Source organism: Saccopteryx bilineata, chromosome 1, assembly GCF_036850765.1.
Source record: "Saccopteryx bilineata isolate mSacBil1 chromosome 1, mSacBil1_pri_phased_curated, whole genome shotgun sequence".
Lineage (NCBI taxonomy): Eukaryota > Metazoa > Chordata > Mammalia > Chiroptera > Emballonuridae > Saccopteryx > Saccopteryx bilineata.
Window position 1 is genome coordinate 204,532,022 of NC_089490.1, and position 118,726 is coordinate 204,650,747.

Sequence of the window (118,726 nt, forward strand, 5' to 3'; positions counted from 1 at the left end):
AGTGACTCTAAATTGATCATTTGGTTAGAGTATCCACTGGTCTTTCCTAGCAATAATACCTTTTCTCACAGTAACTAATAAGTCACTTGTTAGAAGATACTTTTTATGTAAATATCCCATGCATCCTCTAATGCTCACCCATTGGTTTTAGCCATCATTCACGATGTTCCTAACTGCATCCTTCCTTTAATCTTCACTGGTTGTCACTCCACTGTAAGGAACGTTCCCTCCTAGTTCTTTGCATACCTAGCTAATTTTTTATATCTAAATGGAACCGCACAAAGTAAACGGCTTGTCATTTGTTACTATCTTTATCTATCCCCAGAAGAAGATTAAGGTCAGTAGAGGCCCCCGGTGCAGAAGCAAATATTGGGCCCCTGACATTATAAAAAAGTATAAAGTTGGGGTTTTTCAGGGCCCTTCAGAAGTCGGGGTCCAGGGCACATGCCTGGTACAACCGCCATTAAATCCACGATATTCACATCATTCCAGATTCGCCCATTGGAAGCTCCCTTCAAACATATTTTCTGTCCTTTGGATATGTTGGCACTGTTTTTAAGCTTTTCTTCTTTTTCTGGGAAAACAAGATTTTCTGAGTACATGTACTTTTCCTGTCCCAAGACCTGGATCAAGACTCTTGATTTCTTTTAAAATGAAGTGTCGGGAGCCGATCCACAACTGCTGGCTGACAAGGTCACAGCAGGAGAAGACCCACAACTGCTGGCTGACAAGGTCACAGCAGAAGAAGATCAAAAACTGCTGATTGACAAAGTCACAGCAGAGAAGACCAATGGCTGTGGAGTGACAAAGTCACTGCAGTGAAGACCAATGGCTGTGGGGTGACAAAGTCACCACAAAGGATAGGCACAACGATACTCCCCCCCTTTGACTTTTTGAATTAATCTGGCCTTATATCCCCCCCCTTTTCTGGGTGTGTGCTATTATTTGTGGCACAGGGATAATAGTACCGTGCTTTCCCTGTAGATTCGTAGTGATTTCTTTGGAAATGAGACAGAGGGTGTGAGTTCCACAGAAAAGCCTGCAAGTCCCTTGAACTGGGCTCATAGACATAAGAGGCTGGCTATGATATCCCTCGTAAAGGGTTAAGTTTGTAGAAGAATTCCTTCTTAATCATGTTAGAAAGAAGAGATTGTGACTTGTGAATGGTTAGGAGGCAGTGGCTGTGCACAGAGCACCCTTCGGCCTTCACTTAACATTTTTCTTCCCTAGCCTTTTCATGTGATAAGTAGAGAAACATTCCTTTCTTCTTTGATCTGCAAATAGTGGTATATTCTGAGAAGAATAGAGTCAGAACTTAACTAGTGTTTAAATATAATAAATAATATTTGATTAGACAATAGTATCTTAGATAAGGTATAGTAGGATGGCCCATTGTGTGGCCTAGGATGAGAGCGTAGTCAGCAAGAAAAGAATGTTTTACTAAGACAATTGTCTTTTGACTAAAGGCAATTGCTAGGCTTTCTCAATGAGATGTTCTCATGAGATTTAAAAATGTAGGGAAATCCATGGAATGTCTTGTGTTGCTGCTGGGCTATCTTGCAAGTACACTCTGCAAATCTTTGGGTGAAAGCTATTCTTGATGTTATGTTAATTTCTTTAGAGGCAAGCCTTTTAGAACTAATACTCTAAAAGCTTTTACTGATGTTGTTATCGCTATTCAAGTTATTTTGTATTTTGTATGATTTGCTACCTGATTTGTGACTCATAGATGTAAATTAACTGTTATCCGGAAACATGCAAACATAGTGAAACAAAAGTAATAATTAACACCATGTGATTGTAACTCGGTGTGCGTGTGTAAAAAGGGAGCTATACTAGCATTTGGTAGAGATGCCTGGCAGTAAATGCTAACCGGAGAATAAAGAGAAAGAAAAGAATTCGGCTCTCTCACTCCATTTTCGCGGACGCCGTCTCCTCCTGTGGGACCCCTGGATCCCCCCCGGGGCTGGACCCCGGCAATGAAGAATTTAGTAACCAAAATATGGGTACTAAGTGTTCTCACTGCCTGCTGTTCTCAGTGAGAGAGCTGAAATACACACACACACACACATACACACATTATATATATGGAGAGAGAAAGAGAGATTTAACCAAAGACATGCAAGATATAGACATACATTAAAACTACAAATCACTGCTGGGAGAAATTCTGAAAGACAAAAATAGATGGGTAAATATACTATGTTCATGGATTGTAGGATTCACTATCATTAGAATGTCACTTATGAAGATGTCTTTGCTTAGCATCTCACAAAGGCTGCCATCAACCTATTGGCTGGGACTGGGGTCTTTCTGGGGGCTGAATGGGGAAATACCTACTTCTGAAGTCACTCAGATCATTGGCAGTATTTAGTCCCTTGCATTTAAAAGACCAGAGACTACTTTTTTTTTTTGCCCGTTGGAGCTCCCTGTAGGCTGTCCACTCTAGGCTGCCCACAGCTCTTAGACACTGCCTGCCTTTCCTCATCCTGTAGGACTTCCTCCGTTTGGGGGTTTGTTAAAGGTAGGTAGGGAACTGGCTTTTGGTGTATCACTGCTAATAGGGTCCTTTACACGTTGTGCAACATACAAGACCAGATTTAATTCTGCTCCCACCCTCCAAATATTAGTTTGTTGAAAAAAGCACCAGATTAAAACGGTAGGTACAGGACTGGGATACAGGGATGAGGACAAAGCAAAGGAGGACACCAATCCCTCTTCATAGAGCAGGATGGGGAGAGAACAAAGCAAGGCTGGAAGGCTGCAGCCCTTCCAACGGATTCTTTTGAATGGGGGAGGGGGCAAGTTCATTCTAGTTAGATATAAATGATAAATTAACTTAAAATTGAGCTAAATGCCTGCTCTGCACAGTTCTGTCTACCGTGCTCTGGTGGTCACGCTGGTTGTACAGAGGTATCCTCCGGTTCTGACTTCAAACACAAGCCATCTTGGTTACTACAGTTTACCTTTTTCTTTCAGGGAAAATCTTTTTCCAAGTCATGAAAAGGGGATGTTTGATGCAAAGGCATTTAATTCATAATGATTATTACTGTTGTTATCATTAACATGGAGCACAGAAAAAGCCGTGTTGGAAGTCACCCGCAAGCCCGTCCTGGTGACTTTGCCCCAACTCTCCCTCCCTGGGTGCGCTCGGTGGCCGAGGCGCCCTGAACCACCTCGCGGGCTAGGCTCCGAGTGTGTCGCCGCTGCTTCCCGACTTCCAGCGCAGGCAGAGCTGGAGCAGAGCACGGCACACGGTCATTGTTCGCCCAGGCCCAAGGAGCAGCGCCCAGGGTGGCCCCACAGCTCCCTCTCGGGGAAACTTCCTCTAGCGACCGCTCTCCGGGTTAGGGATGCATCTCCACGTCGCGACCTCCCCTTTGCAAGAGCGGGACACGCGCGAACACACCCGTCACCTCCGCGCGACCCGGAGCGCACTCAACGCGCAGCGCACCCCAGCGGCCGCGTGCCGCCTTCAGGCCGTGGCCACTGGCCTTCCGCAGAGCTTGCCAGTTGCCGCCGCGGCCGCCTCGGGGTCGGGGACTCAAGAGGCGGCAGGAGCGGGTCCCCGCCGGACCGCTGGAGGCGCGGCCGCGGCCCCGCCCGCCGCACCTGGAGCCCGGACCCGGAGAGGCGGGGCGGGGCTGCAGGCTGGCCCGGCGCCCGCGCAGCTGGCCGAAGCCGGCCGGACCCGAGCGAGGCGCGGGGGAGGGTCTCGAGGCCGAGGCCGCTTCTCCAGGGAGGGACCCTAGCAGGGGTGGAACCGGCCCCCGCGAGGCACAGAGGCGCGCGGCCCGGGCATGGAGCGGGCGGGCCCCGGCTCCACGCGGCCGCGGAACCACGACTCGGTGGAAGCGTGGCTGGACGATAACTGGGACTTCACCTTCTCTTACTTTGTTAGGAAAGCCAGCAGGTAAGAGGAGGACCCGCGGCGGACTCGGTCGGGGCGCGGAGCCTGACCTGGGCTGATCTCCCAGGTCATGGTCCCCTTCTCTCCCCACTGCACAGCCTCGGATCCCGGGCCTTGATTTTAAAGTAGGTCCTCGGTCCTGCTCCAGTGCAGAGACCTCGGCTTTCAGGCGAGTGCAGTCGAAACACTCAAAGGTGGGACTGGGTCCAATTTGCTCGCAAAGTTCAAATACAAAAATGTCCGAGCGGCCCCCGCCCCCGCCGCCCGCATTCCTGGGAGCTGGTCCCGTGCGCCCGCGCTCACGGTCTCCTGCAGCCCGTCCCCTGCCTGGAGCCTGAAACCTCCGTGGCGAAACCAAAACAGTTTGAGCCCCTTCCCTGCAGCTCCGGAAGCACCGTTTCCAGTCCAGTCCCGGCGGCGGCGCTCCTCCCCCGGCCCCTCGTCTGGGCCTGGCGGGGCGGGGAGCCGGGCAAGGGGTGAGATAGCAGGGCAGCCCCGGGCCAGCGACATGCGGAGCCTTCCCCAAGTGAGTGCCGGCGCCGTGTCCCCCTCTGGTTCCCGGCTGTCCCACGCGCCTCCATTCGCCTGCTCCTGCGCCCGAGGCGGCGCCGCGGACTGGGCTCCGGGAAGGGTGGCAACGCGGCGTGGAGGGACCCAGGAACGGGCGGGTCCCGCGTGGCCGGGGAGACCCTAGGGCCAGCCCTGCCTGGTCGGGAGCCAAAGCTGGCGGCCGCGACGGGGGGCGGGGACGGATATGTCCTCTGGGAGTCGGCCGCGCCGCGGGCATTGGGGCGCGCGTGGGAAACGCTCGCGGAGAGTTGGGAGGAACCGAGGCTGGAGCCGAGGGACTGGGAGGGGAGGGGAGAGCGCAGGGCGGGCGGGTCCCCGAAGCCTGTGGACTCAGTGCGGAGCCGGAGCGCAGATAGAGCTACTGCGCTCTCGAGCGGGCTCCGAGACGACCCTGGGGGCAGGGCCCCAGCCGGCGCTGGCCTGGGGCCGGGAAGTGATGGTGGGAGCGCTGGCCCGGGCTGGGCGCGGGGCTCCCACCCGCCGGCGCACAGCCGCCGCTGTGCCGGGCGCTCCCCGCCAGGGGGCGGCGCGGCGGGGGCTCTAGGGGCGCCCGCTCCAGTACCCGCCTCACCTGGGCGCGCCGTCGCCCCCCGCGCCTGCTGGAGTCCGGGGTCGGCCGGGGCCTCACGGCCCGCTCCTGGCCTGCCGACGTCTGCTATGTTGCCCTTTGGAGACAGAACGAGGTACCTCCCCGGCACCCCCTTCCCACTCCCCGGGGCGCGGCGGTCCGGGGCTGGGTGGCGGCGCCGGTCACCCGGCGGGGGATGCTGCCCTGACAGTGTACCGGGTGACATGTGGAGCCCCTTGACCGTCTGCGGAGCATTACTCTGCAGTTTTAGATGGTGCTTTCTTGAACCTCGTTTCTTCTAGCAAACGTCTAGAGTTGGGGTCGACCTAACTGTTTTCAGGGTGTTTGACAGAGGCAACGGTTTGAGAAAGATTTCATCTCTCCTGCGCAATTAGGGCCTCCTCTGCGAGCCAGCCTACTTCTCCCGTGGAGACCCCACATCTGGGGGTCTGGGGGGTTTCTCTCCAACGGCGCTCTCTTCAAGAGCTTGGCTTTAGCACGAAGGCCAGTGAGGTTTGGGATTGTCCATCGCTGTGGGCGACAGTTTTCAGAGGTCCCCAGCTGCTCCCAGGCCATTTGTCCTATTTCCTTCACCAGGGTACCCTCACCGTTCTGCCCTCAGTGCGTTGTGGAGCAGAGGACCGGAAGGGGGCAAGGGAAAGGGGCTAATTTTTTAAGCGTGGGGGTGTTCTTTAAGCAGTTGAAAGAAAAATAAGTTATTTGTCTTGTAAATCAGCCTATGTGCCCTTTTCTCTTCCTCCTGCCCATTTAAAGACAAAAACCAGGTTGCTTGAGGGTGGTTTTCAACTAGTCCCACCTAACAACATGACTTTCAGAGCCTGCTGGAGCTTTGAAAGTAGTATTTTCGTGGGAAAGAAATTGAAAATGTTACTTTTTTTTTTTTTTTTTTTTTTTGTACATTACGTTTTCTCCCAAGTAACATTGGTTGGAAATCCTAATTCTCAAAATTATGCTTGTCAGTGTAAAATTGAGATCTGAGGCTCTGGCTGTTTTTCCGTTAGAGTTTTTATAGTACAGCTGATGTTGGTGGTGGGCTGCACACTTTCTGTGACCTCTGCCTGTGTATGTGTGTGTGTGTGTGTGTGTGTGCACGCGTGCGCACGCTCATAAGAGGAGAGTTTATGTTGAGTTCAAGTCAGAAAACGAAAGTATAAAACAGAGTATCTCAGACCCTTAGTCTGAGGAGTTTCAAAGTGCTGGAAGCTGTTGGTATGTAGCCGGGGATGCATCATAAAACACTAGTTCAGTTCGGGTTTGTATTTGGTGGCCTTAAGATAAGAGAGTAAGGAAGAGAGATTGTCTCCTAGTTGCTTATAGAATTGCCAAACTGTTGAACCCAGTGTGATTCACTTAGTTGGGCTACAGACATTTCAACTTTACAATTAATATATAAATATATACAGTGTGTCCGTAAAGTCATGGTGCAATTTTGACTGGTCACAGGAAAGCAACAAAAGACGATAGAAATGTGAAATCTGCACCAAATAGAAGGAAAACTCTCCCAGTTTCATACCTATTCAGTGCAGTTCGATGTGGGCTCACGCACAGGTTTTTTAGGGCTCCTTAGGTAGCTATCCCGTATAGCCTCTACAGACTCATCACTGACTGATGGCCTACCAGAACGGGGTTTCTCCACCAAACTGCCGGTTTCCTTCAACTGCTTATCCCACCGAGTAATGTTATTCCTATGTGGTGGCGCTTCGTTATAAATGCGCCAATATTCACGTTGCACTTTGGTCACGGATTCGAATTTAGCGAGCCACAGAACACACTGAACTTTCCTCTGTACCGTCCACATCTCAACTGGCAAGGCCGTGGGCTGCTCCGCTGTATACACGGTGTTACATCATCATCTGCGCATGTGCACATGCTGCCACATCATCCTACAGAAACTGGGAGGGTTTTCCTTTTATTTGGTGCAGATTTCACATTTCTATCGTCCTTTTTTTGTTTGTTTTTATTTTTCTGTAGTTGGAAACGGGGAGGCAGACAGACTCTTGCATGCACCCAACCGGGATCCACCTGGCATGCCCACCAGGGGGAGATGCTCTGCCCATCTGGGGCATCGCTCTGTTGCTACCAGAGCCATTCTAGTGCCTGAGGCAGAGGCCATGGAAACATCCTCAGCGCCCAGGCCAACTTTGCTCCAATGGAGCCTTGGCTGCGGGAGGGGAAGAGAGAGACAGAGAGAAAGGAGAAGCAGAGGGGTAGAGAAGCAGATGGGCACTTCTCCTGTGTGCCCCGGCCAGGAATCTAACCCAGGACTCCTGCACGCCAAGCCGATGCTCTACCACTGAGCCAACCGGCCAGGGCCTCTATCGTCTTTTGTTGCTTTCCTGTGACCGGTCAAAAGTGCACCATGATTTTATGGACACACTGTATATTATTTTATATATATATATGTAAATATATATATAAAATAATATATATAAAATATTTCCAACTAGAAGCTCCCATTACTTTGCTCTGTCCTCTTTGTTACACTTTGTAAGGGTAAATGAATACTGTAGGTGACTTGGGAAACCCTACGAAGCAATAGATTTAAAATACATTTGGAGTCTGTTAGTAAACCAGGCTGAGTGTGCCTGTTCATAGCGTGGTGGAGTGGTTTCTACGTTCTTTGATGTCATTGTCTTTTCTGACTGTCATGCATGCTTCCCTGTCCTTTACGCAGGCTGACAGATCTGTACCCAGTGGTAGGCACTGAGCAGAGGGAAGGCTCTGGCCTCCCTCAGTGCCCCCTCAAACACCTGTGAATTTGGGTTGACCTTGAAAACCATTGTATGACGCTGTTTCCTGTTGTTATCCTCAGATACAGAGCTCAGCCCCTCACCCACCGCGATAGTCTGGAGCATAGAAATAGATGCTCTGTAGTCATTACAGCCCCTACGTTTGAACCTGAGAGTTAGTGGAGCAAGTCAGGATGCAATCTGTTGGCAGAAAAATTAATTGGAGAGGCTTGTCGCCATGGCTCAGGGAAGGCCGGCACCCTCACTGTGGGAGACAGTTCTGTGGTTGTCCTACAGGCTGCAGAGACAGATAATTAAGAGCTCTAATTCCCCTGTGCTCTCAAATGACACCTTCCCAGTGCAAATGCCACTTTCACAGCTGTTGTTGTTCTTGACAGCCTATTAGAATAATGTTGCCTTTCAATGAGCGACTAACCAGCCCTGTGATCCTTGGGCGGATGTCTCCCTCGGTTAGTATTGGAGGGGTAGTAGCGTGATTGGCTTTTTATTGCTTTGTTTTGTAAGAGGCAAAAAAGCTTGAGAATGTTTTGGCACCTACCGGAAAGAGGAGGTACTAAGTGAGGACAAGTTTTTATGACCACTTGGATTAAAGTCCAGAAACAGAAGTTCTCCACTCCCAGGCCGTTTTCTGTGACATACTTCCTACCCGAGGCCACAGAGCTGGCTGAAAGGTCGATGTTCCAGGTTCTCTGTTTGGGGCTTTTCTTTCCTTTTTCTTTTTCTTTTTTTTTTTCCTTTCTGTGTTTTCTCTCTTTCTTTTGTAACTGTTTTCACCTCCCAAAGCTATAACATTTTTATTTTTAAGGTATTTATACTGCTCACAAAAATTAGGTGATAGTTACAGCTTTATAAGTCATTTTGAAATATCCCCTAATTTTGTGAGCAGTGTGTATTAAAACAGATAATGGAGAGAAAATAAAACATTGCTGTCCCTGTTAAAAATGACTGTTTCGGGGACCTGGCCGGTTGGCTCAGTGGTAGAGCATCAGCCTGGCGTGCGGGAGTCCCGGGTTTGATTCCTGGCCAGGGCACACAGGAGAAGCGCCCATCTGCTTCTCCACCCTTCCCCCTCTCCTTCCTCTCTGTCTCTCTCTTCCCCTCCTGCAGCCAAGGCTCCATTGGAGCAAAGTTGGCTCGGGCGCTGAGGATGGCTCTGTGGCCTCTGCCTCAGGCGTTAGAATGGCTCTGGTTGCAGCAGAGCGATGCCCCAGATGGGCAGAGCATCGCCCCCTGGTGGGCTTGCCGGGTGGATCTCGGTCCGGTGCATGCAGGAGTCTGTCTGACTGCCTTCCGTTTCCAACTTCAGAAAAATTAAAAAAAAAAAATTTTTTTAATGACTGCTTCGGTACTTATCCAGGAATATGAACGTCACCATTTCCAGACAAATGATGTGTGAAGCATATTTTGTTAAGCAGTCCCTACGGTTGAAAATAATAAAACTCTGTGGACATTGACAGCGTCTGACTTGGATGTTACTTAATAATGCAGGATGGGGCAAAAGTAGGTTTACAGTTGTTTGTATGGAGGAAAAGAAAAACCCCACAATAATTAATAAATAATAAGACAAGAATAAACTGTTCTGCATACTCACAACTGTAAACCTACTCTTGCCCTCCCTGCATCTTTATGATGGTTAATTCTGGTACAATATGACCTTTTTATTTTATTTGTACTGCTTATTACCAGGGCGCACATAGCTGCCTTTTAGTGGCCAAAAAGGACTCCTGAGGCTTGAATAAGAATCCCCCGAGGGAGCCCCTGAAATGATGTTTCCCAGCGCCTTTCTATCTTGAGGTTTCCACTTCAGACCTGTGGAGAGCCTGCCGTATAAGATCGTGGTGCCGTCGCCTGACCTGTGGTGGCGCAGCGGGATAAAGCATCGACCTGGAAGTGCTGAGGTCGCCGGTTCGAAACCCTGGGCTTGCCTGGTCAAGGCACATATGGGAGTTGATGCTTCCAGCTCCTCTCCCCTTCTCTCTCTCTGTCTCTCATCTCTCACTTTCTCTCTCTGTATCTCCCTCTCCTCTCTAAAATGAATAAATAAACAAAATTTAAAAAAAATTAATAAAATATTTTAAAAAAAAAAGATTGTGGTGCCCACAGATGTGGCAGAATGAATGCCGGGGGCCGTGAGTCAGAGATGGGTACTTAGAAAGCTGTCCCTTTGCTCCACGTGGCGCAGAAGACTTAAATAGGCAGCTACTACCATTCAGTGACTGCTCCCTCCCCACACTTTGTGATTGGACGTCGCCAGCGTTTTCAAAACAAGATCCTGTCTTCAGCGCCTCAAGATGAGCAGTTTTTAGCACTTTATGTTGTGTGACCAAGTTTCTTCTTAAAATAATTCCACCTAACTAGATGGTTGGACTCTTGACAACGTTTCTTTTAAAGTATTTGAAATTGTTTTTCTGAGTTGTGTCGGTAAAGGTTGTATCCTCCCCCTTCTCTGATGGCTGAGAATGTGTCTGACTACCACGGTCCCCTTCCTCCAGATTTGAAAACACAAATAATCCTAGGACTTCGGTTGAACTTTCCCAGTGGGTTATAATAATACCCAGGAAAGATTTCTTTCATAACTGAAAAGGTCACATAGACCTGTTTGTTTTTTTGTGTGTTGTTGTGTTTTTTTTAGCTTGTCTCCAAAACATTTTTGCAAACTAATTATTTATTTACCCCTAACTTGTTGTGTCGGGTTAGATTTGTTCTTTGTTCTCAGAGCTGATGGGAGGACGGAGGTAAGCCTCCTCCTCGAATAAAAGCCTTTAGTAAGGCATATGGGACAAATGAACAAATCATGGAGTTGATTGATCGGGGAGGGTTGACAGATGACTAAGTTCTGAATTTAGAATGCAGACTAGCTACGGACAGTGCAGGACTTCCTGTGAAATTAGGTTAGCTGGACAGATGTAGATTCAGCGACCTGTGTTACAACTGATTAATGGGCCTTAGAAATAATCTGTTACAGTATCAGGGCACTTAGTAAAAAGTGCCTGTGAGCGAGGTACCTAGGAATAAAAATTGAAGGAAATATATATATATATATATACACACACACACACACACACACACACACACACACACACACATATATATGTATGTATGTATGTATTTGGTATATATATGATGTAAGTGCTCATTCATTTTCTCTAAAATGTAGGAATTTATGCTTATTGCCAAATATATGTTTAAAGCAGGTAAAGCAAACTGAGTGTGAGGGTCATAAGAGTGATTTTACTAAGTATTCTAAAAAACTTTCAAATGTATGGTATTTTCCTGGTTTTTGTTTGAAGTGAACATGCTTTCTAAAGTCTTACATGCCATTGTTGGCCTCTGTATTTTTGAGAATTTTCCCTTGAACCTGAATGGTCAAGTTAGATTCACTTTTTGCAAATAATTTTCTCTGCATAATTTTATTGGACCCAAGCTTGAGAGACCAGAGAGCCCCGTCTGAGATCACGTCCTTGCTGATAATGATATACAGTAAGAATCACCATTTCTTCTCTCTGTTGAACAGTTATGCTGAGGTTATAAGAAGATAAAAGATCCTGATCTTTTGAACTGATGAAATAATTCACACACACACACACACACACACACACGTTGACTTTCAGGGGCCAAGCAGATCATGTGATCTGGTGTTTCTCTAACTTAAGTAATGTACCCCTGTTAAAGGAAGGCATTCTTACTGGTATCCATTACAGTAGCTAGAAAGCTTTTGGTCACAAGTGACAGAAACCCAACTTGAGTTCACACAGAATTGACTCACATCATTGAAGCTTCTGGGGATTAGTTCGGCTGTGAAATTTAGCTGATCAGATGATCTTGTCAAGATTCGGTCTGTTTCTCTGTATATCTGTTTAATCCATATGTTTTTCCTCCATCTGTCTGTCCATCCATTGATCCATCAGCCCATCCATCCATCTATCTGCCTTTGGGCTGTTTGCTGTGTTGGCTTTATTCTCCTGTGTACTTCTTTATAGGCTGGAAAATTTTCTCCTTGGCAAGTTTATGAAGGTCTTAAACTTCTGATGTTAGAGAAGTTCCCTCCCTTCCATATCCGTCCTCACAAGGACTCTGGCCGTGCTTGTGCCCCATGCCTCTCTGGACCCATTGTTGTGTCCAGAATAGTGCAGTCTGATGACTTTGTTAAGGCAGGTCGCCCACAGTCTGCTCTGTCCTTGGGGGATGGGGGCATTCCCACGAGAAAGTGATGAGGGCACATCCACCCAGGACTTCCAAATGGCGACCTTACTTAGTGTTGTTGACTTCCTTTTATTTTAACGTTATTTAAACGTGGAATGTTAAAGAGGAGGTATAATTTAATCATAGTTACAGCCTGCATGCAACTGTAACACCAAAAATAAATGCATAAGTTGATTACGAAAAAATGAAAAAACTCAAACCAAATGCCCATTTACAGAGTTTATTACATCCCCCAGCAAAGCCACAGCGGCCCAGACTGCTGGACAAAGGGTCTGGCGGTCAGCTGCCTTCGGCCACATTGCCTTGTGGTGACTCACTCCGCCCACGGGATTCTCTGTTGGAACAGTCATGAAACTTTCCTTCTTACAGGCGCAGTAGGGCAGGGCTGGCCCTGGGTCTGCAAGCAGATTTGTATATTGCGGCTTCCTCTTTCATGCCCTCTGCCCTGGGGGGTGCGGTGTGACTGACTGCAGGACGGACAGACACCTGAACACTTGCAGTGCTGGGCTGCACCTGGTGACAAGGTGGTCGGTCTTCCCAGAGATGGAGAGTAAACTTCTTCCACCGCTGATGGAAAAGGCACTAGAGAGAAAGCAAAAGGGGTTACCCCTTTTTACATTTTTATTTATTTATTTATTTATTTATTTATTTTTCAGTGAGAGGTAGGGAGGCAGAGAGACAGACTCCATGTGTGCCCTGACCAGGATCCACCCAGCAAGCCCACTACGGGGTGATTCTCTACCCATCTGAAGCGTTACTCCGTTGCTCGACAACCAAGCTATTATAGCGCCTGGGGTAGGCCATGGAGCCATCCTCAGTGCCCGGGGCCAACTCTCTCAAATGAGCCATGGCTGCAGGAGGAGGAGGAGGAGGAGGAGAAGAAGAAGAAGAGGAGGAGGAGGAGGAGGAGGAGGAGGAAGAGGGAAGAAGGAAGAAGAAAAAGAGGAAGAAGAGGAGGAGGAGGAGGAAGAAGAAGAAGAAGAAGAAGAAGAAGAAGAAGAAGAAGAAGAAGAAGAAGAAGAAGAAAGAAGAAGAAGGAAGAAGAAGAAGAAGAAGAAGAAAGAAGAAGAAGAAAGAAGAAGAAAGAAGAAGAAAGAAGAAGAAAGAAGAAGAAAGAAGAAGAAGAAAAGAAGAAGAGAGAAGGGGGAGCGGAGAAGAAGATAGGCATTTCTCCTGTGTGTGCCTTGACCGGGAATCAAACTCCCAACCTTGGTGTATCAGGGAAATACTCTAACCAACTGAGCTACCCTACCAGGGTGATGATGTTTTTAATAGTAGACTTAAATACATGAGAATGTACTGTATGTTTGGTTTATTCAGGGCTTATAATTTTTTTACCATTATTTTGAGCCATCTTACAAACATCCCCAAATGCTGCTGCTCAAGGGACTTGCTACATGGCCATCCTTGGGGTCCAGGTGTTCACCTACTCGTAGAATTTCCCCAAGTGAATCCCCTTGGGTAGGAGCTAAGCGGGCCAACTGTAATCCCCAAATCTCCTGTAGCAGAGGATCAAAGCCACTGAGTATTATCACCATCCTCTGGATTGGAATGATGGTTATTTAGAAATATTGCCATGGTTTCTGCCATAGGTAGTTAGTTGTATAGTTTCTCACATTTGTTGTCAGTCTTATAGTATCATTGATATCTTGGAACAAAAAAAATTGTCCCCTAAATCTACAACTTATTTTTGAAAAATAAATCGATTTCTAAGTATGATAAAAAAAAATCAAGTTTTCCATTCGTCCATTTATTTTTCTCAGCTCAATATTAGGCTCTTGAGCTTTTGTATTATTCTTGATCTTTATGTATGTGGAGAGTCGGGGTATTTCTCTTCTATTTTGAGAAAAGACTTACATTAAAACAACTCTTAAAAAAAATAGGAGTGTTTCTGTAGAGAAATTAGTGCATTAAAATTAGGATTTAAGAAGAAACAATGGCTAACATCTGGTTTTTCTATAGAAGCCTTCTGAATAAGTTCTTTTTATATGTCCAAAAAAGAAAGCACTTTTGAAAATACACTCTGTTTAATGTTCTATTAACTTAAACACAATAACTGTTATGCATTCAACCGTGGGGACCAGGCTCCACACTGTCCTTTTATAGGCATCATTTCCTTTAGTTCTTCAGAGACCTGAGAGAGGGGCCGTTGCCCATCTCCATTTCATAGGGAGCATAAGTAACGTTCCTGAGGTCCCACTTGCGAAAGGAGGTGTTCTGGGGTTGAAGCCCAGGTCCGCCCCACTCAGGCCCCTGGCCTCCGAGGGAAGTTCAGCTCCGGCACCAGTGGAAGCAGAGTAGAGAGGCTCACAGGTTTACCTGCTGTGGCCTCTCATTCAGGGAGAGGCTGACGTTTCTCCCGGGGCCTCTCACAGGCAAGCACACCCTGAGTACTGTGCCCGGAGACGTGGCCCAGTGGGTCTTGTTCCCATATATAATTTTAGAGTATAAAAAGTGGGAACTGTCCAATGACATTTTTTTTTTTAATAGAGTGGCTGAGAATTTAGGTACAGGGCCATTGCCATTCTATTTTTAGCCTCAGAACACCAATGCCCTAAGTACGGTATATTTTCAAAGAATTTTTAATCCTTTGATACATTATTTTAGGCAAGAGGACAAAACACATTAAACTTGTGTGCTTTTGCAAGTAGGTTTCATCTAATATTTTTAACTCCTGAGAGCTGTGTTTACATCGCATTTTTACTTAGCCTCGTAAAGTTTTTCTCTTTGCGCTCTTCCAGATGCCAAGAAATATTCCATAAAACCTAGGCACAGTATTGAAATTATTTTCCCTTTTAAGACATTTGGAATATTGGCTATGTATTTTTAAGGCATGTCTGTATTTTTCAAGATTTGTTTTGGAAGATTACTGAACAGTTCAGCTGTGGGAGCAAAAAAACTTACTGCTGCAGGAAGCCCTCTGGACACAGGGTGTACGTGTCTCTTCACCTAATGCCGTATATTATTTGAAATGCAATGTGAGTGCTTGCATTCCCTGTCCCATCAGTAAGTTTTGCACATTCTAGTTATTCCCTCTAGATAGCAGGCACGTGGCAGAGGCTGTGACTTCTCCAATTGGTGGAAAGTTTCTAGAGCACAAACTATACATTGTAGTTTTCTTCCCTGCAACAAGTTTACAATAATCTTGAACAAAAGTGAGAAACTGGAAAACGGAAAATGTTTTAATTCTTAACGGTGTGTATGGTTTAAGTGACCTTTCATTTCTTTTTTCAATAAATAGTACTAATCAATTTATAAAATTTCTAGAAAGTGGGAGATGATGTGGATGCAGTACACAGAACTTAAACTTCTTTGGACATCTGCAAAGAGGTGTTACTGTTTTGGCACCATTACATTTGATTATTAACTTAATGGAATCTACCATTGTAAGAATGATACACTTTTTATCTACTTATTTTTATTTTATTTTATTTTTTTAAGTGAGAGGAGGGGAGATAGTGAGACAGACTCCCGCATGCACCCCGACTGGGATCCACCCAGCAATCCTGTCTGGGACTGATGCTCAAGTACTGAGCTATTTTTAGCACCTGGGTCTGATGCACTCTGATCAACCAAGCTATCCTCAGCGCCGGGGGCCACATTCAAACCAATCAAGCCACTTGCTGCAGGAGGGGAAGAGGGAGAGCAGGGGGAAAGGGAGGGGAAAAGAAGCAATGGTCACTTCTCCTGTGTACCCTGACCAGGAATTGCACCAGGGACATCCATATACCGGACTGATTCTCTATTCACTGAGCCGCTGGCCAGGGCCATGTACGTAGAAAATAGAAGCACTCAGGGTGTGTAGAACGAAATGCGCAGCACTTTATTTCTGCCATGTGCGTAATTTCGATGAAATGAACTTTTTGTGACAACTGTTGTAAAAAAACAAACAAGACGATTCACCTGCCCAGCTTCGGAGCCCACAGAATTCCTGTGACCTCTTACATCATTGGCAAATGCATTGATTCATCCCTCCGTATCACCAAGGGTGCCAAAGGTCAGACGCTGGAAATGTCAAGTTCAGCCTTTTCCTGCAGCAGCGGCTGCGGCATGGCCTTTGTCGTGGTGAACTCATTTTGCTCTGTAGGGCGCTCGGCCCACCTGGCGACAGCATTTCCAACAGAGCCGGGCTGTCAACCACATAAAGAAGCCGCGTGAAATCAAAACATTGTTCTTCTTGATTCGGTTTTCACACCGAATCGTCACTGCGTGACCCCCTTGAGCGGCAAGGGTCTCCCCTGAAAGCGTCCCCTGATATCCCTAAAGATTCCTACACTCCCCAGGGTAGAACAGCAGTAAGACAACACACTGCTGACTGGATTCATCATTTCAACGGATTTGAGACTGAAAACCTGAGTCACCTTTACAGCAACTCATCGCCAAACGTCATGAGGAAAAGGAACATACCCTGGCCCTGCTTCCCCGTTAGGCGGAGCACGAGGGTAGTGGAGAGAGCAGCCTCCTCACGGAATGATTTGAAATGCTCACACCTGCACGCTCTAATTTGACTTGCCCCCCCCAACAAGGAGGGAGGCGTCCAGGGGGTCTTTCTCCTCCTTATGAACCAGGAAGATGGTAGGGCAAAAAGGGCCCAAGGGAGCCAACTGACCGAAGGGTGTCCTCCTGGCCTGCTGCTGAAGTCAGCCTTTGCAGGGACCCCACGGTCCCTGTGGCCTGATACTACAGTGGTTCGTATCCAGGGCTGAAATGTCGGCTTTGCACTCCCGAGAGGTTTTGCAGCCGGAACTAGAGTCCTCTTCTGATCGTTCTCCACCATACCAGTCTGGTACCGTCAACTTTCCACCCTGCCGGACACAGTCGGTGCCCTGTACTCACAAAGATTTCAGAGCCGGTGCCGTTCCAGTCTGGCGGAGGGTGCCATGGAAACTCAAAGGAAGGAGGTTGTTTGCCCCATGTCACAGGTCCCATCAGGAGCAAATGCTAAGATCAGGTGGGACTTAGGGACACGTGGCTGACAGACTCCGCCTCTCGACGATGCTTTCTAGTTCCAAGAATTCTGAGCAGGCTGAGGACTGGTCCGCCCCCCTTTCATAAGTAGATTGCAAGTTGCGTTTTCTCTGATGAATATAGTATATCAACACGGGATGGTTTTGAGAGTAAAAAATGGAAAAGCTTGATTCAAGGAGGAATTGGGATGCCACCAATTATGAACGCAAGAGCTTTCCAAGGGTTATTGCCCTGCACAGAATCACAGTGTGGTGGGCCCAGAGCCGTGGTGCCCTTGTGGTGATGATATTCATATGGGCGGCTCGGTAGCTGGGGGCTCATCCACGTGCTGGATGGAACCACCTGCTCTTTGTCACCGGTGCTCCGAGCAGCGTCATTTGGGGAAAACAGACGCTAGAAACCTTGGGCAGCGGCAGAGAGGCAGGGCACCTCATTGCATCTGAATTTCAGATGCTACTTCCCCTTAAAATTCACCCATTGTTTATGGGAAATTCAGTTTTAAAGCTAGCAACTCTTCAGAATGACTCTTCTCTCACACACATTTGTCACCTATTATTTGTAGTGTGTTGCCTTATTCATAAAACGTGACCTCTTTTCCAAGAAACAAGACATGGGATTCCTTTTTTTTTTTTTTTTAAGGACAACGTCCTGCAAAGTCCTTATTCTCTGAGTCCTTGGAAACAGTGCCTTCATGTCCCACATGTAGGCTGTCACCCTCTTATGACCTGGTGGGAAAGGGGTAAGCTGGAGAATGTGTCACTGTTAAGTGACAGACGCCTCCCTGCCTCCGGGCCCGCATTGGGCTTTGGCTCTCAAAGGCAGTGAGCGTTTTATCTTCTGTGCAATGGGCGTCAACGGGCCGGGAACACTGATGTTTTCGTGGGCCATGGGGCTCAGGAGAGGAGACCGAGGGTCGAGTCCTGGTGTCGCTACCGAATGGCACAGTGTGTTTGACCCAGCCGTTGACGTTAGCTTCTTCAGGAGGGTCGTTGGTGCCTGCCTGACCAGGTCTCAATGCCTTGGTGCTGGGCTCTCCCCAACAGCCCGGAGGTGAAGACTTTTCCACATCCCACAGAAGGTAGGGCAGGTAGATAGATCCTGCCCCGGGCTGTGGAAGCCAGTGGCCACGGCAGAATCACCTGCCCGGCTAACTGACTGCCATCTGGTACTTCTGACTATTGTCCTTGACCTGTTCACAGTCCCTCTTCCTTATTTATTCACTCATATGCATCCATGGTTAACCTCATGTGACAGCAGAACCCAACGTGTATATCAATCAATTTCTGGTCACAACCTAAAGTTCGACTTGGAGAGATCACTTACTGATTGGTCTCATCACTGTACCCTGGCGTCCGGCTAGGTGCCTGACATGCTCTGGGATCTTTACCTGAGAGAATAATTCATTCTAGCAAAAAAGGTCACCTATTAAGATGGAAAAGTATTAGTGAAAAGGTTTTGATTGGCACTTTTCCCTCAAAAAATGGAAACGCAGATTATGAAAGTAAATGTATTTCAGATTTCATAAAATTTAGATTGTCATGAAAACTCAATGCTAATTTTTAGGGGAAAAGAAAACATTAATTTTATGACAAAACTATACCACACACAATATTTTTACTTCGTGATTGACTTTCATAGTGGGATCAAGAGAGTCCCCCCCCCCCCAAATAGTGTTTTAGAAGTAATATTTGAAGACTTCATCAGTTTTTCCAAGGGCCTTTACTAATCTAGAATGTAATTACTCAAATAGAATTCTCTTTTCAAGTATCGGTACACCATTATTCTTCACTTGCTAGGCGGCCTTTCACTGGGTACAACCCTTAATTGTCAGTGGCTTTGTGTGATAATTAGAGCAGTTCTCCAAGATCACTTCTGTCTACTCCACATTCTGTATCCTGTGTAAGAATCTTCATTCCCGTCTTCCGGTGGTTTGCCCTGACATGGAGAAGCGTCAGGAGAGGACAGATACCAGCCTTCAGAGGATGTTGGTCATCCTAGGGGTTGTGCACTTCAAACCTTCCAGGACTGCCTGAAGGACAGAGGTGTGCAAGATGACCTCATGCTGTTTGTGGTTGAGGCCTAAGTGATTGCTTTGATGTCCTCACAACCTATCTTTCCTGCACGCACATGTAACTATAGGGACTCTGATAATGAATAATGTGGTTGTGAGAAACCCCATCCCTCCATGATATGGTTAATAAAAGTGGTTGATTGAGTGACTGAATATACTACAGCATTTCCTGCGTCCTGTAACACTGAGTTCATCAAGCCAAGAAAATACCTAGAGGTAAGGCACTTGTGAGGTAATTTGATATAGTAATAAAAAAAACACATAACAGCCCTGGCCGGTTGGCTCAGCAGTCGAGCATTGGCCTGATGTGTGGAAGTCCTGGGTTTGATTCCCAGCCAGGGCACACAGGAGAAGCGTCCATCTGCTTCTCCACCCCTCCCTCTCTCCTTCCTCTCTGTCTCTCTCTTCCCTTCCCACAGCCAAGGCTCCACTGGAGCAAAGTTGGCCTGGGCACTGAGGACGGCTCCATGGCCTCCACCTCAGGTGCTAGAATGGCTCTGGTAGCAATGGTGCAACACCCCAGATGGGCAGAGCATTGCCCCCTGGTGGGCATGCCAGGTGGATCCTGGTTGAGTGCATGCGGGAGTCTGTCTCTCTGCCTCCCTGTTTCTCACTTCAGAAAAATACAACAAACAAACAAACCCCCACACACACCTAACAAAGAATTTTTGAGCACCGGCTCTGTTTAAGACACATACTGGGCGCTGCAGGGTGGGAGGTTTACATCAGGAGGGTAACTGAACATCTGTTGCTAACACATAATGTTGATTTTCTGTAGCAAATGTCCAGCATTCAGAGATTCAAAATACTGTCACTCCTGTCAATGTTGTTAAGTTAGGGACTTTCGCATATTTGTTCATTCAAGAAATATTTGTTGAGGACATACTATGTGACAGGCGTCTTCTAAGCACAGGAGTGAGCAGGGAATGACAGACAGGTATTCCAGATGGAATCTACATGTTGGAGGAGGAGTCAGACAATACACCAGCAATGGATAAAAAAACAGAAAGTCTCCAACAGGAAGAATTCAGATGGTGTGGAATGGGACCCTGATGTGCTAGAGGCCACGTGAGGGGGATGGTCAGGGAACACCTGTCTGAGCAGGGGGCGTGGAAGCTGTGGTCAGCCAGGTGATGAGGAGGGGACACGATCCCAGACTGGGGACAATTAGAGCTTGTGGGCTTGAGGGACCCCAAGGAGGCCAGCGTGGGCTACAGGTATGGGTGGGGTTTCACTGAGCTGGGGTTTTATTCTCAGGTTGGTGAGAAGCCATGCAGGGTAGCTCAGATGTTAAGATCTACTTTGTGACGGGATTTGCTGGCCACTGGGTGGACAGTGGGTAGAAAGGGGCAGGTATAATGTCAGAGGGACCAGGGAGGGGCCGTGGCCATGTCCAGATGAGATATGGCAGGGCCTGGGCTGCTAGTCGGACAGGAGGAGAAAGAAACGGACTGGGATAGAAGGTTTGGCGATCAAGCTGGAAGGACTTAGACTGGACCTGAGAGTCGAAAGAAGCAAATTTAGAGTGATTCCTAGACGTTTAGTTTGAGCAACTGAAGAGCTGGTTCTGTATGTATCAGTGTGAGGGGATGGGCAGGGAGCGAGATCGGAACCCAGTGACCGGCGGGACGTTAGCAGTTCCTTTTCTCTCACCCGAAGTTCTCTTTCCAACACTCGCATGGAATGCTCATGTAGGTGCTCTGATTAAAAAAGAAAAAACGCCTGACCAGGTGGTGGCACAGTGGATAGAGTGTCAGACTGGGATGCAGAGGACCCTGGTCCGAAACCCCAAGGTTTACAACTTGAGCGCAGACTCATCTGGTTTGAGCAAGGCTCACCAGCTTGAGCCCAAGCTCACTGGCTTGAGCAAGGGGTCACTCAGTCTGCTGTAGCCCTCTGGTCATGGGACATATGAGAAAGCAATCAATGAACAACTAAGATGCTGCAACAAAGAATTGATGCTTCTCATCCCTCTCCCTTTCTGTCTGTCTGTCCCTATCTGTCCCGCTCTCTGACTCTCTCTGTTTCTGTCCAAAAAAAAAACAAAACAAAAAAGAGAAACTTCCATTTCCGTTTTCCAGTGGGATAGGTAGGAAGGGGTTGTGGCCAAGTTAATTTAGGTTTGCAGCTAAAATAGTTAAAATGCCTATGTGTATACTGACTCAACAATTTAAACTACATGTATGTGTTTTTGAAGCACGTGAGCTGTGTCACTGTAGACACGCTGCTTCTCTCTGTCTCGCATGTTACAAGAGAGCTTTGTTCAGAAGTTCCCCACAGGCACTGACATCTCTGACCCTGCAGCTGCAACTTTGGAGGGTGATATCAATGTCCCCCAGAGAATGGCACCCTCTCTTTGGAGTTTTTAAGATATAGCATGATTTTATTCGATGTATTTTGTTGTCACCGGAAAGTCTGTCCGACGCCATGACATGAATTTATAAAACATTGGGACACTTGTATTTTTAAAACTCAGTGCCCTAGGTACATATCTACTTGTGACCCGTACAATATACCTCCCTACTGTGTTACTTTTAGAAGAGACCTTGAAACTGTATCTATTGCCTAATATTGTGAGCCGTCTATAGAAAAATCTATGTTACCTTTTTTTTTTTACCCATTCCATTCTAGACTGGGAACATTTCAGAATAACATCTATTCATCAAACAATACATTTTTTTGTTGTTGTTCAAGAGAAAGAAATTAAGGGAACATGCCATAGATGAACATTGTCTTAGTAGAGACTCAGAAAGAAAGGCAGCTCCTCCCTTCCTCCTGTATCTACTATCTTCTTTCACTCAGTAAATCCTGGAGATTATTCACATCGATACATAGAACCATGTATCAGGGCCTTCCCAGTGCTTCATTGTATAAACGTGCAGTGCTCTATGGACCCAGCCTTCCACTGGGGGCATGGGGGTGGGGGTTGGGTTGCTTCTCATCTTTGCAACTGCATCCCGAGCTACAGTAATTACCCTGGTCCTTCTTTTGCTGCATGTGGGAAATCTCTGCGACAAAGGATAACTGCATTTTAAAATTTGTTAGATATCGGCTGTTTGCCCTTCAAAGAGGTGGTATTAATCATCGCTACAACCCAAAAGATTGTAGTGTGTCAGTATCCCAACACTCCCCAAAATAGTGCATCATCCAGCTTTCCTTCTCCTAGCCATTTGACAAACATAATGAATACGTTATTATAGAGTGGAGATTGTATTGCTCTTATTAAAGGCGATTTAAAAAGAAATTTTTTTTAATTGCTTCTACAGGGGTAGTAAGTGTTTTTCTTTTAAAGGTAAATTTTAGTTTTGGAAAAAAAGTCTGCATAACGTAGATTTGAAGTTAGCTGTTACTCTTTTTTTTAATTTTGTTTATTAGTTTGTTTTGAGAGGAAGGCTTAGTGAAAAACAAGTAACTTTTGGATGAAACTAATATTCTTATGTGGCTTATGAATTTTCTTAGAATTTAGTCGCAAAAGAAGAGTAATGATACTGTCGATTGGTGTAAGATGACTGTCCCAAGGAGAATTATTTGAATTGAGCAGTTCTTGCACATGTGTGATCTGGTATGTTTGTTTAAAAAAAGAAAAATCACCCACCGTGAAGCCTTTATCTCTAACAGGTTTCTTTCACAAGAAAAACAAAAATTTTAGGGTTTTTTGGGCTGAATTTTTAAAATTAGGTATTGCCTACTTTAAATTTTCATCCTTTATACCAGCAGTTGACCATTTAAAAGAATTCATTTTTACCATTACTGAACAGGCATTATTGGGGTAATATTTATAGAAGCCTACAATCATTCTATGCACCAGGTCAAATTGTTTATATTTTCCATTTCCTCTTCTAAATTGAATCGGTATTTAGTGATATAGTAGATAAAGCTATCTAAAATCAAGCATGGGAGCTCGCCAAATTTAAACATTTGTTTTTAGCCTGGCCTGTGGTGGCGCAGTGGATAGAGTGCCGATCTGGAATGCTGAGGTTACTTGTTCGAAACCCTGGGCTTGCCCAGTCAAGGTACACACAACAAGCAATCAATGAACAGCTAAAATGAAGAAACTATGAGTCAATACTTCTCACTCCCCCACCCCCCTTACCTCTGTAAAATTAATAAATAAAATCTTTAAAAAACAAAAAAAAACATTTGTTTTTAGCTTTTGCATATTGAATTACAGAACCAATTTTCTTTTAAACAACAAATACATTTCCATATGTATGGTTTCCTAAGACCATCATCAAATGCAGCTTCTAGTATCTTAACACAAACTGGCTTTGAGAGAAACGGCTGGATGTTTGACGTGTTCTAGATTACGCGTCCCAAAACACATGTGCGTGGACATCACACTTCTTTAAAATGTCCCCCATACCCTTCCAGAATGCCGCGGTCTTCGAGAACCGCCCTGGTCTCTATTCTCTGTGACAGCTAGTGGGCTAGGATCTAGTGAGCGGACCCTGGGAGAGGTGTCATGGCTGGCCCGGGAGCCCCATGGTAGGTAACGTGCCACCTGCTCTGTCCCACAGAGAAATGGTCAATGCATGGTTTGCTGAGCGAGTCCACACCATCCCTGTCTGCAAGGAGGGCACCCGAGGCCACCTGGACCCTGGCTCTGGCTCCACAACGCCCAGTCCCCGCGCAGAGAGCAGTGTCCCTGCCGCGCCCGCCAGGAAGATCTCAGCCTCTGAGTTCGACCGGCCCCTGAGGCCCATCGTGGTCAAGGATTCTGAGGGGACCGTGAGCTTCCTCTCCGACACGGAAAAGAAGGAGCAGATGCCGCTCACCCCCCCGCGCTTTGACCAGGACGAGGGGGACCAGTGCTCACGGCTCCTGGAGTTAGTGAAGGACATTTCTAGTCATCTGGATGTCACGGCCTTATGTCACAAGATATTCCTGCACATCCACGGACTCATCTCTGCAGACCGCTACTCGCTGTTCCTCGTCTGCGAGGACAGCTCCAACGACAAGTTCCTCGTCAGCCGCCTCTTCGACGTGGCCGAAGGGTCCACACTGGAGGAAGCTTCCAACAGCTGCATCCGCCTGGAGTGGAACAAAGGCATTGTGGGGCACGTGGCCGCGCAAGGGGAGCCCCTGAACATCAAAGATGCCTATGAGGTGAGGGGGACCTTGGAAGGGGCGGGGCTACAGCACGAGAGGGTACAGGCGGGGCTGCAGGTTGGGGGCACCTGGTGGCACAGCTGTGGGTGGGGGGCACCAGGGGGCAGGTACCAGGCAGGGCTGCGGGCAGGGGCACCAGGCGGCGCGGCTATAGGTGGAGGGGATATTTGAAACAGATGTAACAATTTATACACTTATTTAAAACTGGAATTTATGGTGGGAACTTTTTCATCTTTGAAATGCCACCATTTCTCGCCTGGTGGCTGAGTCAAGGCCGTGGTCCTGAGCAACCCTCCCTTGCTTTGCCCCTGAGGAGAATGTAACAGCCCGTCTCATAGCTGCATGCTCATCTCTCACCTGATCTCTGTGCACACCCCCCTGTGTTACCTCCACCAACCTTCTGAGAACCAATCAGATCCCAGATCACAAGAGCAGAAACTGTCCAAAAAAGCCCTACAAACTTTTCCATTCATTCATTCAACATCTTATTCGTTCAAAGTCCCCTTGACACCAATGTCTGATTTTCTTTCCATTCTTTCTTCCATTTTTTAAAATTAAGCAAATAAACTTATGGAAGTCTTACAAATGGAAAATTTTACTCTAAAATATTTCAATGGAAGGAATTTGTTACTTCCTCCACTTCCGCTGCAGTTACATACAAGTCTTTAATTGGACTCGGAGATTATACAATATAATTCTTCAGGTTTCACACACTTAAAGTGATCCTTTTCATTAATAGAATTACAGGTTTTAAACAAAGCATCTTCACTGAATGACACCTTGTTTGTTTATGACATACTTTCTGGCACTTTAGAGAGACGGCTGTCGTAGCTCCCTGCCGGGCAGGGTAGAGAACTCCACTATAAAGCGTCCACGGTCACCGCGGCCGGCAGCTCCTCTATGTGACTCCAGGGTGGTCACCTTTTTATTTACTCCTATATCCCTGATACCTAATCCAGTACCTAGTGTCTAGTCATCTTTGTAAGTACTGATTCAACAAAAGTTACAGTAGGCACAGTAGACACGTAGACTAGAAAGCAGACCATAAGAGATGCTGAGGAGAGTGTGGTGGGCTCAGGGAAGCAGGGAATGACAGCAGTTTGGGGGGTGGAGTGGAGGAAGGTTATTTGAGGGGGCAATGTGTGATAAGGGACCCTGGACAGGAGCTAAAGTTTCAGCCACTGGAGGTGTGTGTTCAGTAAGATCCACTTGTCCAGACAGGCCTCAAGCAGAGACGGGAGCTGGACGGGGTGCTGCATGGAAATACGTGGTCATTGCCCACACTGTGGGCAGCTGGAAGAGCAGAGCCTGGCAGTGAACGTGGTCTTGGGTGCCAGGCTGGGGAGCGCGGCTGGGGTCCAGGGCTGGGAGGAGTCACTTTGGTGGTTCCAAAGGCGGGCCCGTTTGAGTCAGACGGTGCTTTAGAGAGCTGAACGTTATGGTGGTTGTAACATGAAGTAGAGGGGAAATTCCGGAACCCGGGAGGAGAAGTGATGTCAGTCGTGCAAGGAAGTGAGGGTCAGAAGCCTTACAGACCAGGAGGAAGTGGGTTCCAGGTGAGGAGGTGGCACTGGTGGGACTCGGCCACCAGGGGAGGCAGAGGTCGGGGAAGAGAGGACCAGGCTGACCCAGGCTGTGGAGGCGTCCAGGCTGACCCAGGCTGTGGAGGCAAAGGAATCTATGCCAGCAACAGGCGAGGGACACTGAGGGTAGGAGCTCGGAGAGACGCCATAGCTTCCAGAGCTGAAGTCCGGGAATATCTCTCAGACTCCATCTGGAGGAGCCTTCTGTTTCAACTGGGTTCTTCCTGGCACTGTACCATGACTGGTTTGACCTCTGCAGTAATGTCACACCCTGGCTGAACCCGGGACGGGTATTCAGGACACAGCTGAGGAATCCCCTTCCTGTCTTAGGTAACAGCTGGGTTTCCACTTCCCAGCAGCAGTCCAGTCCCAAGAACAGCAGGCTTCCTTCCGCTGTGCTGAGAACGCTTCCATTTGCCTGTGTGGTTCACAGGTCCTCCTGTCCGAGAACTTCTTCACTCTTAGCCATTTTGTGTCGTCCGCTTCTCATCTTTAAGGGCCGGCAGTGTAATCTTTGTTTCGTGGTGGCAGCGGTTTAATTCTTGGACGGCTGTCTGAAAGGGCCGTGTCCTCGACCTGGCACATGCCCAGGGTGGAGCCTCAACCCCACGATTGCCAGGTTGCCATCTGACCTTTGGCACCCTGGACCTGCCTGTGTTTATAGTGGCCTCGCAGAAGTGATAGGTGTCCCGGGACTTCCGCTAGAAGTTGTGGAATTGACCTGCAACCTATAATTTACATTGGGATGAACAGTGGGAGTCAGTCCCCACCAATCATTTCAATAGATTACTATCTCATAGCCTTTTGTGAAAGTAGTCAGAGTATGAGAACACAGTCTCATGTTTTCTCAGTCTCTCAACATCCATCTGTAAAAACGATACTCTGTAGCAGTATTTCTTAAGCTTATTGGACCCCAGGACACTTTAACAGTGTGTCACCACACGGTAAAAAGAACAAACTCAAAGCAGCATGAAGTACAATATAATCATGCTCAGACTGAAGCTCAGAATCAAGTCTCCTGGATAAGTTAACTGTGAGAAAATCAACATTTGATTCACTACTTAAAACTTTGTAGCAGAATGATATAAGTTGGAGACATCAGCTATTTTTATTTTTTACTAATAAAGTGAAACATTCCTATACTTACAGTGGAAGAGGGAGACCCGCAACTTAGACCAGTCGTCCTCGGTCAGACCGCAGACCTCTGTGGAGGGCGAGCAGGTGGGTGCCGCCCACAGGCCCATGCTCAGTCACACGTCACCTCCTGCATCAGCCTGTCACCTGGGCCGCTTTCTGAAACATGGTCCAGGGCTTGTTTCTAATGAGACAGCGATGCGGAGTGATCAGAACAGCACTATTTATGTGTCTGGCGTTTTCTTTACACTTAAAACTATGTAGATCTCACCTGGTATCTGGACTCTGGACTGGGTTGTAGACTAGCCTGGGTTCTTCAGAGACACAGAACCGATAGCAGAGAGCCCTGTCTGCCTGTTTGTTCTGCTCAGCACCCCCACTCTGGGTGGGTGGCAGCCACTGCACTGGGGAAGGCCCACTCTCCTCGGCCTCCTGATTCACACACTGAATCTTCAGGGGACCTGCTCTCAGACCCGGAAATAAGGTCCTACCAGCTGTCTGGGCATCCCTCCGTCTCGGTGAATTGACACAGTATTTACCAGCACAGATGGCCTTGAACCTCTAGCCCCTGTCCTGTGGAAGCCTTCAGCCTCCCTGAGATTTCCCATTGTCAGAACAGCCCTCCTTCTCCCAAGTCAACGGGAACACAAACACAGAAGTATGGCTCTCCTCCTGTTTCCACCGGACAGCCGCTCCACGTGTGGGGGAGGGCCTGGGGGTCCTGAGGGAGGGTCGCATGGCCACACAGCTGCTGTTCCTCCCACGCCCACATCGCTCTTTCCTGTCTGTCCCCCCTGCGGGTCCCTCTTTCTGCTTCAAGAAATGCAGGCTCTCTCAAATGAATTTCTGATGAATAAAATCATTTCCAACATGAATTGTGGAAAGAAGAAATAACCCTAGCAACGGTTTCCGTTTTGATACATGGGCCATCTGTCACGGCACAACTGTGCCCCAGGGAACACAGTTTGGGAACGGCTGTATCTGTTTTTGCTCACTGTTCTTCTAATTAGCTTCAGGCGTTATCTTTAAATGCCAGTCTGTGGAGAAAACCAGCTTCTAATTTGGCAAGTCGATCACGTTATTTCCCTTCCTTGGTTTCTGTTCTTTTTCTGTCATTTCAAACTTACAGAAAAGCTGCAAGACCGCGATGGGAAGCCCCTGCTCACCCGTGACCCGGATTCCCTGGGGAACTTTCGCCCCGTTTGCTTCTCTTTTCCTCTGTGCAATGTGCAGGAGTCACGTGGGCATGTTATTTTTTTCTGAACCATTTAATAAGTTGGAGACATCTTTACTAAATATTTCAGTCATTTTTCAGTATGTTTTTCAACAAGAACATTCTCTTGTACCATTGTAATAATGCATTTATTAAAATCAGGAAGTGTTAGGATATGATACTATTATCCAAGTCTGCTGGGATTGGAGAAAGGAGAAAGCTCCAGACACAGACAACAGTGGTGATTATAAGAAGGAAGGGGGGTGGGGGGTAGCAGAGTGTAAAGGGCGGTAAATGGTGACAGAAGGAGACGTGACTGGAGGGGGGGTGAACACACCAGACAATATACAGAGGATGTACTGTAGTACTGTACACCTGAAACCCAGATCATTTTACTAACCAGTGTCACCCCAATAAATTCAATTAAAAAAATAAACATAAGTCTATAGTCAGATGGGCTCACTTGTTCTATTACTGTCCTTTAGAGTCATGCTTTCCTCTGGGAATGCTCTCATCGGGATCAAAGCCGGCACGCACCTGCCTTGTCTCTTACCCTCCGTTAAGCCTGGGACAGAGGCGGTGTTGCACTATTTCCTCCATGACAGAGACTGTGGAAGAACGCAGGCCAGCTGTTTTGTAGCATGTCCCTCCTGTGCAGACTCCAGCTAGGGCATGGTCCTCACGGCTAAGGACTGCAGTCTGTGACTCAGCTGAATGCCCCAGCTGCTGAGCGAGGTCCCCTCAGGCTGGGCAGGGACCCCAGGGCCTAACCTTTTCCTGACCGGTGTCACCGTTTTGCTCTCAACCCGCACCAGTGAAAGGAGCAGTCACGGTCCTAGACGTGTTCCGTTTTTCCTTCGGAGTCCCGGGGAAGTTCTCTGCATGCTCGTTAAAGGGAAATTCACCGCGAGGCCCAGCCCCCCCCTCCCCCGAAGTGAGTGGGGGCGGTGTGCGGTCCTCCCACCTGCCTGTGAAGAGTGAAACCCAGGCTGCTGTTGATGTTAACTTTCTATCTGCACCGAACCAACCTGGTGAAAGTTCCTGCAAGTTTCAGTCTCTGTAACTCCACTGTCTTGATGAGAGTTGAGTTTGGTCTCGTAATGAAAATATTCATTAACAAAGTAACTGCTGATGATGCATTTTTGCCCACCTTTTGATATTGGCTTGTAGAGTAATTCACTGAATAAGTTAATTTTTTTCTTCTTTAATTCATCAGCATCAGGATCCTGTCCGCTTCCTTTAGATAACTTTGCAATAGCGAACGTTACTTAAGAATGACTTCTTAGAAACACTCAGCTAAGGTTTTCTCTGTGTATCAATATAACTTTGAGCATGTTTGCAGAAAAAGCAAGAATACAGTTGTGGTTACTTTGTAATATAAAATATTTATACTGATTACCCACTGTTTTATAACTTTTTTAAAAAATTATCTTTACTGCCAAGACTGGTTCTCTTAGGGAAAAACTGGCCTCATTTCTGACCCTAATTGAGTCAATCTGATGTATTCATTTACTGCATTTCCAGGTTTGGCTTTGCATTACTTTAGGCTAATTAAAAAAAAAAAAGAAAAGAAGAGAAAAGAAAAAGAAATGACCTTCAAAGATGAGGATCTTCTAGTGTGGCTATTCCATATTCTCTGAAGGGAATTCCACACGCAGACTTGCCAGAGCGGTGATGCTATTATTAGGTCGAGCATATAACTTCCCAGGGTGACTGCTCTGAGCGCTCATTCCAGTGATTATGTTCTGGTATGCTTGTTTCCGTGCTAATCTTACCCCACATGGTGCTGTACCCATTTCTTCTGGTGTGCTTCACCCCCGCCGCCTACAGGATTTGCTTTAAACAGTAATAAGCTAACAATGATCACATCTACAACGATGATGTCGTTTGTTCATGAATCGCTTCATTGATTTAACACATACTTTGGAGGTCCTGTGCTAATATCAGAAACGCCCTGAGGAGCCAACAGAAGCCCCTCATGGAGTCTGCAGCCTACCTCTCCTCTCCCCGGTTTGAAGTCTGATGGGAAGTCGCCTGGATCTTTCTCTCTCTCTGCACCCACGGTTACAATTGCCATACCTCATTCTAGCCAGAGGGCTTGGTTGGTGAGAGCATCGTCCTGATGCTCAGAGCTTGTGGGTTCGATCCCTGGTCAGGGCACATACAGGAAGACTATATTTCTGTCTCTCTCCCTCTTTCTTCCTCTCTCTCTCTAAAATCAATAAATAAAAATTAAAAAACAACAGAAGAAAAAAAGAACTATCGTACCACTCAGAGTCCTTTATGATTACTGGATGTCGTGAGGTATTTGGTAAAAGGGGAAAGACATTCAAAATATTAAGGAGTTGTTTACAGTCTGACTGAAGCCATATGGCTTTTACACACACACACACACGGAAGAAAAGACCAGATTTCAGTTCTTACGAAGCCCTGAGCTAGAAGGACAGAATGTAGAGCACATATCTGAGCTGTCATCACAGGGGAGGTAAAGGCAATGTTGGGAGGGTCATTGTGGAGGCGGCAGGGTTTTTTTTTGTATTTTTCTGAAGTTGGAAACAGGGAGACAGTCAGACAGACTCCCGCATGCGCCAGACCGGGATCCACCCGGCATGCCCACCAGGGGGACAATGCTCTGCCCATCTGGGGCGTTGCTCTGCTGCAACCAGAGCCATTCTAGCGCCTGAGGCAGAGGCCACAGAGCTATCCTCAGCGCCCGGGCCAACTTTGCTCCAATGGAGCCTCGGCTGAGGGAGAGGAAGAGAGATATAAAGAGGAAGGAGAGGGGGAGGGGTGGAGAAGCAGATGGGTGCTTCTCCTGTGTGCCCTGGCCGGGAATCGAACCTAGGACTCCTGCACGCCAGGCTGACGCTCTACCACTGAGACAACTGGCCAGGGCCAAGGCAGGTTTTAAGGGAAGAGGTTCGGAGCAAGGAGGCTCAGATGGCCCAGGAGACCGAGTCAGTGGGACAGGGACATGTGAGCTGTACCACAGAGGCAGCAAGTGGCTATTGTCTCCTGCATCGAGGTCGGGCTAGGGAAACTGATTCATCTTTTGAATTTCCTTTATTTATGAACATTTTGTGTGAGCCTGTATTTTTTCAGATTCTCATAAACATTAGCTTCTCAAAAAAAAACCCCTCATTTCTTGTTGTCAAAAATGATATTGAACTGCCACGACTGGATGCCTTTTATAACAATAAAATTGTCATTCAGAGCAACCAGGTAAGTCGAAGGTTAGATTTCTCTAATCTTATAAATCGGGGGGGAAATCAAATCAGTCTCTGAACAGGTCAGTCATTCAATTGAATTTCTGTGTCCTTACTAGGATCCTCGATTCAATGCAGAAGTCGACCAAATTACAGGCTACAGGACACAGAGCATTCTCTGTATGCCAATCAAGAATCACAGGAAAGAGGTAAGCCAATTCTCCATTTCATAAAAGGTCATTTGAAAATATTTTTCTTTCTTTGGAGAGAACAGTTTGCTCTGCACACTTACGAAGTAATACAACAGTGACAAGTTAACTATCCAGTGCTTCAATGTCCTGCTTGATAGCCGTTAGACGTTAGTTGTCGGGTTGAATCTTGCTGGAAACTCTACTGTGACATAGACATTTCATTTCCTTACCCTCTGGTATTCTCTTCACGGCTTTATCCTGTCCCAAGATGTAGAACTGTGGTGGTGGCTGTAATCCACTGATGTCACATTATCTAGTGTAAGCGTCTAAATAATGCTTTCATCAGGGGTTATCTAGTTGCAACGATCATCAGAACATTTTTTAGGTTCATCTGAAAGGGTTTTTTTTTTAATTGTTGCAAATCTCCAAACATTTCCCCAGTGTGTGTATTAAAAAAAAGTCCACGGTGTAAGTGGACCAGCGTCATTCACACCTGTGCTGTTCAAGAGTGGGAACTGTGAGATCATATGACAGGTGTCTGTGTAATTTTATCAGAGACTCCCAAGCTCTCTCTGAAAGTGGCTGCACCATGTGCGCTCCTGTCGGTGCGGAATGAGCATGCCGGTGGCTTCATGTCCTTGGCAACACTGGGCATTGTCACTGGGGGAAACTTTAGCCATTCTAGTGGGGATGACTTAAGCTTGGATATATGAATACATAACCCCACTCTCAGCCAAGGGCCATCTGCTCACACGTAGATCTGATGGAAGTGGGTTCAGCCCCACGCCCCTGACTGTGGTTGTCCCCCGGTCTCCTGAGATTCCTGCGGGACCCCAGGACACCCCCGAGTCTGCCTGCTGCCTGGCTCCCGCGTCCTCTCTGGTTCACCCTGTGATGACTTGGTGGGAAGCCTGTGCTCTTCACTGTTGCTATAGTTAACTCGTTCCAAGCATTTCCTGGGATAGGAAGCCGTCGGGGACATCCCCGGAGACTCGCTAGCTTTACTGAAGGGAGGGTTTCCACATGTGGCTTTTAAACATCTCATGGATCCCTCCTCATTCTCTACGTGCCACCTCTGCCCCCTGTGCTCCCACAGCCCAGCTCGAAAGATGTCCCGTGAGAATTCTCTCTTCAAAGAAAAAAGTGAGGAGAAATGGTCAGACGAGTAGACATACTCTCACATGGTGGCTGCAGTATAAAAAAGTAATCTGACTGCCCAAAAAGCAGGGCCGCGAAGAAGACTCAGCATGTGACCTAGATTTATCTGCACATCTGTAGCTAGGTAAACAGATTCAGGGCAGGGCTGGCTTTTGTGTCCACACGAAAGTGCTCTTTCTTCCACAAAGTGTTTGAGATTGGAATGGCAGGCCACCGTAGGGCTTTGGTAGTGACGGCTGAGATCTGTTGCTCGTGGGTGGAGTCCTGTCTTTACCGCCTACTCGATGAGTAACCAGGATGGCACTGGTCAGTGCCTACGGTGTCCTACAAACATGGGGCTTATAAAAAGACCTTCCTCATAGGGCTGTTAAGACTAAATTTCATGCATGCCGAGGGCTCCTCACAGTTCCTGACATGTTGGAAGTTATTAGTGAATGTCAGCTGTTAATTCTGCAGAAAGACAGAAGTAACAGAGCTTTAAAGACAGACAGGGAATGGTCAGGTTGTAGGAAGAGAGGTTATCAGCCATATACTAACCAGCCAGCTGAGGTCCAATGAGCACCAGCGAATTCCCGGCCAACTGGTCTACCATTGAACAGACATCAAGCTGTAAAGAAATACGCTTTTGCTGTTTTTCCTCATAGATGAGGCAAAAGGAATTTGGCATCTTCTCTGCATTAGTCCAACTGCATTGAGTCAGCCAACACCGATCCTAGTGAATTACCAGGCAACCTAACGCAAAATGTGGATATCGAGTGTTCATCAATTGTTTACAAAATGTCCCAGCACCCTTGGTGACACTGATCTTCAGGCATGGGCACAGGCTCGGACAGGAGCAGTTAAATATCAGCTATGAGAGGCTGAACTGTTAATGTGGTATGGAAAATTCCGGAAGACTTTTAAGATTCAGTAAAATATGTCATCTCCTCATTGGTCTCTTCTTCTTGTGAGGTACTCCAGCCAATGAAGAATTTTCAGGGGTCTTTTCATTACTGCTATCATCTGACATGTGGTTAGATATCACAATACCTTTCTAGAAGTCCGGATCAGAGGTATTATCCCTGAACTTCTGTGACAAACATTTTCTTTAAAAAAATCGTAGAGTGTAACATTTTTTTCTACCTTCCCCCCATGCTACTCCCTTCTACGGGAAGAGGGTTAACGGGGAGAGTGGGGGAAACAACTGGAGAAACTTGAGAAGGGTAAAGGCATTTATTTTGGAAATGTCAAAGGGCAACTGGTCAGAGAAGATGAAGACAAAAGAACACAGGGTTGGCCGAGAAGACAGCCAGCCCAGCCCGTGTTTGGGGGTGTGGAACATAGGGTCAGCCTGTGCCTATGACTGCTTGTCCTGTGGAAATCCTCCCGAGGACCTGGGTTACCTTCTTGCACTTAACCTTCACCAGATCCACAGGAGGCCATCCTTACCGGTTCCCACCCCACAGATGAGGAGGCAGACATTGAGGGGAGTCAGCCCAAGTCACATGACTGAAAACCAGTGAAGCTGAGATTCTAGCTGGGGTAGACTGACTCCTGGGCCATGCTGTGAGGAGGAGGGCTTCTGACAGTTCTGCTGTGTCTCATGTTGCTCCACGCAGAAGGGGTGCTGGGGACAAGGGGGCCCGCTGCTCTCTGACGGCTCTTCCACGGTGAGAGCACAAGCCACTAGGCTGATGGGCTCTTTTTAAAATGGAAAAAGAAAAGAGGAGTGAGAGGGGGAGAGGGCCCCGAGTCACATCCTGCACACTGTCCTTAGAGGAATCCAGCCAGGAAACCCGAGGACATTTTCCCAGGGACAGAAGAGTTGCAGGAGCGTGTGTCCTGTTCATGTGGGCCAGCGAGCTCGGGAGAAGAACCGTCTCTCTCTCATGCACACGCACACGCACACGCACAAAGGGAACAGCGGCAGCAAGGGTGTGGGTTCTTGGGGATGCTGTTCAGCTTCTTTCTGACGTAATGCTGGATGTTGGGGACCAGGGCGCCTGACCCAGTTTTTATTTTTGTCACTCACATTAGTTATTTCTATAACCAGACAGTTCTTTTATGTTCTGTAAAGAAGGGCAGGGGACATCAACTATTTCTCTGCGGCTCAGGTGACCTACTTCTGTTGTGCCACCTCCCCTGATGCGTGGCGCGCTGCGACGTGGTGCAGACAGGCGTCCTTTGTTGTTAGGGGCTGCAACCAGTGAGGTGGGAGGCGGGACACTGGGCCGCAGGGCAAGCCCTGTGAACATCTCTTACGGATCCGAGCTGCAGGTGATCTCCAGGGATGTCCTTCAGGCTGGAGCACCTGTTTCCTCTCAGTTGAGTGTCAGCTCCAGTTATGACGCAGGAATCGAATCTAGAATCACAGAGCTTTCCTCATTCTCTGTTTTTATTGTAGCATCTTGATTTTACCTTATCCTAGTCAGTATTTTACCATTCTGTGATGCAAATATAACAGGACATATGATCATTTCTCAACAATTTGAGAAAGGAATATTTTGGCTAACTAGCTATTTATCTCTTCCTTTCAAAAGAAACTCCCACAGGTTTTCAAAAACTATTAGCTAATTTTTATGAGATCATATATATATATAAAATCTCACGATAAAGCATTCCTGGGATCAGATGTGTAATTCCAGCCGCGGTCAAGAAAAATAAATGCTTGCGATACACAAAGTAATGTGCACCATACTGACTCGACTGTTCATGTTTTAATATTCCCCTTGAACGGTCTGGTTTGGACGAGTCCGGGCTGAACCACTGTGACACGGCGAGTGGGTGGAAAGCCTAGTAGCAGGGAACATGCTTGCTCTAAAATTGTTTTCAGACCCTGTACACCCCAAAATTAAAGACTGGCGCAAGGTGACACGACATGTTGAATAAGTCCGGTGGTTCGGCACACCAGTTCCGAGGGCGGGCTGTGGATTTGGGGGGCCGGGGAAATGGCACAGGAAGGATGAGCACTGGGGTGTCTGGAGAGGGCCCTGCTGTGTGGACCCCGCAAGCCCGGGTGGAACCTTGCCAGTGGGACCTCCGGCTCACAGAGCCCCTGGGAGCCTTCTTGTATTTGACATGTGAACTTGGAACCAGGGACACGTTACAGCTTTACACGTGGTGCTTCAGTTCCTGGTCAGACTGGATGCAAAAATGGCTACAAAAAATAAAAAAAGCTGAGCTTAATTGCAGGCTGCTGGTTGATCTATTTAGCCTTAAAGAATTGGCAGGTCCTATGTTTCTGGCATTTTTTAAAAAATTTATGAATTGTTCACTGCACGTACCCCTGTGTCCCCCGCGGTGTTCTTTCTTGTAGCTGTTTTAGAATCAGAAGTCCTCGCGGAGCTACCGTTCGTCCTGGACTGGGTGTCGCAATGCGGACGATCTTTGCTTTTTCTTTCCCCACCTTGACCTTTAATCATAAACAAGTATGTTTTGTAAAGAAGGAGATGGTTTTCCTGGGGGCAGACGTGTCTTCAGAGCGGTGGATGAAAAATGTGCTGTTGGGCGCTGTCCCCAAGGCTTCCTGTCTGGTCCAGGAGGAGAAGAGAGGGTGAAGGGGAGCTTGAGACGGCAGATCAAATTAGCGGTGGGCTGTGTTTGCCCAAATCTCATTTGTCATGCTCGTGAGATGGGTGCCAGCCTGCACGCTGTGTGTTACACCACAGGAGGTCTGTCTTCGTCCCTACGTCCAGGGGCAGCCATTTGTGGGGGTACATTTTCCCTTTAATGTCGAAGATCGTGGATACACTGCACATTGAGGAGTTGTGGATAAGCTCTGAAGGGTGGAGTTAGTGGTCTGGGACCAGCTGCAGATAAGCATGGACAGTCTGACCCAGAGTCACAGAACTAGACCCTTGGATGGATTTTGAGTATTAAATATTTATTTTTTCTTAGAGAGTTAAGGTGGTTATCAATGAAATTACTGTTCTCAATAGATATGTGAGCAGCTAAAGTGCTTTATATAAACTGTTAAACACTGTGTGTAGTTCTTCTTATCAAACCTTCATCTAAACATCTGATCAAGAGTGGAGATGAAAAACCCAGGGTTATATCAAGTTAAACGGCAGGGGGTGACGCTCTGATACAGTTTTTGAACCATATATGTATATTTTTTCTGTGCCTCATTTCTCATTCCTGAGAAGCTACCAAACAATTCTTTCATTTATTTTAGTTTTTAAAAATGCAGCTTACGGCCTGGCAGGACGTGATCCTAAAGCCTAGAGCTGTGAACACGTGAGTTCACGCCCAGTGGACTCCGTGGAAGCTGGCGCAGCTGTGTGGGCAGGGCCCCCGGTTCGCGCCGGCGGCGGTATGTGCAGTCCCGCTGCTGGGGGTTTGCCGGGGAGACTGCTGCGCCACGGGCCTTCACGCGCGGTTACCTGTTCGGGTCAGCTTCCTCTTAGAGGGAAACACACTTACAAGATAAAATTATGTTTTGGCTGTGACAACATATGTCTGTGTGAAGGATATCTGAATGTATAAAAATTATACACACACGGACACTCCCCCCTCCCCCCCCCCCCCGCCTCCGATCTGCACACTAAATGACAGGGCACCTGGCTTCTCCCAAGGCGAGGCGCAGCTGGGCCAGGCAGACAAACGCAGTGGTCAGCGCTCAGAGAGGAAGATGCTGAGTCCCTGAGACCAACAGTAACTTGTATATGAGACTCGGCCTGTTTGGCGTTTGGATGCACAAAACTTGTGTGGGGTTTTTTTGCCTCTTTATTTTATTTTATTTTATTTTTGGCCTTGTTTGCTGTGTTACTTCCCTCCCGTTTGTATCAGGAGCACAGTACGGGCCGATGGGCACCCCCTTTAACCCCTTGACCCTCAACACGTCATGAGCACAGCGCCTCCCCAGCAGCAGGGACCTGGACATGTCCTCAAGGCAGGCAGGGCTGGGACACACTTGACCCTGGTTAAGAGAGTCCAAACCCCACAGTGGCGTCCAGGGTGGGCCCGTGCTCTGTGGGCCAGCTCCTGGAAGAATGCAGGACACCTCCCTGAAAACAAATCTCAGTCATTAAACGGGACTGAGGCTCCCGAGTCGTTTTTGGCAGCGCCACGTGTGGAGGTGGGCACAATGGTGTTGGAACGAATGACCTCGATGCAGTCCGGCCGTACGGGGTATACTGAGGAGACACGCGTCTTTGTTGTTGTTTTGAACTGATTCCCAATTAAGTGGAAAGACGGCGTTTGAAAGAAAGAGCTCTGACTGTGTGGCAGAAATGGTTCCGCCCTGCATGCATGGCTGTGATCACAGGTCCCTGAGCAGGGTCTGCGCCTCTCTGTGCTGTAGGTGACACATCTGTGAAGTTTCAGCATGAGGCACAGACACCCAGGCTGGCTTTGAGACAAGGAAAGTGATAGGGGCCACCACCCAGGCTCCTCATCCAGTGCGGGTTCAGAAAATGACATGTTGGCTCCCTTGAGGTTGTGGCATGGCCAGACCGGTGGGGGCCTGTGGACCCGGGCCCAGGATGTGCCCACCTCGGGACGGGGCAGGCACGCTTCTGTTGTGCTCTGTGTCTCTGGCGGTTTTTGCAGGGCACCGAAGGGGACATTTCACAATGGCGGTGTGCTGCTTGATGGTCTCAGAACTGGATCTCTGTGTCCTAAGGGACAGACCAGTTTAAGAAGAAGGCGGCAGGTCCCTGTGGCTCTACCAGCAGGTGTGGCAGACAGTGACATTACTAGTTGGCAGGAAAGAGGAGATTTTTTTGTGCGAAGAGATCAGAATAAACACAAGGGTCAAGAGTTCCACCCAGCATCCCCTGGCCTGGACGCAACCGTGGGCTCAGGTTGGGGCCACTCCTGTGGGACATCTGAAGGCAGGGCAGCTGTGACCCCAGAGGCAGGGTTTGGCCGGCCCTTCCTAGTGAACATCCCCCTTGCGTACATCAGCGAGCGGATGGTCAGACCTCGGCCTGCTCCACCATCATTGAGATAGCCGGGAACTCTTGGCCCATGGGTCACTGCTTCCACACACGGTCAGCAGTCATGTGGGCCACTCCTTCCACACACCATCAGCAGTCACAAGGTTACTTTGAAGATTTTCACATCCTTTTTGAAAACTGAGTTAAACTTTACATACAGTGAAGTACGCAGATTTGAACACACATTTGGACGGGTTTTGACAACTGCAGGTGCCTCTGTGTGACTAATACTCCCATCGAGAGATACACCACTTCTCACCCCAGTCCCTCCGCGCCCCTGGCCCATCCGTCCATTCACTCTGCTTTTCCTGGGAGAACCTAGAAACTGTATTATTACGTTTTCCCCTGAAACGCAGGACCTTTTTATTTTTACGTTGCACCCGTGGTCCTTGGCTATGGAAACGTGTCCCGAGATTTATAATTGAAGTCAAAGCAAGCAGAACTGGGAGCAGCCACGCTGGTGTCTTTGTTCCTTAGAGTTCTGATTTTGAACCGGCTCCAGCGACGTGGGTGGAACTAGGTGTTTAAGCAGATAAGCGGGGGCTGGGTGGGGGCGTTGAAAGCAGACTGGGATGTGCTGGGGAAGCCCGGTCTGCATGGCCCCTCTTGGGATCAGTACTGTGTAGCAGAGCCGGTCCCCCTTTTCCTTGGAGCGGGAGGTGGGGGGGTCGCAGGGAGGACAGGCTCTGGGATCCGGCCTGGGGAGCGTCTGGCGCTGCACATTCCAACGCCCCGTTCAACTTTTCTGAACGTCAGCCGCCCCCCGCAACAGTGGGAATGCGGACACACCCCTGAAAGGCCCAAATCGGAGGATGAGCCCATAAGCGGATGTGCGGGGCCGGTCCTGCACCAGAGCCGCCCTTCGCTTGCTTAAAATGGCCAACTTTTTAGCAGAATGACTTTTGCGGGAGGTGGGGGGCTGGGAGTTGGTTTGTCTGTGTCGTTCACACCTCTGTCTTCACTAGACTGTGCCTGGTAGGTCATCGGCGGTTGTTGAATCTAATACTTGTTTGGGTGTGGATGACCGAGCCCAGGGAATGTCTGAAAAGAACGCTGGGGAGAGTCCACCACTGGTCCCTGTGGACCTCTCGCTCCCATGGTGCAGTGAGGCGTTCGCCACGGGGCTCGTCGTGGTCTGGAAGCCCATGACGGTGACAGGACCTCCTGTGGTGGGAGAGGAGGGCCAAGACAGGTAGCCGCCCCCTTCCCTGCTGGCCTCTCCCATCCACGAGCGCTCCGAGATCGAAGAGAGTTGCTGGGCTGAGGGAAGGCCTCGGTGAGCATCTAAACTGCTGCTGTTTGGGGAGGACATGGCTCACTGTGGCTGGGACCCGTGGACCCTGCGAGGACCAGCTGTCACATTCCATGCTGCTCACCCAGCCAGAGTTCAGTCTTGTCCTCTGTGTGCCCGAGAGAACACTTGACCCTGGGAGGGCGTGACACCCACGTATGCTGTGGAAAGTGCCAGGTACACGGAAAACTGGGACGCTCCTTTGTGCTCTAAAAACACGTGGTGTCAGGTGCTGGTGTCTGAGGCTGCCCACAGGCAGCTGGCAGGTGAGCGGACGTGACCGGGCTTCCTGTGGAAGCCTACGTGTCTCAGCGCTTTGCCTCTCAGGTATGAGGCCGGCGTGGACACCTGCCACGACAGCTGTCTTTGAAAAGCGACGTGTAGAAAACTACAGTTAGCAGTCTCTCGGCTTGAAGAAAGTGAACTGATTTGTGACAGGAGCAGCAGGAGACTGAAGGTTTCAATCCGCTCGAGGAGGGCGGACGGTGCTGGTTTGCAGACATTGGGAGAGTTAACAGGGTTTTTAAAAAATTTTTTGTCTTGACTGTTTACGGGACCTTCGACAAACACTACACTTTTGCGTCTGTTTTTACCTGCTGTTTTTTATCAGTGCTATTTTTAAAATGTGGTCCATCACAGGATGGGTGCACGTGTACCGTGTTTCCCCTACATGAGAAGCACCTTTTTAAAAAATTTGGGGTTTAAAAACTGGGTGCATCTTAAACAATGGTTGTAGATTTTTTTTTACTTGCATTTCCTGCTTTTTCGTGCCTGTCTTTGTTTTTCAAATTTCGGGCCTCAGAATTAAGGGGTGTGTTATACACGGGGGCATCTTATTCATGGGGAAATACGGTATGTATTAGATACATTTTGCTGGTCTTACAGTCTTTTGAAAGAACTTGACGTTTTTGCTTAAAAAAAAAGAATCTATTTTATTTGATTAATCCTCCTTTACACAAATTAACATTGACATCTAAGTCTATAACATGATCAGAGAAATAAGTGGTACCAGAAAGGATGAAAACTTTGTCGTTGGAAGCTCTCGTTCTGTGAATTCATGTAACGGTAAATATCTTATTCTGATTGGGGGGGGGGAGGCTAAATCTATAGAGATCCGGGATTCAGGGGCCACAAAGGAGGCCTGAGCCTGTGAACCCAACATTGCTGGTCAGTTTGCCTGACCGAATGAATGTGGAAAGGTACCCTGCCTTCCCCCACCCCACGCCCCACTCTATAAACTATAGGAGATAAAATTTCACCAGAAGCAATTTTAAAAAATTACAGATGGGCTCAAGAAAGGGAAAGGCCCCAGATGTCAGAAACAAAGAAGGGTCCAGAGATAAGCAAGGTGAGACACCCAAGGCCAGACGGGCTCACAGAGGTCTGAGGCTGATGACGGGGAGGTGAATGTCTGAGGGTCGCGAGGGCAGCCAGGTGGGCGGGGGCAGGGAGGGAGGTTGGGCCACACACAGGTGGGGAGCTCAGTGCACACTTCATGACTCGGGGGACCTGGGACTCCGGGGGAAGGACCCCTGTTCGGGGGGGCAGCTACAGCCAGAACTCAGTCTGTTCACTGCGTGCTGAGGAACAGCAGAAACGAGTACTTACAGGAAATACTATAGAAGGCAAGGGAAAAGGCGGTGGAACTGGCGGGTTTGAGATGAGAATTTCTAGAAATGGAAGACAGTTATTTTTGCCACATAGTAAACCCTGTTTGAGACGTTTTTTTTAACCGCAGAGAAAACTTCTCAGCCACAGTTAGGAAAAGGCTCACCCCTCAGTTTTCCCAAGGGTGCACACGCAGTTAGAAGCTGCAGTTAAAACTGGGAAAGAGGTTTTCATAAAGGCAGGGCTCCGAGCCCCTCCCCACGGGGCCTAGGGAGGGCTGGCTGGTCCAGGTGCTGTTCTGCTTGAATGACCAGACGACACCGCAGACCCGCTGGGGGCAGGCCCAGCTCCTGTGTGTCCAGTCGAAACTGATGCTCAGGGACCCACAGGTGCCCCTGGCCCGCCCACTTTCCTCCCAGCTCGTGGACTGAGGGAGGGGTATGTGTATTCCACAGCCCAGGGCCACGGCCAGCCCACTGGGCCACAGTGACTTCCCGTCTTTCTAAAGGGACCCCCCTGGAATGACCTGAGCCACCAACATCATCACTCTTACTGGAAAGGGCATCATGTGGCCGATTTCCTCTTTTCCTTTAAGACTTTGAAAGACACTCTCCTCTCCCTGTCAGTTTATGGTGAAATCATGGTGAACTAACGTGCGAATGGAGTCTGATCACAGAGCATTTATTTCACGAGGGGCCGGCTTTCTGCCCCGTCCTGCTTCCGAGCGAGCCAGGCTTTGTCGGGCTTTCTCACTCTACAAACGGCTGCTTGGGGCACACACAGTGTGTCCGTGTGCACTGTGCCAGGACCTGAGGAGGTCGGCAGGAGAGTCTCTCTATCCGTGATGACTCCTCTGCCTCAGAACGAAGGTTTGGAGTTCGTCTTTCTCCTGTGAAACCACTAATGAAAGACAAAGACACATCATCATTTCCGGGAAGCCTTCTCTTTCCCCGTGTCTGGTGTCCCCTCTGCGCTCTCAGCGCTCAGTGGGCACCTGCATCCTAACGCTGATTGTGGGTCACCCTTTCTCGGTTCTGAGCTCCTTAGGACACAGGAGCACCTCGGTGTCCACTGAGGGGATGCAGGACCCCTAACCGGGGCCTGCTGGTACCACGGCATATCAGGCTGGTGGCCCTCTGGGGACTCCCACCATTCCAGACATTTTCAGCTTTTGGCAAAATGCTGTGTAAGCACATTGTCACGAGATGGTAGCATCTAGAAATCTGTTCGCATCTTCAAGAGCCAAAGAGAGTTGAACAAAGGACCATGAAAAGGCACAGGATCAGACAGTCCTGCTTCTCAGTATATATACATGTATTCATGTCCCTTCTCTCTGTCACGGGCCAGGAGGAATGATGTCGGGAAGAGCAGAAAACTGCATCCGACAAGATCATGTCGCCCCCTCACTGTCCTGCTTCCCTAGAGGGGATTTCCTGTCCTTTTCTTACAGTTGAGGGACTAGAGTGAGCTGAGTAAAAAAAGGGTGACCCCTCCCCCCACACACACACAAACTAAGGACTTTATACTCCCAGAGTGTCAGTGGTCAGGGAAGACAACAGCAGGAGGAAGAAGGAGTCCAGTAAATAAGTGGTCAAGGGGAAGAACGGACTGAGTCATGGGTTCTTCCGTGACGGGAAAGGTGACTTTGAAGTGGGAACTGCACTGGTTAGTAAGACGCACCGTGAAGGAAGGGGAGAGAAGGTTCCTGCTCAGTCTTTTGTGGAAACGTAAGACTTATTCCCAGCGTGCAGTGTACTCTTCTTGGGATACAGTTTATCTTTCAAACGTCTGCTGGTCCGTTGGAGGTTAAAGCTCAAGCTGTTACCACCGTTTTGATTTTTTTTTCAATAAAACCTCTTCCCCCCAAAATGAGTCTGTTGAAGATGAAATCATTTCTAAGGTCAGAAACTTTAAAAGGGGGTGGACTGTGTTCTTCCACTGGGAATTATTTCCACCCTAATCCTGCATCTTAATTTCTGTGCTTGGCCACTGGGTCCTGTTTTATTCTTAGTCAAAGAACATGTAGCCTGTTTGACACATTTAACCATAATAAAAAAAGATCTTCATTTTGTCATAGAGTTTATTTGAAATGTGATAAAAAAAAATTTGGTTTTTTTTATTGAAAAAACATGAAAAATATTCACTAGACATGTCGTTGCTGATCATCTGTCCCACTGCAAGGTGAAATCCCAGAATCAAATACAGTTTGGCCCCCAAGGAGTTAGAAACGTCCAAACCCTCATTAGGAAGAAAGACTGCGGTAAAGGCTGTGGAACTTGTTCCACTGCCGAGAGGTTCTGTTTCAGTTTTGTAGCTTATCGCTGTTTTTAAAAACAATGTAGAAATTCTTCTGTAAACACACTTGGGTGAATTTGTACCAATAATTTTGCTCAGAGAAATGACCACTTTTCTCTCCTTTGTACCAGGTCGTTGGTGTAGCCCAGGCCATCAACAAGAAATCAGGAAATGGCGGGACATTCACTGAAAAAGATGAAAAGGTACTGAAACTTGTGTCTTGTGTGATGTCTGTTCAGGAAGATGCTTTCTCTTTAGAGTCTGCAGACCTCCAGAATTAACTGTTGCTGAAATCATTGATCACAAAGAAACATCAGGGTTTACAGTGATTTGAGATGGTCCAAAGTATCTTTGCTACGTCAGGTAGACACAGTTCTGACCCAACTCTGGAGAACCTGTGGTGTGTATTCAGTCAGCAGACTCCCGTTCCCTCCTCTCTGTGTGGCCACGCCTTCTCCAGGGACGTGTGTGTGTGTGTTTTATGCATGTACATGTTGGGGCCACACAGAGGATACCATGGACATTTAACTCGTCGCTGCTAGTAAGAAATTCCACCTTGAGTAAAACCTTCTAAAGCAGAGCTCCAAGGTGAGCGCTCCAGGTCAGCTAAGCATGGGAACTGCCTTCCCGGTGAAGCCAGTTTCAGTGTTTTATACGCCTTGCACACCGACAGTGGGGCGCCCAGGTGTGCAATCGGGGCTGGACGGTGTGAGGTAGCTTCAGAAAGAGCACACTCAGCACTGCTTCATTCCCCTTACCGTTCAGCTCCGAAGGCGCGCCTGCCAGGCACCACATCCACCTGCTTCCGCTGTAGGACAGAAGCCCTTAAGCCTGTTTACAGCTGCATTCTGACGTGGGGTCTGCTTACAGTTATGTACAATCTGCTTACAGCTACATAGGGTCTGCTTAAAGACTAATGATATGTACACCAGGGGACCCACGAAGTCTTCCTATTCAAACCCACTGCTCTTTCTGTCACGCCCCTGAAAATCAGTAGGAGCTTTTGGGAGACACTCAGACCAGATGGTGATGTCTGTCTCCATGCTGCAGGCTGTGCTGGCCCTTGGGTTGGTCTCCATTGTCTTAATTGCTTCAGAACATAGCAGGTACCTTTAAAAATCAGTGTAATAGACATCAACTCTCCTGTTAATGACACCTGAGGATACTTGGTGGGGAACATGGCTCTAGGTTGGCTTTATAAGCCATTCCTTTCTAACAGTCTGTTAGTGTAAACCCCTTTCATCTCTCGGCAAAAATAAACCCATGATTGTGGATAAAGTAAGCTATGTAAAGATTTATTTTAATCAACAATCAACATAACTCAGCATATATATGCATAATGTATATAGTGTAATGAGGATGATAGATACCTGTTAAAAAAACAACATAGTTCAACTAATATTTGCAACTCTCAATAAGCAGGTGAGCTTTATCTGCCCCAGTAATAAGTTAAAAGCTATTTCTGTCTGCTCTGCATAGATCCAAGTCTTAAAGTCCTTCAGAGACAACAGCAGATTTTGTACAGAGCGAATGTCAACTTCAAATGATATGAGGAGACCCGGGTCTTCGTCTCATCCATTTGTCCTTGTCATACGTTTATGCTGAGTGAATGACACAGGAGACTGTGGTGACAGGTGTCATCCACTTAGGGGTGCTATGTAGCTCACACGGGCTCTGCGTCACTGGCTCCTAATTTTATGCAGAATAAACATCCACACTTTGGGCTTTCTAATATTTATTTCAACTGTGAATAATTTCGGATGTCTGCTGTGTCTCAGGCAGCATGTCCCAGGACAGTGTGACTGACAGTTCTCATTTGGTGTTGTCTTGCCTGTTTTTTAGGACTTCGCTGCTTACTTGGCATTCTGTGGCATTGTTCTTCATAATGCCCAACTCTATGAGACTTCACTGCTGGAGAACAAGAGAAATCAGGCAAGTCTGATGACCCGAGAAAGAGAGAATACAGGAGCTCTTCTTAAAAATGTTGCTGAATTTTTATCCAGTTGATGTGTATGACTTTTTATCCAATATATGTATGTGTATGATTGAAAATCCAAATAGTAGAGATCCAGTTTCTGAATACTTTGGCTGATTCTTCCAATAGTTATTTCCATTTCCTATTGTCTGTGCTTTCTCACCGAGACAGTATTCACTAACCTAACAGGTGAGGATTTATTTGGATTACACCACCCTGAGTTTGCATGTGCCATTATGTCAATGTCTTGAGTTATTAGATGGGTTGCATTGGAGACATTAAATAAGGCTTCCAGGTCTTGCTCTGTCAACTAGAGAAGCCTCATCTCTCCATGCCATGCTTCATAAAATGCGGGCCTCAGCATCTCTCTTTCCCAACCACAACTCCTTACCTCTGCCTTTCCATCCAGACTCTGTCTTTTATGTGGCCCACATGGATAACATATATATTGTCTGCAGCCATGATGAATTTTTTTTACCTTTGGTCTAGGTTAATTTTTAAATTGTAACTTCAAATAAGGTGTTTATAAGTACTGTGACTGTGTAAATGCTTTTGATAATTGGTTTTTCTGAATATTTCTGAATTCCATTCTTTTGTCCTTGAACTGATTGCTCTGCTATAATCGAATGCTGTTTAGTTCCCACCCACCCTCCACCCCTGCCCCAAGACTCTCTATTATTTAGCCGTTCTGTTGAGTTTTTTTTTCTTGGAGATCTCCAAATTGATGTTCTCTATCTTTCCTCTTCCAAGCCTTAGGCTATTTTACCCCATGGCTGCAGCACAGGACTCTACATAGAACTTTCCTTCACGGCATTTTTAGAAGGGTTCCTCTGCTGTCCACTGGGTCCCATAACTCCTCTTCCATTCACACCCTTGTTTTATTGCAGCACATTCTCAACTCCTTGAGAAAGGGCAGTGATGAGGCAAGTTTTCCAAGTCCCTGCTTGGATGAAAATGTCTATTGTACCATCCTGTCAGTTTGGCTGGGTATAAAATTCTCAAGTTAAAAAGTCAGTTTCTCACATTTTAAAGGTAATGCTTTGTCTTCTAACTGGCATCCACGTTGTTCTGTTTCTTGACTCTTTGTAGATTTTTTTTTATGTCTGTAAGCTTTTTGGATTATTTCTTTATCTTTGCTTTGGCAATTTAATTGCACTCTGTGACCCCCTCCTTTTTTTTTCCATTCATCATGCTGATACCAGGTCAGCCCTTTAAGTTTAGAGACTTCTGCCTTTTCAGTTTTATATGATTCTTTTTCATTATTTATTCAATAACTTATCTTCTCTGCTTTTTCTTTTTTGAACTTGTTAATAAAATACTGGACCTTCCATTACTTTCAATGGCAGCACAGTGGTACAAACAGACCAATATACAGATTTTTTAAGATACGAGCTGCATCTTGGTCTGTATTTTTGTTCGAGATCCAAGAGAAATTCTGAGATATGAGTCGTGATTCGGGAAGCTGCCGCTAACTTGTGCGTTGGTGCATGGGTCCAGTATCAGCAGTTTGATATACAAGTTGACTGACTTACGAGCTCAATTACAGAACAAATTAAATTTATATCTCAAGGTACCACTGTATCTCCCTAACTGTTCCCACGCTCCATTCTTCTCATCCGTTCATCCAGTCCTATTTTTATGAACACTACTGTGACCTTGTCACTTCCTTCTGCAGTCCGTCACTGTCCAGACAACCTCGGGAGACACACAGAGCTTTGGGGCACTTTCTCTGCTTCACTCTCCAGCCTCTTCTCCCCAGCTCTCCTTTTCACACACCCCACCAACACGAAACGGGATCAACGTTTGTAGTCTTTCTCTCCATTCAGCTCTTTCCGACTAAAATATATACTTTCCTTCCCCATTTCACCTGCATGATGGCTACTCACTTTTCAGGCCTCCACTAGGATAGTATTGCCTCCAGTCAGTTATCTGTAATACTCTTTCTGCTACCTCATCACACAGATTCTTTGTGACATTAAAAAGAAATTCTGTGGACTTCAAAGGGAAGAGAAAGTCCTGGGAAAACCACAAAAAGAACTCTTAAAACTTTCTTTACTTTGCACAATATTTACTGTGCTCTGTGAAAATGTTGACAGATGGTAATAAACGTTTACTACTTACTAAGTATGTTTTATGTACCAAGTACTGTTCAAAATGCCTTATAAATGTTAACTTATGTAGTTCTTACAACATTCCTATGATTTTCATGCTACCATTATCTCCAGTTTCTTTTCTTTTTCTTTTTTTTTGTATTTTTTCGAAGTTAGAAGTGGGGGGGCGGCAGACAGACTCCCGCATGTACCCAACTGGGATCCACCTGGCATGCTCACCAGGGAGTAATGCTCTGCCCATCTGGGCCATTGCTCCACTGCAACTAGAGCCATTCTAGCACCTGAGGCAGAAGCCATGGAGCCGTTCTCAGCACCGGGGCAACTTTGCTCCAGTGGAGCCTTGGCTGCGGGAGGGGAAGAGAGAGATAAGAGAGAAAGGACAAGGGGAAGGGTGGAGAAGCAAATGGGCGCTTCTCCTGTGTGCATTGACCAGGAATCGAACCAGGGACTTCCACACACTGGGCTGATGCTTTACTGCTAAGCCAACTGGCCAGGGCCCACATTATCCCCATTTTCAAGAAACTTGCCCTAGACCAAAAAGCTGGCAGAAAGGCAAGTCCAGGCTAAAATATGATGACTCTGGGTGCAGAGTCTGTGATCAAACCACTATACTAACTGTAATAACAATGGGTAGGGAAGTGTTAGTAAGCAGAGATTTATACATTTCATATTTTAATGCAAACTTGGTCGTAACTTGTTAGATTAAATATAGAGAAACAACTTAGAACTTGTATATATCATTAGATTGCTTTACGGATCACAAACAATTACTAAATAATAAGCTCTTGGGGTTTTCTCTTTTTGTCTAGGTGCTGCTTGACCTTGCTAGCTTGATTTTTGAAGAACAACAATCTTTGGAAGTAATTCTGAAGAAGATAGCCGCCACTGTTCTCTCCTTCATGCAGGTGCAGAAGTGCACCATTTTCATCGTGGATAAAGACAGTTCCGTGAGTGCAGACTATGCCTTCTTTATTTTTAGAAAGATAACGCATGCTCCCTAGAGCACTGCTTTTAAACCCCATGTGAGTCTCTGAGCCCTCTTTCAAGCCCCATGTGGTTGTGCCTGGAAAGCGAAGACCATACAAGCTGCCCTGGTGGACGACAGGTGGCCGGGGGGAACGAGGGTCCCTTCTGTGTCCCTCCTATGCTGCTGTGGTCAGTGGCTCCTCTGCCTTGCTGGAGAAATGAATTGTCACTACGGTGCTGACATTCCATGGTCAGGAGTCCTGGTGTCCCAGCTGCTAGGAAGAGGTATACTCACCCTCCCACCTTCTGAGTGGGTTGGGTATAAAATTTTCGTTCACCGGAAATTTTTTAAAAACCAAAAGCCATAGCCCAATGGAGGCAATGTTATTAAAGCTGCCTGGATGTCCCCAATCCTTTGCCAGCAATGGGAAACCACTGAACTGTGCTGATTGAAAGTAACTGTGTTAGATTTCAATCCATGGATCGGTGACATAAACGTGTGTGGGAAGGTTGTTCTTGCTGAGTGCTGGTTACTGCGGGCTGGGCCGGCAGGTGTGTTTTTCGAGTTGGGGCCTCTAGCCAAAGGCGGTTCCCTTCACGAAGGTTCTGGCCAACCACCGGTGCTGGGCTGTTTCTTTCTGATATAGTTGTTCATTTTATTTTTCCTTCAGACCCTGAGAATAGGCTCCTTGTTGGTGGGTTAATGGGAAAGAGTGGGTCAGGCACAATCTATATATGATAACAGAGTGAATGTTTTTTGGGGGAAGTAAAAGATATTTAATACTTAACTTTATATTTAAGTTTTTAAAATTGTTTTAGATTGTAAGACTGTACTGTATGACCCAGCGTTATCTGAAACGTTCTGTGTAATTCTCATTAATATGGGACCAATTAGGAACTCACTACGCTGTAAGATAATCAGTAATCTCATAGATACCACTTCATAGTTTCAACCAGGTATAAAATCTTTAATATGGAGGTGATTACAAGATAGTAGCAATCCTTTTAAAGTTCAGGTCAGAACTCATTAATGCAGTATGTCAACTTATCCTGTTTCCTCTGTGACCTGCTCTCTCTCATTTAATTTTTAAAAGTTATGCCCGTGGCTCTCCTTTTTAAAGACAACTTAAATGTCACTTAATTAACATTTAGTGCTCACTTCTCCCATTAAGACCTGTCATGCCAGAATCTGATTTCGTTCAGTGGTGCTTTGAAGTAAAGCCCAGAAAAGTAGCCCCTTCACACCTTTGGCTCACTTTTAACAACTTCTTCAGTTGTTAGGTTTAGAAAAGGAATTAAGTAACCTGATTTATATTGCAATTATTTATTGATTAAAAGTATTTCAACAAGGTGAGCCAAAATCAAAGTATAAGCAAAAAAAAAAAAAAAAAAGAGTGCTTTTCTGTCTTTGAGTTGAACTAATGTCACTGTTTAATTACTCTGTTCCCTTCCAACTCTTTATTCAGGTGTAAGTATAGCTTGGTTGCAAAGCTGTACTCTGCTTTTTAATGTAACCTCCAAAGTATTCCCCTCTGTGGCTAAACGCCTCGCAATTATTTTAATGATCTCGTAAAATATTACTGAATGATATGTCCTTTTAAAAAGATATTCTTCACCTGGGGTCGAATAGCAGCAATTAATGTATACATAGAAGCAAAAAAAAGTGAGGATTTTGAATAAATACAGAAAAAATTTGAAGCTAATGTATTTAATTGACACGTGGTAGAAAGAAAAATAAGGACTCAAATAAGCATTCTTGCTAGCAAGGGTCGGAAACTAGAGGAACATGGTTTTAAATCACATGACGTCATGACGTGCATACGTAGCCCCCCCCCCCCACCCGCTGAGAGTGAATAAAGAGAAACCACCGCCATCAGCATGTCGGTTGCTCCCTGGACATGCATGTCGGCGTGGAGGTGGTGTTACCGCCTGGTCGGACTGACCTCCGCCTTGTCGTGCTTCTCTCTTCAGGACTCCTTTTCCAGTGTGTTTCACATGGAGTCGGAGGAATTAGAAAAGCCGTCAGATGCTGTGCCCAGGTAAGACAACAGTCTCTGTCTTCATTCACAAGTGTGTAATCCCGGCCCGGGAGTGGTCGCATGGCCTGTTTAACTGAAGACGGCAGTCGCTACGGGGCTGTTCTTTTCCTCACAAATCCTTTTGCTTGTGAAACGGCTTTACCATGTGATGTGAAAACGTCCTGGCGTTTGGGGGGGTTTGTTGTTGTTGTTTGTGCTTTTGTTTTTGACCACAATTGAGAATTCTTTTCATAGAGCGAATGAATGGTCACCATGAAGGTCGGCTCGGGCACAGTATTTTTTGTGAGCTGGTGACGGGAGTTCTCGGGCGTCATGCCGCTTAGCCTGTTATCCGTTGTTCATTTCTTCCAGATCATTTCACCAGTAATCATTAATATTATATCTGAGAGGCTCAAGTGATCAGGGATATAGAACACTGCCTTAACTTCCCTCTTTCACATTAAAGTTTTGGATTTTTTCCACTACAGTGGACCTCTCAGGGAAATATTTCACATAGTGAATCTTGGTGGTCATGCTTTAGAAACAACCTCTGTGCAGAGCTAGACAGTAGGACATTAGGTGGGATAAACTGGCCTGGTCCCTTCAAAGGTCACTATAACTGGTAACATGGAGGGAGGGTGGTCCTCACCACCAGGTGCAGTATGGGAACCTTGAGTAGGTCCCACCTAAAAACAAAACAAAGAGCTATCGAGGACATTTCCAGGGACGACTGAACTTTGACTGTGGACTAGGTGGCGATGGGGAACTAGCGTTGCTTTTCTTTGGAATTAGGGAGACACCGAAGTGAGCAGGGGAGCACTCTGATTCTTAGGAGATCTACGCTAAGGTGCCACGATGTCTGTGCCTTACTTGAAAATGGTTCAGCTGAAGATAAATGAGAAAATACAGCGACATTGACTGTGAAACACACACACAGAGCAAACGTGGCAGCGTGTTCAAAAGCTATCGCATCCAGGAGTAGGACATTCGTTGCACTTTCGACATCTGTGTATCTTTGAAAACATTCATCACACAAAAAAAGAAAAATTAGAAGAAGAGGCTTGGAATGAAAGAGTCGGGAACAAAATGAAACAAGACTGGTCTCTGCGGAGCGGACAGGGCCGAGCAGCAGGGGAGCAAACGGGAGCACACAGCCTGACTCTGTGTCTGCACTCTGACGCCCACCCCCTCGGTCCCTGCAGGGCTGCAGACACCGCCCTCTTCGACCTGGACTGCACTGTCTTTCTTCTTTCCCTCCCCTCTGTTCTCACCCTCCCCGTCCTCTTAGCTCTTCCCCCATCAAGATGGAGAAACTACCATGGCGACTAAAAGTTGTTAGTCAGTCAAGGGATTGTATTTAAATAAAAACTAATCACGCCTAGACTTATTTTTTCGCAACACGCGACAGTGAAAAAAAGCCGCCTTCTCTCCTGTGAAAAGAACTGTAGGCATCAGCCAGCCGAGGGGCAGGTTATAACTTGGGACACCGGGGGATTCCCGGGACTCAGACAGGACCCCTGACTTAGACCTCTGCGGCTGACCTGGGCTGGGGGTGGGTGCCCAGGTGGAGCAGCCAGGTGTCGTCCCCCAGAGGTCCTGCTGCCCCGCGGTCATTTAAAGTTCACGTCATCGTAACTGAGCCGCTTTTCCTTGCTTTTCCTCTGGGCACGGCTGGTCTGAACTGAAGTTTTACCCCTCTCTCTGTCTCTTCTCACTCAAGCCCCCATCTGTGGGTCTCTGGCATAGGGGACACTATGTGGTCTATGATGAACCCTTTTTACACGTGGGTTTCAATGTGCCCACGTCCCTGGTGAGGTGAGTGTGCATTCCTCCCTCTCTCATGCTGGTGTCAGGTTTCACTGCCTGGTTCAGTGATGGAATCTATATTCCTAGTCTGAGCCTCAATATATTGTATATTAGTTTGATTTTATGATGCCATGACATTTTTGTTGCTTTTTATAAAGACCGTTTTAGACGACTTCTAGAAAAGACATGTAAATACTTGACTATTTTACTTTCCAGCTTGCATAAATAATGCATTTACACACACACACACAAACGTACATGTATATTTATGAATATAAATAAATAAATATATATTTATTTATTTATATTCATAAATATAATGAATATAAATTTCACCAAAACTGCTCACCAAAATGGGATCAGAGAATGTGCAGACACTCCAGTACTTTTAGCTTTTTGTCGGGTGCATTTTTACCAATGAACTAAAAGTTGGTTTTGCATCTCATTTGCATAATCGAACAACTTTGACTTGTTTGCTTTTCTGATGTTCTTGTTTAATAAAAAATCAAATGCTTCTTTTTTTAATCGCTTCATATTCATTTTGAAATATCCTCTAATTTTTGTGAGCAGTATATATAGTAATGGGATGGTAGGAAATTGTTTTGATGATGCATATTAAATGTATAAAATTATGAACTGTCTAGATTGACCTCTGAACACCTGTGCAGCAGCCTGTCTATGTAATTGTATTTTATATATTTGCATTTTTATTCTTATTATTCATTTAGCCAGGTCCTCTAATTCCTTGTAGTGATAGCTGATAAGCCCAGCGACTTGGTGTAGTAGTGGCCCCTGCTGGTAAATGTGCATTTTTTTTTAATACTATGTGTTTAATTTCTTACTATAAATTCAATTTATTTCCGGTGAATACCACATTGCCTTTCTGTTAAGCAAAACAAAGGTGTCTTTTCATTTTTATCTTTTTAAACATTTGAAACAGTATCAAGATAATTTTTATAAAAGATAAGTATGTAGGTGTGCCTGCCTTCACAGAGATTAATTTGCATAGATCATTTTAACTGATTCACTCACTGATTTTACAGTAATGAAAATTATTCAACACTAATGCCTTATGTCTGCTAAACATTTAAAACATGGCTGTTATTCTAATGATACTATTAGGGACTTAGTGATGTGAATTTCTTTTTCTTAATAAAAATTAGATTTGAGGCTGAACTTGGCAAAAACTCTGAATCAAAATGGTGTTTAAGAGCTTCTGCTTTTGGGAAAAGGACTAAACCGATATCCACAGGTTACCAGCAGAGTCTCTATTATCTTTCTGAAATTGCTTGTGGTAGAATTAGGCCTCTCCATTTCTCATTATTAAAGAGTGTCCGTCCACACACTCTGTGGTGTGGGGAAGGCATTAGCGGTGAGCAGCTCATTCGTTCGTTTTAGGCAGTTCCTGAGCCAGCTGAAAAGTCTGGCTCCTTTGCTATTTTTGCAACCAACCCCACTTATCATTATAAATGAAAACGATCAACTGAAGACAGTGTTTGAAACGTTACAGGTAACACTAAGAACCGCTCGGGGTGCGCATGATGCATAATTATTCACAGCAGCTCACCCCTGGAACGGAGCACAGCCTGCTGCTGGGAGGCAGGTCGTCTGAGAATCCCGGGAGGGGAGCTCGTTTCTGGTGTGGGAGGCTGTGGTTTCTGGGCTTCCAATCAGAGAGCCACCCAGTCAAGGGGGAAACGAGTAGGAGGTGGTACAGTGGATGTTCGCTCTTAAGTTTAGAAACGAGAGCTTTCAGTGCTATGACTCCACATTATTTCATTTTATGTTAATTTACAAATCCAGAGTTTTAGCATAACAGTCACACATAAAATGACAACTATCTGGGGTGAATCCTCTAAACTCACTTTCCTGAATTACGTATACTAGTTAATGATTACTATAGTAGAAAACATAATTGTAGTTAAATGCAGTAGCACCTACTGCCTTGACAAGCAGAGAAAGGGTTTCTACCCCTTTAAGAAACACCGGTAGAAGAGTCTAGCTAGACTCTGAAATCAGACTCCCTATTGAAGTTCCACCCCGTACTAGCTCTAGGGCTTTGTGTAAATCATTTAACCCCTGGACGCCTCGGTTTCTTCATCTGTAAAATGGGGGCACTTTTTACAGAGAGCAGGCTGGTTAGCACCAGACGAGATGCTGCACAGAACTCGCTTTAGAACATCTCCGGAGAGAGGTTAGTCCTCTGTCTCCGCCGTCGGGTCTGTGTCTCTGCCGTGCTTTCCTGTCTTGGGCGTCCAGGGCAGCAGTGACTCCCATTCGCCCGAAAGCACAGGGATGTTTCAGGGTTCCTGGCTCCACACGCCTCCCTGTCTTCCCGAGGATGTTCTCCTGTACCACCCCACTGTGTAAGAAAAGCAGCCGACTCTGAGTTAGCCGGGCCTCCCAGAAGCAGAGGCCAAGACTGGGTTAGGTACGCAGGACAGTCACAAGGAGAAACTGCTCAGAGAATCAGAACGAGGGGCCGGCAGAGGCCAGGAGAGCCGGCCGACCCCCAGCGCTTACTGTGCCAACCCTGGCCCTGGCCCTGGCCCTGGCCCTGGTCCTGGATTCACTGACATCAGATCAGTCTTTTGTGTCCACCTTGTTAAGCAAGAAACTGGAAGAAAATTGGGAAAGGTAGTCTACATTCAAGAGAACCTTTGGAAGAAGATTTAATTTTTTAATTTAAAAAGTACCATAAAAGATCTTAAAGAAAAGGAGAGGAGAGTAGTTTGCTTAATAAATATCATCTGGTCATGTCTGACTTTCCCTTAATTTTTGAAAGGTGGAAGAGATAGTTTACTGCAACGGAGATACAAAGTAAACAGCTGAGGAAGTAAAACAGGCCAGCCCTTAGTCGTTCTATAATCCGATGAAAAATGAGACATGGGGAAAGGTTCATTTTACGTCAAACAGCACGAAAATCGACATGCCCGTTAACGATGGCAATGAGATTACTTGTGGCATTTAAGAATTTGTTGTAGCTAGTGGAAAAATGGGGGGTCTTTGTCTCTTGAAAACATTTCAGTGATAGCAACTACCACAGTTGCAAATCGTCAAAGACATTCAAGGCGGCGTTTTCCAAGTCAGACAGACACTCTGCCCTGTCATTTGAGGCAGGCTTGTCTCTCTTGTGATCCCTTCTAACCCCTTCTCTGCCCAGGTGTTCTTACTGCCCAGAGAGAACTCACACGCATTCTCTCCACAGGGAACGCGAGGCCAACAGAATCAACTACATGTACGCACAGTACGTCAAGAACACTATGGAGGTGCTTAACATCCCCGATGTCAGTAAGGACCGGAGGTTTCCCTGGACGGTAAGGGACCCGGCGTTGGACATGGAGCCCAAAGGTGGTTTTCCCGTCGGATCTGGGCTGACGGTGACTCCTCACCTGGGGGGGGGGGGGGCTGGCCCTGGCATTGCCTGCTGAGGAGTGACCCGTGCTGTCCCGATCTGATTGACAGCGAGTAAAATGGCTCTTCACATCTGCCGAGAGTTGGTCGGGGACACCTGGGTGCTTTTCTGTGTGTTTCTCCCAGTTTTACAAACATGTGTTAATGAATGATCATAAACTGATTTTGAGATCATTTCTCTATTTCCTACTTAACGTCAGGAATGCTCCTTAGATGGGATTGCTTGAGTCTGTCCTCAGAAATGAAGCCCCACATGGCTTGAGGTCACCTAACAAAGGGGGTGGGTGGGCTGCGTGGAGTAGCTCTGTGGAAAAGGGACAGTCTGTTTTCCTGGACAGCAAAGCTGCAGAGATGACTTTCTCAGCCCCTGGGAACTTTGAATTCAGGCCTTTTCTCTTACTTGATTCAAGAAAAGCATTGCACGTTGAGGTGGCTATCTGGCTGCTCTTCTTGCATATCTAACAGACCTCTTAGCAGTCAGCAATGTGGGCTTTAGAAACTGGGCGGGCATCACAGAGGGGCCAGTGGTATGGGGTGGCATACCTGAGACAGGTACGCAGGTCGAGGGCCTGCCTGTCCTGTCAGCTGCTGGGTAAGTTTAAAATGGAGAAAAAAATAAAAATAAATCTAGAACATTTATTATTTTAAATAATATGAAGGCTAATTGCTTTATATTGCAAGCCTGTGAACTTCATTGTAATTTGTCCATTTTCTGCCCTCTGTCACTCCAGCTAATAAAAGATTGACTTATGTTAGTGGTTTCCAGACGTCTGCAGTGGTTTACATAACAGCATCTAATGGGCAGATCAGTCTACCTGTAACTTGTCGCTGGTTTTCTTGTTTTTTGTTTAGAATGAAAACACGGGGAACACCAACCAGAAGGGAATTTCAAGTTTGCTTTGTATGCCGATAAAAAACGGAAAGAAGAATAAAGTGATAGGTAAGCCTTTTCGTCGACCCCCTGACGCTGCCCTACTGAAGGAAAATGCATTCCCAGAAACCTCTGTCTTTCAAGTGTGAATTTAAAGAAGAAAATGTCTAAAAGACAAAAATTGAAATGATACAAGGATTTGGAAATAACCATAGGCAGCTGTTCAATATTGACAAGGATGTGTTTTTGCAATTATCCTCATCCTATGTTAACAGATTCTGTTTCAGGATGACGCCTTGGAAGTTAGTAGACTGAGAGACATCAAGTTGATAATATGTATCGCCTTACAGTCTGACTTCTTGGTTTCTGGTTATTTTTTTTTTTTTTGAGTCTGTGGTTTAAATTGTAGGTTGTAGTCAGTCATTCATCAAAAATACTTGACAAGCCCTGGCCGGTTGGCTCAGTGGTAGAGCATCAGCCTGGCGTGCAGGAGTCCCGGGTTCGATTCCCGGCCAGGGCCCACAGGAGAAGCACCCATCTGCTTCTCCACCCCTCCCCCTCTCCTTCCTCTCTATCTCCCTCTTCCCCTCCCGCAGCCAGGGCTCCATTGGAGCAGAGTTTGCCAGGGCGCAGAGGATGGCTCTGTGGCCACTGCCTCAGGCTCTGGAATGGCTCTGGTTGCAACAGAGTGACGCCCCAGATGGGCAGAGCAACGCCCCCTGGTGGCATGCCGGGTGGATCCCGGTCTGGCGCATGCGGGAGTCTGTCTGACTGCCTCCCTGTTTCCAACTTCAGAAAAATATAAAAAAACAAAACAAAATTTGACGAGCACTGCGCTGTCCTAGGCACTGGGGATAAATCAGTGAGCAGAGCAGAAGCCCCAGCCCGCAGGGAGCTGGTGTCCCTGGAGGAGGCTGGAGGGAGGCACTGATGTCGGGACTGGTAGAAGGTGTATTCTCAGATAGACGCAGTGATGTTTCCCGTCACTGACACGTTTGCTTCTTGGCCTGGCACATGATGTTAATAGTGGAGCAGAAAATATGGGGTAATTGGGAAAACAGTCTGAACAGTGGTTAACTTTCTCACAAGAGCTTGGAACAGAAGGAGGTAGGAGGGTCCTGCAAAAGCTAGACGTTGAAAGAAAAGTCCAGAGGGAGCCAGGCTTCACTGTGTCGACTGACCGTGAAAAGTCGGAATCATTTCCAGGTTTCGAGACTGGACTGCAGTCTTATTGACGGAGAGTATCCGTCAGCAAGGTGAGGGAGGGAGGTACTGTCATTAATATGGGGGAGGCAATACTGAAAACTGCCTATCCAGGTTCCATCCAGAAGCCGGGCCATTTGTCCCTCATGTGGGGACATGTGGAGACTTCTCAGTGTGCCCACTGGAGCCCATCACGCTGGTGCCGATGGGTGCTACAGGCTGTGGCTGATAACCCCTCACGGTCCAGCCCCTTGGCCAGTGGGCATCCTGACTGAGGTGCTGTCCCAGCTCAGGCACGAAGCATCTCTGTGTTCTGGTCAGTTTCCTTTGTGTCGTGGGTCAGTTCTTAGGAAGAGAATGCACTGTCTCATCCTCTTAAACATACTGATGTTTTGACAGTTGTTCCTTAGCGTGGAGCAGTGACCTGGACGCGAGCCACGGGCTGCGCTTGCAGGAGTACATGCCCTGGGACCAATCTTGCCAGATATGAGCCTTTTCTGGTTTTATGTATCGGTCTTGTGAGCTCGGTTTCTGCGACCAATCCCCGCCATAGGAGGCTGTCCTCTGCGTGGCGTTCTAGTGTCCAATCCTGCATGGCTGGGGTCAGCCCTGGCCACTCCCTGCTTGGTGGTTTGGTCACTTGTGGTCTGCGTAGTCTCTGTAGCCCAGTGAGCATGTACAGGGGCTCTCTTTTCAGGACGGCCACCCGTCAGATCCATCAACACTCTAACACAAACAGCAAAAGAAAGCTGATGAGGGTGCCCTACAGGAGGGTACACAGTAAACACTATGCGATGAGATTTGATCTCCCAGAAGTTCAAGGCGAAAACGCTGCTATAGTTTATAATCTATATATAATATATACAATGTACACATATATAATGATATATAGCATGCATATATAATATATTATATATATTATATATATAGTATGCATATATATTACATGTATATTATGCTTTTTGATATAAGTATAAAGATATATTACAGCCTTGTCTAGGTAGCACAGTTGGTAAGAGCATTGTCCTGACACACCCAGGTTGTGGGTTCGATTGTATGTCATGGCACATATACAAATCAACCACTGAATACATAAAGTGGAACGATAACTCAATGTCTCTCTCTCTCCTTTCCTCTCTCTCTAAAATTAATTTAAAAAAAAAAAGACTTCAGGATACAAAAAAAAAAAAAAAAGACTTGATTACAGCTGCCTTAGACCTCTGAGAATGTGAAATGAAATCCCAGAAAGGGCATGTTATTCACGAGTAAGTTTTCCTAAGAACCTTGTGGCCACCTGCCACGTCAGGTCTCAACTTCAGCTTTGCTGTGCAGTGTCTCTATGGAACACGACGGCCCGGGGATGGGGCGCCTGAGCGCAGGAAGTGGCTCACGTCACCAGGCGGAGGAGGAGAGCTAGGGGGGGATGTGCGTGCAGAGGGAGAACCCAGGTACAGCGGGACTCACAGCCTTCGCTGCCCTTGACCCGTGTGAAGGTTGTGGCATATCACTTATACCGTCATACCTATTCAAAAAAACCACAGTCTACCCTCCTGTCCCTATTTCAGACAAGTGCGCACGCGCATACACACACACACAAATTGAAGCGTGCCAATAGAAACAATCGGACTTTCCTCGGCATCCATTTCTTGTCCCCCTAACTTGAGAACAGAGCCCAAAGTAAGCAAGTGTTGTTTTTGGAGAGGAAAATTCCCTGTAAATAAAAAGGAATAAGAAGAAGAAGAAGAAGAATGATTCCCGTAGTAGGTTTGTAGGTGGGGACTCCAGTTGATTCCGAGTATGAGAAGGAAATTTCCAGCTGTGCCTGCAGTTCTATAAGCGTGACAGGGCGGAGAATCTGTGTTCCCGACTGGACTCTGCACCCTCGGACACAGCATGGAAAGGGTCATGGCTGTGGATCATTTTTGTCACATGTCACAGAGCAGACTCTGCCGTTACATAACTCTGATAGAGAGTCCCCGTCGAGTCACACGCAGAGAGACGGATGGGCCCACGTGTGTTTTGTGATCGTCCGTCCCCCTCATCGTTTTCCGTTACTGACATGGAGATGGAGTTGCAGACCTCAGACCAGCACGGGACCTGTTGTAGCATCAGATGTATCCCCAGGGTTGCGCTTCCTGTCATGTGTCTTCCTTTGTGCTCTGGCTGAGACAGAGCATTTCCAGCACTTGGCTTCTTCCAACAAGATGAAGGGAATATTTTTCCCATTCCGCATTTATTTATTTTAACCAGCTACTTCCCCTAGTTGTTAGGCTAACTATGCCTTTTTCCCATATCGTGTTTACCGGAAATTCTTACACCTTTTTTTCATGCCAGTTCAGGGCGTATTTTGTAGGAATGAATTCCCCAACTCCCATCCAAAAAAAAAGAAGAAAGATGAGAACATCTCCTCTGTAGGAACTCACGTCTTTGTTAGTGAGGAGCACAGTGAAAGGGATGGCGCGGTCGGTCCCACACGGGGTTTAACGGGAAGTCTGAGAAGTGGGTGCTGGTTACTAGCCGTGTGTTCTCAGCATAGCCCGATCCCCTGGGCTCGTGTCTGTGTAGCTACCTGATTCCGAAGCACAGACATTCTAAAATTACTTACATGTAAAAATTTGACTCCCACTTCATTTTATTTTTCATCCTGAATTTTATCACCTGGCTATCTCAGGAATTGCTCGTTGGTGCATAAAAATATCTGCTGGGATTTTCGTAGCGCAGGTGTAATGAAGCAGCGTGGGGCCCGCCGTGGAACACGCCAGCTGGTTGTAACGCTTACGACATCAGGTTTCTTCCCCACTTGGAGAAATGAAAATGACACCTGGTCATAATGGGCGCCAGGAAACAGGGCCGTAAAAGTTGAAGTGAAATGAGACAAAATAAAACTAAGAGAGTACAGCTTAAATTGATAAAAAGTGAAAATCTGCTAAGTCAAAGCAAATGGAAGTATTATTCTTTCAAACCCTGATGGAAGATGCAGAAAAACGTCATGGCAACCCTGGGCAGCAGAGAAGCTGACCTCTGTTGGACTAGAAATGCTGAGGAACTCCGCAAAGATAGGAGGGTGTAAGAACCCATTTTACATAAAATGGGAAAAATTTGAATAGAGGTAATCATATCAGACAAAATGGAATTCAAGGTAAAAACAACATTGCCAAGGGTCACTTGGCAATGATGAAATTTAAAATCTGCGGAGGAAAGTGTAAATTGTCACAAGTGCTTCTGACAAATTAAATAACATCACGGACATGTGAGAGCTGAAGCTAGTAAAAATAGAAACAGACAGAATGGCAGTCCATACGCTATTTCAGGACGGGGGGAAGGAACCATTAGAACTGATTAATATACAAATAAAGTGGATTTCATTGGCATATACATATCATATGTTTATATCTATACTTTTATATTTCATAATTTTAAGATACAAGTTCCTGGTGGGAGCGGCTGGCAGGGAGGTAAAAGACACCAGGCTTTTACCTGTGGCAAAAGGTGGCCTTCGGGGCCAGGCTGAGCTGGGGTTGGTTCGAGTGGGACACCCACGCACACTAGCTAAGTGGCCTTCAGCACACAACTTCACCTTTCTGAGACTCAGTTTCTTCATCTGTAAAATGCACCAGTCACACCTCCCTCACTCTAAGTGGTGAGACCATCTGCATAGTAAGGCATTCGGCACGAGGCCTCCCCTCCAGGGTGCGGATGGTGCATGGCTGTTGTTACAGACTGAGAGACAGCAGAGATAAGGAATTTAATAACACTGTGTTACCCAGAGGTAGGAGGCCACCTGGTCCCCTCAGAGAGACCGCGAGGCTCAGAACCTCACAGAACAAATGGCTTAGTGGAGATTTATCCAAATGTTGCTGTCTCCTTCTGTTTATGTTATTGGTGACATGCTGGACTTTCAAAGAGAGGCCAGGGTGTAGGAGGTTATGGTTTTCTTCAGAGATTAATTCCACTTTTATTTCTGAATGAAGCATCATTTTTACGTGCAGTATTAAAAGTCGTCTGTAGACATGACTCTCCTAGACGCAGAGGTCTGTATTTGAAACGGAAGACCACCTGCATGAATTGTTTGTTTTCTGCATGAACTGTTTTGCATGTGGCCATGCTTTTTTAACTTCTGGTCTCTCAGTAAGGACAGGCAGTCTTCGTGACCCAAAATTCTGATGTGCATCAAAATCGTTCCTTTGGCAAGTGTGCAAAAACCCAATTAGTCTCCAAAGGACAAACTAGCTTTGGGGATTCAAGTGACCTAAAATTCACCACCAAGTCTGGAAGAAAACAGCAGTCTAGGATTTTCTGAACACAGGCAGCCTTACGTCTAGGACTGTGAGGAATGGGTTTCTGGGTACATAAATTCCGTTCAGTTTTTTGTAGCTTACACTGTATTTGGGAGGATCTGTTTGCTGTTTTGAGAGGTCAGGCATTCCCAAGAGAAAAGAATAAGATGGTCTCTTTCTGGGGGGTGGGGGTGGGGCTGTTAAAGTCAGTACAAACGATGACCATGACTAGCAACATCTGCTCCTTTGCTTTGCTTGGGCCGTTCCAGGGGTTTGCCAGCTCATCAACAAGATGGAGGAGAGCACGGGCAAGGTTAAGCCTTTCAACCGGAACGACGAGCAGTTTCTGGAAGCCTTCGTCATCTTCTGCGGCTTGGGGATCCAGAACACACAGATGTACGAAGCTGTGGAGAGAGCCATGGCCAAGCAGATGGTCACACTTGAGGTGAGCCGCCCAGGGGTGTGGGGGGCTCCTGGTGTCCACAGCCGGATGCTCAGTTGACTCTCCCCTCCCCTCCTCATGGCTCGCCACTCTGTTGTGTCACCACCCTCATGGCATCATGTTCCCATTTAGACGGCCAGGGAAGCAGACCCAGGATACTTTAGAGCAGGGGTCCCCAAACTACAGCCTGTGGGCCGCATGTGGCCCCCTGAGGCCATTTATCCGACCCCCGCCACACTTCCAGAAGGGGCACCTCTTTCATTGGTGGTCAGTGAGAGAAGCACATTGACCATCTCATTAGCCAAAAGCAGGCCCATAGTTCCCATTGAAATACTGGTCAGTTTGTTGATTTAAATTTACTTGTTCTTTATTTTAAATATTGTATTTGTTCCCATTTTGGTTTTTTACTTTAAAATAAGATATGTGCAGTGTGCATAGGGATTTGTTCATAGTTTTTTTATAGTCCGGCCCTCCAACGGTCTGAGGGACAGTGAACTGGCCCCTTGTGTAAAAAGTTTGGGGACCCCTGCTTTAGAGACTCGTCCAAGGTCCCATGACCAAACCAACGCTCCGGCACATGGTTTGTCCCATCAGTCCTCTGCTTTTTCTAGCAGAAAGCGACCCTTGACCCCTGTGTCATCCATTCAGGTCGGTGTCACTGGCGCCGCAGCCCACTGTCCCCATCTCGCCCTAAGAACAGCTGTCCTCAGTCACGTGGTTTGCAAGACAGATGCAGGGCCCTAAGTGCTCTCAGAGAATCAGCCACAAGGAGGAGAAAAGAAAATCCATGCAAGTCAGGCACAGGTTCGAGCCCCAGACTAGCTACTCATAGTCTCTCAGAAACTCAGTTTAGAAGTTAATGGACCGACTCCTGAAAATTCTGATTGAGGCCCCATCCATCATGGACCACTATGGGGAAAACAGGCCACAAACAGGGCCGTGTCTCCTCTGAGTCATCCATACGTTGGTGTGGAATGCAGGTGAACATCTGCCCGCCCTCATCTAGCTGAGATGAGCCCAAGTCAGCGGGTTAGAACTTTTCCTTGATCCCCTAATAAATAAATGCCCAACCTGAAGAGCTAAAAGGTTATGCACTATATGTTGAGCTTTCCACATAACCAGGATGGTTCACTTTGCTTCCTACGGTGGACATCCAACACTCACTACCTTGCTGTCATAGTAGATGAGACCTCAGATCATAAACCCCGGGAGATCCCAGCTCCAAATACACACGCAGAAACACACACACATACTTCAGTGCTACATATACATACATGCATGTATACATAGAATGTTCAGAAGCCTGAAAATGATTACCTTTCTAACAACGATTCTAAAACTTTGGGGGAAGTTTTGGTAAATCTGTGCTGTCTCTGTCCAGAGTTAACTCTCAAAAACATGCTATAAAACTATGCTAGACATTTTGAATACAGCCGCTGCCCTGGTTAAAAAAATGTGTCTGAAATATCATTCCATTGTTCAAAGGCCCTTCTCACTTTTGAATGTGGGAATTGAGGGCCCTCGTGTTCAGTTATAAGAGGTGCAGAGCCCTGACCTTCGAACCCTGCCAGGGGGAGGGGCGGTGACCCAAAGGAGAAGCCGCGGGAAGCGTGTCCAAGCCGCCCCACCCCCACCCCATCCTGTCACTGGGTGTGAGCTCACAGCCAGGTCAGGACAGTCCCTGCGTCTGGCTGTCCTTAGCTGTCACTGGGTGGACTCCTAAGCCAGCATCGCTCTGCTCAGCTCTGCGTCCTGTGAGTGTCAAAGGGTCCCCGACTCTGTGACACTTCTACCCAAGCCATTCCATTTTTCTCATGAATTCTGCGGCAGTCACAGGCCTCCTTTGAGAGCCACTTCCAGACTACGTCCTTTCCAAATATCAGCACTAAAATGTCAGCTTATGCAAAGATGGTTTTCCTAAGTCTGTACACAAGCATACATAAGAATGTATTTAAAAAAAATTGAAACTAAATTTTCTGCCCAGTCTGAGCCGATACTGTGGCTTTTACATAATGTGTCTGTTACAGTAACATTGTCAGACTAAAAGCAGTATTTCTTTGAAGACAGGGAGTGTAACTTTGTGTCCTGATATGAACAATTGAGTGGAAATCTGGGATTTTCTCTGCTGAAGAAAGCAGAACACAAAACCGGTGGACATTCTAAGAAGTCTAGTTCTCCTCCCAGGAGGTTTCAGCAGAATCCCAAGCGCAGAGTTCTCGTCCACAAGGGGTGCCCCTCTTGTATGACCTGTGCCCCATGTCTCCTGTAGGTCCTGTCCTACCACGCATCGGCGGCCGAGGAGGAGACTCGGGAGCTGCAGTCCTTGGCGGTAAGCCCCCTCCTCTATGGAAATGAGTAACCACAGCCACGCCATTCTCAGGGTATCTGCTCCCACTGGCAACAGCCCGTGACTCCAATGTGGCAGACATTTAGATGGACACTCAGAAAGATATTTTATCAGCTCCAGTTTCCTGCTGGGCTGCGAAGCCACCGATAACACAGGCAAAGAGGATAACTTATATTGACTTTGCCATACATGATATGATTCTGTTTTTTTCTAAGAATTGTCCTAATCTTTGCCTCTATCTCAGGCCAAAATTAAATTTGGTTTTCAGTTTCCAGGGAAATGGGCTGGGCGACAGCAGAGTGGTTGTTTGGTTAGGGTCCTGGCAACAAGGTATTATGGTTTGCTCCTGAGAGCCTACTCGGTGGTATTGAGAAGTAAGAGTGACTTTTATTTCTGACCATGTGGCTTCTGGAACACTGTTTGAAACTGGGTTCCGGTCAGGCCAGTCCCTGACGTTCCGTTCCATTCTGGTTTCATGTGCGGTGAGAGAAAACCGCCCTGAGGTGGAGGTGGATGTCACGTATGCTGGGTGTTGGCCGACACTCATGTTGAGATCCGTGAGAAGCAGAGGCAGTTATACCTTCACAACCGCAGCTGGCCTTCTGGGTGTCGGTGTGGGGTGGCCTGGTGCAGGGCTGTGTGACACATGACGAGGCGTGTGACACGTGACAAGTTGTATGAGGAACGCGAGAAGGGCGTGGCTGGACCATGGAGATTCTTTCCTGGCGTCATCCTTGTTCTGGCCACCACGCGCTAGCCCTTGGAGCCTTTCTGGGCATCTCCCCACATACACGGGACAGCGGGGTCCTGGAGGCCACCCCGACGCCCCAGAAGCTGGGCCCTGGCTCAAGGCCCGTGGCAGGAGGCAGGAGCCAGGGTGCACAGGGTCAATGTGCCCCCTGAGCCCAGGCACGGCCCCACGGTGCTGCACGCTGGGCCGGGAAAGGTAGGGAGATGGGTCACAGGAGAAGGACAGGGCCATTGAGAACAGAGTGGGAACAGGGAGAAGGACCGGCTGCCTTGACATGGAGCATGCTGAGCGGGAGGTGCTCATGGGGCCGCCAGGTGGACAGCGGCACGCAGGAAAGGGGATGGGGCTGCAGTGGCAGGGCTGGTGCTCGGAACAAGGGGCAGTGGTCCTGGGATTCGGGGCCGGGGGCCCCGCGGCTGTGGGACCATGGCAGTGGAGCAGCTGGCAGGGATGCAGAGAGAGGGGGCGAGACGGAGGGCGGACCCCAGGGGGAATGCATGGAAGTCAGGGAAAGAAAGCTGAGACAGAAACAGGCCGGTAAACAGGGAGGCAGGGGGCCTCCTGTTCCTGAAGGAGAGAGTCCCGGGGCCGTGGGCGGGGGACAGCCATGAGGACGGGGAGAGGCGGAGGGGGGGCTCCGTGATGAGGGACTGTTGACAACGCAGGGTCAAGGTAGAACGGCCCGTGGTAAGAGGAAACAGGAAAAACAGTGGACATGAATACAGACTGTTTTAAACACAAGTTTCGCAGAAGAGAGAGAGTGAAGAAGTAGCGAGGTAGGTAAGGGTGGTGGCTGATTCCTGGAACATTTTACCGTTTGGTTTGGTTTGGGCTTGTGAGCAGGACTTGCTCACAGACAGGAGAGCCAGTGTGTTCTGGGGCGGGGGGGAAGGGCAGGTGGGTGACAGCACAGTGCAAGGCAGGGAGTAATCTAGACCCCGGGGGGCTCAGCATGGAACAAGGGGACAGGGGCCGTCCTAAGAACAGCTGTGTTTCCGGAGCACCAGCCACTTAGTGGCACGCGTGAAGCTCTCCGTGTGCGTTAACTCAGTGTGTATGGTCCACGACCACTCTGGACGCCGGCGGTACTGGCGTTCGGACATGTGACTCCAGGTTGAGAGCATCTAGGTTGTCCTACTCAGGATCTCCCAGGTGGGCAGCGATGGGCCAGATAGGTCCAGGAGGCCCAGGGCCGGTGCCCACAGCCCACGGCCCAGCACAGAGACAGAATGTGCTAGAAAGGCAGGGAGGAGGCGGTGGACTCGTGTTCTCATTCACATCACTGGGTAGCAGCTGAGCATATGCCGAGAGGAATGTGAAGAAATTCAGATGATTTTTTCCCCCCGAAAGGTTAGGCTTCTTTTGGGGTTGGCCTCATTTGGAATTGGCTGTATTTATTTTGTTCTCAATGGTATTTGAAGGACTGAGCTTTTTTTTTCTTCTTCAATTATTTACAAAGGTTTAGAGGTTTTAAAGTATCTTCCACATCAGGTTTAATTGATTCATTTGTCTGACCCCTCCTAGAACGCCAAAGTTTGGAACGAAATGCACATTGTGAGTTGGAAACCATCCCATGGACAGATACATTTTTAAGTGCTTGTGGGCACTGTGGGATTATGAAGTTGGTTCTCAAATGAGGTCTGGGTTGCCCCTCCCATGTGCTGTTTTAGACAAATAAACACGGGCATCCAGAGTCATTTCTAAAGATAATGCTGAGAAATCACCAGGCTGTTAAACTCTACCTTTTCGCTTTGAAAATAGCACAGTCTTTCAGAAAAATCTGAAAATTATCTCCCCAATTATGTTTATAATTTTAGCAAGAGAAAAACACGTTGGATTAGTGGAAAATTGCTGTACTACAGTATTGTTTGAAACCATCTGTTGTTCCACTTGGAAAATAGATTTCTGGCAGCTGCATTGAGAAACTTAGCGTGAAACAGCTTGTAGGTCAAAGCATTCATTTGAATTGTTTGAAATTCCACCACCAAATGCAATTCCTGTCTCCTGTCAACCGAATAAAAACTCATTTACCTCCCCAGCTACACAGGTGCCTGCGTCTTCCGGCAACGGCCACGGCGACTGCCTTCATCACCCGTCTGGTCGTTTATCCCAATTCAAAACCCAAAATAAATTGAGAAGCTGCCAGATATGTTCTTAACTTTTACTTTTAAAAAGAGCTCTTAAGAGAATCATGTCCTTAAGTCTACTAAACATTTATACCCGTGGCCAGAAAAGTTCTCTAGTTCTACAAAAGGGATTTTGTTGGTGGGAAATTCAGAATGCTTATTACCAGACCCCTTGCTTTCTTTGAGCTTTTTAAAATTTTATTTAATTGAGCTTATTGATCATTCTATTTTTAATCAAATCATCTCTTTGCTTAAACTCGGGTCTCGCACAGACAAGGCCTTAAGATGAGCATTTGGCCGTGTACGTTTTAATAATCCTCAGTCACGAGTCACTGAGCTGAAAATAGATGGAACCCGGCCGACCTGGTTATAGTTCCTAGTGAGTTATCAGAATGGAACTGGTGTTTCTTTATCGGAGGGAGGCGAGCACTTGATGGATTGGCTGATGGACCTGTCTGCTTCCTCTCTTGTTAAAAGAGCCATGAAGAAATATGGGTCAGAGCTCAGCTGTTTAAAACAAGCTTCTGTTTTGTCACGGGGTCAGTGCTGACCCAGTTCAGTTCCTATACCTTCTGCTCCACGGGTGGTGCACCTGAAAGCCGACGGAGACCCTGTGGTGAATGGTCTCCGGTATCCAAACAGCCAGAGCGGGAGAAGCTGACCGCTCAGGCAGGGTTTCCTGGGTCCGAAGGTGCCTCACCATGACCTTCCCGTGAACCACTTGATCGGGGCGTGGTGTGATGGTGGCCGGGCATGGAGATTAGGGGCAGAGCTAGGTCCCAACCTGAATCTCTGACACCTACGTCAGTGTCAGCCTGGGGTCCAGTTCCTCCTGTCAAGATGGTCACATCCTCTCACTTTTTGGGAAAATTTATATTCATAGCAAAATTATTAGTGGAAAAATATTTGCGCAGAAAACAATGAAGACGGGTCAGCCCTCTGATCTTAGGAACCAGTGTCATTGAACTGGAGGAGCCTCCGTCCTCTGGTCAGACAGCCTCTTCCTCTGACAGGGCTAGATGCCCTCTCTGGGCCAGCCTGGGCCCTTCCAGCCTCCTGAAGGCCATCGTGGGTACGTTCGTTTTTAGAAATGTCCCTAACGTGGACTTGGCTGTGTCGAGATCACATTGATGAGACTTAATAGAGTGTGGGATGCCTGCCTCCTGCTTCAATCAGCAAGCTCGTCTTACCCGTCCCGCTAGCAGGTGATTTCTGACGGCATCCTCAACTCTCCTAGAGCAGTCGCCAGACACCTGACTTGTCCCAGCTGCCGTCCCACGTCTACCCTAAAGTTTACTTAGCAATGTCCGTGTATTTTATCCCCATCCTGACATGATGACCTGCCTTCTTTACATGGATTGCAGAAACTACACTCATTGTCCAACTTTGTGCAGTCTCTGCCTCCTCCTCACTGAGGTTTAAAGGAATCCACTTGCATAATGTTAGAAAGAAGGGGGGGGACCATAAAACATGGCAGTAGCGACTGACGGAAACGTGACCAGCCCAGGCTGCTCTCTCCCCATCACTCTCTGCGAGGTTTGGTTCTACAGGGGGCTAAGCGTTTGGCTCCCTGTGTCAGTGGACTTTCCCTTCACCCACACAGGGATGCACTTCTCTCTTAGAGAGACGCATGCTAGCAGCTTGGTAAAGTAGTGTGTACGTTCCTTTACAGGCTCATGTTACAAGTGGGGCAGGGAGACACCAACCTTCTGCGAGATGCAACGTGAGGGCTGTCAGGGGGGCGCGTCATTCAAAGACCCATAACCAAACTGCTCTCCATGAGAGAGGGCCCTGACTGGGGGTGGCAGTGGTGGCAGTTGGGGACGGCAGAGGGGGATAAGACCCCCGACTGGGGCGCTCTGCCTGTAGCTGCCAGTAAACTCAGCCAATACAGCCCTTTGATCCCTGACCATCATTTCCTTAAAGAAGGGATCACTGAGGAAAAATCTCTTCCTCTGAACTTGCACCTTGAACAAACACCAAGGAATTATGGGACGAAATGCTCTACACACAGCACAGAAGCCCACGGAAGCATCTGACATTGTCCAAAAGCCCTGCATGCAGACCACACCATTGAGCAAACTGTGGAGCCGTGCGGCCCAGCTCCAGTCTCCCCTGAGCTGACAGGCTGCGTGGCATCCTTGACCTTCCCTGCTGGGTCCCAGGCCCCCTGCCTACTCCCCTCGAACAGGGAGCACGCCAAACGTAGACGCTCTCCTGTAAATTAGCCGCAGGAGAACAAGCAGGTGGAAAGCTTACTGGGGGGGGAAACACCTTGTTGTGCAGGAACCGTGTAACCTTCTGTTCATAGAGTATAGCCCGTTCTCTTCTTGAGCAGAAAAACCTAGAACTGACCATTTTAAGTAGCCACCCAATACAGCGGCTGGAACAGGAAAGCCTTGTGTGTGGAGCCACGCACGCAACATAGCACGGGGCAGCCAGGCACTTGTCCACCTACCTTCATGGCAGAGAGAGTCAGAGGCGGAGCATGGACGCTGTCCTGGTCCCTCGGTGTGGCGTCTGGTTCCAGAGGGAGAAGGCACGGCGAGGTCCTGAAGCCCTGTGGACACAGAGATAAACAGGGGTCAGCTCAGGCGGTGAAACCTCAGAGACCTCCGACCTGGTCACCTTGCTCTGAGGCTTTCCATGCTGGGGTCACCTCTGGCGGGCAGTCGGTCAGGTTCACGTTCACGCCTACCTGACAGCTGCTATTCAGGACAACGGCCCTCGGTTAAGGGTCACCGAGAAAGCAAGATCTTGTTATAACCCCGAGTCCTGCCTCCTCTAGCCCCACCCAGCCCTCCCCCAGAGATAGGTCCTGTTCCACACTTAGTCAGTGGACTTCACTTCCAGAGTTTTTCTTTTTTTAATGTTCACAGGAATAGTGTGAAGGGGCCAAGGCACTAAGAAAGAGTCCCAGACAGGTGACTTACATAAAGAATTTTCTCTAAGGAGTTATGAGAGGCAAACTTGGGTCTTTCTTGGTTTAAGAGCCCAGAAGGAAAATGAGGTGACCTGGTCCAGCATTTCTCCAGATGGAACCATTAGCCCAGCAAGTTTTGTGCGTGTCCTGCGTTCCACAGTGGGTGCGTGTGACACAGATTTAAACTCCCAGCTCTAGAAGGGGCCTAGCAGTATTCGAATTAAGCCCTGAAATGAAGTATCTCAGCGGAACTGTCTGACGGTTCGCAGCGCCGCGCCCTCATGTGGAGCAGGTCTGAGCTGGATTATTCCATGAGACACAGACACGTTACAGCACTGCATTGCTTTACAGAACCTGTAAAGCATGTGACTTCTGTTCATCTCCGACACTGCTGTGCAATAAGTCACCTTGTCCCCTGGAGAAAAAACGAACCCGGGAATCTCATTTTGCAGAGTCCAGCAAATCAAACCGTCGCTGAGAGCAGCTTGGTGTGTCCAGCGCCAACCCTAGAGATGGCCCGGGCTGTGTCCACTGCCTTGAGGAAAATTCAGGCTGTTTTATTTTAGAACATGGAATTTAAAAATCACCTTTCTAAGCCTGAGCAAAGCAAACAGAAAGCTGAACCCCCCGGTGATGGTGGGAGAGCTGTAAGGGACATGTGACCTCCTCAGGCATGTGAGTCATGGGTCCCAAAATTCTGAACCTCTGTGTCACCAACCACAAGGTTCTGAATGGCTGTGTTTACCTGTTCGCAGGCGGTCGGCCCGGAGGGCTGGGCCAGGGTGGTGGTGTGACCCAGCAAGTGGGGGAAGAGATGCCGCTCTTAGGAGGGCGAGGCTGGAGTGAGGGTCAGTACTGAGGCCCCAGCTGCGCTGGCCTTCCAGCCTGTGGTGTCCGGACTGTCCTCTGCGAAAGGAAGGGAAGCAGAGGCTTCCTGCTGCAGAAGTAATGATGCCCGGAGGAAAGGGCATGTGTTCTCTCTGGGGGGCGGAATGCGGATAGGAACAGCTGGTCTCCACAGTGAGCTAGCTGGAAGGTGGCTGTTCCCACTTCCTCACTTCCCGCTCCAACATGGGGGCTGCTGTCAGCACAGGAGCCCCTATCCAAACGCTCTGGGACTTCTTCCCCTCCCCGCGGCCCCCACCATGGTGTGTGGGACCCCGTGAGGTGCCAGCTTGGGAAAAAGTCTGTGTTTGGACTAGAAAGCTGGTGACATGCATTTAAAGTTTAAGCACATCCGTCTGCTTTATGCTAAGTCAGGTGTGACGGTTGAGCTGAACAGGAGGGGGTGCCCACGCCCTCCCTGGCAAGGAAATGCTAGATTGCTCCGCACGATTTTATTATTTCTTGACCTTTTTATTTCTCCGAAGATGGAGGTCCATGGAGTCTGTGGTGACATCCGAGATCTTCACAGGAAGCGGAAGGGGTTTGAGGAGAGTCGAGGAAAATGCCTCAAAGGGAGGGGACCGGGCTCAGGTGACACCCCACACCAAGCACTGGCTCCGTCCATCAGGTGCTCTTGGCTCCACCTGGCCAAAGTGCTGGCGGGGCGGACGGTCCCGGGCAGGGGAATGGGGTTCCCACAAGTGCTGGCCCCCTGAGAGATTTGAGGATAAGCTCAACCTGTCTGCGGAAGCCAGGGCTCCCTGGCCTTGGCCAGTGTTGGCTGCGTGGGAGTTGGGGCTCATAGTGGCCCGCATTTTTCAGGAGAAACCAGAAATCCATTCTTTTTGCTTAAACTCTCCCAATTCTGAACCAATATGGCAAAATTCGGTGAAGCATTCAGGACCAAACAAAAGAGATCATCACAGGCATGTGCCAAGTCGGCTAGTTTTCCAACCTGGGTTCAGGGCCTCCCCCTCCAAAGAGGTTTGGGGTCCTCAGAACCGGAACTTGTGACTCAGCTCAAGTGAAGGGAATGAGAGGTTTTATTTCCTTCCATTCATTTAATAAACGTTCATGTTAACATGTTTCAAAACTGTATCCGTTTGTAGTCCCAATAGATACAAAGATGTGTAAGACACAGCCTGCCTAGAGACCCAGAGTAGTTAGGAGGAAGACAGGACGGTACATCACAGTGAACTCCGTGTAACCCAACGGGCATTCCCAAGGCGGGGGGGGGGGGGGCTCTGAAGGCATGTCAGCCTTCCGTAGGCGGGAACTGCCCTTAAAGGGGCTCCTCACATAAGCAGAGCGAGTGCTCCAGGGGAGAAGCAGGAGTGTGAGGGGCGCCGACGAGAAGAGCGAGGTGTCTGACGAGACGGCTGGCATTAACTGCCATTGAGTGATTGTCGAGTCCACACCAAGGGTGGGAGGGAAAACACAGACCCCTCAAGGAACAAAACCGGCTTTTCAAGACCCACCCAGGCCACTCATGCAGGACCTCGAGTCTCCCCAGCAGGAGCCCTAGCGAGTGCTAGAAGCAGGCCCTGCTGAGAGGGCACATCTGCTCGTCTCCCGGGGATGAGGAAATCCACCCGTTTTTACGTTTCTGTGCCTGGAAAACAGTGGTCTGAGAATTCAATGTAAAACACGAAGAACGTTGTCACTGTCCACTCCCCGAGTGACGCCCACCCCACGGCCTGGGGCAGTGCAGCATGGTCACGCAGTGTTATGTCTGTGAGCCAGCCTGGGGGGCACAGGGGCCGGTCGGGGAGCCTTCGTCCTGCAGCCTGGGCTTGGTCCGGTCCCCGGGCAGCCACGCGTACCTACCCCCTGGCTGCCCAGCTGCGAGGTCGCCAATGTGTTATGTCCAGGAGGAAAAGCAAACCCAGGGCGCTGCCTCCCACTGCGAGGCCAAAGGGCCCGTGCACCTACTGGCCGTGTGAGTGACTGGACCCCTTCCTCCTCCCCCAGGCCGCAGTCGTGCCATCCGCCCAGACCCTGAGAATCACTGACTTCAGCTTCAGCGACTTTGAGCTGTCGGACCTGGAAACGGCGCTATGCACGATTCGGATGTTCACCGACCTTAACCTTGTGCAGAACTTCCAGATGAAACACGAGGTGGGGACATCCTTCCAGCATGCACGTGTGCGCACATGCACATGGCACTGTATGTGTCATGTGTGTGCATAAGTGCCATGTGCACACCTGTGTGAATGTGTGTGCACATGTGTTTGGTATTGCATGTCTGTGTGTGTGTGTGTCAGAAGAAATTGGTGTTGGGTGCGTCAGAGGAAATTGGTGTTGGATGGTAGTGTGAAACATGGACTTTAAGTCTCGCAGTTGCTATACTGTCACCTAATGCACACCAGAGAACTTTAAAGAAAAATGACCATTGTAACGGCATTAGCTGGGCTCCTACACTGTGCCCAGCACCAGGTAGTGGGCGAGAGGAGAGCTGTCCCAACAGTGAGAGCAGGATGCACAAAGGCCTGAGGACGGGGAAGGGGACGGGGGTGGGGGACGCTTTGCAGGGGCGAGGCTGGCGGGGAGAACACCGTCACACAGACCCAGGAAGCTCCCAGGAGTCGAGGAAGCTCAGAGTGCTAATCCCAGTGACTGGGCACGACACTTCACTGCAGGGTTTGGAGCCCATACAAGGAGGTCCATGCGTCTTTACTTAAAATTCTCCTAACAAGACAGAACTGCTTCTTCCTGGCCAGCCCCGTTCAGAAGGGTTTCGATGAAAGAAGCCGGGCGTGCACGGGGTCAACACGCGCATCCTCCCCGAGAGTGGGGGCCGGGAGGGAGGGGAGAGCGGGGGACATAGGGTTTCCTGCATCAGCCCTCCCTGTGAGCAGACCACAGCACAGGAACAGGAAGGCCTGAGGACAAGGGGAGGGTGCGGGATCCCCGCCTCCCACCACCCAGCCTCCCGAGTCCCCCGTGAGCCATGTCCACCAGCAAGAGGAAGCATGGTTTGACCCATGTCAGCGGCAGCATAGGCGATGGTCAGAGCACCAGCCTGTCCCTGCTGCTGTTCCAGCCTGCAGGGCAGAGCTCTCTGTGTTTGATTGCCCCGGTAATGTGTGTGCAGAACAGCACATACTTGTTATCTTTCCAGAGCCCCAAGAGCAGTGTAAGTCACTGAGAACTGGAAGGAGGCAGACCTGAGTCTGACGCTAAGCCAGACCCAGCCACGCAGAGGGACCTTTGGTCCCCGGGGTTTCACTGAGCACACCGCTCAGAAGGTGAATGAAACCAGCTCTGAGGTTTCTCAACAGTCCATCCCTTTTCGTCCCATATTTAAAATATCTGTGTTTTTTCATACGGACCTCAGGACTTTATTTTGCATGTATCATCTTTTTTCATTACTTCTTGGTAACCAAGTAGTAACTCTGTTGGAAGACTGAAGCATAGTTGAAAAGGGACAGGGGACCGATGACTGCATCAGGACTGGGAGCCCACCTTGAGCACGCCCCATCACCTTGTCCCCAGTCAGCCCCCAGAGCCTTGCACCAAATACCTTCAAAGACAGATGGAACCCAAGAAGAACTTGGCAGTGATTGCTTGCATTCTACAAAGTAAACTCACACGTGTGTGACTAATTGAACACTCTTAATTGATGACGCGTAGACATGTCTTTCAGAAAGCTCATCAGGGCCCACCCTGTGTCCCAATACCTTAGCACCGTACTGTCTTGCATCTTGTTCAGTGGGTGTGGTGAACGGGGGGGGGGGGAGGGGGGAGAGGGCTGCGGTCACATTCCTCCAGTGTGACGTCTGGCCCCCTCTGACTGTCGCCATCCTCACCTGTGAATGAATGGCTGCACCCTAGCACCTGCCCCAGAGTCGGGAGGCTTAGGTGTGGGGGCTGTGGCCAGTGCCCGGAGCAGAGCGGACGGGTGATGAATGCCAGCAGTAGTTGTAACTGCTTCTGCCCCTTTCCCGAAAGGTTCTCTGCAGGTGGATTCTGAGCGTGAAGAAAAATTACCGGAAGAATGTTGCCTATCATAATTGGAGACACGCTTTTAACACGGCTCAGTGCATGTTCGCAGCCTTGAAAGCCGGCAAAATTCAGGTACTTTTTAGAGCCTCCTATATATCTCAGATACTTTGTGGCTTTGGTAGTAAAACTTAATGGCAGGTTCTTTCAAGTTTTTTGCTTTATGTTTTTAATGTGCCCTCACAATGATTAAGAATAACATTTATTACCAGTTACAAAATAAAGTATATTTCGATGAAAGAAGGCTAGCATGGCAAGACACTCAGGTTGCTAACCTTTTCCACCTATAGCGTGGAATAAACTTTAAATAATTTCACGTTAAATCTAAATGGTGCTTGAGAAAAGAAATATTTCCTTCAGAGGAAAACTCTTCAGTACATGAGAAAGTTCCACGTTTCTCGTGTTCCCATTCAACCTGTTCCATCGTAGAAGTCCTCAAAGCCCAGACCACGCACACGCAGGTCCCGAGCTCCGCGGGGTCTGGAAGTGTCATGAGGATGGAAGCATGGACCATTGTCCCGGCTTTGGTGAAGGAAAACAAAATGCTGACGTCTGTGCAGGTCGGGACAGGTGTTCAATTAACCTGCTGAGAACTCTGGCAGCGCAGAGCTGATATGAGCTTCCTCACTGAGGAAAACAGAGCGCAGACCACGCAAATAGCAGCCACTCGGAGATGAGCTGGTGGGGAAGGCTGGCTTTGGGCTGCCTGACACAACGTTCAAGCCAGGTTCTCTCGTCCCTCGCGCTCTTTTGGTCTTTGTCTTGCGGAGTGTTCACAGTGTCTGAGTCTTCCGGGGTGTGGCCGCTGAGCGCAGAGTCCGCAGGGAACTGCAGGTGAGGGAGGAGACAGGCGTCTGAGCGGATTATGACTATTGCACAGCCATAGATAGATCGCCAAGAGTGAGGGACATTCTCTGCAGCAGACAGAGGACCGGCTGGGGCATAGCGGCCCTCCCTGCTGAGAGGTGATGTGAGCAAAGTATGAAGGCAAAGTATGGCTGTCCCTGGCAGGGCAGGACCCTCGCGTGGGGTCCTCTGTGCCGGCCAGGCGGTGTGGGTATGTGTAAGGCACCGGGGAAAAGCTGCGAGACAGGACCGCGGTGGTTGAGGGCCCTCACCGGATCTCTCCTCTTTCTCCCTGCATGTTGCATCGGGCCATGCAGAGCAAGCTGTCGGACCTGGAGGTGCTGGCCCTGCTGGTCGCTGCCCTCAGCCACGACCTGGACCACCGTGGCGTGAACAACTCCTACATCCAGCGGTGAGAAGGCATCCACAGCTGGGTGGCACGATCCGTGTTTCTGATGGTAGGGGGCGTTTTGTTTTTGTTTTAAAGTAAAGGCGACAGCAAAATTGCACGGTACAAAATTTCAGTTGGTCAAGGTTCCGTAACCTACTCTGGTTTTATTTAAGGGAAATGAGGGGAAAATCACAAAAAACAAAAAACCCCAAGGCAAATCCAGTACTGTTCATTGGGAACATTTCTGGTCTGAAGTTGAAAAATATTTATGTTGAGAATCTTATTTCATGAGATGAGCAAGAGTTTTAAAGTGAACTTAAGAACTTTGTACAAAACTATACAGAGGAGCTCAGAGAAGATAAAATTCCACCTTCACAGGAAAGACAGTAACTCGAGACGCGCTCAGTGCCGTCCTTGGTGCTCAGTGAGCACTCGGGGTGGGGCTTCGGTCTTGGTGAAGGCGCCATGTGTCCTGTGGGGACTTCGGTCTCTGCGGCTGGACTTGGTCTCAAATCCCCCCTCTGACACTTTCTGTGCAACCCTGGGCAAGGGCGCTGCCCCTCTCTCTGCACCTCAGGGTTCCGGTCTGTCACTGACCGTGTTCTCTGAGCATTCTCTGTCTTCGGCACGCTGTCTACAGGAGCGAGCACCCCCTGGCCCAGCTGTACTGCCACTCGACCATGGAGCACCACCACTTCGACCAGTGCCTGATGGTCCTCAACAGTCCGGTGAGCACCCCGCGTGGGAGGGGTGTGAGGGAGAGGAGAGCTCCGTAAATTCAGTCCTGCTTTTACGTTTTGGGTTCGTGCCCAGGGCCGAAATTCTTTTTTCTTTTTTGGTATTTTTCTGAAGTGAGAAGCGGGGAGGCAGACAGACTCCCGCATGCACCCAACTCGATCCACCCGGCACGCCCACCAGGGGGCAATGCTCTGTCCATCTGGGGTGTTGCTCCGTTGTGGCCAGAGCCATTCTAGCACCTGAGGCAGAGGCCATGGAGCCATCCTCAGCGCCCGGGCCAACTTTGCTCCAATGGAGCCTTGGCTGCAGAAGGGGGGGCAAGGGAAGAGACAGATAGAGAGGAAGGAGAGGGGGAAGGGTGGAGAAGCAGATGGGCACTTCTCCTGTGTGCCCTGACCGGGAATCAAACCTGGGACTTCCACAAGCCAGGCTGACTTTCTACCACTGAGCCAACCAGCCAGGGCCCAAGGCCAGAATTCTTTTTTTTCTTTATTTCTTTTTTTTTTTTTTTTTTTCATTTTTCTGAAGCTGGAAACAGGGAGAGACAGTCAGACAGACTCCCTCATGCGCCCGACTGGGATCCATCCGGCACGCCCACCAGGGGCGACGCTCTGCCCACCAGGGGGCGATGCTCTGCCCATCCTGGGCGTCGCCATGTTGCGACCAGAGCCACTCTAGCACCTGAGGCAGAGGCCACAGAGCCATCCCCAGCGCCGGGGCCATCTTTGCTCCAATGGAGCCTTGGCTGCTGGAGGGGAAGAGAGACAGAGAGGAAGGCGCGGCAGAGGGGTGGAGAAGCAAATGGGCGCTTCTCCTGTGTGCCCTGGCCGGGAATCGAACCCGGGTCCTCCGCACGCTAGGCCAACGCTGTACCGCTGAGCCAACCGGCCAGGGCCAGAATTCTTGAGTGAGCTTCATCCCTTTTCAGATGAGGAAGGCAGAGCCGAAACCCTGAGGTCCCCACGGCCTCGCTTCTCTGGACAACCAGGCCGTCCGGTGCTGCTGGTGAGGGAGGTCGGGTTTCTCGTCTCTACATGATGATTCCATACAAATCCGCGTTAGAAACAAGGCTACAGGATCGTGGCTCTCAGGTCACGCTGCCTTGGGGGGGGGGGGGAGGGTGCGGAGGGGGGGGTCAAGTTAAGTGGTTGATACAGCTCTCAAGTACCTGTCCTCTGTCTATGGGAGGTTCTGGCCACACACAGGCTGTTCGGGTATGAAGCTATCCCACAGCTTGGTTAAATGAATATTATGTGTGTGAGAAAGCATATGGCATGCTATGCTCGATGTGTCTGTGTTAAGGAAAACAAGATTAAGACACTGCATACCAACAGGTTAGCAATGGCTCTTTTTTTCCTAAAGGGGTACTTTCCTTTTCTTATTCCGGTCGGTTCACTGCTCGCACTGTTGTGTGAGCTGTGATGGCCGTGGTGAACAGCACAAAGCCGGGAATATAGCCTGGAAGTGGTTTACCCACCTGATTGTGGTGACCCATGGGCTGCTTCTCCCAAGTCCCAGAGGGAGTCTCAGGGCGGCCCAGGACCTTCCCGGTCACGGTCTCGAGCCATTTTAGGTCCCAACGCATCACATACGGTTCTCGGTTAGAAGCCCAAACGCCCAATCCTGTCAGACGTCGAGTCTGACCTTGACTTCATGTCAGGTTCTCTCGTCCCTGCCTGGCTCCTTCCGCACCCCCACGCCCCCAGGGCAGGAGGACAGGCGGGAGACCAGGGGAGAGAGAGGCAAGGAGCCTTCTCTCCAGAGGGGCACTGAGTGCCTCCCTCCTAGTGCCAGGTGGGTGTGTCCACCGAGGTCTTTTTTGCTGGGCGATTTCCTCATCCTGGCTGAGCATCCTCACCAGGGAGCTTTTCCATGGGGTGTGTCCTAATATGTGCGAGCACCGCTGTCCTGTTTATCACTGTCCGGCTCCTTCCTCAGCTCCTGGAAATATGAAAGGACCTGTCAGGTTTGGTTTTGTTTTTTCTCCTCTCTGTGGTCCTTTGAGAGAAGACAGGATGTCTTCTGACCTGACCCTGGGCCACCCAAGCTCAAGGACGCAGGCCATCCCGCAGGGTAGCACCCTCTCTGCTGCAGTCCGAGCAGCTGCAGCCACGTCTGGACTTCAAGCTTTTCCAGACAGGGCTCGGATACAGGTCCTGGAGACAGGCAGGGACCTCCAGTTGGTCACTGCAGGTGGAGGCAGACACGGTCGCACCTCTCCCCCAGCCTCGGTGTGCACAGGTTGGGAGTTACGTCCCCAGTCTAGCAGCCTCCTGATAAATTCCGCATGCGGTCCATCACAGTGAGGCTGCTTCGGCTGAATCCGTTCCGGTGTGTCGGAAGGCAGGATGATGCCCTGAGCGTCGGGAGGCGGGATGATGCCCTGTGCGTCCGGAGGCGGGATGATGCCCTGTGCGTCCGGAGGTGGGATGATGCCCTGGGAGGCGGGAGGCGGGATGATGCCCTGTGCGTCGGGAGGCGGGATGATGCCCTGTGCGTCCGGAGGCGGGATGATGCCCTGTGCGTCGGGAGGCGGGATGATGCCCTGTGCGTCGGGAGGCGGGATGATGCCCTGTGCGTCGGGAGGCGGGATGATGCCCTGTGCATCGGGAGGCATGGCGTAGACAGGTTTTCCTGGATGGGACGCCGGAATGACACAAGTTGAGGTTTGACCTTCACACAGAAAGGAAGAGCCATGCACTGGGCTCCTGCCATACAGCACTTGACATTCTAACTGAGAGCTTAGAGGATGGACAGGTGCGGGCCCCCGGCGGCCCTGGCTCTGTTCTGCTTTGGGCTCCTGGGGGATTGAATGAAGCCCCTTCTCAGCAATCCGGTTCCACCTGCACCATCTCTGGGCCAGCGTTTCCACTCGGTGGTTCTCCTGAGTCTTTCACGTCCTCAGGGGCTCGACCTGCAGATGCCAGCCCGCCTGCCGGCATCGCCCCCAGAGGGACCCGTTTCTGGCCCGGCCTGCGCGCTGGTTACACAGCTGCATCACAGGCTTCCAGTGCTTTGCCCTCAACACTGCTTTTCCCATAAACCAGGCTATTTTTAGTGTGTGGTTTCTCAGAACTGAGACTTTTCAGGAATGTATATGTCCTGTTATAGCGGAAACATCTGTCCTTTCTTTGGGATTTACTATCCGTGTGCTTTGGGTGAAATTTTCATTTTAATAATCCTATTTGCTTTTTTTTAAAGAGAGGATACAATGAGTTCTTCCAAAAGTCGCGACAATAATTTTTTTCTTAACAAAACATACAAGGGCTCTGGTGGTCTATGTGGCTGATCTCACATGAGCCCCATCTATATATTCTGTCCCTGGAAGCCCAATATACAGGCATTTGCAGCTTTTGCTTTAGGAAGGGAAAATAAAAATATAACACCAAAAGACACTTCCATTCCCCCTTGAAATAGTCTTATTTTATAATAAATGAAAACATCAGAGATATTTTCTGAATAGTGTTGTTTGGCCCAGAATCTAAAACGACTTAACATTTGACACTAATGTCTCCTGTGGAAATCACAGATTCAGTCAGTCAGACAGATGCCCGATTTCTGCATCCGGTCACTATCCTCTAAGCGCAGGTGTTGGGCCTGGCCCAGCACACGGGTAGTGTTCCTGTCTTCAGAACTACCCACTGCCTCCAGACCCCAGTCCCGGCCTCTGGGTTCTCTTCAGTCCTCGGATTTAGGAAGCCCATCTGCTGCAGTATTAGAGACGCTGAGTGTGTTCTGAGCACCCAGGTGTGTTTTACCTACTCAAGATTAGAGGGGTGTAATTTAAACTGCAGGCAAGAAATACAGAAGCATTATGTCATGAGCACATGGTTATGCCACCTTTTAAATGATCCTGACTGGTGTTTTGAACCATGCTTGCACTACCCCGTGAAGCCCAGTGGGGGCTCAGGCCCCAGACCCGTCTGCATGGGTGTGTTCCTCCGGGATACACACTGCACTCAGTGTTAAGCTAAAATGATGTCAGTGTGCACCACAGTGCCATTGGAATCAGTGCAGAAGCCACAGAGAAATGATTTCTTAGTAATCGGTGGTTTAAATGTTTCACCACTCCATTCTTCAGTAACGTGGTGTGGATTTTTCACAATTCCACTTGCAGCTAGAACGCAGAGATGAACCCGCTCTGTGGCTGCCCCGTGCGAGCGGCGGCCTGGACGGTGCCCGGGGTTAGCGCTGGCAGAGATGCACAGACCGGTGAATGTATGGCTGGGAAGCTGCGTCTTCTTACCTGACAGGGCACAGGAGCAGAGGGGAGATGCGTTTCAGGGACCCAGGGCAAGCCAGCGGGCACCCCCGCAGCCTGTGCTCAGAGCCCCAGGCAGGGGCTCCAGCTCTGTGACTGCACCGGTCGTGTGTCTGGTCAGGAGCTCCTCCCGGTGTGGGACTGACGGCGGTTTTCTTTCTCTGTGAAGGGGAACCAGATCCTCAGTGGCCTCTCCATCGAAGAGTACAAGACCACGCTGAAAATAGTCAAGCAGGCGATCCTGGCGACCGACCTAGCCCTGTACATGAAGTAAGTACCAAGAGCTGCCCTGAGATCAGCTGGCCGGGAAAGGGCTGGCACGGTGTCCACCTCCTCACGTCCACGTCAGGGAAGGCTCAGGTGGACCATAAGGGTGGGCGCCCTGGCAGAGCTGTTCCTCAGACTGGGCACGCCTCCTTCCAGGAAGAGATGCGGCACGTTGAGGTCACTGACTCAGAACGTAAGAGTATGCGTTCGAGTGCGGCACACACGTGCAAGCTGTGGGCAGGCTGCAGTCTGCACGTGAGACTGAGGTCTCCGTGGCGTGTGGCCATGAGGGGAGCGGGCGGTCACGCACACGGGATGTCCCTGGAACACGGAGGCCTCTCTCCCTCCGTACAGGGAGTCACATCTGTGCTCTTAGCCAATTACAAGATGTAGAAGCGACCCGAGCGAGCACGCAGAGCGCGTGCCCAGGGCCAGAGCTGGACGTCAGGAGGCAGCTGCCCCAGACGTCTCCACTGCTTTGAATCTCGGAGCACTTTAAAGTCAAGTAGGGTCATAGGACATTGAATAAATTTCAGTGATTCAAAAGGATTGCCAAATAAAGCCGATCAAATTACCAAGGATTTGAAAAATACCGGTAACCAGAAAGCCTTCCCATCCCTCCCGAGCCACACAGGTCTCTCCCGTGGATCCTCCAGAAACCTGCATCTCCTCGCTGGTACCGAGGCACCTGCCATCCATTTTGTCACTTAGGTGACCCTGTTTTCCTGGCGTCTCTGGTGCCCTGTAACTTCCTGAGACGCTAACAGCAGTGGGCATGTAAGAGGTGCCTGCAGCACGCCCTGTACACACACGATTCCGATGTTCTTGGCATTTCTCTGCTTCAGAAGCATGTCACAGCTTTGTACAGAGGGAGAGTGATGGTCAGGACCTTTTATTATTTTGACCCTATTTCATAACACACACGAGTTATAGGAAACAAGGCTGAAACCTTGTAGACCCTGTAATGCCGTACAGTTAAAATTCCTTCTCGGCCTCAGGGGCCTCACCCCTGTTGTTTTGTCGTCCTGAAATCGTGTTTGAGAGCTGAGATGACACCTACTGGTGATCTGTGTGAGGTACGGTTCTGTCACCCAGAGACAACAGGACGGGGGAGAAGGGAGGCATTCACGATTTTTGAATGGTGATTTTTATGTTGAGTTCTAAAACGAGTGAAAAAAAAAAAAAAAACCCATTGATCTTTTTCCACCTAAAACTGAGTCCATAATTCTTTGTGGACAAAGGGGTAAGACGAGAGCCTGGGGAATTCCTCATAACACCAAATATTTTGCTTTATTTTCAAGGAGGCGAGGAGAATTTTTTGAACTTATAAGAAAAAACCAGTTCAATTTAGAAGACCCTCACCAGAAGGAGCTGTTTCTGTAAGTAGCCTTCCTCTCCCTAGCGCTCGAGTCCGCTCCCCGGTTAATTCTATCACGGTCAGATCGTATTGCGATCGTTAGCTGCGCCGTGACGGTGTCAGATGCAGGCCAGGATTTCCCAGCGGAGCGCAAAGTGCTGAACGTGAACATTTGGTAGAAGAAGAAAGGCACTTGCAAACTGAGGTGAACAAATCGTTCCTTTGTTCTGGAAGGAGCAGTTAAATGGTGGAGCGTCAGAAATGGCCCCCGGGTCCCCATGTTCCTGTCCCCAGCTCTCGGGGATGAAAGAGCTGCACATGGTGCCCTGAAGACTGGGGGTGCCAGTCTGGCCGTGAGGCACCTCCTGCCCTTGAACGACGCTGGCAGAGTCACACGGTGAAGACGGGGCATGTCCAGACGTGTTCTTCCTCACCCAGGCCCCGGCCCAGCCCCTCTGGCTCTGAATACCACCCCTTGTCTGGTACCCCGACTGTCTTTGTGGAGCAAGAACAGTACCAGTGAGAAAGAACCAAGAGTCAGTAGTAAGACACAGCGACGCTGAGGGCGGCGCGTTTCTTGAAATAGACTGTCAGTACGTGATGCAAAGGTGCCAATTATGAGGCAGCGATGCACAGACGCCCCACCGTCTGTCATGGGGCCGTGCTGCGCTCGACAGCCCCGGCCTGGTGCTCAGTGCGCTGGCTTAAAGAACCGCAGACCAGCTGCCGTGCCCAGAACACAGCGACGAGCTTTTCTCATCGCAGAATAGAAGCCGGGCACAGCGCCATGCCCTTGCCTCTGCTCCCCTCCCGCGACTATGACCACAGAGCTCCCGCGGGTCACTCACTGTCCCTCCCGCACTCTCACGGTACTGGCCAGACTGCAGTGCCTAAGAGCGTGCGGGTTTCTATCAGGAAGGCTGTTACTGGCGAGTCCTGAGCTCCTCTGGAAAGGGGGTCTCAGGTGGGATCGTACGCTCTTCAGGGTGCCCCTTTGTAGCAAGAGCGTTGGTATAAGAGACATGAACAGTGGCAGAAAGCCCTTTTCCGCGTGGCCTCACGTCGTTAGGAAGAAGGCCCTCTCAGGTTGGGTTTCCCCAGAGGGACACAGGACGCGGCCCTTTGCCTGTGTGGTTCTGTATCACGAGCGATGACCGTTTGCCTGTTCCTTCCAGCCAAGGGAAAGGGCTCAGCGGCAGGTATCTGCATCGGGCCTGGGAACACCCAGTGCTGTTGAGGGCAGAAGTCACAGTGCTGAGTTCCGGGTGCCTGGTTCTGGAGCCCCGAGCCCACTATGATCTCTTCCTCAACAAGGGAAGGACTGAGGGCTCTGCCCTCTCAGTCCTCAGACACTGTTTAGTCGTTCCAAGTCCCCACCCGTGTGAGTGAGTTAGGGGGACCCCTCCCCCAAGTCTGGCTCTCACAGGCCTCTGACCAGCAGGCCATGCTGCCGTCTTCTGGTTAACCATCAGTGATTGCTGTGTTCTCATCAGACGACCCCTGAGAACGGGACATCGAAGGGAAGAACAAATAATAACAACAGCCCAGTTTTGCCCAAAAGGTTAATAATTTCCCCCCTTTTGCTGCTGAGGGCTGACAGAGGCCGTCTGAGGGCGGATCCCGGCATTTCTCCAGTAATGGAAACAGTGACCCTTGGAAAGCATGGGGTCAGTCACATGTCTGTATATGTTCTGTTTCTGTTGCCTTAGTCTTTACAGAGTGCTGTCCCCATAGGTGAGAGGGCTTGAATTTAGCTTCTGTTCTAGTAACGACTTACTGAGAGCGACATTCTCACCAGAGCCAACGGGGCTGTTGGGCTTCTTTGTCCCTGAACAGAGCGATGCTGATGACGGCCTGCGACCTGTCCGCGATTACGAAACCCTGGCCCATCCAACAACGGGTATGTCGCTCGGTGATGGTACAAGTCTTTACTCTCAAAAGGAGCTTCTGGAGTGTATGTGGGACCTGTTATCTAATTTTTGAGTAGTATCAAAAGCAGGTAATTGGACAGAAACAAGTTTTCTTTTGTAGATCATTAGCACCTAATGCTCTGTGTAAGCATATTAAGAAAGAGGGCACCTGTGTTATTAACATGGCAAAGCCCGAGCAGTTGGTCAGTTTTCCTTTGGTAAGCGCTGCTCCTGGCTCACTTGGAGATGTTCTGGGCACATCCCTTTAATAATGGGACAGGGAAGAACTTGTATTTTCATGTGTCCTTTCTTCCCAATCATTCCCTAAAAAGGTAGAGTAGTGAGGTTGTGGTCCAGGCACAATAAAAGCAATTCTGTGAAGCCTCTAGAATCAAAACGGTTTGGTGTGGGTGACGGACCAGCGGAAGTCAAGAGGACACTGGAGACTGCATAGAACGCTTAGTGAGTAAAGACAGCATCTGAAACAGCTGGGCAGACAGATTTTAACTCAATCGTTGGGACGCTTTCCCCTTCTCCACCACCAGGGGGCGGAAGACAAAATCAGCTCTACTTGGCAAACTCAAATTCCCAATGGAGCAGGGGGTTCGGTGCAGAGAGTTGAACCAGCCAGATACTAAAAAAAAACATGAGTGGGATCTTCTAACAACGCAGCGTTTATAATTATTTCTATAATTATAAGACAAAACTGAACCTTTGCCCTGACAAAGCCTTGGAAGTGAAAGGACACACAGCTGATCTGGGCTGTGACACCATGCTGGGACGGACCGTTTCATTCCCAGTGACGCTAACACACTCCTGGGACCGTGTCTCTCTCCTGGGATGGGCCTTAACCACAAAAAGAGTGAGCCGGAAAAGCCCCTAGGACTGTTTTCAGTGACCGAGTACGAGGGGATGCTGTCTAGATCGTCAGTCACCTGCGGTGGGCGACGAGGGGTGAGAGCAGGCAGGAAGGACGCTGGGGTTGTTGAGAAAGGGCTGTGAGCATGAGTGAGGATACAGGTCTGCTGTGGGCGCTGTCAGGCAGAAGTCCTTCCTGCCGTCCTGGCCCTGAATCTGAAATAGGGTGTGAGCGGATGCTGTGCCCCAGCTGCGTCCCCTCAGGGACTCAACGTCATGATCAAAGATCAAGGGGGTGATGGACACACCTAGTGCCTGACTGAGGTTTAAAACACCTCCAGGTGAAGGAGGGCGGGCCCCACAAAGACATGGCGGACAGCGGTTCTGTAACCGGAAACGCACCTGGGGAGCCCAGGACAGCTTGTCACGGACAGCGAGGAGGCGGTGACGACTGGGAGGGGGGTCGGGGCAGGACAGAGGAGCCCACTGAATACTCCCCATTGCCCAAAATGGAAGAGTCTGGGCATCAGTAGGGATCGAAATACATTACATGCATTACAACTGAAGAGTTCAAAGGAGTCATCAGGAGACAAAAGCAAAACCTTCCCTGGTCATCGTTGGTGGATGCTTTGGTGGTGAAACAAGTTATTTTATTTTAATGGTAAGTAAAATTAGATCAAGCCTTTCTCCTTTTCAATTACCAGTTGTACACCCACCCACGTAGGGCACTTTTTCTTTATTGTATTGCAGCTAATAAAGGAAAAAGCAATAACTGATTGCTTGAATGTCAGCTTTGCAGCCCCTAAGTAACTGAATCTAGGCAGAGACCATGCACAGTTGCTAACATCACAGAGAGTCGGCCAGGCATTAGATAGACAGCCCCGGTCAAAAGCACACAGCACTGTTTATATAAATTAAAATGAAAAAAAAAATCCCTGTTTCAGCCTAATCAAGCCTCCAGACTACATTACCAGGGCCTGGAAATGAAGGGCCCAGAGACATAAAACAACACAGGGCTGGGGGGGCTCAGCCAAATCTAGACGGGGACAGCAGATGGACAACCCAGTGTATTCAACAAGAACCGACCGCAGACCATAGAAGGAAAATTGAGAGAGAGAGAGAGAGAGAGAGAGAGAGAGAGAGAGAGAGAGAGAGAGAAGAGGATCCCGCTGATCAATAAAAAAACTTGCCAGGCCTCCGCGCCCATCGCGGTGTGCCCAACCCGTGTCCTTCCCAGCACTGGTGTTACCAGAGCACAGTCCCTCCCTGATCGTGCACACAGATGGGCTCCCTCCACTTTCTTGTCCACTAAATGCGGATACTGAGATGACACCTTACCACCTTCTGCACAGTGACAGATTATAGACTCCAGCCAGCGTGATGAGGCGCGCGTTTAAAGCCAACGAGACATAATTTCACTCACTCCTTGTTCCTGAGTCATTCTGATTTTATGGGAGCGTTTGAAAGCTACAGATTTGACAGATTTTTGTATCTTCATTCAAACTCTCCTTTGCAGGGAGACATGCTCCAAACTGCCAGAACTTGACCTGTTGTTTGTTGCAGATAGCAGAGCTGGTGGCTGCTGAGTTCTTTGACCAGGGAGACAAAGAGAGGAGAGAGCTCAACATAGAGCCTGCGGTGAGCATGAGGCTCGGTGGGCGGGACTGTGCAGATACTTATCCAAAAGTTTTTTTTGTTTTTTTAATTGTAAACTTTACGTGTCACTGAGATCTTTCCTTAGGAACACAATTTCTTCTAATTTTTATTTTTCATTATATTAAATTCTACATTTTTGTAATTTGCTTTTTCTTTTCTATTTTTTTTTCTTTATTAAGTGACAGGCAGGGAGACGGAGAGACAGACTCTCACCTCTGCCCTGACCAGGAGCCACTTCGCAAGCCCTCTACCTGGGCGATGCTCTGCCCATCTGGGGCCAGTACTCCGTTGCTCAGCAACTGAGCTATTTTAGTGCCTGAGGCAAAGCTATGGAGCCATCCTCAGCACCTGAGGTCAACTTTGCTTGAACCATTTGAGCCATGGCTGTGGGAGGGGGCAGGGGAGAGAGAGAAGGAAGAGGGGAGGGATGGAGAAGCAGATGGTCGCTTCCTCTGTGTACCGTGACCCAGCGAGAATCAAACCCAGGACATCTACACACCGGGCCAATGCTCTACCACTGAGCCAACTGGCTAGGACAATAATTTGCTTTTCCCATTTAAATTTCATGAGTCACTTTTCATTCTAACAGAGACCTTGGACATGTTATTCATCTGTTATTCATCGTGGTTACATAAAAGAGATGTATCTATAATGTGCCCACTTCCTCTGGTGTAACATTTGTAATGTTCACTGTTCTAAACAGTGCTGTGATGAAAATCTATGTTGCTAAATGTTTTCATCATCTTTTTGGGATAAAGTCCCAGGACTGCTGTGTTGGAAGACACACAGATTTTTAAGTATTTGCTTGTTTGTTTGTTTATACATATTACCTTTTACATAGTGTGTGGATCTCAAATACAACAGAAAGATTCCTCGTAAACCATTTCTATCTTTTGGAATGAGTTTCTCTTGAAAATGAAGCGTGTGTGTGTGTGTGTATTTATATTTTTTTGGTTTGTTCAAATGACCGTTTCTTGAGCTCATATTAAACAGGGCATGGTGAAGAGAGGCCCCTGCTCTGGGGGCAGTTCCACCCCTCTGCTCTTTGTCCTCAGCTGGGGACATCCTGGGTCTCTCACAGTTGTTCAGTCTTCTATGGATGCCCAGAATCTTTGCAGAAAGTGGTAAGGCAGAGGGATGGTGACAGCGAAAGGAGAAGTCACTTGATGTTAAACGAGCTCTGAGACAGACTCGTTGCTTCCTGTGATGGTGCCAGGCTCCTTTGGGGCTCCGGTCATGAATTCCTGACATCTTCACTCAAAATGCTCTGTGTGAACTGGACTGTCATCAGCTGTAGCCGCAGCTCTCTTTTCCACAGGGGGGAGGGTGTCTGACTCCACAACGGAAGACAATTCAGAGCGTGTGTGTGTTCTCCTGATACACATCCATGGTTGAGTCTGCGTCAGTAATGAACCGTAGACCAACAATTGACTGTAGGCCAGTGGTGGGTTTTAGGCCAGGTCACTAAATGAACTTGAGGTCAGGGGTCATCTCAAGGTCAGGGGTCAGCTCTAAGTCAGTGAGGAGTTCTGGGTGTTATGGGGAACATCACAGCCAGGACAAACAAAGCCGAAGACAAGGCACGTTCACTCCCTGAACGCGGTCCTGGTGGGCAGTGCCGGAGGCCACTAGCCAAGGTCAGGAGGCTGGCGAGCATGTAGCAGGCTTTCCTCGGCTGGCCCAGCGGCCCCTTTCTAGCCAACGGATGTTGTGTTCTTTTCGTGACTGCAGATCAGTGACTGTCTCTTCTGTCCCTGTGTTTGTGTTTCCAGGACCTCATGAACAGAGAGAAGAAAAACAAAATCCCCAGCATGCAAGTGGGCTTCATAGATGCCATCTGCCTGCAGCTGTACGAGGTAATTCCGTGAGAACTGCCAGCCTCGCCCAACGCGGAGTGGCGTGAACTGAAACTGTGGCTCCACGGAGGCTGGCGTGGGGCTTCTATTTCACTGTTCTTGCTGCCATCGACAGTGAACGGGGAACGCATTTTATATATATTTACCATCTCTCAAAAACTTTAATCTACCAAAGTACAATTGTCTGTGGAGCGTCCATGGTGTGCTGGGCTCTAAGCCGGCACAGGGACACTCGGAGCAAGGAGCCAAGATTACGAGAAGCTGTACTGGGCAGGCTCTAGGTCTGCGCATTCCCATTCAGTGTCAGTTTTGGCCTCTATAAAGATGACCAATTACCCAGCTCTTTCTCAGGGTACAGTGTAGCTTTGGTATTGTTGATACATTTTTATGAGAATCGATCAAAAGGAGGTGGCTGGAAGAATACTGCAAGTTCCCATTCCCATGCATCTGCTGGCAAGGGATCCCTCCCCTGATAAAACAAAACAAAGCATCCTGTGTGCCAGTTGAGATAGATGTGTATCCCCAAGTCCAAAAAACAGATGTCCCCATCTTTAGAAGTTGGGACAGGAGACTGTCTCAGGTTGCATCTGGGAAAGGAGCTGGTAGCCTGGTGCTGTCCTAGAGAGTCAAGGTCACAGGGAACTCTGGGGTCCTGCGATGCAATCGTGGCCAGAGGCAGTAACTTGAGTCTGTGAAGGTCATCTCCCTGGACGCTGGGACATGGGCCCCAGTCAAGCGGGGTTATGAAGAGCCCGTTCTCTCCCGAGTCCAGAGGTTCAGAAGAATTTCTCAATGTGGCAGGGGTGTGGGGGGGGGGGGGCAGCAGGGAAAAGCAGATGGAGCACCGTGCAGACACCTGTGTTGTCTCCCACTACGGCTGGGTCCACTAGTCTGCTCCTCCGCGCAGGTGGGCTCGGAGCACGGCTTCTAGCACGCGAGGTTCTCCTTGTCCTGCAGCAGGCCCTTTCCTCCGCAGAGTGAGGTCCTCAGTTCAGGGTACTGACGTGCCGGCATTGCGTTCTTTCCCCGTGCCCGTAAATACGGCCCAATACCAGCCAGATCTCCCACAATGCAGGCTCCTTCTGCATGTGTGCGCACAGGGGCTCACTTCACTCATTCTGCCCTTAAACTCTGGGCACACGAAGCTGTACATGTACATTATTATTATTTTATTATTATTTTTTTTTACGGAACGATGTTCTCATTAAATCAGAGAACGCGGAGAAGCAAACAGAAAAAGTGACTTTTGAGCCCACAACTCAGAGACGAGTCTGTTAACCTACTGATGTATGCGCGCTGTGACGTTTTCCCATCTGTCTATTTAACAAAACTGCTTGGTGCAACTCACAGTGTATATGATAACGTCCATCTTTCTGTGTCAGAGGTCCTTCTGGGACAGCAACAAAGACTGTAGACTAGGACACAGATTCCCTAACCCTGTCGCTGCATCTCTACTGTTAAGAACCTGGCGGACATCCTTTCATCTGAACGTTAGGCACTGCGGTTCTACATATAATTATAATACCGCAGAGGGATACAGGTGACTCTCCGTCCCGTTCTTGGAGAGAAACTGATTGAAGTCCCTGGTGTGAAACCACTTTCTAGAAAGACACCAAAACCCAGCTGACCCCGTAGAGTCGCACTTGGGGGTGGGGGGTGTCTGCGCCGCATAAGGGCACCGCGGACTGTTCCCCGCCACCAGGCTCCCCCAGGGCCGTCTCCCTAGCGCGGCGCTGTCATTCTGGAATGCATGTGATTGCTCTGTGTCTCGGAGTGGACTCACTCCAAAGTGGTCCCGCGTGATCACGGAGCTTGTGAAGGCCCGGCCCGGGGCCCTGCCCGGGATGAGTGTGGGCAGAGGTGGGCACCCTGGCACAGCTTGGGGACAGGGCTCCTGCCTGGGCAGGCGTCCCAGTGGTTGATTGCTTTCTCTCGCCTCCTGCAGGCCCTGACCCACATCTCACAGGACTGCTTCCCTCTGCTTGCCGGCTGCCGGAAGAACAGGCAGAAGTGGCAGGCCCTGGCCGAGCAGCAGGAGAAGACGCTGGTGAACGGGGACAGCGGCCAGGCCCAGCGGAGCTGACGGCCTGCTGGGGGGTGCTGGTGCCCGCGGACCATGACCGCGGTCTGGTCCCCGGGTGCCCTGCCTCACTGGACAGTGGAAGGCTGGGAGTGCCCTTCCCACTGCTGTATTGGTATTTTTGCACAGCTTCTGACAGCACCGCGGGAATGGTCTCTGGGGGACGATTCCGTGTCTCTGTGTTTTGCGCCACTGAGCTGAGGGCGGGCGATGCCGGCTCTCGGCACGTGACCACGCCCCTGCATGTGGGGCTCGGGGTGCTGGAAGGGTGAGCTGCCCTCTTGCACTCGGGTTGCTTGGTTTTGCTTGGGAATTTTATATGATGAATTCTGTGGTTTGGGAATTGCCAGTATTTCAAGAATGTCTGGGATCTTTTCTTTCTCAAAAATAGGCTAGAAGCAGATTGAATGTATTCTGTGACACTTAAAACCTCCGTAGGGGAGAGAGAAATCATGGGCTGCTAAGGGAAAGGGTATTGATGATCAGGGGTCTCACTGATCGTTGAGTGTGGTCCGGAAGTGGAGCCCCAGTTAGTTCTGCTCCTTCTCTGTGTAACTTCATCCTTCGTTTTACAAACCACAGTTGATAAGTGGACAGTTGACATCTGAATGGAAAATGGAGAAAAACATGGTGATTGGAGCCCGGGCCTGACAGTGACCCGTGACTGTAGATAAGTCAGTGTAACCGAAGGCCATCTGTGACGTTGGGTCGGCAGTTAAACCGACCCAATGCGGTAGGGTAAGAAACAGGCCAGAGAAAATTTAGCAGGATTGACTGTAATTGAGAACATGCCTAATTTTGGTTGAAAGGACTGGTCAACCTGGAATCACAGAAATTTGGCTATGTGCCTTACACATACACACAGGCCTTGGCTTGCCAACAGTGGCATGTACTTCTCATAGCCACCAGAGCACTTGCGGAACGTCCACCTTGTCTTAGAATGTGAGCCCCTGCGAGGGGCAGTCCACTAGCACACATGTGCTCCTGAACACATCTGTTCAGTGATAGAGGAGCAGTTAGGGCTCAGGCTGCTGCTTCCAGGAAGGAAAACCCCCAGGGATGTGGACAGAGAATAGGAAGACAGGTATTTGATTTGTGAACCCCTCCTTCCCTTCCCTCCCAAATGTTTCTGAGTTTCTTGCAGCAACTTGGAAAGACTCCTCACTGAAACATGTTTTCCATTTGTATCCTTTTTCTCTAAACTGCCTAAAACTCAATGTGTTTGCTAACGTTTTTAAAGTGTGTATATGTATCTTGAAATGTTTATTCTTATCATTCAGGTAAAAAGTAATAATAATAAGGCAAAACAAATCATGTGGCCTTTACTCTGTGGTGGTAACGGCAGATCTAGAGAGTTACTGACTGTGTCATTGCTGGGTGTGTTCTTGTCGTGAAACTTGTATTTTCCAGATGTTGTTTTATCCCGTGTCATGCAGAGACCTGTCAGACTGCCTCTCGGTGGCTGGACCTGGTGTGTAAAGTACAGGCTGTCACGACGATGACTTGTCCCCCGCTGGTGTCCACCTGGGTAGGCACATGTGCTTCCTCAGTGCAGAACACCGTGTCCAGAGTGGCAGTCTTGAACAAGTGGTCTTTCTGTCACACGTTGTGACATACACTGAAGTCTGTAGTCACGGGCTGCCGTGGTTTGTTTTGACCCCTCTGGTACATGTTACTGAGATTTTAGAAGACATCGTAGACGATGTGTGGAGGGTGTGTGTGTGTCTTTTTAGTAAGCAAAAAGATGTTATTTAGATGAGAAATTTGTTTGGTTTACCTTTAGATAATGATTTTTACTGCTTTAGAAATTAGAAGTTAGGCAATGTCACGCCTATTTTAGCTCAGAGAGGAGAATGGCATTTCTTTAGGACTAGTCCATTGGTTCCAATAATTTTAATTTTCTTGAAAATCATTCCATGCATCAATTAATGTCTGGTGTGTGGGCACAAATCAAAGTTTTTATTCTTGTGTGAATATTTCCTTCCCGATATCTCCTTAAATTGGAAATACATATGTACAGGGCACTCTACAGTTCATACAGAAAATTATACAGTAGTGAATAATAACATACAAGAATAAACTGCTCTGTGTGTTCACAGCTGCAGACTCCTGTTCCCCCATGTGCAGTCCTCTGCACCCCCTGCACTGTTACCCATCACCGGCAGGACGGTGTCTATTCCAGATTCACGGAGTTTGTTTTTGTTTGTTTTAATTGAGGAATGTTGTACCATTTCATTTCAATTTTCAGCCCACCAAGGCCCCACGTTTTACTGAGTGGAAGATGTCCGTGGAATTGCCCGGCCTTGTAGCTTTCAGAGCCGTGGCCTCTGCCATTCCCAGTCCTGTGTGAACTTGAGTAGGTCACGACCTCTGTGCGCCTGGACCAGCCAAAGGCATTCTGTTTGGGCAGAGCCTCTATCTCCATGGAGAAGGTCACAGAAGGCAGCGACTCCGTGAGCCCCGACGGGCCCCGGAGAACACTGTCGGCATGGGCGCAGGGCCACGGGCCACGGTGAGCGAACCCTACGTGCCACCTCGTAGGCTGAGCCCCTGGTACTGAAAGAACAGTGACCACATCACCGGGCGATTCGCGCAGACCACCAGTGAGTGCCCAGCCACCAAGTACAAGCCCTGCTGGCAATGCTGGTACCACCAAGCTCTTACCTGAGGTGACGGGCCACGAAGGGAGCATGGAGATGTGCGGGCCATGGTGGATTCTGGGAGGAAACGGGTCACAGGTGCGTCCTCGCCTCACTCACGGTGAAGTGCCTTTATTTTCAGCACCGAGCTCACTCACGTGTCCACCCAGCCCCCGCTTCTCTCTGGTCCTACCCCTAAAATGTCCAGCGCTGCTGTGCTGTGTGTCCACACTGGGGCCACGAGGAGAGGGACAGGTGCTGCTGCCGTCCTGTCCTGGGAGCAGCTCTGGTGACAGGGTGATGTCCTGTCCCTGCCATCTCAGACCTGCCTCGAGCTGCTGTGTCCCCACGTGTGCCAGGCAGCCACTGCAGCCACTGCCGGGGGCCCCACACCTCCTGGGCAGAGCTGGGAGCATGCCCAGCTCAGTCCGGAGCCTGCCGGTCTCCCGTGAGGACAGAGGGCACAGTATGTCACTCTGTCTCGCCTGTCACGTGTGCATTCCACGGTTTCCAAGGACCTCCCGACCTGGACCCTATTACTGTCAGTGCCCACCCTGTCTTCTTGAGAGCATGCGTCATGTGGGCCATTAGGAGCATGCGGACCGCCGATGTAAGGGGTCACGCCTTGCCTTGGGAGCACTGCTTCCCACATGCCAGCTGGGGAGGGTCCTTAGACTGTGCGTCAGAGTGCCATCCTGGGCCCCCTTGCGCTCTCGCGGGGAGCGAGGAAGGAAGGACTGAAGCTCACATTGCCCATCCGTGTACTTCTCAAGAGCCTGTGTAACCATGTCTGAATGGATGCTGTTGACTGTGATGTAAATAGTTGAAAATGTAAGTTTCCATAACGGTTAAGAAGAGGAAAGCTTATGAGTCATCACTAGCCACTATTTATATCTCTGCATTCTTATACCTTTTCAATACATTTGAACAGATAGTTTCTGGCACTATTTTTGTACAAACATGAAGGAAGGAGTTACTTTGTATATGATGTTTAGCTCTCAGTCATTCTAAATGACCATGAATGGTGACTTCGTGTTTCTCCGCCCCACCCTCACCCTGAGAAGCGTTTCAGAGACGAGCCACATGGACAGGCCACAGCCGCCAAGCGGCGGTCAGGGTGGTTTCCCACTGTGTGAACTCTTCACCGACCAGCTGTGTCCTCGTGTCGCCATGCTCTGTAAAAATAAAAAGGCAAGCGGACAACCAGGTACAAGTGTGAGTGGTCATTTGTGGGCGTTGAATGTCAGGCAGAGAGCACACGGGTTTGACAAATTGGGCAACTTCACACCAAGCTGACCTGTCATCCTGTTAGCTGGAAAATGTCCGCTCCTTAGCCGAGACGCCTCTCAGGGACAGGCTTCTTTTCATCGTACCCTTTGCTGCCAGTCGGAGAACAACACTTACCATGTGCTTCGCCTGAAGATCCCAGCGAGGCTGTGGCAGGCGGGCACTACCAGCCCTGTCACCAAGGCGCTGAGCTGAGGGGAAAGTTCTGGCCCAACGCACGCGCTGGGCCCCAGCCAGCGCTGGCTGGTTTGTCCACTTCATTCTCTTAATGCATTTTAATTGTGGAAGGCTGCAGATCCATCGGAATGGGTCCAGCGGGCCCCCCGGAAGCATTAGAGACCCACGCTGTGCCCCCAGCAGGTGCGGTGAGTGTGGGGGCACAGTGACCCTCCCTTCCGTTCACCTGGTCCTGGAGCCGCCCAGGGCCGCCCGTCTAGAGGCAGGAAGTCAGTGTCCAGTGCCGAGTGTCTCACTCATAGTTGTGCCTCGCCGCGAGACAAGCCCCCTTCGTGTGAGGCAGAGTGTCTAGGCTGTTCCCAGTTCACACAGCTAAAGGCAAAGGAAATGGAAGCTCATGGGAAACAGTACTTTAATTTTGGTTGTCTGACCACAACAGAGCACCGGCGGTTGAGCTTCATTTAAAGGAGCAATCTGGAAAATGATGACTGACTTACTGCCCTTTTCCAGAGATCACATCTTCATGATTTTCTCCAAATAAACTCTGACCATATGAAGTGTCTCCAATGGACACTCATTCTGTCCACGGAGGCCACAGTGTTCTTGCAGAAGAGAAGTCCTGGACAGCCGTTGGCACCCACACTCCTGCTCTGAGCTGTGCTGTCTTCAGACGGGTGCCTCAGTGTGACATGTGCAGATGTCAGGGGACGGTTTTCTCTTTTATTTCTTATTTCTTTAAAAAAAATTTTTTCTTATGTATTAATTTTAGAGAGAGAGGAAGGGGGGGGGAGAGAGAGAGATAGGAACACAGATCTGCTCCTGTATGAACCCTGAGCAGGGGTCAAACCGGCAACCTCTGTGCTTTGGGACGACAGAGGCTCTAACCCAGGAGCTATCCAGCCAGGCAGCTGTCTGTTTTAAACTACCTAACACTAAATACACAGGGACTCTAAATAAGCAGAGGTTATGCTGGTGTGTTAAGCTCTCTTCAACCTTGAAAGGGAAAAAGCTGTATGTTTCCAATTCGCAAACGTTTTGTTCAAAATAGAAACCCACAAAAGTTATGAATGAAATCAAATTACTAATCATTTGCATCAAAAGAAATCTGAGTAGAAAACTTGAAAGCCCCCTTATGGCATATTTCTATACTTGCAAATTATGATACTTATGAATGGTAAGGATGAAATACATATTTATAAAGTATAAGGATTACAAATATTTGGAAATGTGATATAAAATAAAGCAAATATCCTTTAAATGTATACTTGAGTGCCTAAAAAAGTCAGAGAAACCCCGTGAGGCCAAGGCGAAGCCAGTTAACAACGTGAGCAGCAAGCCAGTGAGCTGAGCCCAGGTCAGACTCCAGAGGTTTGCTTGTGTCCATTATGAAGGGGTTGCCCGCCCACAGAGCAAGAAACGTGGTCTTGAAACCAGGGACCCACTGAGGATGTCCCTCAATGAACACGGAGACAGGGAAGCCCACTCAGAGACACACACGTAAAGGAAATGTGCCGTCTCATCGGGGCTCCTGCTGAGACACAAAAACCATGGCTCCAGGTTCACCCCCAGTCGCCCAGGTCTGCCTCGGGGTGCCTGCTTTCCGAGTTCACCCTCCAGTCTCCGAGGTCTGCCTCGGGGTGCCCGCTCTTCGAGGTGGGCAGGGGCAGGAGGGTGTGGCTCCCGGCCTTCCCTCTGCTCTCACCATGCCTGCTGGCACAGTGGAAGGTGCCCAGAGGGCTGAGCACCTGACTCGGAGATGTAGACTGTGGACAGCTGTCGACTGGAACACCACCCTGCGTGCACGCACTCTCCCTTCTGCTCTGACAGGGGACCTCCAAGGTCCCTGCGCCTGCTCACACGCCTCCTGATGATGCTGTCCCAAGAGACAGCCCTACTGCCCAAATGGGGGGGGGGGGCAAAGAGCCAGGGAGCCTCACTGATGCTGACTGTCCCCTCCCCGGGCCACACCTCACTCCCAGCCACAGCGCTTGTCCTCTGTGGCTGCCTTGTACATGAGATAAAAGGAGGTGCGGAGGTGAACATCTGACCACTAAGGCTGCCAAATGGCACTGCTACAATCTGCTTGTTTCAGCAGTCCTCTCGTCTTGGGCTGGCTGTTTGCCCCAGACACACCTGATATCCGGCAACCATTGCCATCAGCAATAGTCCCCTCGGTTAATCATTCACCGCAACAGCCTGGTGGGGAGAGCAAGTGCTTCCCCATTGTCAGATTTGGCTGAGCTGACCTCCTGTAGGAAGGGACCGCTTTGTTTTCCGGACAGAGAGCTCAGGCCCCACGGGGAGTCTGTCTCCAGTTTCCAGAACCACGAGGCATTCACTGTGATGTGTCATGGGCATTGCTAAACACATCTTGTTTTTCTCCTCCTGAGCTCTCTGCTTGGGCAGTCCGTAATGGGACCCAGTGCTGCCTTGGGGGTCCCTTGTCAGGCGGAGCGGACGGGGAGAGTGTGTGCAAGCAGCCCGGGCGTTCTTACACTCCCCATGGGAGCTCATCTTACCCTTGGGCCCACAAGTGTGCTGTAGCAGTGTCTCCTAAGGAAACAGGTGCACACACACCTTAGCATGGGCACCCTGCTCAAGGCAGGCTGTCACTCACCAGTGACCATTACTTGTGACCCTGATTCCAGCAGGTGGGACGCCTGCATCTGTGGAATAGAGTAACAGCAGAGCAGCATGTCCCCCCACCCTCCCCCTTCCAGCTGGTCCCCGTGAGTCAGGAACCCCATTTCCCTGCATCTGTGGAATAAAGAATAACAGCAGAGCAGCATGCTGCCCCCACTACCCGCCCCCTTCCAGGCTGGTCCCCGTGAGTCAGGAACCCCATTTCCCAGAAAGTCAACCTCCTGGCGGGCGCGAGTGGCCGTGTGCAGGAGCAGGGCTGCCCGGACCTGTGGTGGGGTGGATGTGTCTGCTGCCCTCGCACCCATGGGAGCATGCCGGCATTTCTCTGCCAAAGTTGGAAAGAAAACGGGTGAGAGCAGCAGCCATGGCGTGAGAAGGGCGTGATGGCAGGGGCTCAGGGCTCCAGGGAGAGCCCCAAGTGCCGGGCCAATCCAGGAGGGGACAGGAGAGGTACCAGAAGCATCAGTGTAGTCCATGGACCATGACCACCAGGTGCCTCACAGTTCACCCCACAAATCTTTCACTTATTTGTGGAAAGGAGGGCAGCCAGGACCCAGAGGCTCGGTCCCCCGTGAATAAAGTCACTATGTAAGGAGGGCTGGTCTGAGCCGGCAGGAGGCAGATCTCAGGCGGGACAGCGGGTCGACCCTCAGGATCCAATCTGTCTCCCATGCGAGCGGCGCCGCCCCGCACCCCACACAGACACACCCTCGTGCTCTGGCCCGCAGGGCTTCTGACTGTGGCTGTGTCAGCTCACAGCTATGTCCCTCCAGGGGCGGCCTGCATCCTGTCACTGGTGCTGGGAGGAGGAGGGAATCAGGGACCCAACCCGGTCTCAGCGAGGGACAACTCTGACAGCTGGTCCAGTCTTTGACCTCCGCAGACCAAGGGTCAAACGCCTGCCCCCCGGGTCTGCTGCGCTCCCCACTGCGTCCCCAGTGTCTGCCCTGCTACAGGGCCAGTCCTCCTGTTAAATGAGGAGAGGCTGCATGAGGACTTCTCCAGTCCCCCTCTCTACCACCCACGGGAAATGCACCACTTCACATCACTGCCCACGCTCACAAAGCGTGCTGAGTAAACGTGGACATGTGTCCTGAATTTCCGTTTCATCCCTTAGGAGACGTCTGTTAGGAATGCGGACTTCCTATTACACGTCCACGGTCACTGACCTCTGCTCAGGGGCAGGCTGGGCTCACAGAGCCCCTGGCGTCCCTGGGCCCCACACCATTCTTTTGGCAAGCTGGCCTTTCCCTGCAGGAGGGCCATTGTGATTCAGTTTAAAACATGGTCATCTACCTAGCTGCAGGATCTGATTTGCAAGAAGTCTTTAGGTGACAGTACATGGTAGGAAAACAGCGTGGTGTGAGACGGAATTCAATTTGTACGTGCTCTTGTGTGACATGGGTCGCCTGCACGCAGTACGATGCAGGGTTCCAGATGTCACTTGCCATGGGCTGAGATGACGTTTTGGACTGCGGTTAATTCAGGTCCCCGTTGCACTGCTCTGTGCAGGAATGGCCCTGTAAGACCTCCCCTTCTGTGGCCAGCACGGCCCAGGTGAATCTATGAAGCCAAACCGCTCTGCAGGCTCGACCTGAGGAGCAGGGTCACTCAGTTGACAAGGCTGACACCAAAACCACGCAGAACAATACTCTGGAGCTGGACTCAGGAAATCGTGATAATTGATAGCTGGTTACACAAAAAGGCCAAAGGTGATTCACTGATTTTATAGAATTACCTTTGACCACTGGCACCAATGATAGCTCTGTATGTTCTAAACTAAACTGATAACAGATATTTGAGTAAATTACCCCTTTAATACACCCACTTAAAAAAAAAGAAATTTTTTTTTCAAGTGAGAGGAAAGGAGATAGACTCCCACATGCACCCTGACCAGGATCCACCTGGCAACTCTGTCTGGGGCCAATGCTTGAATCACCTGAGCCGTTTTTGACACCTGAGGTCAATGCTCAGACCTATGAGCTATCCTCAGTGCCTGGGGCAAAGCTTGAACCCACTGAGCCACTGGTTGCAGGACGGGGAAGAGGGAGAGAAGGGAGAGAAGAGAGAGAGGGAGGAGAGGGGAAGCAGATGGTTGCTTCTCCTGTGTGCCCTGACTGGGGATTGAACCCAGGACATCAGCGTGCCAAGCCACCGCCCTATCACAGAGCCAACCTCCCAAGGCCAAGAAAATTTTGAAGATAAGTTTCTGAAAAGATCTCCAGTGCCTACAAAGACATACCTAAATTGACACAAAGTTTGACTTAAGCCTCTGTTACCAACTACCACCCCTCAGGGAGCTCAGTGATTAAAAAAATACCCTTTGCAAAGGAAGTGACAATTCTCTAGCTTGAAGTGTGGCTGTCACCCCTCCCTGAACAAGACCAGCCTCACCCCCCACCCCCACCCCCACCCCCGGCAGGTGACGACACACCCTAGCATACACTGCGGATGAGCTGTGTCAGAACAGCTTGTGGAGTAGACCCCGGGGAGGTGGGGTGCAGGCAGAACAGAAGAGCTGTTGAGATGAGAAATTTTATAGGACATTTCTACAGGAGAGGAAGTGCTGTGACCCCCTTGCGTGTGACAGGTCATTGTGCTGGGACACGTGGTGAGGCCGACCAGCGAGGCTTTCCTCTTGTCACTGTACACGGTTTCAGGTCACAGCCACCCACATAAGCATCTCTGAAAACAGTTACACCATTAGCACCTGACAACTGTCTGCATTATCCTTCATACACAACCGAATAAAGGAGTGGGTGGGTGACTGGCTGGGTCACTGTCACATTGAAAGTTTCTGGCTGACACAACAGTACACAGGATGCCTTTCTAAGGGAGCTGTTAGGATGCAGAGCCTAATATCAACACAGACCTATAGGACGATGGCAGCTGAGGGAACTAACTGTTCTGAGGAGCATCTCAGTGGAAAGAAAGATATGCCGTAGGGGACCAAGGACGAGGGCTGTTTGCAGGGCACCCCAGGACAGTCACAGAACTCGGGAGTGCCTGCGGGATTCCTGTCTTTATTGAAATGTTGATATCTTGTTCACTGTGGGGTTTTTTTGCATTAATATTTATTTTAAATATCTCATTAAAATAGTGTTTATCTTGATTGCTGAGTTACTTACCCCTCCCCCAATTCTGCACTCAAAACAAGCACCTCACTAGCTGCCCCCAGGTTCCATCCTGATCAGTGGTGCAAGGTAAGGATGTCTGAGCCTATGCTCTGCCTGCTGACAGTGGTAGGCAGAGAGGTGGGTGACCGGGGAAGGTACCATGTGGGACAAAGTACAAGAGGGAGGGAACAGATGGGAAACTGAGGCAGGAACCTCACTCAGGTGAGGATCATTACAAAGGCATTCCGTGTAGGATGATGGTCTGAAAGGCTGGAGGGCTGCCTGGAGTTGGCAGCTCTGGGATAAGCTGCTGTGGGCAGTGAGCAGGTGCAGGCGAGGCCCCGCTAGTGTGGGGCGGGAGACATGGGCCAGAGCAGTCAGAGGGGGCAGCCCCCTTTCCCTCTCACCTCCAGCCCTGCCAGGTTCATAGCACACTCTGCCCTCAGGATGGCTGAGAACCCACCACCCAGCCCTCACCCAAAGACAGGCGGGCTGAGAAGTCTTACTGAAAGAAGAGAGAAGTGTTCTCTAACATGGCAGACACATCACTTCTAAAACCTAAGTTAAAACTGCGACTTCCATATCCAGCTGACCTCAGGACTCAAGGCCGTGCTGGGAAACCGTCCCATCGCAGTCTGTTGGAGGTGTTCTGCAGAGACTGCAGTGCCAATGCGGCCCCGGGGTTGTGCGGCCAGAGGCCCAGAGAGTGTTTTATGACTGAAATGGTCAGAAAGGAGGGGGGGGGGGGGGGGCTGCGGTGGTTTTACGCAGACACAGCAGAAATCTCCTCCCTGGAAACCATAAAGGCAAAGATGAACTTGCATTTCAGTTCCACTCCCTAAGAGCCTTGCTCAGCTTTCAGGGTCACAAAGGATGGACGGGAGGGTGGGAGTGTGGGGGGTGAAGGGATAAGCAAACCTGCAGAGATTAAAGAGAGAGTGCTTCTATTTCAATTATCTCCTGTCCTTAAGGGGGAGGTGATTAAGAAGCAAACTGCCAATGAAGAAGATTGCAAGATTGCTTAGGGGCAAATTCCAACTTCCCACTGACCGGGTTGTTCAGGGAGCTTATCTGCATGACAAAGGTCCCTCTCCAGCACAGGTGAGCTAGCTGGTGAGGGGAGGACACCCTAGGCCCCCTGCCGCTGGGCACAAGCCTCCTCCACCAGCTGGCTGCCAGGCTGCCCTGCATACCTCTGCTTCTCTTCCCTCCAGTTTCATTTCCACGGTCTGGCCTGTGGTTCTGGCCCGTGGTTCTCTCCCTTTCTCAGCAAGCCCGTGGTGATGTGCAGCCAACTTGCTCTGCCAGGCGGGCCCCTCCAGCCCCTCCTGAGTTCAGTGCCAACTGAAGGCACACATGCTGCATGCATCTGTGTACACACACATACACACCTGTGCACGTCGGCTGTAGGAAGACATGCACGTATATATACACATGACTGTATGCAGACACACACTATCCTTTGAACTGGAAGAATTGTACACAAACCTGACAGTAATTATGTCCAGTTGGCAGGATCAGGGGTTGGTCCTTGGTTAATTTTTTTCTTTAATAGTTTTTAAGTTTCTAAGCTATCTGCCATTGACTGCTCATTAACCTGTAATTTAAGAAGTGTTCTTAATGATGTAAAGGATTTACATATTTTGAACAAAATTTGTACATATTTGTGTCATCTCCACGCCTAAATCGGAAAGTCTCTGGGAAGAAACAAGCAGGCTCACAGGCCACCATGGCCGACAGTCGCTGTAAAGGACTATGATGCTGACACTGCACAGGCCCAGAGGAGGAGAGAGCCCAGGCTGGCTTACTGATTGACAGGTGACATCCTGCTTCCTAAAGGCTGACGGGGGGGGGGGGGGGGGGGGGGGGGGGGGATCAGGCAGGAAGAATGGGGTGAGGGTGGGCAGACAGGGAAGTGGTCATGACTGGGGACAGGGACAGGGGGAACACCTGGCTCAGTACAGAGAAAACTGGGAGGGAGCTTTGTTATTGGCAACAGCATATCAATAGGACAGAGAATGTTAATCAACCAGGAGGGGCTCCCAGTGGGGAGAAAAGAGAGGCCTCAGCTGTCTGGAGTTCTCTCCAAGTGGAGCCCATGTAGCGGGGGAGGGGAGGAGCTGAGCACCCCCCCCCCAGCTTTGGAACTGTGGTCCAGGGGGCCTGTCACACCCATACAGAAGGGAGGACTGCAGTGTTGCCTGACCACAGCCCGCAGCCCTGGGTATAAGTGGACAAGGCTTTGAGCTGACGAGAGTCAGAATTGTAAGGCCAGAGTGAGAAGTGGCTTGTCCACGTGGACTCTGAGGCCACCAGGCTGATGGCAGGACACGGGATGGCTGTGACCCAGGCTCTCTGTGACAGACGTCAGACAGCAAAGCTGGATGGGGACAGATGGTAGACAGCAACAGGCGGGTGAGGGTAGAGAATGCCGGGGCATAGGCTGGAAGGTGATGCTTGGATGGGAATGGGCTCAGTAGAAAAGCTTTTCTTAAAAAAAAAAAAAAGGCAGAAACGTGACGGTTTGGACGTGGGACGTGGCAGTGGGGAGTGGGGATGACATACACCCACCTCCCTCCACATGTGGCGGGCGCGAGGGCTCCGACCTGAGCAGCCTCCCACCCAGCTGCTCGGGGCCTCATCCTTGTGGAACAGACCTGGGTCACAAAGACCGGAGACGGTGGAGGGGACGCAGCCCCTCCGTGCCCTGTCCTGGTACTGCCACACGAGCTCTGAGAAGGCTGTCCCATCACTCGCCCATGAGAACTGGCGGCCACACGCCACCACAGGGCCATGCCCCTGTGCTGCTGCAGCCCTGGAGTCCGGGGCAGAGCACCAAGCCACCTGCCTAGCTACAAAACCTAAGACAGGACTTAACAGGTCTAGCGTGTCTTGAATTGAGCAGCTTATGGTTAAAGCTGAGGGAATTCAGCTGTGCTGTCCCAGCCCCTCACTGCTGGGGCTAGGGGGTGGTCTTCAGACTTCCCGTGCCCCTTCCCCTGGCCCCACACCTTTCGGGGTTCAGCCCTGATCAGGCCCTGTCCCTGTCCAACATGTGAGGTGGCCAACTCAGGGCTGGAACGCGGGGCTCAGAGATTCCGAAGTAGATTACAGAAGCCCTAACAGTGCTGACCCCCATAAATGACACTGAAAAGGTCTCTAGAATCCTTCCCTCCTGTGTGCAGGGCGGGACAGACCCCTGTGGCCTCCTGTGTGCATGGCCAGATGGACCCCGGTGGCCTCTGAGCTGGAGATTGGCACCGCCCTTCCCCACAGGCCTCTGGACTTCCTGAGGACACCGGTGTGTCCCTGGATATCATGCACCAAGAACATCTCAGGAACAGCACCGAGACCTTTGGAAGGTCATTACCCTGAAGGAGGCTTGCCTGACCCCTTGTGGGGGTGCAGGACAGGCCTCTGGAGGGGTCAGTGACCACGCAGGACCTGAGCAGCAGGAAACATGCCCCTCGGGAGACGCTAACTGTGCACACAGCTTGGAGGGCACAGCAGGGCTGGCGAGGGGCCGTGCGGTGGCAGGCAGAAGCCTCGGAGCCGCGGCCCATGGTTTGGTCTCAGGTTCACCTCCATGCTGTGCCTCCAGCACTGGTGCAGACTGCCTGGAAACATTCCCCCTGGGAGAAATGAAGCATGCCCCCCCCCACCAAGAGCATGTGCCCCGTGGGTACGCTCAGACTGGAGCAATGGGCTCCGTCCTCCAGCGCTCTGCTCCCCTTTGTTACCTACAACCTGCCCTGGCCCTGAATGAACTCTTGGGCCTGTTGACAGATTCTCTGCTGACATAACAACAAAGATGATAATGATGACCTATAGTCCTGTTCACTCACAATAATTGTCTTTTAGTAATTAGCATGTTCAGGCTGCTTAATGACCAAAACCTTGCTCTGCAAATGGCCTTGACATTTCCCCCCAGCAGCAGGGCCAGCGGGACGGATGCCCCTGGTGGAGGGAGACCCTGGGAGCAGAGACAGGAGTGGTTTCCGTTAGCGGTGTGGCTGACATCTGGCTATGGTTCTCCTCGCGCACAGCAGATATTTAAAGCCCACTCTCTTTCTCCTGGGAGTTTCCATGTCATCCAGCCTCCCTCACTCCCACCTCTTGGAATTTCCCTCAGTGGCCCCTCGCTGTTCGAGACCAAAACAAAACCAGGTGCCAGTACATTTATCCAAACTCCCAGCAACCCCCAAACATATGAGGAAAATGAAGACGTTTTCAGTCCCGGTATCCTATTAACTTGAAGCTTTCAGCTGAATTGCACCAGAAAGTCTTATTTACAAGGTAGCTGCTGTTGTAGGAATAGAATGGGTCATTAACAGTGTCACTTCCCAGGTGTTACTTGATTTACGCTCCAAATTACGTCATCTCCAGTAGAGCGTGCACTTTGTACTTGGGAGCAGAAAACTACCTTCTGGTAGTATGCATTCTAATCCTTGCAATAAGTGTGCCCACACATTGTAGTTTCTAAGGAGTAGGGATGCTTATCATGCTTTAACTCAGCTGAGTCTCAGGACAGGAACTGAGGAGTTCGTAGAAAGAAGAACGGCTTGGCATTTGGTGTACTTAGGTGACCTCTTGAACTTTAAACTTCCACATCACAGCAGGAAGGAGGTTCTCAGATAAGAAGGGGAATAAATTCTCTCCTGAGGACTGAGCCCGGTGTCAGACTGCCCACAGGTGGAGCCAGCTGGACACCATGGCCTTTGATGGGACCTGGAAGATCGACCGGAGTGAGAACTATGACAAGTTCCTGGAGAAGATGGGTAAGGGCTTCGTTCTTCGGTGCCTCGTTCTGTTGCTTCTCTTGGATATTTTGCTAACTCCCTCTGAACTCTGGGCTTGGGGAGCACCCTGCTGTGGTGTGAAGATCCCTGCCACGGGCGGGGGCAGACTGGGGAAAGCTGCCTTCTCCAGGCTTCCAGCAGAGGGGACACCATGTCCATAGTGGAGGAAAAGGTCCTTGGGTGCTGCCCTCTGACACACAGACCGGTCCCCGTGCACTTCATCTGTGTGACCTGCTGACTGAGCCCAGTTTATCAGTGAACTATCTTCTTTAACTATCAGTTGTTTAACTAACAGAAGTTTAACAACTTCTGTTGTTGTTGTCATTTAGAAAGTAAAAAACAACAGCATGTAATGATAACATCCAGACTTTAAAATGGTGAGTGCTAGGGCATGGAAAAGCCAGGACCACAGAAAAAAGCAAGGGAGAGGAGTTCAATCCAAAGTTACAGAGCTGAGAACTGAGATGTGCCTCTCTTCCCTTCTGACTCAGGAGACTTTTGGAATAATCTCATGCCATACTGTAGTTCCTAAAAGAGATGTTAATTTCACTGATTTTCATAATCTATCCCAGGACTCTGGCACAGGATGAGCAAATCTTTGTTGTTATCCAAAATCGAGACCCTGCAGCCCTTAGAACCTACAGTTCAGGGGCTTTCGGTGCAAATGTATGGGATCTGCACTCTGTGCAGTAATGAACTTGACAGATGTCATTGCTCATTTCCTGGCTTTTGTGACAGTCAGAAATGCCATAAAAAGCAAAAAGAATTATGAAGTTCAGAATGTAAAGCCATTATGGAAGGCAAAGGTGCAGAATGAAAGCTGTGTGTCCTTGTACGTGTAGGAATGTTTCTTTAACCCTTCACTTGTCATATCTGGAATTTGGTTTTCTTAACACTGAAACCAGAAGTTTCATAACTTTCTTAAAATTACTTAGTTTTAAGATTTTATAATTCTAAGTTTCACTTCATTTTTTTTTTTCAAAATTTTGGGAAAATAGCCTGACCAGGCGGTGGCACACACGGTGGCATCGGACTGGGATGCGGAGGCCCCAGGTTCTAAATCCTGAAGTCACCGGCTTGAGCCCAAAGTTCGCAGCTTGAACCCAAGGTTGCTGGCTCGAGCAAGGGGTCACTCAGTCTGCTGTAGCCCCCTGGGTCAAGGCACACATGAGAAAGCAATCAATGAACAACCAAGGTGTGGCAACAAAGAATTGATGCTTCTCATCTCTCTCCCTTCCTGTCTGTCCCTATCTGTCCTTCTCTCGACCCGCGCGCGCGCACACACACACACACACACACTCAAATTTTGGGGAAATAGCTTGAATCAGTGCTTTTTATCTGTCTGACCTTGAACTTTTTCTGCAGAGGCAATGGGAATGCCCTTGTGCAAAGGCACTGGGATTTTCCAACTCCCCTCAAAACAGTAACAATTAAAACCGAAATGTGGCGTTGACTTCATTGTATCCAATCTCTTTCCCTCCGCAGGTGTTAACATGGTAAAAAGAAAGCTGGCCAGCCATGATGGTTTGAAACTGATAGTTAAACAAGAAGGAAATAGATTCACAATCAAAGAAACAAGCAACTTTCGAAACATTGAAGTTGTTTTTGAACTTGGTGTTCCTTTTAAGTACGAGCTGGCCGACGGAACTGAACTCAGTGTAAGAAATTTTTTAGAAGCAATGCCTTTTCCATTGTCCTACACCAGGGGTCCCCAAACTACGGCCCGCGGGCCACATGCGGCCCCCTGAGGCCATTTATCTGGCCCCCACCGCACTTCCAGAAGGGGCACCTCTTTCATTGGTGGTCAGTGAGAGGAGCATAGTTCCCATTGAAATACTGGTCAATTTGTTGATTTAAATTTACTTGTTCTTTATTTTAAATGTTATATTTGTTCCCGTTTTGTTTTTTTACTTTAAAATAAGATATGTGCAGTGTGCATAGAGATTTGTTCATAGTTTTTTTTTATAGTCCGGCCCTCCAATGGTCTGAGGGACAGTGAACTGGCCCCCTGTGTAAAAAGTTTGAGGACCCCTGTCCTACACAATACTAAAAGAACCTCTGCATTCTGTCACTGTGTGGTTTAATTAATGTGGGTCTCTCATTTGTGAGCCTGCCTGTGTGATACAGCACACAAGCTGGCAGAGTCTTTGATATGTGTGTATGTTTTTTTTTCATACACATCTATAAGGAATCTGGATTAAATAATAAGAATTAGAAAAAAAACCCTTTGAATGGCTGAGTATAGGCCTATTCATAAACTAAAGCTTGGTGTTTTCAACTTTACATACATATATGGCAGCAGCAGAAACTTTTAGTTCTCTAACTTAAACACTATAGGCACTTAATAAATATAATTGAAACAAAATAATTGAAGATGAGTGAATGAATGACCAGATACAAAGGTCTAAAGCCAAGGTGGGTCATACCTTTTATTGTTTATGATACTAAATTTTCGCCTGACCAGGCGGTGGCTTAGTGAATAGAGCGTCAGACTGGGACACAGAGGACCCAGGTTCAAAATCCCAAAGTCACCTGCTTGAGTGCAGGCTCATCTGGCTTTAGCAGGGCTCACCAGCTTGAGCACAGGGTTGTTGGCTTGAGCAAGGAATCACAGACATGGCCCCATGGTTGCTGGCTTGAGGCCAAAGGTCACTGGCTTAAGCCCAAGGTCACTGGCTCGAGCAAGGGGTCACTTGCTCTGCTGTAGGCTCCCTGGTCAAGGCACATATGAGAAATCAATCAATGAAGAACTAACATGCCGCAATGAAGACTTGATGCTTCTTACCTCTCTCCCTTCCTGTCTGTCTGTCCCTCTCTCTGATTCTCTGTCTCTGTCAAAAAAAAAAAAAAAGATATTAAATTTTAGATATTAAATATGTTTCGACTGATCTTTTTTTTTTTTTCTTTTCATTTTTCTGAAGCTGGAAACAGGGAGAGATAGTCAGACAGACTCCCGCATGCGCCCGACCGGGATCCACCCGGCACGCCCACCATGGGGCAACGCTCTGCCCACCAGGGGGCGATGCTCTGCCCCTCCTGGGCGTCGCCATGTTGCGACCAGAGCCACTCTAGCACCTGAGGCAAAGGCCACAGAGCCATCCCCAGCGCCCGGGCCATCTTTGCTCCAATGGAGCCTTGGCTGCGGGAGGGGAAGAGAGCGACAGAGAGGAAAGCGCGGCGGAGGGGTGGAGAAGCAAATGGGTGCTTCTCCTGTGTGCCCTGGCTGGGAATTGAAGCCGGGTCCTCCGCACGCTAGGCCGACGCTCTACCGCTGAGCCAACCGGCCAGGGCTCAACTGATCTTTTAAAAAACACTTTTGTCCTCAGAATTTTTTAGGTAAATTCAATGTCTGCAGTGACAATTAAATTGTTAAATATTTTATCAGTTATGGCCTTTTAAAAATTACTATAACAATTACATCAATTAAAGCAGGCACAGGGTTGCCAGTCTGTCCCTAAAACTAATTTGAACCATGATGCAGTAGAGGCCACTCTTTTTAACAGGAAGCACCTAGGAAACCCAGAGTGAGACGGGCTGATGTGTAGTCCTGGCTCTGTGACCCGGGGGCTCCTGTCCCACTGCTCCCGTGAGAAGCAGAGACACCACCACCTACAGAGGGTCGGCATGGAGACAGAAGTGGCTCACCTATACCACTCAGAACAGTGCCCGATGCGTGCAAGGCCCTCCACACGCTCTTTTGTTCTTGTTGTTTTTGTTCAGGGGACCTGGAAAATGGAGGGAAATAAACTTGTTGGAGAATTCAACCGGGTCGACAACGGAAATGCAATACACACTGTCCGAGAAATTATCGGAAGTGAACTGGTTCAGGTGAGTCATAGGACAATTCTAGCCTCTTCCCACAGCCAAAATAACAACATGGCAACAATTTTATTTCCACGGTTGCCGAGTTACATCTTCAGTAAAATAGACTCTTCTTTTTCACATACACCTTCTCATTTTAAAAATACAGATCTTTCCTGATGCCTATTTATTGAAGAGAACTTAGACGTAGGTCAAATGCATTGATGCCTATTTTAACTGAAAATGTGACTTGCAAACCAATACCTGTTCTTAAACAGGTGTGTTCTATGTCTGTAAACAATGTGGCTATCAAATACAAGACAAAAACACTATAAATTCATTTCAAAAGCTGTAATGAGATTCTATGAATCGACTCTCATCTTTTTCCTGAGTCAGCCTTACACCTTGATGGCAAATTCTCTTGTCTGTCATCACATTTCAGACGTTCGTGTACGAAGGGATTGAAGCTAAGAGGATCTTCAAGAGGGACTGAGCATGACCCCGTGCCCAGCCCGGACGCCCACGGGCACAGACCTGCGTCCTGCTGGGAAGGTGACTAACTAGTCTCTTTACCAACAATGACCAGGGCCTCACACCCACCCAGTCCTGCCAAAATGCACCAGAAGTGAACGCGAGTCAGCATGTAGCTGGGCTTGCTTTCTCTAAGAGGTGCATTTATTGCTGTTATAAAGAATCTGTGACATTTTTAAAAACAGATGAATAAATATTGTTCCTACATTGCTTTACAAGTCACCTCTCCCTGGGGGAAAACACGTGACCTGGATATGTGTGTTGATGATACCGTTTTGTTTTCCCCTGTATTTGGTAAACTAAAAACATAGACTACATGGGGGGGGGGGGGCGGTCTTTAAAATCTTGCGCTGGCTTTATATAATTTCCATAGTAAAATATATTCATATAAAAACAATATCTAGCCTGACCAGGTGGTGGCACAGTGGATAGAGCGTTGGACTGGGATGCGGAGAAGCGGAGAACCCAGGTCGAGACCTCAAGGTTGCCAGCTTGAGCGCGGGCTCATCTGGCTTGAGGAAAAAAAAAAAAAAAAACAACTCACCAGCTTGGACCCAAGGTCGCTGGCTCCAGCAAGAGCTTACTCGGTCTGCTGAAGGCCCACAGTCAAGGCACATATGAGAAAGCAATCAATGAACAACTAAGGTGTTGCAATGAAAAACTGATGATTGATGTTTCTCATCTCTCTCCGTTCCTGTCTATCTGTCCCTATCTATCCCTCTCTCTGACTCTCTCTCTCTCTCTCTGTCCCTATAAAAAAAACCCCAAAAACCAAGACCTAATCAACCTGGAAGCTGAGTGAAGGAATTAGCCAGAAAGCTTGTACACGAGACACGGGGGTGGGGGGGCAGTAGCCAGAGGGAAAGGGGTGGGGGCAAGGGAACAGGGGAGACTATTTGTATCAGCCCGTGGTCCACGGCTACAGTCAGCATTCTGGTCTTAACAGACACCTCCCAGGTCTCCTCTCTGGGGCAGACACGTGCATGTCCCCACACATATCACCTCGAACGACATGACAGGAGACAAGCGATGTGGAAAGCAGAGGCCTGCATTCTGTTTCTCTAAACCGCCAGGGACGCCCAGCCCCGGCTGAGGGACATCCCAGAGTTGATACCCTCCCTCTCGGTCAGAACCTGAACAGAGAATGAGGGCAGAGAGAATGAGGGTAGTGGCCTGCCCTCACCTAGCAGCAGGTGCACCGCCCTGGGCCGGGGCCCAGACCTCTTCCCTCCCTCGTCCTCATGGGATAGATAAGCTCAGCGACTTCACACCACTGCATCATGGGAGCATGTGTGATTGGGGGCCAAGAGGAAGGTCCATTTCTTGTAAATTTACCTCTGTGAGCTTTCACATCGACAACCTCCTTTTCATGCCGGCGAAGGTGGCAGCAGCTAGCATCGGTCTCGTTCCCGCTGCGGACGCAGGCACTGTTCCGCAGGTCCATCAGAACGCGGGGATAAGGGTTTCCGAGCATGTGGTGTACACGAAGCAATCAGAGAACACACAATCCTTTTCAAAAACAAGAAATTAAACCCACTGTTCAGGTATGAGTTCATTGAAAACGTCACATAGGAAATAGATTTCCACAGGCTTTTAAAAAAAATCTCACCTCGCTATGTATTTGACACAGGAAAAAGTGGGAAGCAGCCTCACCTGAAAGTGAAGGCCCACAGGGCATTGGTTTAACTGTCTGGAGGCCATGGTGGACACGGGATCAAATGTAGGGCTTGGCCTGTGGTCTGGTACATCCTGATCTGTGCTATTACTCAGCCGGCTACCAACAAAAATACCCAAATTCCTCAGTGGTGCCCCAGAATAGCACTCCCGGCGATCCAGTCAGACAGCCAAGCGGGGGCCATCGGGTCTTGGGCTTATCTCCTCTGGCCTCATTGTAGGCTCACTGTTTCACAATTCACGTCTGTTCTGGTGCGAAATAGCCACTACTTGTTAGTATTGGAGAGCAGCCTATCACTCGCTCAGGGACTGCCGCGGCTCTCACCCCTCTGGGAAACTGACCTTGGTGTCATGCCAATGTGATGGACCAACAGAGGGTGCCTGAGCCCGCAGCAGCCTCTCACGCACCCGGCTGGTTCGTGGGCTCTGTACAGATGGGCCACCACCACTCACTGGACCCAGAAGAACCACCCCTAGAGAGTGGGGTGGTTCTCCGACTTGGAGAAAGCACACAGGAGTTAGTAGGAAGAACTCAAAGTCAAGGAGGACAGAGCAGGCAGGCAGTGAGTGACTGTCACCAGTACATGTGCCCCATGCAAGCGGAGCCATGGGGCCGAGAGCAGGGGACAGATGGCGGGGACAGCGGAGCAGCCCAAGCTGGAACATCTGCATGTGGGACATGTGGTGTCTGGGGTGTGCTTCACACTGCTTCCTCTTCACACCAGGGCTGGGGAGAAGGGGAGGTGCAGACCAAATGTGCTGGTCACCGCTGACAACCATCACAGCTGACAACCATCACTGGTGACAACCGTCACAGCTAACAACAGTCGCAGCTGACAACGGTCACAGCTGACAACGGTCACAGCTGACAACCATCACCGGTGACAACCATTGCAGCTGACAACCATCACAGCTGACAACTGTCGCAGCTCTTGGAAAGTGTCTGCACTGACAGGTTTGCTAGGTACAGACGGACACAAGAATTCACTAGTTTTCTCCCCACTTTTGTATGGACTTGAAATTTTCCATAGCAAAGGCCAGAAAATACAACACATTCGTGTTAACTCCAGAAGGCAAGGGCTTCCCATGATGTCCTCGCTGTCACCTCGGCCTGAGTCACCGCTGCCTCTCCCCTGGACTACTGTAATGACCCTAAAGAGCCACCGACCCCACCCTTAGTCTCCTTTTCAACATAGCAGCCAGAAAAAGCCTTTGAGACTCCCTGAGAGCACGTCATTCCTCTGCACAGAATGCTGCACGTCTCCCAATCCGCTGGGAGAAAAGCCGGTATCCTCACGACAGCCCGCCAGATCCTGCCAAACCCTGTGTGGTCAGAGTCCCAGGCCCTGTCTGACACGCCTGTTGTGGGAACGTGTGGGGGAAGCATGTTCGGGGAAGAAACAGCCTGCTGCAAAGGCCCTCCGTGGCGGGAGCCGGCCCACGAAGCTGGGGGACGCGGAGAGCTAGGGCAGTCCCCAAGACACACACCCCCCCCCCGACCAGCCACGAGTGACAGTCATGTTCAGGGGACGCAGGGACACAGCCTCCCTTGCACTCAGGAACGGCACGGTCATACAGAATGATGGGTCTGGGGACCACATGGACTTCCCACACCCCGTCCTTCCGCTTCCTAACTGAGGTGCCAGTGCTGACCCTCAGCTGTCCTCCCTGGGAAGGCAAGGGAAATGGGGTGACCTTCTGAGATTGCTGGGCGCTGAGGGACCGCACCTCAACAGCCAGTCCAGCACCCAGCACGCAGCCCTGCTGGGTAAGCACCAGGGATCCACACCCGTGCCCTTCTCTGTCTGAGTGAGGGGAAAATCTTCTCTCAGCACACCGTCCCCACGTCTATGTGGAACAAGCCCCGCTCTGATGACCAGGATTCAGTCCTGTGCAGTCTCTGACACAACCAGCCGAGGGCGTCATCTCCCTGGAATTTTTTTTTCTTTTTTCTTTTTGTTTGTTTGTATTTTTCTGAAGCTGGAAACGGGGAGAGACAGTCAGACAGACTCCCGCATGCGCCTGACCAGGATCCACCCGGCACGCCCACCAGGGGCGACGCTCTGCCCACCAGGGGGCAATGCTCTGCCCCTCCGGGGCGTCGCTCTGTGGCGACCAGAGCCACTCTAGCGCTTGCGGCAGAGGCCAAGGAGCCATCCCCAGCGCCCGGGCCATCTTTGCTCCAGTGGAGCCTCGGCTGCGGGAGGGGAAGAGAGAGACAGAGAGGAAGGAGAGGGGGAGGGGTGGAGAAGCAGATGGGCGCTTCTCCTGTGTGCCCTGGCTGGGAATCGAACCCGGGACCCCTTGCACGCCAGGCCGACGCTCTACCACTGAGCCAACTGGCCAGGGCCCTCCCTGGAATTTAGTTCAGTCCTCTTTACAATGAGGCGACTGGACTGAACAATCTCTGAGTCCCTTCCAGTGCTGAGACTCCATCACCCCTGGACAACGCTCAGAGACCCTCCTGCACGCAGTCCCTGTGCCGCCGGTCCCAGGGCAGTGCTGTGGCGGCAGAGGGTGGGGACAGGAGCTCCCGCTAAGTTCCTCGGCACACTGGCTCCATGGGCGGGCTGGGCTCAACACTCAGCTGTCCTTGTACTCAAATCCTCCAGACGTTTTCAAACAGGAGCCCTGCGTTTTGGTTCCTCACAGGGCCCTGCAAGCTACATACGTAGCCGGTCCTGCTCCTATGAGCTTTCTGTGACTACCTGTAACATCGATTCTCCCATGAGCGACTAGTGGTTTGTAGGAAGATATCTGCGGGCCCCTGCAGAGAGGTGACCGGGCGGGCAGGCGGGTGGGGAGGCTGCCTGGGCAGGTGAAGAACAGACACTTCCAACTGTTAGGAAAGGCTTCTGACCCTCAGAAGAACGCTTTCTTCCTCTCAACTCTAGGGTAAGGCTGCCACCTACTGGTCATGGGTGAACTCCATCAAGGGCTCCCACGTGACACAGGTGCATTTCAGAATCAGGTTGGATGTACTACATTCTTTCAACTACGTCTCCAAGGCTTCCTCAGTTCCAGCTTCTAAACCAATCAGAGGTCATACAAAGACCCCTTTCCATGTGCTCCTGAACAGTCTCCTAAAGCAGCTTTTATACACTGTGTGTTTATTTAACACAGTCTGCGTGCCAAATATCAAGACGTCAATGTCAGAGGCCACTGGAAAGACCCTGAGGTCAGTGAGATGCCATCTGATAGACTCACACTCCTGGAGCCCACTGTGAGAAGAATGTTCAAAGGGTTTTTCTATTCATCACCCCTCCCCACTGAGCACCTCCCTGGGACAAAGGGTGCTCTGCAGGCCTGCCTTCACTGAGGTCTAGGTCACCAGGAAGAGAAGGGAGGCCTGAGACACTGTGCAGTAACTAGGGGCAGGTCTCCGGTGAAGGGAAGAGAGTGGCAGAAACCTAGGACGTCCTCCCACGGTCACGTCCCCAGAGTAGGTGTAACTGGTTCTTGTAAGATAGCTCCAATACACTGAGAGCCAAAGAACTGCACTCCCCCTCCGTTCACGAAGAAACAAACGGGAAGTGCCCAAGGCTGAATGCTCTTTCTTGGTTTTGCTTTGGAACATTTTTTAGACCAGATATTGAGCTAACAGGGACATCAAAGGACATGAAGGTGACCCAGAACATCTTCACGTCATCGTGTTCTTAGAACAGGAAAACCTGAGTGTGGATGCAGCACTGCATACCCAGCCCCTGTTGTCACGAGCCAGTGTGACTCCTAATTTCCTAGGTCGCAAGGTGGGAACGGTGGAGGATTAGAAAATAAACACAGAGAGGAAAAGGATAGGTTCAGAAGTCTTCTGGTGGCTCATGGTCTATCAAAAGCATCTGCACTCCCAAAAGCTTTATTTTTATAGTGCAAAGCAAAGTCATTTGCAAATCAAAGAGAGCTCAGATACAAAGTCACATTTCTGAGGCAAACCAAGAATTCTCCCAAGTGCAGAAAAGCGCCCACCATGCATAACATCTTAACTTCACAAAACAAACGATAAAAAGAAAACTGCCTCCAGTCTCTTCAAGGGGTATGGGGGATGGGGCATGTGGAAACCATCACAGCTGACACGGAGCTGTGGGGAAGGGCATGTAAACTGCCTACACCAACTTCAACAACCAGAGGCTGTGGGGAAGAGCTCAGCCCTTTGGCTTAAGTCTTAAACGGTGAGGACTTTTCTCAACTTGCAGTCCCCCACACCCCACAGGGTGTCCATCCTGCATCCCCATGGCGCAGCCAGCACATCAATGCCACACCAGAAGTCGGTGCTCCATCTGCTCATCTGCCGCCAGCTGTCGGCGTGCTCTCCCCGGGCAAGGACAGTCTTAGGTCTGCACCCCCGCCCCTGGGTCCCTCTAACACAGTGCAAACATTAATCACTGCAGCTGAGTGACTACGGGGGTGAGCTGGCAGCCAGCCGCTCAGATAGCCCACCCTACCCCGCACCCTGTTCTGCCCCCACACATGCAGAAGCTCCGCTCAGGGGGTGAGCCCAGCTGGGCCCTACACACAGACAGCCCACCTGTCCACTCTACCTGCAGGGGAGCAGGACAGATCTACTGTGCCCACGAGCCTTTTGCTCGCCTTGGCTAGACCCGAGGCCAGAGACCGACACTGAACAGGAACAGGCAGAAGCACCGTGATGAGCATCAGAGAGCAGGGAGGTTCTCCCAGACACAGGTGCCACCACGTTTTCCATCAGCCTCCCCCCTCACGTGCGGGCTGTGTGGTCTTCCCTGAGTGCTCTAAGAGGCCGGTGCCCCCCCAAGGTCTTTCCATCCTTATTTCCATTCATAACCGGACATAGAAAGGCCAATTTCCCAGGACCTACAAAATCATCAAAACACAAATTGGCTCCAAAACACAGAAAATGGTCAATATGAGTAAATAAATGTGTTGGCCGCAGAACAGCACTCACTCGGATGAAGCCAAGTGCAACTCTCTCCACTCTAAGTGGTGTCTCTAACGGCCAGATGCTGTTCAAAGTGCTTTACAAAAAACCAGCTCATGCTAATCCTCGCAACTCTGTACAGTAAGAACTGGGCCACGGTCAAGAGCCAGGAAGCGGCTGAACCAGGATTTGAACCCAAGCCGACTGGTTCTAGAGCCATGTATGTTCTACAGTTCAGTTTTCATTTTAATTAACATGGTTATGTAGTTTGAAATTTTCTTGCAAAACACCACCCAGCAGGTTTTTATCGAATGTTAAGCCTGGGCTACCGATGGATACACAGTGTATCTGGGGGGGTCAGGGGGTCCCACACACATCTGTTAGCTCTGACGGTGTACAGTGCCGTTCGAGTCTCATTTTCATCCTGACCTGTCTAGTTGTTGCACCTGTTACTGGAAGCAGGGTAATGGAACGATCAGCCGTTACCAGAAGCTGTCTGTTTCCCAGGTCGCCACCGTCCACGTCTCCTTCTCACAACCCGATTCAGTGCCGGCTCGGGGGTGGTTAGCCTCTGACTATGCGCAGGGTCCCGACAAACTGGTTTCAAATAGTTTCTGCGTATTTCTCAGTGTTGCTGTGGAGGGACAGCAGCCTGGAGCTGCCCACGCCACCGTCTTGAACATGGGTCTCCCAAGGTGACTTGCTGACGGCGCTCCCCAGAGCAGAAGAGTAAAATAAATGTTCTCCAGCAGGGATGTTCACAGAGAGGCGCAGAAGAGCTGAGCTTCCTGGGAGTCGCGGGGCCCCAGGAAACACAGGCTGGAAGCTCCTCATTACTCACCATAACTGGTACCTGAGCCCTTGCATCAGAAAGAACTGGATAATAATCTAGGCCTCATTTATTTTCTAACTTGTTCTAAAAAAACAAACAAACAACTTTCTTCCCAACTTCCAATGAACACATTTTCATTGAAAAATACTGGGAAACAGGAAAAAGCACAGAGTAAACTGATCTGTGGCCCCTTCCCAAGACATAGCTGTTGGCAACCTGCTGGTGGTTC

The 118,726-nt window shown here is 49.3% G+C and overlaps 2 protein-coding genes and 1 long non-coding RNA gene across 6 annotated transcripts; 2 read left to right on the forward strand and 1 right to left on the reverse strand.

The window, feature by feature from the left end:
• The first annotated feature begins 3,081 nt into the window (after positions 1 to 3,081).
• PDE5A (phosphodiesterase 5A) lies at positions 3,082 to 95,946 on the forward strand. Of its 3 annotated transcripts, none has more exons than XM_066233941.1 (21): positions 3,082 to 3,913; positions 23,579 to 24,167; positions 31,426 to 31,515; positions 43,899 to 43,970; positions 45,610 to 45,699; positions 48,663 to 48,800; positions 50,791 to 50,858; positions 55,852 to 55,960; positions 56,910 to 56,997; positions 62,678 to 62,853; positions 65,120 to 65,179; positions 73,854 to 74,000; positions 75,834 to 75,959; positions 77,048 to 77,142; positions 77,762 to 77,849; positions 82,290 to 82,390; positions 83,689 to 83,766; positions 85,581 to 85,644; positions 88,076 to 88,150; positions 89,941 to 90,024; positions 91,970 to 95,946. In XM_066233941.1, exons 1-21 carry the CDS (start codon positions 3,801 to 3,803, stop codon positions 92,105 to 92,107), a joined length of 2,589 nt encoding a protein of 862 aa, XP_066090038.1. In that variant the 5' UTR covers positions 3,082 to 3,800; the 3' UTR covers positions 92,108 to 95,946. The 3 variants fall into 3 exon arrangements, with proteins under 3 accessions (XP_066090038.1, XP_066090040.1, XP_066090039.1); XM_066233943.1 differs by lacking the exon at positions 3,082 to 3,913 and adding an exon at positions 3,938 to 4,436; XM_066233942.1 differs by lacking the exon at positions 3,082 to 3,913 and adding an exon at positions 4,782 to 5,163.
• Positions 12,192 to 70,637, reverse strand: LOC136307083 (uncharacterized). Of its 2 annotated transcripts, none has more exons than XR_010725785.1 (3): positions 70,533 to 70,637; positions 26,901 to 27,071; positions 12,192 to 12,604 (listed from the first exon to the last, which is right to left on the reverse strand). It is a non-coding gene; the product is annotated as an uncharacterized lncRNA (long non-coding RNA). The 2 variants fall into 2 exon arrangements; XR_010725779.1 differs by lacking the exon at positions 12,192 to 12,604 and adding an exon at positions 23,961 to 24,092.
• Positions 95,947 to 106,587: 10,641 nt separating the features above from the next.
• On the forward strand, positions 106,588 to 111,307 carry FABP2 (fatty acid binding protein 2). Its single transcript, XM_066253481.1, has 4 exons — positions 106,588 to 106,744; positions 108,251 to 108,423; positions 110,486 to 110,593; positions 111,009 to 111,307. Exons 1-4 carry the CDS (start codon positions 106,678 to 106,680, stop codon positions 111,057 to 111,059), a joined length of 399 nt encoding a protein of 132 aa, XP_066109578.1. The 5' UTR covers positions 106,588 to 106,677; the 3' UTR covers positions 111,060 to 111,307.
• Positions 111,308 to 118,726: the final 7,419 nt, after the last annotated feature.

Coding starts and splice junctions, on each gene's coding strand:
- PDE5A (XM_066233941.1), top strand. CDS start 3,801: ATGGAGCGGGCGGGCCCCGGCTCCACGCGGCCGCGGAACCACGACTCG. Junction 3,914..23,578: donor TTTGTTAGGAAAGCCAGCAG/GTAAGAGGAGGA, acceptor TCTGTCCCACAG/AGAAATGGTCAATGCATGGT. Junction 56,998..62,677: donor AAAGAAGAATAAAGTGATAG/GTAAGCCTTTTC, acceptor GGGCCGTTCCAG/GGGTTTGCCAGCTCATCAAC.
- FABP2 (XM_066253481.1), top strand. CDS start 106,678: ATGGCCTTTGATGGGACCTGGAAGATCGACCGGAGTGAGAACTATGAC. Junction 108,424..110,485: donor CCGACGGAACTGAACTCAGT/GTAAGAAATTTT, acceptor GTTTTTGTTCAG/GGGACCTGGAAAATGGAGGG. Junction 110,594..111,008: donor TCGGAAGTGAACTGGTTCAG/GTGAGTCATAGG, acceptor ATCACATTTCAG/ACGTTCGTGTACGAAGGGAT.